Genomic DNA, 133,062 nt, shown 5'->3' with positions numbered 1-133,062 from the left:
ATCTTTAATACTAAATCATTAGAAATAATTAATAGATAAGGGCCTATACAATAATTTAATCTAATATGTGATTTATCTAAATAATTTCGATATCTTACAATGTTGTCTGGAATCGATCTATTTTTATCATTATGTATGGAATCTTCAAATAAAACTTTAAATTGTTTTTGTGTATCGAATGATGTATTCAAATTTCCAATTATCGGTGATCTTTTTTCAACTTGTGCACCTAGAATACATATCAAATAAGTTCTAATAGATTGATTTATTCTTTGTATACCTGATTTTGTAAAACCTTCATTATTTTCTAAAATGAAATAAACCCAACCATTATTGTTTTCTTGTTTTAAATTATCATAAAAAGTCGGTAATTTATTGAAATTTAATGTTTCTAAATCCTTTGTTTCTATTTTACCATAACCTAATTTATTATTATAGTTATTATAAAAAGTATTAGATGGTATGGGAAGTGCACAATATTCTGCAATCTTTCTAGGGCAAGGAAGTGATCTTATTGTTCCAATTTTTGTTCTAAAATCAGAATTTTTTATATCTATATTAAATTCATTACAAATTTTATAAAACTTTGATAAATTAATATTATTATCTAATTCTTTAAAATATCTAGATCCTGGTAAAGCACACTCTAATTCATTTAATATTATTCTGATTTGAAAGTATGTATGAAATCTAAATACACTTTGAATTAATTTATATTTAGAATTATTCAAATGATCATTCCAACTAATTCCACAACCTGTTGTTGCACAATAAACAGCAAAATTTAATTGGTTCTGCCAATACTTCATATTAGATTTTAATAACCATTGTTTTTCATCTTTCAATTTTTTAAAATTAATTAAATATACATGAAATATATTTTCCATCTTTGCATTAAAATTATTAGTTTCAGTAACATAAATTTCTAAATCAATTAATGAATTTAAAACTTCATTTCTATATGTAATATCTTTATTAAAATCTATTGCTGGAATATTATATTTAATTGATTTATTATATTGGAAAGCTTTTGGAAAACTATCTACCATTTATATAATTAAAAAATTAATAATTTATTAATTCTTTTAATAATTTATCTTGTTCTTCAACTGTTATATGACCATTTAAACCTATTTTTAAATCTAGTGTGTTCTTTAATTTATTAATTTCTTTTATATTAGTTTTAATTTTTTCTTTATTACTTTTTATGTTTAATTTTGAACTTATACCAGTTAAAACACTTGAACTTAATCCTCACACACCAATTGATATAGCTAAAGGTGTTAATGGACTGAATATTGCTAGAAATGTTATTACAGAACTAATTGTAACCGAACCACTGATAATAAGATATATAATTTTACTTTATAAATATTTTTTCTTTTTTATCTTTAAGTCACTTTCAAATTCTAATATTTGTTTTTCTAAATATGTTTTTAATTTAGTTTTATTTATATCATGAGGAATAATATCAATATTATCAACTTTATCTTCCATTTATTTAGAAAAAAAATTACTAATTAGTAAACTTATAAGCAACAAATATAACAATAACTGTTCCACCTAAAATCCAAATTATTTCATATTTCTGTTGTTCATTACTTGGGGTATAATAATCTGATAATTTAGGTTTGTATAGATGTAATTTTTCTTTATTGGTTACCGCGTTATATAAACTCATTGCATCATCAACTGATTGAAAATCTCTATGTGAAATCTTCTGATCATATAATTCTTTATTGATGTAATCCATATAGTTTTGTCTCTTTTCTCTATATTCTTCTGCAGCTTTATTGTATTTCTCTGACGCTAAAATATGTCTTCTTTGTTCTCCTAATGAACTATTTTTATCAATATGTTTAAATAAATATCCACCACCAGTAAATGCCAAAGCGTTAACAATTGCCGATCCTATAATAGTTTTAATTGCAGAAGCCATTTATTTAGTAAAATAATTACGCATTTATATGGGAGGAATATATTTTTGTTTTTCTAAATAATCAATAGTTAAATTAGATAAAGTAACTGCTAACGTTAATTTTAAGATATCATTTATATCAAATCTATCAACATTAAAACTTCCCATTTTGAATACTTTTTTTAATACTTTTTATAAATTTTTAAACAGTTCAAACTAATAGTAATGCTCCATTATATAATCCAGTTATTATCCACTTATTATCACTCATTTATTTATCAAAAAAATTACTATCATCAAAATATTTCGTTATCTTATTTATGATTAATTCAACATTTATTTCATTACTACTTTTATGATTATCATATATTTTGGTTAATATGTTTTTAATATCATCTATGATAAAATCTTCATCTAATTCATAAAATCTTAAAGATTCTCTAATTAAATTAGTAATCTTTTCTACATTTAAAGTTTCTTTATCTATTGTTCTTTCATACTCAAATGTTGTTTCATTAGAAAATGCAATATTTTTGATATGTGTAATTACATCATTAATGTTAAATTTCATTTCTTTCTCACGTTTAAAATCAAATCCAAAACATATACTCGGTCCAACAGTTATATTCATTTATATAATGAAAAAATTACTCTTTACATCTTATAACTAATTCATAAATTACAGGAAAGTTATTCAAATCAATTAAATAACCATTATGATGTCTTATTTCTAATTTAAAATTATTGAAATGTGGAATACAAGGTTTGAAATCACATTCAGTTAAATTATAATTTATTTGAGTTCCAAATTGTTTGACATTTTTTAATGGTAAAATATTTAATAAACCAGAATTACAAATTGTATCTTTAGTTGCTTCAAATGTTTTTGTTGGGTCGATCAAATTGCAATAAATATAAAAATGTGTAAAAGGTATTAAGTTTGATCTACCTTCTGCGTATGCTGTAACAATATCTGGGTTAATTCCAAACAGTTTACCTAAAGGTTTTCTTACTGTAAATTTAAATTGTTCGTCATTAGCTAACCTAATCTTTATTTTATTAGAACTATCACTTTTTAAAATTCTAATACTAAATCCGGAATCACTTCCTAATTTAGCTCGAGCTTTTCTATTAATTTCTTGTGCTAATGTATCTAAATTATATAATCCTGGTTTTAAATATAAAAAAACCATTTATTCCTTTTTTTGTAAAAGATTGAAAAATTAAATGTTCTAGACTTTTATCCGATACATTATAAAAAGAATTACATAAAATTATATTTACTAATTTTAAATCTACACAATTTTTATATTCCCTATCTAATTGTACTAGTAAATTATGAGTTTTATAATTTGTAAGTTTTCTAGAATCAACAAATATTCTGTATTCTTTTAATTCTACCATTATTTATAACATAAAAAAATTACCGCTCGTCACTAAAAATTAATTTTAATAAAATTTTTCCTTAATAAATGGATGAGAAGATAGCATGCGAAATTTGTGGTGAACTTCTAAGAAAAAGTAATATGGCTCGACATATGAAAAAACATGATGAAAATTATAAACCCCCTAAACTAAACTGCCCAAAATGTAATAAATTATTCTCAAGAAATTATGTTAAAAAACATTCAGAGAAGTGTAAAATTAATGGCGCAACGGCTAATGTTGATAGTTATGAAAGTAATAGTAATTCTGTTGAAGTTGAACCTGAAGGTATTTGGAAAAGACCTTTCTTATTCTATGATAAGGATAATATAAAAGATCATATCTGTGAGCCTTGTCAAGTAAAATATAGCCCTGAAAATATAGAAGATTGGGAGAATCATCAATTTCGTAACGCACATATAGATAAAATTTCTAATAAATTTGAAACTGAATTCAACGAAAGAAAACATAATTTATTAGAAAAAATAAAATATGAGAAAACGTTACCAGATAACAAAGAAACAGTTGAAAAGTTAGAAAAACAATATAATGAATTAACAAGAAAAACATATTATTGTAAATATTGTAAATTGATTATTACAACAAGTAATTCAAATCTACATAATAGAACAAGAAAACATAAAGAAAACGTAAGAAAATACCAAGAGCTCAATGAAGATCTATTACCAATAAATTATAAATGAAAATGTCCACAATGTAGTTATGCGACCTTAAGACAAGAAGGTACTGTGTTATTTTGTAGTGAATGTGGATGGCAAAAGAATTTATGGAGTGAAGAAAAAACTAGAAATTTTCTCATAGATCCAAAATTAAATTATCTAGATGAAATTTTTAAAATATTTTCTATAGAAGATCATACACCAGAATATATGCAATGGCTTGAAAAAATGAAAATAATAGAAAATAAAAATGGTGAAATAACTAAAAAAGATATTATAAAAACAATTATTCCGTCAACATTTAACACAAAACAAAAGAAAATGTATTTATATTTATTATTTAACGATTATTATGAAAAATCTAAATTAACAGAAGAAGATATGAAAAATATAAAAAAAATATTCAAACAAATATTAATGTATCATTTGGAAAATAGAATAACAGATTCAATAAATTATGAATTCTTTTTAAATAAGATTGTAATTTATAAGATATTATAATTCCATTTGATGAATTAACAAACAAACAGAGCGAGATGAAATGTGGAACAAGATAGAACTTTGTTTTAATAGAAAAATGAAATGGAAGAAGAACCTAAACAATTAAATGAAAATGAAGAAGCCAATAGTGATTTCGAGTATGATGATATTGATTTTATGTTTTAATGACCATAAGGTAATCGTTTTATTCCATCATCTAAAATATGCCTTTTATCATCAAATGGATTTAAACTAGTTTTTCAACTTAATTAATGTACATTAATGTACATCTCGTGATCTTCTGATCTTAAACAATTCATTTTGTGTTTCATTACAATTGATTTATATAAACACTTTATATAATCTTGAAATTCCATATGTTTATCAACCACATGTTTTGTTATTCCTTATAACTTTTTAGCTTCATGATCTTTTGTTCTATAACTATACATTTTACTTCTTATCCCAACAAATTCAATCATTTCATCACCCCCTAATTCATCTTTAAACTTACCAGGAATCTTTTTATTATCATTGCTAAATAGTTCATGATCTTTGGGATAATTGCTAAAATCAAAATGATGTTTTAATGTTTTTAAGTCTTTTGTTATATCATTTGTCTTGATTTTTAGTATGTAGGCGTCAGTATTGACTGCTATTAATGGAAATCCACAGTTAAATGTACCATCTTCAGTTGATAAATCATAAACATAATCTGATGGGTTATATATTTCAAATAAATCCTTAACTTCTTCTGTTAACTCATTTTCTACATGGCTTAAATTAAAGCAATTTGGTTTAGATTTAATCAATCCAATATTCATATTAAAACCTAATGAATTGCATAATATATTCAATCCTGATATAGCAACTTTTCCTTTTTGAGCTAAAGATATTGTTTTGCGGTTTTTGAAACTTTTAGTACCATCTGCTGCGTAGAATCCAATGAAGAACCATTTTCTTAAATTATTTTTTGCATTTAATACATAATCTGGAACTATCTTTTCTTTAGTTGAAGTATTACTTTTCACTATTGCATGAATATAGAATTCGTCATTATATTTTATAGCAAAATCTTTAGGATTATTCACATGTATTCTATAACATTGCGATGATTTCATAACATCTATGATTTTAAATGTTTTATTTGGATAAACTTCTTCACAGAATTTCTTTATTCTTTCTAATAATTTTAAGTCTTGATTGCATAAATACCAGCAATATTGAGTGCGATTAACATAATTATACACACCTGCTGAACCATCTCCCATGAAAAATCCTTTGATAAAATATTCTTTTTCTTCTAATGTTTCGGGTTCTATGTTATAAATATTATCAATTATTTCATCAAATGACATATGATTCATTCTTTGGAAAAATCTTTTATGTAATAATTCATCTCCAATTTTTATATCAGTTGGTTTTATTTCATCGCCATTTCGTGTAATTAAACTATGATCTTCTGTAACATCTACAAACCCTAATTTAGTTCTAACTCTATAGATTTTCTTATTTGTTTTATGCCTAATAATATTCTTTAATATTTTCCATCCATTTCTTGTCCAAACATCCATTAAACCATTTATTTGTATTAATTCTTTTTCACCATATGAAATATAACATTCATTTTGTTTTGGAATTATTTCTGAAATTCTTCTTATCAATATTTTATTATTACATTTTAATAATATTGGGGTGTCAGCTGTTACAGAATCAAAGTATAATATTTCAATATGCTTTTCCCCAAAAAGTGGTTGTAAAACATTATAATAAAAATCATACATTAATAATTTTGATACTTCTAAAACAGTTGAACCAATGAATATAGGTTTATTAAATTTCATTGACGTTCTTTTTAATTTAATAGCTGCTGTTAAATAATCTTCAAATCTTTTATTTCCTAAATGTCTAGGACTTGATTGTAAATGTCTTAATCTTTCAGAATTATTTACTAATTCAATATCATTTCTATTTCTAATATTTTCACATGTTTTACCATAAAAACTATTGTTCATTAATTTGAAGAAATCTTTTTCAAAATCTGTTTTTGATATTGTTCTCTGTTGAGTATTGAAATCTATATATTTTTCTAACCACTTCGATTGATTAAATTCAATATATCTATGTACTTTCTTTAATTTCATTCCTTGTTTTAGATAAAATTTTAACATTCTATAATGAACGATATAATTGTATTTATTATTTTGAGTAAGTATTAATTTTTCTGTAAAAACATGATCTTTCGGTTTTATTTTCTTCTGGTATTCACTTAAATAACTATCATATACAGTTAAATGTTCTGGGCAATAAGGTAAGTTTCTTGTTTTAAACTTTATATTTTCAGGATATTCTAAATCAACTACAAAGAAATAACCAATTGGTGCTTCATCTTTTAAACTCGCAATTGCGCTTTCCCAATCAGTTTTGTTATCATTTTCAACTTCTGTTAATATAAAATTTTTGTATGGTTGGGTTTGTATCATTGCCCAACCATATAAATTATTGGCATCAATATATAATAATTTATATTCATCATTTGCTTTAAAATATCTATCTCCCATAACACCACTAATTCCACCTCTAATTGATTTTTCAAATAATAGAACCATATCTGGTTCTTTTAATAAATCTAATTCTACATTTGTATATTTTAAACCACATTGCCAGGTTAAACCAGGACTAGAGTAGCAATAACAAGGATCAACATTAAAATGATTCAAATTAACTTCTCTAAATTTTTCAAATATGTCAGCTAATATCATAACATCTGATTTTAAATATAAATCAACTAATTCGCCATGATTTTTCATCTTAAAATGGTTCCAAGTATTTAATGTTCTATTAAACACTTCGTCTTTCACATACTCCTCTTTTAATTGATCATAAAATTGATCTTTTAATAATTCTGTTACATTAAAATCATTGTGTGTTTTATAAAATGAATAAGGAATTGCGCCTTTATATCTCAATAATTTAAAATCTTGGTCATTTGGATAATAATATCATATTTTCTTACATTTACACCATTCATAGCATTATATTCTTCTATTTCTTGATTAATTGTACCCAAATTCTTTGATAATTGTTTTATAAATAGATGGGTATCATAGCCTGATAAATTATGAAATAATATTGGTACGAAATTAACTTTCTTAGCTTGTAAATTGCAATCTTCATGAGCAGCTCCACGATATTTTGAATTGAAATGATCATGATCTCTAACTTTTTTATCAAATGAATAAAAACGTTTTTCACAATAACAACAATGAGTTGCATAATTAAAATCAATTTCATCTTCTTTTGTCATAACTATTCTTTTATTTTTGTTTAATAATTTTGCAAAATCACTTTCTAATTCAATCATTTTGTCACAAAAATCATTAACTACATCTTCACCTCTTAAAGAAATATATTGACTTTCATATAATTCGGGATAATTTGATTTTATATAAATTCCATAACCAGCAGCTCTTTGATGAACTTTTTTAATTGTATTTATAATTGGTGGGTCTTGTATTGTGTCTTCATTTAATTCATTTCCTTTATCCATTGATTTTAATAATTGCTTTTTGTTATATATTTCTTTTCTATCTTGATCAGTTAATTCTTTATTCAACGATTCAAAATCCCCATAAATTACAAATGGAACAATATTTTTAAATTTATGATTAGTAAATTTCAATTTATAATCTTTTTCCTGTTGGCATTATTAATTTACAAAAATCTTTATTATCACATAATTCTTTATGTTTTAATAATGTATTCTCAGTCATAAATTTAGATAAAAATTTTCTACATAGATAAATTTTATGATGGTGATCACTTTCTGTTCTAAAGAATAAATCAATTTGTTTTAACCACATATAATGTTCATTTTCATCTTTTTTGTAATATAACAAATCTATAGCATTTTCATCATCATAATATTCTGTTAAATATAAAGCTTCCAATGTATAATCTTTAATATTTTCACCTTTTGTCTTTGGTAATTTCATTAATTCAAATACATTTATTTTTAAATGATTAACTTTTTCTATTTTAGGAATCATTTTTATAGTTACTGGATATTGATCAATTTTACATAATGTTTCGTATTTCCGATAATCTGTTATTCTACAAACATTTTCCTGTATTGGATGTAAACAACTAATAATTGACCATAGAAAACATTTATTATCTTCATTTTGAACATTTATTACTGCTTTTGTTGTAAATGGTAATTTAATATAAGATGATGCTTTAATATCCTTTTCTGTTGTAAAGTTTGAATCATTTTTAAACATTTTATTACTTTTTGATGTTTTATTCCTTTTTGTATTGTAAACATTTAAATCTAAATATATAATTTCATTCAATGTTAAGCTAGAACCCTCAAAATATCTTTCTTCAATATGACGTTTAAATTCATTAAATATTTTTTCTAACTTCTTTTATTTGTGTTTTTGAAATTATTTCTTCAGAGAGTGTTTGAATATTATAATCCATTTTTTCTTCTGACTTTATAAAACTTACTTTCCCAGAGATACTAATTTTTGGATATTCAACATCTGTTATCAAATCTAGTATTTTTTCTATTATTTCATTAAATTTACTATAATCTTCTATTGTTGTACCTTTAAAAAATCTAAATATAATAGCTGCAGGACCAATTTTACTATGTAATGTTTCTAAAATTTCAATTGTATCTTTTATTTCTAGTGAATCAATATAATTTCTAACATTTTCCATGTAAGGTTTATTTGAAATGGATTTAGTTTTTGAAGTTGTTTTTTTTTTACTTTTTGAGGTTTATCATCAAAATAATCTTTTCCTAAAACATTATTACTCAAATTTTGGTGGTGTTTTTGTGATTCGAGATGTCTATTATAATTCCTTTTTGTTATGAATTCATTACAAACTTCACATTTTATTTCATCCACATTCATATTTTCTAATCGTTCTTTTCTTTCATTGGAATTTTCTGAAGTTTCAAAATCTATTACATTTATATGATTTGCAGTTTTTTCATGTCGTGTTTTATGAGATGTATCGACGTATTTTTTACAATATGTGCAATAATATTGATTTTTATTAACATTATTATTTTCTGGCTGTTGTTCATTCTCCCCCATTTATTAGGGAAAAAAATTACTTGTGGTGATGAGTGGTGTCTCGCCCTCTGATCTGAAACCCCACTTTTCCAATTACTTATATACATGATATAATACATAGCTGTTTATACTAGAGCATGATTATATTTGAGCCTATATACATTCCATTTAAAGAGCTATGGAATAAATCTATAAATTCACAGCTGTCACAGTTGTTACTATAACGCTGAGACATATGAGTCATAATACTGAAAACGCGTAGAAAATTCTAGAATTCTGAATAGACGCTGTAACATAACGCTTAGGATATTCTATCTCTCGAAACGAAATTAGGATTTTATAGTTTCAATTCTAAATCTAAATGTGAGTACTGTTTTTTTGTAGTTATTAGGGCTATTAAATATGAAACCTTTATATATATATTTAAGTGTATTTAGTATATCTTTTAGATAGCTAGAGTTGCCGCTAATATCTTTTAGATTAATAAACCGTCACACACATCAAGAAGCGATAGAGAAACTCAAGATACTCTTTCTGACGGAGGAATCAACAGCAATGGATATCGAACCAATAGAAACTGGCGTAGAACCACAAGAATCACAAAAGATCAACGAATAAACTATATAAGAATTTCAAAAACATTAAGACTCCAATGATTAAGTTTAATATTTGTTGATGTCGTTAAATATTTACCAGCAATTGAAAAAATGTTTGTAATTATAGATTTTATATATAGAAATCAAATGATGTATTGGAAGAAACGACTGAACATACTTGTATAATGTATTGTGTAAATCTACTTGGTGAATGTTCTATGTTCAGTCGTTTCAATTATGATAAGCGCATGCGCATTGATCAAAACCGCTCCTATAAGAGCGGTTTTGCCTAATGCGAACAAGTTTTGATATTTTATGTTCAGTCGTTTCAATTATGATTAGCGCATGCGCATTGATCAAAACCGCTCCTATAAGAGCGGTTTTGCCTAATGCGAATACGTTTTGATATTTTATGTTCAGTCGTTTCAATTATGATTAGCGCATGCGCATTGATCAAAACCGCTCCTATAAGAGCGGTTTTGCCTAATGCGAACACGTTTTGATATTTTATGTCGGTCGTTTCTATTTTACAGAATTTACAGAATGAATATATAATTATGATTAGCGCATGCGCATTAAGCAAAAGCGCTGCTATAAGAGCGGTTTTGCCTTGTGGTATGATTTAGATATCAAGGAATCGAAACGACTTATCAAAAGCAACGAGGAATGAAAAAGGATGACGTTGGTCGAAGAAATGGAAGGGGATTCTAAAATATTAACCAATTTAGTAAAAAAATACGTATAATAAATGGAACCAGAACAACCACAAATTATCAATATTACAAATAACACTGGTGTTATAAATATATACTACAAGAAGTGTTCTAAATGTGAATTAGATAAACCATTTACAGAATTTAGTAAGCGTAAGATTAGCAAAGATGGTTTTCAATATTGCTGCAAAACTTGCACTAAACTATATACCAAACAATATCGAGAAGATGATATAGAACATTATAATTATTATATGGCAGAATATATGAGAGAAAGATATCAAACAGATCTTAATTTTAGATTGAAACAATGCTTAAGATCTAGATTAACACAATTATTCAACAAAGAAACACATTCAGAAACATTATCTAATTTGTTGGGTTGTTCAGATGAATTTCTCAAATCATGGATTATATTTCAATTCGACGATAAAATGAACATAGATAATTATGGGGATTATTACCATATTGATCATGTGTTACCAATATCTAAATTTAACATGAATGATGAATACAATAAAAAACTTATTTGGGGTTGGAAAAATTTAAGACCTCTTGAAAAGAAAGAAAATCAAATCAAATCTAATAAACTAGATTTACAGTTATATTTAGAACAGTTAACAAAGGCAAAGAAATTTATTGATCAATGGAACAATAATCCAAATAATGAACAATACGTTGAGTCTTTAATGAGTGGTTAAAGAATAATAGATTTTAAATAAAAAGTATTAAAAATTACATATCTTCAACTAGCTAGTATTAGTTATTGTTTTTTTAATATTTTCTTTTCAAAAAGAATACTTTATATCACAAATAAAAAGTACTAAAAAACAATAACTAATACTAAAATTATTTACCTTTAACTAAGCTAGTATTAATCTAAAGAGATACTGGTATCATTTTATAATACTTATAATATTTTTCTTATTAAATTTCTCTAATATAAATGTCAAAGAAATCGAGTAAGAATAGTATTGATATTGAAAAAACATTAGATGATTTAGGTATTAGTGATAATAAGGATATTCCAATCAAAATTGAAAATAATATTAATTGTAATATTGATTATGAATACTATTTATATTGTAAGCACCATCTAGAATTATTAATTACTAGTGGTAAATGTAATCAGTTTATCGGGAAAATAATAACTTTTCAAGAATTAGATGCTATGAAACCCGATAAAGTAATAAAATATTTTAAGATTTATGAAGAAGCTAGATTAGCTAGAATAAACGACTCTATAAGTGATGGTATTATAAAATGTTACTCTAAGTTATGTAACCAGTTAATACCAATTGATGATGAAAATAAATTATATAGTGATTTGAAAAATGACTACTTAGTTATGACTGAATTAAAAAATGGGTCGGATATGCTTCATTTCAATTAGGATCGGTTATGACATTAATTTCTACTGGCGTCATAACATTTTCGAATATCATACCTATGGAATATAAATCAGGTAAGAACAAAACAGATGACGCTGTACTACAACCAAACGGCGAAACAGAAAATGAATCAGAACAAAAATTAACTAAAATAAATGAGTGATGGCGTTAAGAAAAAGGTTAGATCCGAGAAACAAATTAAATGGGCAAGAGAATTCGGTAAAAGATCTTCAGAATTAAAAAAAGCTAAGAAAAAGAAATTAACTGATATAAATGAATCACAGACTTTATCTGATATTAATTCAAATAATAATCCATCTAATTCTTCTAATAGTGGAAGAAATAATTACTTATATATTACAATTGGGTTAATCACAATTATTGTATTATCCGGCGTAATATATAAATCAAAATTCAAATCTCATGATAAAGATTCCAATGATAATAAACCAATCATACCAGAAAATAAGTCAAATCATAAAGCCATTGAAAGCCATTGAAACAAAATCTAAATTATTATTAATGGATTAAAAGTTGTTTCATTGTTATGCTTATTCATCCAATCAAATTTATCATTATTTTCTACTTTAAGTTTCATAGAATCTTTATTATCAATATCTGTAACTATATTTTCATTATTATCTTTATTAGTGTTTGCTCCTAATATTTTATTAGCATCGGTTAAATCTAATTCATCTCTATTAGGTGTTGCTAATAATAAATCTTCATATAATTCTTTACCATTTACTTTTTTATTTGAAACAAATTTTGTAACATATTTAAATGGGTGTTCTATAAATTCTCTTAAACCAACACGTTCTATTACATTAGTAATATGTGTCTTTGTATTCATATGTTTATTCCAATTTGATGGAACGTTTGAAAATTCACCTTTACAATAATCACAATAATTTCTATTTTCACTAATATTTAATATTATTTCATTATTAGATGTAGAAGGTATTACATTATTAGATGTAGAAGGTATTACATTATTAGATGTAGAAGGTATTACATTATTAGATGTAGAAGGTATTACATTATTAGATGTAGAAGGTATTACATTATTATCAATTACATTACTTAAATTATCAACAACACCACTTTTATTATTATCGATTTCCATTAGTTTATTTTTATAAATTTTGAAAATAGGATCAAATATCAAAGCTATATTACAAGGTATTACATAATATAAACCATCATTATTTTCATGTGTATCGATGTATGGAATATGTTTATATACTTTACCTCCTTCCATTTATCATATAAATTTTTATTAAAGTTAAAATTTTAATACATAACACTATTTAATTGAGAATTTACAATATTTAATTGCGCGTCAGATATAATATAAATGTGCATTTTAAAATTTTCCTCTAAAAAGTCTCCTCTTTCCTTTTTCATGAATAATTGTATTCCATCTTTAGTGTTCTGTAGTTTTTTCCCAGAACCATGTAATGAATTATCCTCTGTTGTTCTAAAATCTAACCATAATGCATATTTATTACCGGTATAATAATCAATTTGATTAATATTACAATTTTCAGATGATTTTACTTTTTCATTCATAAAATGTTTTCTAATTTCTGGCCATTGATCTATCATTCTCATTCCTTGACAAAATATTTTATTTGCTATTCCTTCGATAGTTATTTCTACTTTTGTTATTTCAGGATTATAATAATTATCAACATTTATTGCGCCATTAGTATATGTTGCAATGGTAAAAAATATTAATATACCTTTAATAGATCTTCTTGGGAAGTTAATATTCTCATTAATTATTTCATCATTTGCATTAATAGTTACGGTTTTAAATTTATCAATATAATCATATAATAATGAAAATCCTTGATTGTATTTAGTATCATATTCTAAACATATATTCGATAATTTATATCCCATATCTTTAACAACGCTAGATAATACAATTTCATTAACAGGAGCAAATGTTATTTCGAATATAACATCTTCTTGAATTGCGTATTTATATAAAGGTGCATTATTATTTATCAATTCAAAGTCTAATGGAATTTTATATTTGCTTCCATATATACTTTTTATCAATTTATCTATAGCATTAGTTATTATTGCATTATGTCCTTCAGATCTTAATTTATTTTGGTTTTCTGATTGGATTCCTTGAAGTATCATATTATTTCTATTTTCTTTAGTCATAAATCTTTATAATGCATAAATAAATTATAATCATCTAATGAGAAAACTGTTTCTGGACCGATCTTTATTGTTAATTTTTTAATCAAATATCTTCCAACATTATCAACAACATAATTATTATTATTACCGATTACTTTTATATCGGCTGATAAATAAATACTATTTGGAACATAAAAAGTATTTTTGTGTTAATCGAGGAATACCAACATATAAAGTTTCATCGGGATTAATATTTGAAGGATTATGAGTAATTATATGATGAGATCTTTCTGCTTTAATAGCATTAGATATTCTATGATTCTTATAAGGATTGATATTACTCCCACTCATTTATTTAACAAAAAAATTAATTATCTATTTTTTATCATGTTTACTAACCCAAAAATAATTGCACTTACAACTGTAATTAAAAATAAAATAATATGTTCAGCAGCAAAGTTAATAATGTTTCCTGCAGATTTCAATATAAAACCAACAATTGATGCAATAACTCCTGGCAATGCTGCAGCAGATTTTTTAGATAGTTCCCATAAATATTTTGCTAATTTCTTTAAACCATCTTTAACTTTATCTTGTATAGAATTATCATTCGGGGGTTTATCCGGTTTATTGGGAGTAGGAGTAGATTTCAAAGAATTTGATATAGCTAAACCAATTTTTGTAAATAACATAGTTACAGCTGTTAGAATTGAAAGAATTGTTATTCCTTCTAACTTAAATAATAATTTTATTCTATCTTTCAATGATATTTCAGAATTTGGTTTTATTAGATATCTTTTAAAAACATCTTTTAACCTTTTAAAATTATTACCATATTCTTTTAATAATATATTTCTTTCTTCTCTCTGTAATTCTATATTATATTTTAAATCATCAATTTCTTTTTCTAAATATGCATTTCTTTTTTTAAAATTCAATTTCTTCAATAACTTGATTATCTCAATCTAATTTTAGTTGTTCCGATTCTTTTCTTGATTTAAATAATTTAACTTCTAAAGTTCTAATTTTTAAATCTGTTATACTTTTATCATGCGCGATTTTATCAGATGCAAGTCTTATACTTTTAATTTCTCTAATTGCTTCGACAGAAAATATATTATTCAAATCTTCTAATTCTTGATCTGTTGCATCATTTAATCCATTCGGTAAAAGTTTTTCAGTTTGAACTCCTCTTGAATTAGGTTTACTAGTTTTGGAAGTTATATTCTGTTCAGAAGTTATTTCTGTTTCTGATTTCTTTTTGATTATTTCAAATAATTCATTAATTCTTTGTTTAAATACTCTTCTATTTTTATCAGTTAATTCTTGTTTTGTAACATCAGTTATTACATTACTATTACTTATTCTTTTAATTCTATCTGGTTCTAATTTTCCCAAAGTTTTTTCCGCTAATATTTTGTCTTGATTTTTATAAGAGATATTAATATAATAATCATGTTTCAATTTATAATAATATTCACCATCTAAAAGTTTTAAATTTTCTACTAAACGGCCAGCATCTTTATCATTTATATTATATCCGGATCTTTCAAATACAGGATGGAATTTAAACATAGATTCATGATATTCTAAATTTTTCTTTAATAAACCTGGATTTTCATTTTCAGTATATATTCTCGATTTAGCTCCTCTAATATATTCATCTGTTGATGGGGCTTTAGAACCACTATCTGCTAAATTAGAATTACGCGCTGATGAATTATCATCATCAATATTAGTTTCATTAAGATTAGCACCTGCATCATTATAATCATCATCAATATATCCTTCATTATTATTCCCCATGCCATCCAATGGAATATCTTCTCCACCTTCTGCCATTTACATAATAAAAAATTAAAATTAAAAATATAATATTCCTCCGATTACAATTCCTATACAAGTTATAGCTAATTTAGCATTTTCATGGGATTTATTATCATCATTTAGTTTAATTATTTCATGTTGAATATTATCAGTTTTTATATCTTCTGATGTATTGTAATCTTTTATTTTAGTATCATTATTTAATTTCATATTATTAGTTTTAGTTTCTGTTGATTGAATATGTTTTTTTATTTTTTTCACCTTCCATTAATTTTGGAGCAGTAATAATCTTTTTATTTATATCATTTAATCCAAATGAATTATTTATTGTTGCAGTTTTAATAAGATTATTAAAACCAATTATATTTCCCATCTTTAATACTAAATCATTAGAAATAATTAATAGATTAGGGCCTATACAATAATTTAATCTAATATGTGATTTATCTAAATAATTTCGATATCTAACAATGTTTTCTGGAATCGATCTATTTTTATCATTATGAATGGAATCTTCAAATAATACTTTGAATTGTTTCTGCGCATCAAATGAAGTGGTATCATTTCCAATTATTGGGGATCTTGTTTCAACTTGCGCACCTAGAATACATATCAAATAAGTTCTAATAGATTGATTTATTCTTTGTATTCCAGCTTTAGTAAAACCTTCAGTATTTTCTAAAATGAAATAAACCCAACCATTATTATTATCAACTTTATAATTATGATAAGCTCCAATTCTATGCATATAATCAATTCTTTTTATTTCATACTCTTCACCAACACCTTGCAATTTACCATGCGCTCTAAAATCGGAATTAATGTTTATATTAAATTCATTACATATTGTATAAAACTTAGATAGATTAATATTATTGTCCAATTCTTTAAAATATTTAGACCCGGGTAAAGGACATTCTAATTCATTTAATATTATTCTGATTTGAAAATATGTGTGAAATCTAAATATTGTCTGAATTAATGTGTGAATTGTGTGAATCAGAATACTTCAAATTTTTATCTAAGTTATTTAAATGATCATTCCAACTTATTCCGCAACCAGTTGTTGCACAATAAACAGCAAAATCTAATTGGTTCTGCCAATATTTCATATTAGATTTTACTTTATATATATGATATTCATCTCGAGTAAAAGTAACTTCATATGTATTAAATATATTTTCCATTTTAGAAATAAAAAACTGTGATTCAGTAACATAAATTTCTAAATTAGTTAATGAATTTAAAACTACATTTTTATACGTAATATTTTTTTTAAAATCTATTGCAGGAATATTATATCTCATTGATTTATTATATTGGAAAGCTCTTGGAAACCCCATTTATATAATTAAAAAATTAATAATTAACTAATTCTTTTAATAATTTATCTTGTTCTTCAACTGTTATATGACCATTTAAACTTAGTACATAATCTAGTGTATTCTTTAATTTATTAATTTCTTTTATATTAGTTTTAATTTTTTCTTTATTACTTTTTATATTTAATTTTGAACTTATACCAGTTAAAACACTTGAACTTAATCCTAATACGCCAATTGATATAGCTAAAGGTGTTAATGGGCTGAATATTGCTAGAAATGTTATTACAGAACTAATTGTAACTGAACCACTTATAATCAAATAATATATAATTTAATTTTTTAAATATTTTTTCTTTTTAACTTTTAAGTCACTTTCAAATTCTAATATTTGTTTTTCTAAATATGTTTTTAATTTAGTTTTATTCATATCATGAGGAATAATATCAATATTATCATCAATTACTAATTAGTAAATTTATAAGCAACAAATATAACAATAACTGTTCCGCCTAAAATCCATATTATTTCATATTTCTGTTGTTCTTTACTTGGGGTATAATAATCTGATATTGTAGGTTTATGTAGATGTAATTTTTCGTTATTGGTTACTGCGTTATATAAACTGATTGCGTCATCAACTGATTGAAAATCTCTATGTGAAATCTTCTGATCATATAATTCTTTGTTAATATAATCCATATAGTTTTGTCTCTTTTCTCTATATTCTTCTGCTGATTTATTGTATTTTTCTAATGCTAAGTTATGTCTTTTTTGTTCTGTTAATGATCCATTTTTATCAATATGCTTAAATAAATATCCACCACCAGTAAATGCTAAAGCGTTAACAATTGCCGATCCTATAATAGTTATAATTGCAGAAGCCATTTATTTAGAAAAATAATTACGCATTTATATGGGAGGAATATATGTTTGTTTTTCCATATAATCAATAGTTAAATTAGATAAAGTAACTGCTAATGTTAATTTTAAGATATCATTTATATCAAATCTATCAACATTAACACTTCCCATTTTAAATACTTTTTTCAATACCATTGAATAACCAACAGTTCCAACTGATAGTAATGCTCCATTATATAATCCAGTTAGTATCCACTTATTATCACTCATTTATTTATCAAAAAAATTACTATCTTCAAAATATTTAGTTATCTTATTTATGATTAATTCAACATTTATTTCATTACTAGTTTCATTGGTATATATTTCAATTATCATTTTTTTAATATCATCGATGATAAAATCTTCATCTAATTCATAAAATCTCAAAGATTCTCTAATTAAATTAGTAATCTTTTCTACATTTAAAGTTTCTTTATCTATTGTTGTTTCATACTCAAATGTTGTTTCATTAGAAAATGCAATATTTTTAATATGTGTAATTACATCATTAATGTTAAATTTCATTTCTTTCTCATGTTTAAAATCAAACCCAAAACATATACTCGATCCAACAGTTATATTCATTTATATAATGAAAAAATTACTCTCTACATCTTATAACTAATTCATATATCACAGGAAAGTTATTTAAATCAATTAAGTATCCATTATGATTTCTTACTTCTAACTTAAAATTATTAAATTTAGGAATGCAAGGTTTAAAATCACATTCTGTTAAATTATAATTTATTTGAGTTCCAAATTGTTTAACATTTCACTTTCAAATTCTAATATTTGTTTTTCTAAATATATTTCTAATTTAGTTTTACTGATATCATGAGGAATAATATCAATATTATCAACTTTATCTTCCATTTATTTAGCAAAAAAAATTACTAATTAGTAAATTTATAAGCAACAAATATAACAATAACTGTTCCCCCTAAAATCCAAATTATTTCATATTTCTTCTGTTCATTACTTGGGGTATAATAATCTGATATTGTAGGTTTATGTAGATGTAATTTTTCTTTATTTGTTACCGCGTTATATAAACTCATTGCATCATCAACTGATTGAAAATCTCTGTGTGAAATCTTCTGATCATATAATTCCTTGTTAATATAATCCACATAGTTTTGTCTCTTTTCTCTATATTCTTCTGCTGCTTTATTGTATTTCTCTAATACTAAATTATGTCTTTTTTGTTCTGATAATGAACCATTTTTATCAATATGTTTAAATAAATAGCCGTCCCCAGTAAATGCTAAAGCGTTAACAATTGCCGATCCTATAATAGTTATAACTGCAGAAGCCATTTATTTAGTAAAATAATTAAACATTTATATGGGAGGAATATATTTTTGTTTTTCTAAATAATCAATTGTTAAATTAGATTAGTTACTGCTGTTAATTTTAAAATATCATTGATATCAAATCTATCAACATTAACACTTCCCATTTTAAATACCTTTTTTAATACCATTGAATAACCAACAGTTCCAACTGATAGTAATGCTCCATTATATAATCCAGTTATTATCAACTTATTATCACTCATTTATTTATCAAAAAAATTACTATCTTCAAAATATTTAGTTATCTTAGTGATGATTAATTCAACATTTATTTCATTACTACTTTTCATTACTGATTATCATATATTTTGGTTAATATGTTTTTAATATCATCTATGATAAAATCTTCATCTAATTCATAAAATCCTAAAGATTCTCTTATTAAATTAGTAATCTTTTCTACATTTAAAGTTTCTTTATCTATTGTTGTTTCATACTCAAATGTTGTTTCATTAGAAAATGCAATATTTTTAATATGTATAATTACATCATTAATGTTAAATTTCATTTCTTTCTCATGTTTAAAATCAAACCCAACACATATACTCGGTCCAACAGTTATATTCATTTATATAATGAAAAATTACTCTCTACATCTTACAACTAATTCATATATCACAGGAAAGTTATTCAAATCAATTAAATATCCATTATGATTTCTTATTTCTAATTTAAAATTATTAAATTTAGGAATGCAAGGTTTAAAATCACATTCTGTTAAATTATAATTTATTTGTGTTCCAAATTGTTTAAAATTTTTTAGCGGTAAAATATTTAGTATACTAGAACTACAAATTGTTTCTTTAGTTGCTTCGAAAGTTTTTGAAGGCTCGATTAAATTGCAATAAATATAAAAGTGTGTAAAAGGTATTATATTTGAGCTGCCTTCTCCGTTTCCAGTAACTGTAAGCGCTTTAATTCCTAACATTTTAGCCAGTGGTTTGTTTACCAAAAATTTATGTTGTTCATTAGATATCTTTATTCTAATTTTATTAGTACTATCAATTTTATTTCAAATACAGAAGTGCCCCCGATTTTCAACCGAGCTCTTCTATTAATTTCCTGCGCTAATGATTCTAAATTATATAATCCTGGTTTTAAAAATATATGAAACCATTTATCTTTATTTCTCATATAAATCATAAACCCTCTATGTTCAGAAGTTTTATCCGATATATTATAAAAAGAATTACATAGACTTATGTTAACTAATTTTAAATCAACACAATTCTTGAATTATCTAACTAATTGTACTAGTAAATTATGTGATTTAAAATTTGTAAGTCTTCTAGAATCAACAAATATTCTGTATTCTTTTAATTCTACCATTTATTTTACATATTTTCTTATTCGAAATCTATTTCATGGTGCCCTTTTTCATTCTTACCCTTATATACGAAATAGAAATCACCAGAACATAATTCTTCTAGGTCTTCACTTGATAATCTATGAAATCTATCCGGTAAATATGTTCTGAATTTATATGTATTTCCTTTTAATCCTTCATATTCTAAGTGTGTAACTAATTTATGTCCATATTTGTTAGTAACTGTATCAATATTTGTAATAAGATATTTCTTATGGATTATTAATTCTTTTTACTTCTTAAATTTATAATCTACTGATTTGACAATTGAAGTATCTTTTATTCTATCTAGAAATAATTTGTTGTTCTCACTGTGCGCTTGTTTACTCTCCATTTATAATACATATTTTTATTAAAATTTGATTAACACGTTAGAATTCTTTTCATTATCTCGTTCTCTTTTGTTTCTTCTCTTTTAAATTTTAAGTATTCATCTTAATTACAACCATAAGCAACTGTATGAATTCCATCATCTAAAATATATCTTATATCATCAAATGGGTTTAGACTTATCTTTTCAATTTCTTCAATAAACATTTCATGATCTTCAGATCTTAAACATATCATCTTATGTTTTCTAACTTCTTCATTGAATATACAATTGATGTAATCTTTGAAATGAATATTCTTTTCTACTACACTTTTGGTTATTCCTTTTAACTTTTTAGCTTCATGTTCTTTAGTTTTATATGAATACATTTTAGATCTAATACCAATGAATTCAATCATTTCTTCGCCACCTAATTCATCTTTGAATTTACCAGGAACTTTTTTATTATCATTGCTAAACAATTCATGATTTTTAGGATAATTACTGAAATCAAAATGATGTTTTAATGTTTATAAATCATCTGTTATGTTATTAGTTTTTATCTTTAATATGTAACTGTCAGTAATCAAAATATAAGATTTCTAAATGTTTTTCTCCAAAAAGTGGTTGTAATACATTATAATAGAATTCATACATTAGTAATTTTGATAATTCTAAAACTGAAGCACCAACATAGATTGGTTTATTAAATTTAATTGATGTTCTTCTCATCTTAACTGCAGCTAAATTTTCATCAAATATTCTGTTAACTAAAAACTTAGGATATGATTGTAAATGCCTTATCCTTTTACCATTACTAACTAACTCAATATCATTTCTATTTCTAATATTTTCACAAGTCTTACCATAGAATGCATTGTTCATTAGTTTGAAGAAATCTTTCTCAAAATCAGTTTTAGCTTCAGTTCCCTGTTTGGTGTTAAAATCTATATATTTTTCTAACCACTTAGATTGACTAAATGAAATATAACTATGTACTTTTTTTAGGATCATTCCTTGTTTTAGATAAAACTTTAACATTCTATAATGTACTACATAATTATATTTATCTTCTTGAGTTACCATTAACTTTCCTGTATGAATATGATTTTCGGGTTTAATTCTTTTTTGATAATTTGATAATTCTTCATGAGTTACAGTTTTATGTTCTGGACAGTATGCTAGATTTCTAGATTTGAATTTAATATGTTCAGGATATTCAAAATCTACAATAAAGAAGTAACCAGTACCTGAATCATCTGCGATATCTAGGATTCTTTTCTTCCAATCAAATTTATCATTATTTTCATGTTGTGAAACTTCACTTATTTCAAATACTCCATAAGGTTGTGGTTCCATCATTGCCCAACCATACAAATTATTTGCATCTATATATAATAATTTATATGCAGGGTTATCAATTACATTGAAATATCTATCCCCTAATACACCTGAAACTCCTCCTCTTATAGATTTTTTCAAATAATAATAATTGATCTATATTTGTTAACAAATCCATTTTTATATCTGTAAATTTTAATCCACAATCCCATGTTAAACCTGGACTAGAATAACAATGACAAGGATCAATATTGAAATATTTTAGGTTTACATCTCTAAACCTTTCGAATATATCGGTTAATAATAAAACATCTGATTTTAGATATGAATCTACTAATTGTCCATGATTTTCTATTTTGAAATGATTCCAAATATTCAATGTTCTATTATATACTTCATCCTTAACATATTCATTTTTTAATTCATCATAGAATTGTTCTTTCAATAATTCAGTTATGTTAAAATCATTATGATTTTTATAGAAAGAATATGGAATTGCGCCTTTATATCTCATTAATTGGAAATCATCATTATTTGGGTAGTGTTAGTAATAGGGGTAATGGGCTTTCATACCAAAGGTCGAACGGTCGAGCCCATTAAAAAACAAAACATTAAAAGTAATTAAAAACTATAATATATTTTCATAACCGCGTGCATTTTATATTAAAACTAAATATCTATTCCAAGATATCAATAATTTACAATACACAAATTCATATAATCAAATATATTCAAATAATAATAATTATTCTATTATTCAACTGAAATGCACGCGGTTATGAAAATATATTATAGTTTTTAATTACTTTTAATGTTTTGTTTTTTAATGGGCTCGACCATTCAACCTTTGATATGAAAGCCCATTACCCCTATTACTCTTACAATATTCATATAAATGAATAACATTTAAATCATTGAACTTCTAAAATCAATTTTAATAAAAAATTTAGTATTAAAATGGAAGCAAATAAGTACTACTGTCCAACATGTAATATCAACATAGATAAATCCCAAAAAGCAAGACACAATAAAACTAAAACACATTTAGAGAATAAATTGAAACTAGAATATTTACAGTTATATTCAGAACAGTTAACAAAGGGAAAGAAATTTATTGAATTATGGAATAATGATCCAAATAATGAACAATACGTTGAGGAATTTGATATCAAGGAATCGAAACAACTTATCAAAAGCAGCGAGGAATGAAAAAGGATGACGTTGGTCGAAGAAATGGAAGAGGATTCTAAAATTATTAACCAATTTAGTAAAAAAATAGGTATAATAAATGGAACCAGAACAACCACAAATTATCAATATTACAAATAACACTGGCGTTATAAACATATACTACAAGAAGTGTTCTAAATGTGAATTAGATAAATCATTAACAGAATTTAGTAAGCGTAAGATTAGCAAAGATGGTTTTCAATATTGTTGTAAAACTTGCACTAAACTATATACCAAACAATACCGAGAAGATAATATAGAACATTATAATTATTATATGGCAGAATATATGAGAGAAAGATATCAAACAGATCTTAATTTTAGATTGAAACAGTGTTTAAGATCTAGATTAACACAATTATTCAACAAAGAAACGCATTCAAAAACACTATCTAATTTATTGGGTTGTTCAGATGAATTCTTAAAATCATGGATAATATATCAATTCGACGATAAAATGAATATAGATAATTATGGTGAATACTTTCATATTGATCATGTGTTGCCGATTTCTAAATTTAACATGAATGATGAATACAATAAAAAACTTATTTGGGGTTGGAGAAATTTAAGGCCTCTTGAAAAGAAAGAAAATATAATTAAATCTAATAAACTAGATATACAGTTATATTTAGATCAACTGCATAAAGCAAAGACATTTGTTGAATTATGGAACTCAACACATAATGAAAAATACGTTGAATGTTAAACGCTTAGAAAACCGGTTACTCTCGATCTATGTCAAACCGCCTATATGTAATTGTATTAGGTTGTTTACAAAAACATCTGTGCCGTACTTCATATTCAGTTGAATGGGGCGCACCTCATTTGAATATTGATCGAATGTGCTATTTCAGTTGAAAAGGATTAATCAATTACATCACAAAGGAACATCTGTTACAATCCATGCAAACATGCAGAAGTAATTAGTTTGGTCGAACGTGCGCCACGTCGGCAGTTAGAAATCAACTTTCACATACATAGTACGTATTGGATATTCTCTCTCAAAACACAGTTTACAGTTCTAAATCTAAATGTAAGTACCGTTTTTTGTAGTTATTATGAAGTAGGGAAACCTTTAAACATATTTAAGTACAGTAATTCATTTTCACGATATCTTTTAGATTAAAATGGAACACAAAGATCAACCAATTCTAAGCCAACCAACGGATGAGAACGATTGCTGCTGGATAGTGAAACTCAGGAATCAATAGAAATGGAGGATGAAACTCTCGTAATTGACGAACAAACTTCACAAAAATTACAAGAACATTTGGACTATCATCAAGAAATGGTGAAAATTCTGAGTGATGTAATACATTATAAACAATTACCGCGCGAACTACAATTACCAAAATTACCAGCAACGCGACTCAAATTGCTGTTGGGGCTCAAAGAATCGAAAACTAAGAAAATGAGTGGAGAAGAGTTGAACGAGTTTTTAAAATCTAAATTAATCATTGACACAGAACATTTAAACTTTCCGGAAATACAAAGTGTAGAAGTTATTTCATTTGCTGAAATTACTGATATCTTAAAAAAAAGTTATAACACCATATTAAATAGAAAAGCAAATCACCTATGGGACCACATCATTTTCGGGGGTTATCTAAATATAGGGTTTTCAATGTTTGATAAAGAAACTGAGGGGATTTCTTGGGGGCTGTGGGTTAAAAAGAACATAGATATCAGTGCCGGTTTTGAAAGAAAACTGAGAAGGGTAGTAGATTAATAAAATATGAAAAATTCAAAATATTAGGATTAGCATTTAGTGAAGTAGTCAGATATTTACCAGAAATTGAAGAAATGATTGGAAACAATCCAGTAATTAAAGAATTCTGGACAAAATTATAAATTATAACACTGAAGGTCTTTGTAATATAGATATCAAAAATGTAATCTCGATTGTATATATCTGTTTTAATATTGTATTGTTTACTGTTAACTAAGTATTGCGCAATAACCGGTCCGATTGAACCGCTTTTCTATTGTTCTCCATTGTTCTATTATTGATCGTTGTTAATGGCGGCGGTTGTTCTGTATTGATTGTTTACTGTTAACTGTGTATTGCGCAATAACCGGTCCGATTGAACCGCTTTTCTATTGTTCTCCGTTGTTCTACTATTGATCGTTGTTGACTGAAACAGCTGCTCAATATTGATTGGTTACAGTTCTATGTTTGAATGTTGTAGTTTACAGAATAAAAATATAACTGTGTATTGCGCAATAACTGGTCCGATTGGACCGCATTTCTATTGTTCTCCATTGTTCTATTATCGATCGCTAAAATTTACATAATAAATATATGTGTTTATGAAATAATATTTCCACCAGTCGTTTCTTTGAATTTATTTTCAGTTTTAGGATTTATTATCGAGAATCCGAAATGACTTATCTGGACAGTTATAGTTACTGCTCCTATAGATAAACAATAGTAGTGAGATAATCTAAATCCTAATTTAAATAAAATATAATAAAAAAACAATAACTTCAACTAGCTAGTGAATTCTATTATATTTTTAATATTTTCTTTTGGTAATTCTAATTGACATTAGATTGAATAGATTTTGAATAGAAATTCTTTAACTTTAACTAACCTAGTCAATTTAGTATTAACCTAAAGAGATACTAGTATCATTTGAAGAATACTTATAATATTTTTTTGCTTTTTTTCTCTAATATAAATGTCAAAGAAATCTAATAAGAATAGTATTGATATTGAAAAGACATTAGATGATTTGGGTATAAGTGATAATAAAGATACAGTTGTAACCAATTGTGCTCAAGTTAATTGTAATATAGATTATGAATACTATTTATATTGTAAGCATCATCTAGAACTATTGATTGCCGGTGGAAAAACTAAGGAGTTTTTAAATAGAATCATTACTTTTCAAGAACTAGACTCTATGAAACCAGATAAAGTAATAAAATATTTTAAGATTTATGAAGAAGCTAGATTAGCCCGAATAAATGATTCTATTTCAGATGGTATTGTCAAATGTTACTCTAAGTTATGTAACCAGTTAATACCAATTGATGATGAAAATAAATTATATAGTGATTTAAAAAATGACTACTTAGTTATGACTGAATTAAAAAAATGGGTTGGTTATGCTTCATTTCAATTAGGATCGGTTATGACATTAATTTCTACTGGCGTCATAACATTTTCGAACATCAAGCCTATGGAATATAAATCAGGTAAGAACGAAACAGATGTACTACAACCAAACGTCGAAACAGAAAATGAATCAAGACAAAAATTAAGTAAAATAAATGAGTGATAGCGTTAAGAAAAAGGCTAGATCCGAGAAACAAATTAAATGGGCAAGAGAATTAGGTAAAAGATCCTCAGAATTAAAAAAAGCTAAGAAAAAGAAATTAACCGATATAAATGAATTATCTGATATTGATTCAAATAATAATCCATCTGATTCTTCTAATGCTGGAAGTAATTATAAATTATATATTACAATTGGATTAGTAACAGTTATTATATTATTATAATTATATTATCCGGTGTAATATATAAATATAAGTATAAATCTGATTATAACAATAATGATTCCAATTATAATCGGAAACTTAGTTATCCGGACAGTAAACCTATTATACCAGAATAAGTCAAATCATAAAACCATTGAAACTAATTCTAAATTATTATTAATGGATTAAAAGAAGATGAAAAAAGAACAATATCTTAGAGATTTATATTATAACCCAGAGAGTGAAGTATCATATTCTAACGTTTCAGAATTATGGAATAAAATTAAATCTGATAATAGCAATATAAAATATAGTGAATTAAAATCATGGTTACAAAATCAACCAACATATCAAATCCACAAGAAAATGGATAAAACTTATTTAACAAGAAAAGTTATGGTTTCATATATCGATCAACAATGGCAAGCAGATTTAATTGACATGAAGAACTTAGAAGAATACAACAAAGGATATTTCTGGATACTGAATGTTATAGACATATTCAGTCGATACGCATGGTCAATTCCAATCAAAAATAAAACTGGAATAGAAGTAACAAATGCTTTTAAATCTATATTTAAAGAAGCTATTCCAGATAAGATACAATTTGATGAAGGTAAGGAATTTTATAACAAACATTTCAAAAAACTATTATCTGATAACGATGTAAAATATTTTTCAACACACTCAGATAAAAAAGCATCTATTATAGAAAGATTTAATAAAACATTGAAAACTAGAATGTGGAAATATTTTACTGCTAATGAAACATATAAATATATCGATGTGTTAGATGATTTGGTGAAAGGTTATAATAATTCTAAACATAGTTCTATAAATATGAAACCTATACAAGCTAGAAAAGAAGATAATTCAGAAATAGTTTGGAATAATTTATATGGTGCGTTTGTTACACATGCTTTCGGTGAACCTAGATTAAAAATTGGACAACACGTAAGAATATCTAAATATAGAAAACCCTTTTATAAAGGTTATACCCCAAATTTTACTGAAGAAATATTTAAAATTAAAAAGATAATATTAACTAAACCTTTTGTTTATAAATTAGAAGATCTAAAAGATGAAGAAATATTAGGTTATTTCTATGAACAAGAATTATCACTTGTACCAAACCCAGATGAAATAGAATACAAAATAGAAAAAGTATTGAAAACAAAATCTCTTAAAGGAAAAAAGTATTCTTTGGTTAAATATAAAGGATACGATGATAAATTTAATGAATGGATTTTATCTAGCAAAATTAAAAGAATAAATGAATAAAGATTTATTTATATTTGAACCGCATAATATGTTAGTTACTGGAGTAACCAATTGTGGTAAAACACATTTCATATTAGACTTGTTAGAAACTATTTATAAGAATCATTTTGATAATATAATATTATTTTGTCCTACTTATGAAATGAATAAAACATATAATAGAGATATAGTTAAGATGAAAAAGTTTATTATATTAGATCCTAAAACAGTAAAAGAAAATTTAGATAATTGTATAAAAATAGCAATTGATACTTATAAAGGATCAAATACATTATTCATTGTAGATGATTGCGCAAATTTACATGATTCAAAAGTGAGAGAAAGTGAGTTATGTTATTTAGCTTTCTCTGGGAGACATTTTGGGATAACAACTTGGGTTTTAAATCAAAAATATGATACAATTGTTAAAGACTTTAGAGAAAACATTAGATTTCTAGTTTTATTTTATAACAAATATAAAAAATCTATGCAACAATCATTGGAAGAAAATCAAATTATACCTACTGAATTACATGATGAATAAATGAATAAATTAAAGAATAATAAAGGTTCAAAATTATTACTGAGACTACAATTTCCCTATGAATATAAATTTATAAAATAACTATTTATATGACTATGTATTAGATACCCTAATACCTGATACCCTAATACCTGATACCCTATTAGATACCTTAAATACTTAAAACCCCCTTTTTTATTTACTATTAGTTTATACAATTTTCAACCTTTATTATTATTTGATTGTTAGATAATTAATTTCTGAATCACTTTCATCATCACTCTCCAATTCATTATCAGGCCCTAACAATTTATTCAAATGCTCTACCGTATCTTCATAAATAATTGGTTTATTGATATACTTATTAGGCAGCTCAACTATATCTTTATTTTCTGATTTAAGTTTCATAGAATCTTTATTATCAATGCGCTTTCCTGTATTTTCATTATCATCTTTATTAGTGTTTGCTCCTAATATTTCATTTTCAGTGTTTGATTCTAATATTTCATTAGCATCGGTTAGATCTAATTCATCTTTATTAGGTGTTGCTAATAATAAATCTTTATATAATTCTTTACCATTTACTTTTTGATTTGAAACAAATTTTGTAACATATCTAAATGGGTGTTCTATAAATTCTTTTAAACCAACACGTTCTATAACATTAGTAATATGTACCTTTATATTCATATGTTTATTCCAATTTGATGGAGCGTTTGAAAATTCACCTTTACAATAATCACAATAATTTCTATTTTTACTAACATTTAATATTATTGCATTATTATATGTAGAAGGTATTACATTATTAGATGTAGTAGGTATAACATTATTAGATGTAGTAGGTATTACTGTAAAAGGTATTACATTATTATCAATTACATTACTTAAATTATCAACAACTTCACTTTTATTATTATCGATTTCTGTTAGTTTAGTTTTATAAATTTTGAAAATAGGATCAAATATCAAAGCTATATTACAAGGTATTACATAATATAAACCATCATTATTTTCATGTGTATCGATGTATGGAATATGTTTATATACTTTACCTCCTTCCATTTATTATATATATCTTTATTAAAGTTAAAATTTTAATACATAACACTATCTAATTGTGAATTTACAATATTTAATTGCGCGTCAGATATAATATAAATGTGCATTTTAAAATTTTTGATTCCTTTATTCTTTGTCATGAATAATTGTATTCCATCTTTAGTGTTCTGTAGTTTTTTTCCAGAACCATGTAATGAATTATCCTCTGTTGTTCTAAAATCTAACCATAATGCATATCTATTGCCGGTATAATAATCAATTTGATTAATGTTACAATTTTCAGATGATTTCACTTTTTCATTCATAAAATGTTTTCTAATTTCTGGCCATTGATCAATCATTCTTATTCCTTGACAAAATATTTTATTTGCTATTCCTTCGATAGTTATTTCTACTTTTGTTATTTCAGGATTATAATAATTATCAACATTTATTGCGCCATTAGTATATGTTGCAATGGTAAAAAATATTAATATACCTTTAATAGATCTTCTTGGGAAGTTAATATTCTCATTAATTATTTCATCATTTGCATTAATAGTTACAGTTTTAAATTTATCAATATAATCATATAATAATGAAAATCCTTGATTGTATTTAGTTTGAATTATACTTGAAATATTTTCATCAGTTACTGTGTCATATTCTAAACATATATTCGATAATTTATAACTCATATCTTTATTAACGCTAGATAATACAATTTCATTTACAGGAGCAAATGTTATCTCGAATATAACGTCTTCTTGAATTGCGTATTTATATAAAGGTGCATTATTATTTATCAATTCAAAGTCTAATGGAATTTTATATTTGCTTCCATATATACTTTTTATCAATTTATCTACAGCATTAGTTAATATTGCGCTATTAGCTTCTGATCTTAATTTATTTTGGTTTTCTGATTGGATGCCTTGAAATATCATATTATTTCTATTTTCTTTAGTTAACCATAAATCTTTATAATGCATAAATAAATTATAATCATCTAATGAGAAAACTGTTTCTGGACCAATCTTTATTGTTAACTTTTTAATCAAATATCTTCCAACATTATCAACAACATAATTATTATTGTTACCGATTACTTTTATATCGGCCGATAATTAAATACTATTTGGAACATAAAAAGTATTTTTTGTTAATCGAGGGATTCTAACGTATAAAGTTTCATCGGGATTAATATTTGAAGGGTTATGAGTAATTATACGATGTGATCTTTCTGCTTTAATAGCATTAGATATTCTATGATTCTTCGAAGGAATGATATAACTCCCACTCATTTATTTAACAAAAAAATTAATTATTTATTTTTGATCAGGTTTACTTGATATCTTTTGATATCATGGTTACTTGATATTTTTTGATATTATATTTACTAAACCAAAAATAATTGCACTTACAACTGTAATTAAAAATAAAATAATATGTTCAGCAGCAAAGTTAATAATGTTTCCTGCAGATTTCAATATAAAACCAACAATTGATGCAATAACTCCTGGCAAATGCTGCAGCAGATTTTTTAGATAGTTCCCATAAATATTTTGCTAATTTCTTTAAACCATCCTTAACTTTATCTTGTATAGAATTATTACCTGGAGGTTTATCTGGTTTATTGGGAGTGGGAGTAGGAGTAGATTTTAAAGCATTTGATATAGCTAAACCTATTGTTGTAAATAACATAGTTACAGCTGTTAGAATTGAAAGAATTGTTATTCCTTCTAATTTAAATAATAACTTTATTCTATCTTTTAATGATATTTCAGAATTTGGTTTAATCAACAAATCTTTAAAAATAACTTTTAATCTATTAATATTATAATCATATGATTTTAATGATAATTTAATTTCTTCTTTCTGTACTTCTAAATTATCTTTTAAATTATTAATTTCTTTTTCTAAACGTAATTCTTTTTGCCTATATTCTATTTCATCAATTACTTGATGATCTAAATCAGACTTTATTTGTTCTATTTCTTTATTTGCATTAGTTAATTCTTTTTCCAAATACATAATTTTTTGATCTCTTATACTTTTATTATGTGCAATTTTATCAGCTTCATTTCTTATACTAATAATTTCTCTAATTGCTTCATCAGAAAATATATTTAAATCTTCTAATTGCTGATCTGTTGCATCAAGTAATCCATTCGGTAAAAGTTTTTCAGTTTGAACTTCGTTTGATTTAATTTTACTAGTTTTGGATGTTTTATTGTGTTCAGAAGTTGTTTCTGTTTTTGAATTATTTTTGATTGTTTCAAATAATTCATTAAGTCTTTGTTTAAATACTCTTTCATTTTTAATAATTTCTTCTTGTGTTACATTTTCTATTTCATTACTATTTCTTATTCTTTTAATTCTAGATAGGTCTAACTTAAGCAAAGTTGATTCTTTTAATATTTTGTTTTGTTTTTTTATAAGAGATATCAATATAATAATCACCAGTCAAATGATAATAATATTCATCATCTAAAAATTCTAAATTTTGTGCTAAAATTCTGGCGTCTCTAAAATTTATATTATATTAAGATCTTTCAAATATATGTTGTAATCTACGCGCTTGGTTTATATTTTCTAAATCTTGTCTTATTAAATATGGATTTTCATTTTCAGGATTTATTCTCGATCTAGTTCTTCTATCAAATTCATCTGTTGATGGGACTTTAGAACCACTATCTGCTAAATTAGAATTACATGTTGTATCATTATCATTATCAATATTAGTATCAGCAGTCATATAATCATCATTGTTAGTATTGGCATCATCATTATTTCCCATGTTTTCCATTTCATAATCTTCTCCACCTTCTACATCCATTTACATAACAAAAAAATTAAAATTTAAAATATAATATTCCTCCGATTACAATTCCTATACAAGTTATAGCTAATTTAGCATTTTCATGGGATTTATTATCATCATTTAGTTTAATTATATCATGTTGAATAATATCAGTTCTATTATTTTCTGATGTATTGTAATCTTTTATTTTAGAATCATTATTTAATTTGATATTATTAGTTTTAGTTTCTGTTGATTGAATGTGTTTTTTTTATTTTTTACACCTTCCATTAATTTTGGAGCAGTGATAATCTTTTTATTTATATCATTTAACCCAAATGAATTATTTATTGTTGCAGTTTTAATTAGATTATTATAACCAATTATGTTTCCCATCTTTAATACTAAATCATTAGAAATAATTAATAGATTAGGGCCTATATAATAATTAAGTCTTATATGAGATTTATCTAAATAATTTTGATATCTTATAATGTTTTCTGGAATCGATCTATTTTATCATTATGAATGGAATCTTCAAATAAAACTTTAAATTGTTTCTGTGTATCAAATGATGTATTCAAATTTCCAATTATCGGTGATCTTGTTTCAACTTGTGATCCTAGAATACAAATCAAATAAGTTCTAATAGATTGATTTATTCTTTCTATACCTGATTTAGTAAAACCTTCACTATTTTCTAAAATAAAATAAACCCAACCATTATTGTTTTCTTGTTTTAAATGATCATAACATTTCGGTAATTTATTGAAATTTAATGTTTCTAAATCCTTAGTTTCTATTTTACCATAACCTAATTTATTATTATAGATATTATAAAAGCTATTAGATGGTATGGGAAGTAAAAATATTCTGCAATCTTTTTAGGGCAAGGAAGTGATCTTATTGTTCCAATTTTTGTTCTAAAATCAGAATTATTTATATCTATATTAAATTCATTGCAAATTTTATAAAACTTAGATAAATTATTATTATTATCTAATTCTTTAAAATATCTTGATCCTGGTAAAGCGCACTCTAATTCATTTAATATTATTCTGATTTGAAAGTATGTATGAAATCTAAATAATTTTTGAATTAGTTTATATTTAGAATTATTCAAATGATCATTCCAACTTATTCCACATCCTGTTGTTGAACAATAAACAGCAAAATTTAATTGGTTCTGCCAATACTTCATATTAGATTTTAATAACCATTGTTTTTCATCTTTCAATTTTTTAAAATTAATTAAATATACATGAAATATATTTTCCATCTTTGCATTAAAATTATTAGTTTCAGTAACATAAATTTCTAAATTAGTTAATGAATCTAAAACTTCATTTCTATATGTAATATCTTTATTAAAATCTATTGCTGGAATATTATATTTAATTGATTTATTATATTGGAAAGCTTTTGGAAAACTATCTACCATTTATATAATTAAAAAATTAATAATTTATTAATTCTTTTAATAATTTATCTTGTTCTTCAACTGTTATATGACCATTTAAACTTATGATATAATCTAGTGTGTTCTTTAATTTATTAATTTCTTTTATATTAGTTTTAATTTTTTCTTTATTACTTTTTATATTTAATTTTGAACTTATACCAGTTAAAACACTTGAACTTAATCCTAACACACCAATTGATATAGCTAAAGGTGTTAATGGGCTGAATATTGCTAAAAATGTTATTACAGAACTAATTGTAACCGAACCACTTATAATCAAATAATATATAATTTTACTTTTTAAATATTTTTTCTTTTTAACTTTTAAGTCATTTTCAAATTCTAATATTTGTTTTTCTAAATATGTTTTTAATTTAGTTTTATTTATATCATGAGGAATAATATCAATACTATCAACTTTATCTTCCATTTATTTAGCAAAAAAAATTACTAATTAGTAAATTTATAAGCAACAAATATAACAATAACAGTTCCACCTAAAATCCATATTATTTCATATTTCTGTTGTTCTTTACTTGGGGTATAATAATCTGATAATTTAGGTTTGTATAGATGTAATTTTTCTTTATTGGTTACCGCGTTATATAAACTCATTGCATCATCAACTGATTGAAAATCTCTATGTGAAATCTTCTGATCATATAATTCTTTATTGATGTAATCCATATAGTTTTGTCTCTTTTCTCTATATTCTTCTGCAGCTTTATTATATTTCTCTAACGCTAAGTTATGTCTTCTTTGTTCTCCTAATGAACTATTTTTATCAATATGTTTAAATAAATATCCACCACCAGTAAATGCTAAAGCGTTAACAATTGCCGATCCTATAATAGTTATAATTGCAGAAGCCATTTATTTAGCATAAAAAATTATGCATTTATATGGGAGGAATATATTTTTGTTTTTCCAAATAATCAATAGTTAAATTAGATAAAGTAACTGCTAATGTTAATTTTAAAATATCATTTATATCAAATCTATCAACATTAACACTTCCCATTTTGAATACTTTTTTTAATACCATTGAATAACCAACAGTTCCAACTGATAGTAATGCGCCGTTATATAATCCAGTTATTATCCACTTATTATCACTCATTTATTTATCCAAAAAATTACTATCATCAAAATATTTAGTTATCTTATTTATGATTAATTCAACATTTATTTCATTACTAGTTTCATTTGTATATATTTCAATTATTATTTTTTTTAATATCATCGATGATAAAATCTTCATCTAATTCATAAAATCTTAAAGATTCTCTAATTAAATTAGTAATCTTTTCTACATTTAAAGTTTCTTTATCTATTGTTGTTTCATACTCAAATGTTGTTTCATTAGAAAATGCAATATTTTTGATATGTGTAATTACATCATTAATGTTAAATTTCATTTATTTCTCATGTTTAAAATCAAACCCAAAACATATACTCGGTCCAACAGTTATATTCATTTATATAATGAAAAAATTACTCTCTACATCTTATAATTAATTCATATATCACAGGAAAGTTATTCAAATCAATTAAATATCCATTGTGATTTCTTATTTCTAACTTAAAATTATTAAATTTTGGAATACAAGGTTTGAAATCACATTCTGTTAAATTATAATTTATTTGAGTTCCAAATTGTTTAACATTTTTTAGCGGTAAAATATTTAGTATACTAGAATTACAAATTGTTTCTTTAGTTGCTTCGAAAGTTTTTGTAGGCTCGATTAAATTGCAATAAATATAAAAGTGTGTAAAAGGTATTATATTTGAGCTGCCTTCTGCATTTCCAGTAACTGTAAGCGGTTTAATTCCTAACATTTTAGCCAGTGGTTTGTTTACCATAAATTTATGTTGTTCATTAGATATCTTTATTCTAATTTTATTAGTACTATCAATTTTATTAAATTTAATTTCAAATACAGAAGTGCCCCCGATTTTCAACCGAGCTCTTCTATTAATTTCCAGCGCTAATGATTCTAAATTATATAATCCTGGTTTTAAAAATATATGAAACCATTTATCTTTATTTCTCATATAAATCATAAACCCTCTATGTTCAAAAGTTTTATCCGATACATTGTAAAAAGAATTACATAAACTTATATTAACTAACTTTAAATCAACACAATTCTTAAATTCTAATTGTACTAGTAAATTATGTGATTTATAATTTGTAAGTCTTCTAGAATCAACAAATATTCTGTATTCTTTTAATTCCACCATTTATTTTACATATTTTATTCGAAATCTATTTCATGGTGCCCTTTTTCATTCTTACCTTTGTATACGAAATAGAAATCTCCAGAACATAATTCTTCTAAATCTTCACCTGATAATCTATGAAATCTATCCGGTAAATATGTTCTGAATTTATATGTATTTCCTTTTAATCCTTCATATTCTAAGTGTATAACTAATTTATCTCCATGTTTGTTAGCAACTGTATCAATATTTGTAATTAGATATTTCTTATGGATTGTTAATTCTGTCAACTTTTTGAATTTATGATCTACAGATTTTACATTTGTTATATCTTTAATTCTATCTAGAAATAATTTGTTGTTCTCACTGTGTGCTTGTTTACTCTCCATTTTAATAACATATTTTTATTAAAATTTGATTAACACGTTAGAATTCTTTTCATTATCTCGTTCTCTTTTGTTTCTTCTCTTTTAAATTTTAAGTATTCATCTGAATTGCAACCATAAGCAACTGTATGAATTCCATCATCTAAAATATATCTTTTATCATCAAATGGGTTTAGACTTATCTTTTCTATCTCTTCAATAAACATTTCATGATCTTCAGATCTTAAACATCTCATTTTATGTTTTCTAACTTCTTCATTGAATATACAATTGATGTAATCTTTGAAATGAATATTCTTTTCTACTACACTTTTGGTTATTCCTTTTAACTTTTTAGCTTCATGTTCTTTAGTTTTATATGAATACATTTTAGATCGAATACCTATGAATTCAATCATTTCTTCACCGCCTAAATCATCTTCGAATTTATCGGGAACTTTTTTATTATCATTGCTAAACAATTCATGATCTTTAGGACGGTTACTAAAATCAAAATGATGTTTTAATGTTTTTAAATCATCAGTTATGTTATCAGTTTTTATCTTTAATATGTAACTGTCAGTATCAAAATATAATATTTCTATATGTTTTTCTCCAAAAAGTGGTTGTAATACATTATAATAGAATTCATACATTAGTAATTTTGATAATTCTAAAACTGAAGCGCCAACATAGATTGGTTTATTAAATTTCATTGATGTTCTTCTCATCTTAACTGCGGCTAAATTTTCATCAAATATTCTGTTACCAATGAACTTAGGCTATGTTTGTAAATGTCTAATTCTTTTACCATTACTAACTAACTCAATATCATTTCTATTTCTAATATTTTCACAAGTCTTACCATAGAATGCATTATTCATTAACTTGAAGAAATCTTTTTCGAAATCAGTTCTAGCTTCAGTTCTCTGTTTGGTGTTAAAATCTATATATTTTTCTAACCACTTAGATTGACTAAACGAAATATATCTATGTACTTTTTTTTAGAATCATTCCTTGATTCAAATAAAACTTTAACATTCTATAATGTACTACATAATTATATTTATCTTCTTGAGTTACCATTAACTTTTCTGTATGAATATGATTTTCAGGTTTAATTCTTTTTTGGTAATTTGATAATTCTTCATGAGTTACAGTTTTATGTTCGGGACAGTATGCTAGATTTCTAGATTTAAATTTAATATGTTCAGGATATTCTAAATCTACAACAAAGAAGTAACCAGTATCTGAATCATCTGCAATATCTAGAATTCTTTTCTTCCAATCAAATTTATCATTATTTTCATTCTGTAAAACTTCAGTTAATTCAAATACTCCATAAGGTTGTGGTTCCATCATTGCCCAACCATACAAATTATTTGCATCTATATATAATAACTTATATCCAGGATTATCATTTACATTGAAATATCTATCACCTAATACACCTGAAACTCCTCCTCTTATAGATTTTTCAAATAATAATAATTGATCTATATTTGTTAACAAATCCATTTTTATATCTGTAAATTTTAATCCACAATCCCATGTCAATCCTGGTGATGAATAACAATGACAAGGATCAATATTAAAATATTTTAGGTTTACATCTCTAAACCTTTCGAATATATCGGTTAATAATAATACATCTGATTTTAAATATAAATCTACTAATTGCCCATGATTTTTCATTTTGAAATGATTCCAAATATTCAATGTTCTATTATAGACTTCATCTTTAACATATTCATTTTTTAATTCATCATAGAATTGTTCTTTTAATAATTCAGTTATGTTAAAATCATTATGATTTTTATAGAAAGAATATGGAATTGCTCCTTTATATCTCATTAATTGAAAATCATCATTATTTGGGTAGTGTTGCTTTAATATTTTCAATTCATCATCAACTAATGATTTTGATAAGTTATCTAATGAACTATTTAAAAATCTATATGAATCTATAAATCTTAGGCAACCAAATTGGAATGATATATAATTCTCAGATGTTTAAGCTAACATTCTAAATTTATAAGTTGGTATTTTATCTTTTGATCTATTTGAATTTAATCTTTCTATTTCATTATTGATTTCTTCTATTTTATAGCATAACTGTTTGATGAATAAATGTGCATCATATCCTGATAGATTATGAAATATAACTGGTACAAAGTTAATTTTCTTAGCTTGTAAGTTACAATTCTCATGTGCAGCGCCTCTAAACTTTCCATTCAAATGATCATGGTCTCTTACTTTTTTATCTTTATAATCAAATATCTTTTCACAATAATAACATTTATCTGCAAACGCAAATGCTTCTTTATCTTCTTCTGTCATTATAATTTCTATATTTTTATTTAACTTTTCATTAAATTTTATTTCATATTCAATTAATAAGTCACAAAAATGATTGATAACATTTTCATTTCTATAATTATAATATTCACTTTCAATTAGTTCTGGATAATCAGATTTAATATATAACCCGAAAGCTGCAGCTGATTGATGAATCTTTTTAATAGTATTTGTTTTTGGTGGTTCATCTGAAAAATCATTTTCATTAGAATTTAATTTCTTTCTTTTATAATATATATCTTTTCTATCTTGATCAGTTAATTCTTTATTTAATGATTCAAAATCTCCATATATTACAAATGGTACTTTATTTTTGTAATCATATTTTTTGAATTCTAATATTTTATCTTTTTCATTTGGTAAAACTGATTTACAATAATCATGATTTTCACATAATTGTTTATGATTTAATAACGTTCTTTCATTACTGAATCTATGTAAACATTTTCTACAAAGATATATTTTATGGTGATCATTTTCTGATTTGAAAAATAAATCGATTTGTTTAATCCACATATAATGATTCTCATAATATAGTATATCTATAACATCGTTTGAATCATAATCTTTTGATAGATATAAAGGTTCTAATGTATAATGTTTTATATTGTTACCTTTTGTATTTGGTAATTTGATTAAATCAAATACATTAATCTTTATATTATTATCTCTTTCTATTTTTGGGATGTTTTTAATTCTAACAGGATACTTATCTATCTTATAATTATTTTCAAATGGTTTATAATGAGTTAATCTAAAACTATGTGTAATATCTTCTGTTGGATGTAAACAACTTATTATAGCCCATAGAAAACATTTATCATCAAAATTTTGTACGTTTATAACAGCATTAGTTTTAAATGGTAGTTTGATATAACTCGATGCTTCAATATCTGGTTCTTTATAATATGATACATTATTTTCATCGATTGGTTTTGATTTAGTTAACTTATTATATTTTGTGTTATAAACATGTAAAGTCATAAATATTATTTCGTCAAATATTAAACCAGATCCTTCAAAATATTTCTCTTCTATTTTAGTTTTTACTTCATTATAACATTTATCTAATTTATCATCTACATGTTGTTTTGAAATAATTTGTTGTGAATGAGAATTTATATTATATATTGGTTTATCTTCAGATTTTATAAACTTTACTTTAACTGATATACTTATTTTAGGATATTCAACATCAGTAATTATTTTTATAATATTTTTCATATTTTCTAAATGTTTTTATTTTCTTCTAATGTTTTTCCTTTATGAAATTTAAACTCGATAGCTGCTGGACCAATATCACTTTTAAATGCTTCGGTTATCTCTATATCTTTTTTATTATCTAATGAATTAATATAATTTCTTACATCTTCCATGTATGGTCTTTTATTGTTTAATTTATTTTTTAATTGTCTTATGTTTATTATCTTTATCATTATCAAAATAATCTTCACCTAAAATATCATTATTCATATTTCCAATATGACTTTTAGATTTTAAATGTTCTTTATAATATCTTTTATCACTGAATGATTGATTACATGTATCACATTTGTATGTTTCTTTTGCATTCTTTAATTCATCTAATTTAGTTTCTAATATATCATCTTTATATTCTAGTTTCAATTTATTCTCTAAATGTGTTTTAGTTTTATTGTGTCTTGCTTTTTGGGATTTATCTATGTTGATATTACATGTTGGACAGTAGTACTTATTTGCTTCCATTTTAATAATAAATTTTTTATTAAAATTGATTTTAGAAGTTCAATGATTTAAATGTTATTCATTTATATGAATATTTTAAGAGTAATAGGGGTAATGGGCTTTCATATCAAAGGTTGAATGGTCGAGCTCATTAATAACAAAACATTAAAAGTAATTTAAAACTATAATATATTTTCATAACCGCGTGCATTTCAGTTGAATAATAGAATAATCATTATTATTTGAATATATTTGATTATATGAATTTGTGTATTGTAAATTATTGATATCTTAGAATAAATATTTAGTTTTAATATAAAATGCACGCGGTTATGAAAATATATTATAGTTTTTAATTACTTTTAATGTTTTGTTTTTTAATGGGCTCGACCGTTCGACCTTTGGTATGAAAGCCCATTACCCCTATTACTAGTGTTGCTTTAATATTTTTAATTCATCATCAACTAATGATTTTGATAAGTTATCTAATGAACTATTTAAAAATCTATATGAATCTATAAATCTTAGGCAACCAAATTGGAATGATATATAATTCTCAGATGTTCTAGCTAACATTTTAAATGTATAAGTTGGTATTTTATCTTTTGATCTATTTGAATTTAATCTTTCTATTTCATTATTAATTTCTTCTATTTAATGGCATAACTGTTTGATAAATAAATGAGCATCATATCCTGATAGATTATGAAATATAACTGGTGCAAAGTTAATTGTCTTAGCTTGTAAGTTACAATTCTCGTGTGCAGTGCCTCTAAACTTTCCGTTCAAATGATCATGGTCTCTTACTTTTTTGACGCCTTTTAAAACGTTACCATTATGAAACCTAAACAATGTTAGCCATTCAGCGTCATTTTACAAACGACAACCGTAAATCGATATGCAAAACGTCACAGGTCTATGTGTACACAATTAAGCTACTTGGCAAAATATAATTGACATAGATGTAGAATGGCTTCCTGTGATTATATAATGACCTATATTTGAACGTCGAAATGTTATATTGCATTGAATATCATTAGAAGACGTATTGTAATAGTAATGGATGTATGACTATATCAGAAGCGGCAGGCATAAATAGAAATGATAAGTAAATCAGATTATTCGGTTAAATGGCGGATGTATACACGATGCGGAAGTCTGATTCAAAAGTCAGACCCTGACATGGGGATGCTGGCGGAATGACGAAGCTATCTACGATCTGTGTAGGGCCGGCGTGAATTTCATCGGCGGCTACAAGTGGTCGATATGAAAATGTGTAAACATAAGGAAACATATAATGTTTTAGAAAATATGTTCGATATTAGGGGTATGCAGGTTTCGTGAGATTAGCAATTTATAATAGCATAGCTGTCATATACGGCTCCGCGTCCTCTGATGGCATGTGTATTAGGTGACAATTCAATTCAATTCTTTATTGATCCTTATTCCATTGAAATTCCGGGATAAAATTCCCAAATTCAATAAATATAAATTTTAAAATAAGAAAATACAACATACATGACAAACGGGTAGTTCATACAGAATAACACAAACATATTATTTTATATGACAATGTCTACTTAAACCCAGACTCAAGACTCTAGGATATCGAGTGACAGCCAATACCGTGGCCCGGGCCGGCTGGCTAGGCCACACGATCCAATTATTGAGAATTTTCAATAAAAAAAATTAAACCACTACTAGAGTCGAAGACCTGTATCATCTACCCAATCGCCAAATCTCATAATTTCCCAAATTTCTTAAAACTTCAATTTCAAATTTGCAATTCCACATTAGCTTACCCCAGAAATTCTACATTTTTTCGCAGGCGTCAAATAATTTTAAAAAATTAATTTTCTTGTTTATCTTTATAATTAAATATCTTTTCACAATAATAACATTTACCTGTAAACACAAATGCTTCTTTATCTTCTTCTGTCATTATAATTTCTTTATTTGTATTCAATAATTTACTAAATCTTATTTCATATTCAATTAATAAGTCACAACAATGATTGATAACATTTTCATTTCTATAATGATAATATTCACTTTCAATTAGTTCTGGATAACCAGATTTTATATATAACCCGAAAGCTGCAGCTGATTGATGAATCTTTTTAATTGTATTTGTTTTTGGTGGTTCATCTGAAAAATCATTTTCATTAGAATTTAATTTCTTTCTTTTATAATATATTTCTTTTCTATCTTGATCAGTTAATTCTTTATTTAATGATTCAAAATCTCCATATATGACAAATGGAACTTTATTTTTGTAATCATATTTTTTTAATTCTAATATTTTATCCTTTTCATTTGGTAAAACTAATTTACAATAATCATGATTTTCACATAATTTTTTATGATTTAATAATGCACTCTCAGTTCTGAATTTATGTAAACATTTTCTACATAGATATATTTTATTATCAAAATCATTTTCTGATTTAAAAAATAAATCAATTCTTTTAATCCACATATAATGATTCTCATAATATAGTATAACTATAACATCATTTGAATCATAATCTTTTGATAGGTATAAAGGTTCTAATGTATAATGTTTTATATTGTTACCTTTTGTATTTGGCAATTTGATTAAATCAAATACATTTATTCTTAAATCTCTTTCTATTTTTGGGATATTTTTAATTCTAACAGGATACTTATCTATCTTATAATTATTTTCAAATGGTTTATAATGTGTTAATCTAAAAGTATGTGTAATATCTTCTGTTGGATGTAAGCAACTTATAATTGTCCATAGAAAACATTTATCAACTTCATTTTGTACATTTATTACAGCAATAGTTTTAAATGGTAGTTTAATATAACTCGATGCTTCAATATCTGGTTCTTTATAATATGATACATTATTTTCATCAATTGGTTTTGATTTAGTTAACTTATTATATTTTGTGTTATACACATGTAAAGTCATAAATATTATTTCATCAAATATTAAACCAGATCCTTCAAAATATTTCTCTTCTATTTTAGTTTTTACTTCATTAAAACGATTAGATATAATATGTTGTGAATGAGAATTTATATTATATATTGGTTTATCTTCAGATTTTATGAATTTAACTTTAGAAGATATACTTATTTTAGGGTATTCAACATCTGTAATTATTTTTATAATATTTTTCATATTTTCTAAATGTTTTTTATTTTCTTCTAATGTTTTTCCTTTATGAAATTTAAACTCAATAGCTGCTGGGCCAATATCACTTTTAAATGCTTCGGTTATCTCTATATCTTTTTTATTATCTAATGAATTAATATAATTTCTTACATCTTATTAATTAAAGAATAATAAAGGTTCAAAATTATTACTTAGGTTTCAATTTCCCTATGAATATAAATTTATAAAATAACCATTTATATACCTATGTATTATATACCTATGTATTTGGATTCCTTGAAATATCATATTATTTCTATTTTCATTAGTTAACCATAAATCTTTATAATGCATAAATAAATTATAATCATCTAATGAGAAGACCGTTTCTGGACCAATCTTTATTGTTAATTTTTTAATCAAATATCTTCCAACATTATCAACAACATAATTATTATTATTACCGGTTACTTTTATATCGGCTGATAAATAAATACTATTTGGAACATAAAAAGTATTTTGTGTTAATCGAGGAATTCTAACATATAAAGTTTCATCAGGATTAATATTAGAAGGGTTATGAGTAATTATATGATGCGATCTTTCTGCTTTAATAGCATTAGATATTCTATGATTCTTAGGATTGATATAACTCCCACTCATTTATTTAACAAAAAAATTAATTATTTATGTTTACTTGATATCTTTTGATATCATATTCACTGACCCAAAAATAATTGCACTTACAACTGTAATTAAAAATAAAATAATATGTTCAGCAGCAAAGTTAATAATGTTTCCTGCAGATTTCAATATAAAAGCAACAATTGATGCAATAACTCCTGGCAATGCTGCAGCAGATTTTTTAGGTAGTTCCCATAAATATTTTGCTAATTTCTTTAAACCATCTTTAACTTTATCTTGTATAGAATTATTATCATTCGGGGGTTTATCTGGTTTATTGGGTGTAGGTGTAGATTTAAATGAATTTGATATTGCTAAACCTATTGTTGTGAATAACATAGTTACAGCTGTTAGAATTGAAAGAATTGTTATTCCTTCTAACTTAAATAATAATTTTATTCTATCATTCAATGATATTTCAGAATCTGGTTTTATTATTAACTCTTTAAAAATAACTTTTAATCTATTAATATTATAATCATATGATTTTAATAATAATTTAATTTCTTCTCTTTGTAATTCTATGTTATATTCTAAATCATCTTTTTCTTTTTCTAAACGTAATTCTTTTTGCCTATATTCTATTTCATCAATTACTTGATGATCTAAATCAGACTTTAGTTGTTCTATTTTTTTATTTGCATTAGTTAATTCTTTTTCCAAAGTTCTTATTTTAAAAACTCTTATACTTTTATCATGTGCAATTTTATCAGATGCAAGTCTTATACTAATAATTTCTCTAATTGCTTTATCAGAAAATATATCTAAATCCTCTAATTCTTGATCTGTTGCATCAAGTAATCCATTTGGTAAAAGTTTTTCAATTGGAACTTTATTTGATTTAAGTTTACCAGAAGTTGTTTCTGGTTCTAAATTATTATCGATTGTTTCAAATAATTTATTAATTCTTTGTTTAAATACTCTTTCATTTTTGATAATTTCTTCTTGTGTTACATCTTCTATTTCATTACTATTTCTTATTCTGTTAATTCTAGATAGCTAACTTAAGCAAAGTTGATTCCGCTAATATTTTGTCTTGTTTTTTATAAGATATATCAATATAATAATCATCTTTCAAATTATAATAATATTCACCATCAAAATATTTTAAATCTTGTACTAAAAGTCTGGCGCCTCTATCATTGATATTATATCCAGATTTTTCAAATACATGTTTGAAATTATAAATATATTCATTATATTCTAAATTTTGCTTTAATAAACCTTGATTTTCATTTTCAGGATTTATTCTCGATCTAGTTCTTCTATCAAATTCATCTGTTGATGGGCCTTCAGAACCACTATCTGCTTAATTAGAATTACGCGCTGATGAATTATCATCATCAATATTAGTTTCGGCATCATTATAATCATCATCAATATACCCTTCATTATTATTTCCCATTTCTCCAATTTCATAATCTTCTCCACCTTCTTCCATTTACATAATAAAAAAATTAACATTTAAAATATAATATTCCTCCGATTACAATTCCTATACAAGTAAAAGCTAATTTAGCATTTTCATGGGATTTATTATCATCATTTAGTTTAATTATTTCATGTTGAATATTATCAGTTTTAATATTTTCTGTAGTATTGTAATCTTTTATTTTAGAATCATTATTTAATTTAATATTCTTAGTTTTAGTTTCTGTTGATTGAATATGTTTTTTATTTTTTTCACCTTCCATTAATTTTGGAGCAGTAATAATCTTTTTATCTATATTATTTATTCCAAATGAATTATTTATTGTTGCAGTTTTAATTAGATTATTGTAACCAATTATATTTTCCATTTTTAAAACTAAATCATTAGAAATAATTTATTATGGATTAGGGCCTATACAATAATTTAGTCTTACATGAGATTTATCTAAATAATTTTGATATCTTACAATGTTTTCTGGAATCGATCTATTTTTATCATTATGAATGGAATCTTCAAATAATACTTTAAATTGTTTCTGCTCATCGAATGAAGTGTTATCATTTCCAACTATTGGTGATCTTGTTTCAACTTGTGCACCTAAAATACATATCAAATAAGTTCTAATAGATTGATTTATTCTTTGTATACCTGATTTTGTAAAACCTTCACCATTTTCTAAAATGAAATTAACCCAACCATTATTATTTTGTTGTTGTATAATATTATTATAATATTTTGGTAATTTATTCCAATTTAGTGTTCTTATATCTGAATTTGTCATTATTTTTCCAAATTCTGTAGTATATAATATTCCTAATCCACCCATTGTACCAATTTCTGCTCTAAAATCTTTATTTGAATTAATATTAAATTCATTACATATTTTATAAAACTTAGAAAAATTAACATTATTATTCAATTCTTTAAAATATTTTGAACCTGGTAAAGGACATTCTAATTCATCTAATATTAATTTTATTTGAAAATAAGTATGAAATCTAAAAAGTGATAACATCAATGGTAAACTTGGTTTATTCAAATGATCATTCCAACTAATTCCACATCCTGTTGTTGCGCAATAAACAGCAAAATTTAATTGGTTCTGCCAATACTTCATATTAGATTTTAATAGCCATAGTTTTGCCTCATTTAAATTTTTGAAATTAATTTCATAAACATTGGATATATTTTCCATCTTTACATGAAAATTATTACTTTCAGTAACATAAATATATAAATCAATTTATGAATTTAAAACTTCATTTCTATATGTAATATCTTTATTGAAATCTATTGCAGGAATATTATATTTAATTGATTTATTATATTGGAAAGCTTTTGGAAAACTAACTGCCATTTATACAATTAAAAAATTAATAATTTATTAATTCTTTTAATAATTTATCTTGTTCTTCAACTGTAATATTACCATTTAAACTCATTATATAATCTAGTGTATTCTTTAATTTATTAATTTCTTTTATATTAGTTTTAATTTTTTTCTTTATTACTTTTTATATTTAATTTTGAACTTATTCCGGTAAACACTTGAACTTAATCCTAACACACCAATTGATATAGCTAAAGGTGTTAATGGACTGAATATTGCTAGACGTGTTATTACAGAACTAATTGTAACCGAACCACTAATCATAAAATAATATATAATTTTACTTTTTAAATATTTTTTCTTTTTAACTTTTAAGTCACTTTCAAATTCTAATATTTGTTTTTCTAAATATATTTTTAATTTAGTTTTACTGATATCATGAGGAATAATATCAATATTATCAACTTTATCTTCCATTTATTTAGCAAAAAAAATTACTAATTAGTAAATTTATAAGCAACAAATATAACAATAACTGTTCCCCCTAAAATCCAAATTATTTCATATTTCTTCTGTTCATTACTTGGGGTATAATAATCTGATATTGTAGGTTTATGTAGATGTAATTTTTCTTTATTTGTTACCGCGTTATATAAACTCATTGCATCATCAACTGATTGAAAATCTCTGTGTGAAATCTTCTGATCATATAATTCCTTGTTAATATAATCCACATAGTTTTGTCTCTTTTCTCTATATTCTTCTGCTGCTTTATTGTATTTCTCTAATACTAAGTTATGTCTTTTTTGTTCTGATAATGAACCATTTTTATCAATATGTTTAAATAAATAGCCGTCCCCAGTAAATGCTAAAGCGTTAACAATTGCCGATCCTATAATAGTTATAACTGCAGAAGCCATTTATTTAGTAAAATAATTAAACATTTATATGGGAGGAATATATTTTTGTTTTTCTAAATAATCAATTGTTAAATTAGATTAGTTACTGCTGTTAATTTTAAAATATCATTGATATCAAATCTATCAACATTAACACTTCCCATTTTAAATACCTTTTTTAATACCATTGAATAACCAACAGTTCCAACTGATAGTAATGCTCCATTATATAATCCAGTTATTATCCACTTATTATCACTCATTTATTTATCAAAAAAATTACTATCTTCAAAATATTTAGTTATCTTAGTGATGATTAATTCAACATTTATTTCATTACTACTTTTATGATTATCATATATTTTGGTTAATATGTTTTTAATATCATCTATGATAAAATCTTCATCTAATTCATAAAATCCTAAAGATTCTCTTATTAAATTAGTAATCTTTTCTACATTTAAAGTTTCTTTATCTATTGTTGTTTCATACTCAAATGTTGTTTCATTAGAAAATGCAATATTTTTAATATGTATAATTACATCATTAATGTTAAATTTCATTTTTTTCTCATGTTTAAAATCAAACCCAACACATATACTCGGTCCAACAGTTATATTCATTTATATAATGAAAAAATTACTCTCTACATCTTACAACTAATTCATATATCACAGGAAAGTTATTCAAATCAATTAAATATCCATTATGATTTCTTATTTCTAATTTAAAATTATTAAATTTAGGAATGCAAGGTTTAAAATCACATTCTGTTAAATTATAATTTATTTGTGTTCCAAATTGTTTAAAATTTTTTAGCGGTAAAATATTTAGTATACTAGAACTACAAATTGTTTCTTTAGTTGCTTCGAAAGTTTTTGTAGGATCGATTAAATCGCAATAAATATAAAAGTGTGTAAAAGGTATTATATTTGAGATGCCTTCTGCGTTTCCAGTAACTGTAAGCGGTTTAATTCCTAACATTTTAGCCAGTGGTTCGTTTACCATAAATGTATGTTGTTCATTAGAAATCTTTATTCTTATTTTATTAGTACTATCAATTTTATTGAATTTAATTTCAAATACAGAAGTACCCCCGATTTTCAACCGAGCTCTTCTATTAATTTCCTGCGCTAATGATTCTAAATTATATAATCCTGGTTTTAAAAATATATGAAACCATTTATCTTTATTTCTCATACACGAAGGTACAGAGCCGTAACTCTCAGCGACCTTGACACCAAACACGTGAACTATCTAGGTGCGCGAATGTTGTTATGACGTCATAATACTCTAAATAAACAACACCGCGCGGTCTCGCGATACGCGCGTGGAAGGATCTAAAATCTATTCTGTAGGTAGTGTACTCACTGCTACTTATCTTATTTTTAGGAAACATTTTTGACAGACCACCTATCTACTAGTGTCGAATGATTTTTCCATGGACCCGAAAAGTAGGCCTAGGCCTCTTAGAGTCGTAAGACGGTAGGCTATTCATGTCATTTATTTACATAACTATGAAGTCTTGAAATAAATTTCCACATGCAATTTTTCTATTTCAAAGGCAATGTTTTTTTTTTAGAGAGTTCAGCCTGTTACAGGAACCCGAACAATGCTAATTTAGAGGTCAACTTGTGACTAGATAAGCCAGGTTTACAGGATTGGAGATGATAAAAAGTGAGTAGGCCTCACTGACTGAATGGTAAATACATCATCTGTAGTCATCGCTGCTGTATTGAATCATTTAACTTTCAGCAATCAATTGATTTTTTTGTTTGCTTTTATTCATCTTTAGGTGATGCAGATATCAAGTACAAGGGCATGAAGTTGAATCTTTAAACTGGGGATTGTCAAGATTTTACTTGTTTCCATCTTTTCACTTTGATGTTAGAATAAATCTAAACATATAAAAGAGCTTTTTCTTATGCGTATTCTTGAAGTCGTGAATTCCTATTCATTCCTACTAACAGAAGAAAATAAGAGAAGCTTCGTCTACACTTGCATCTTATACCGAAGTTATGCGTCTACACTAAGCTCGAAACACGGGTTGAATGCAAAAAGCCAGGTTTTTGAAAAAGGAGTTATATAACCTATTGAGAATTGAACCTATGTTCACGAAAAACTCTACAGGGCCCAGTTTCACGAAAAAGTTTAAGCCTAAAACGGTTAAGTTTGAATTGTTGTCCTCATTCAAAACATGAAGTACCCAATAGCAATCACACCAAAAATTTGAGTTTAACTTTTTTGTGAAACTGAGACCAGATGTGGATTCAGTTACTGGAGCTAAATTAAGTGTAGATGCAGCCCTGCAAACGCTGGGTTTATATGAACCCGCATACTTTGAAACCCGGGTTCAACGAGCTGTAGACGTGGTAATATATATCGCAGTCAGAAAAAGAAGCAAATTGAAAGTACATCAATCTTTTATTTCCAACCTAAAACAATGAGACAGAAGGTTTGAATGCAACAAGCCATTTGAGCAATTGCGGTTACTAATTTGTAAAATGTATTGATATGATATGGAAGGCCAACTGCTGAATTCCATGGGTACCATCAGAACCAAATGCACGCTACTTGCCATCTACCTGAAATAAACAAATGTCAATATTATGTTATAAACAAATAAATATGAAAAAAAATGCAAATTTCTGCTTGATACAACTTACATTTGAATGGGAAAAATCGGTTATAAAATATCTGCTATGTCTGACAAATAACTGACGAATCCTATAAAAAAAAAAAAATATTATCTTTAAAATAAAATTAACAATTCAAAGATTTTTGGCAATCTTCCAATACATAGTCCCTAGTAGGTCCCTAGTAGGCCTACGCTAAACACTAACTGAGCCAGACAACCTGATATCCTTTCAAACAAAACTGAATTCGACATTAGATGTGAGATGCGTGAAAATGAACCAAAGGCTGGTTTTCCACCAGAAACAGATCAATCAAATTTATTTCCCTTTAGCCGTTTCCACAACAAGGGTGCGGCACTGTTGGACAGGACAGACACACATTTTCGAGTCTGTATTAATCAATTGTTTACTGTGACAGCGCAGTAATTAGTCAGAATTTTCAGGGAAATCCCCTACAAAAATGGCCCCACCACCCGAAGACCTGCACACAAATTTCTGTGTCAGAGCCAAAATTGAGGTATTGCCTGCGCTTTTAAGCCTTTCTCGTGGAAAATCCTAGTTTAGGCATATTACGCAACGAATTCAATATTTCCTTATGCCAAATGATTATTCTCATAACAGTCCTTCATTTCAGGATTCAATAAGTCTCAGTATGTGTTTTATAGACTGTGGCACTAGTCCAATTACAATAATTTTCGAATTTGGTCCGCAGTTTACGATTAGGCCTAACTTGATGACGCAAATTCTAAGTCAACTCGTAATAGGGAGTACACATTCTATATATCAAAATTGACAGGAGAACAAGATCTAATTACGTATGTTTTCAGATTTCGAATGAACCCAATTATATTCGGGTAAAAGTCATCAAAATTAATAAGGTAAAAACGCTAGCTCATAAAATTAGTTTTGAAGTAGTACGAGAAACTGGGAATATCTCACTTATTTCCAAAGCCATATAGACATATAAGGTATCATTCGATTCGTTTTTAGATGGGTTTTAATACTATTGGGTATTTGGATGACTTAACTGTCTATTCTACCTTAAATTCTTCCAAAACTTTGAGATTTCGGAGGCCCAAAACCAGCAAAATGACAAAATTACTTCCTGGTTTTCAGCGCCGCCCTGGGAAATTAATATGGCGAAAGTTGAGAAAACTGGAACATAGCTAAACGCTAAAACACGTATAATTTCGTTTTAGATATGTTTCGGTTCGAATCCCAGCTATTCGAAGCTATTTTTAGCGCAACAATCAATTTAACCAATAGTGACGCGCTACGTCATAACGTTCGACATGGTCGCATTTGCCTTTACTCGTACCGTCGTGCATATAAATCATAAACCCTCTTTGTTCAAAAGTTTTATCCGATATATTATAAAAAGAATTACATAAACTTATATTAACTGATTTTAAATCAACACAATTCTTGAATTCTCTATCTAATTGTACTAGTAAATTATGAGATTTATAATTTGTAAGTTTTCTAGAATCAACAAATATTCTGTATTCTTTAAATTCTACCATTTATTTTACATATTTTCTTATTCGAAATCTATTTCATGATACCCTTTTTCATTCTTACCTTTGTATACGAAATAGAAATCTCCAGAACATAATTATTCTAGATCTTCACTTGATAATCTATGAAATCTATCTGGTAAATATGTTCTGAATGTATATGTATTTCCTTTTAATCCTTCATATTCTAAGTGTATAACTAATTTATCTCCATATTTGTTGGTAATTGTATCAATATTTGTAATTAGATATTTCTTATGGATTATTAATTCTTTTAACTTCTTAAATTTATAATCTACTGATTTGACATTTGAAGTATTTTTTATTCTATCTAGAAATAATTTGTTGTTCTCACTGTTTGCTTGTTTACTCTCCATTTATAATACATATTTCTATTAAAATTTGATTAACACGTTAGAATTCTTTTCATTATCGCGTTCTCTTTTGTTTCTTCTCTTTTAAATTTTAAGTATTCATCTAAATTGCAACCATAAGCAACTGTATGAATTCCATCATCTAAAATATATCTTTTATCATCAAATGGGTTTAGACTTATCTTCTCTATCTCTTCAATGAACATTTCATGATCTTCAGATCTTAAACATCTCATTTTATGTTTTCTAACTTCTTCATTGAAAATACAATTGATGTAATCTTTGAAATGAATATTCTTTTCTACTATACTTTTGGTTATTCCTTTTAACTTTTTAGCTTCATGTTCTTTAGTTCTATATGAATACATTTTAGATCTAATACCTATGAACTCTATCATTTCTTCACCACCTAATTCATCTTTGAATTTACCAGGAACTTTTTTATTATCATTGCTGAACAATTCATGATTTTTAGGATAATTGCTGAAATCAAAATGATGTTTTAATGTTTTTAAATCATCAGTTATGTTATTAGTTTTTATCTTTAATATGTAACTGTCAGTATCAAAATATAAGATTTCTATATGCTTTTCTCCAAAATGAGGTTGTAATACATTAAAATAGAATTTATACATTAATAGCTTTGCTATTTCTAAAACTGATGCACCAACATAAATTGGTTTATTAAATTTCATTGATGTTCTTCTCATCTTAACTGCAGCTAAATTTTCATCAAATATTCTGTTACCTATAAATTTAGGGTATGTTTGTAAATGCCTTATCCTTTTACCATTACTTACTAACTCAATATCATTTCTATTTCTAATATTTTCACAAGTCTTACCATAGAATGCATTGTTCATTAACTTGAAGAAATCTTTCTCGAAATCAGTTTTAGCTTCAGTTCTCTGTTTGGTGTTAAAATCTATATATTTTTCTAACCATTTAGATTGACTAAATGAAATATATCTATGTACTTTTTTTAGGATCATTCCTTGTTTTAGATAAAACTTTAACATTCTATAATGTACTACATAATTATATTTATCTTCTTGAGTTACCATTAACTTTCCTGTATGATTTTCGGGTTTAATTCTTTTTTGATAATTTGATAATTCTTCATGAGTTACAGTTTTATGTTCGGGACAGTATGCTAGATTTCTAGATTTAAATTTAATATGTTCAGGATATTCTAAATCTACAACAAAGAAGTAACCAGTATCTGAATCATCTGCAATATCTAGGATTCTTTTCTTCCAATCAAATTTGTCATTATTTTATTGTGTAAAACTTCACTTATTTCAAATACTCCATAAGGTTGTGGTTCCATCATTGCCCAACCATACAAATTATTTGCATCTATATATAATAACTTATATCCAGGGTTATCATTTACATTGAAATATCTATCGCCTAATACACCTGAAACTCCTCCTCTTATAGATTTTTCAAATAATAATAATTGATCTATATTTGTTAACAAATCCATTTTTATATCTGTAAATTTTAAACCACAATCCTATGTTAAACCTGGACAAGAATAACAATGACAAGGATCAATGTTAAAATATTTTAGGTTTACATCTCTAAACCTTTCAAATATATCAGTTAATAATAATACATCTGATTTTAAACATAAATCTACTAATTGCCCATGATTTTCTATTTTGAAATGATTCCAAATATTCAATGTTCTATTATATACTTCATCTTTTAATAATTCAGTTATGTTAAAATCATTATGATTTTTATAGAAAGAATATGGAATTGCGCCTTTATATCTCATTAATTGGAAATCATCATTATTTGGATAGTGTTGTTTTAATATTCTTAATTCATCATCAACTAATGATTTTGATAAGTTATCTAATGAACTATTTAAAAATCTATATGAATCTATAAATCTTAAACACCCAAATTGGAATGATATATAATTCTCAGATGTTTTAGCTAACATTTTAAATTTATAAGTTGGTATTTTATCTTTTGATCTATTTGAATTCAATCTTTCTATTTCATTATTGATTTCTTCTATTTTATGGCATAGCTGTTTGATAAATGAATGTGCGTCATATCCTGATAGATTATGAAATATAACTGGTACAAAATTGATTTTCTTGGCTTGTAAGTTACAATTCTCATGTGCAGCGCCTCTAAACTTTCCATTCAAATGATCATGGTCTCTAACTTTTTTATCTTTATAATTAAATATCTTTTCACAATAATAACATTTACCTGCAAACACAAATTCTTCTTTATCTTCTTCTGTCATAATTATTTCTTTATTTGTATTCAATAATTTACTAAATCTTATTTCATATTCAATTAATAAGTCACAAAAATGATTGATAACATTTTCATTTCTATAATCATAATATTCACTTTCAATTAGTTCTGGATAATCAGATTTTATATATAACCCGAAAGCTGCGGCTGATTGATGAATCTTTTTAATTGTATTTGTTTTTTTGGGGGTTCATCTGAAAAATCATTTTCATTAGAATTTAATTTCTTTCTTTTATAATATATTTCTTTTCTATCTCGATCAGTTAGTTCTTTATTTAATGATTAAAAATCTCCATATATAACAAATGGTACTTTATTTTTGTAATCATATTTTTTGAATTCTAATATTTTATCTTTTTCATTTGGTAAAACTAATTTACAATAATCATGATTTTCACATAATTGTTTATGATTTAATAACGTTCTTTCATTACTGAATCTATGTAAACATTTTCTACAAAGATATATTTTATGGTGATCATTTTCTGATTTAAAAAATAAATCGATTTGTTAAATCCACATATAAGGATTTTCATAATATAGTATATCTATAACATCATTTGAATCATAATCTTCTGATAGGTATAAAGGTTCTAATGTATAATGTTTTATATTGTTACCTTTTGTATTTGGTAATTTGAGTAAATCAAACACATTTATCTTTATATTATTATCTCTTTCTATTTTTGGGATGTTTTTAATTCTAACAGGATACTTATCTATCTTATAATTATTTTCAAATGGTTTATAATGAGTTAATCTACAAATATTATCAGTTGCAGGATGTAAGCAACTAATTATAGCCCATAGAAAACATTTATCATCAAAATTTTGTACATTTATTGCAGCATTAGTTTTAAATGGTAGTTTAATATAACTCGATGCTTCAATATCTGGTTCTTTATAATATGATAAATTATTTTCATCAATTGGTTTTGATTTAGTTAACTGATTATATTTTGTGTTATACACATGTAAAGTCATAAATATTATCTCATCAAATATTAAACCAGATCCTTCAAAATATTTCTCTTCTATTTTAGTTTTTACTTCATTATAACATTTATCTTATTTATCATCTATATGTTGTTTAGATATAATATGTTGTGAATGAGAATTTATATTATATATTGGTTTATCTTCAGATTTTATAAACTTTACTTTAGAAGATATACTAATTTTAGGGTATTCAACATCTGTAATTATTTTTATAATATTTTTCATATTTTCTAAATGTTTTTTATTTTCTTCTAATGTTTTTCCTTTATGAAATTTAAACTCGATAGCTGCTGGACCAATATCACTTTTAAATGCTTCGGTTATCTCTATATCTTTTTTATTATCTAATGAATTAATATAATTTCTTTCATCTTCCATGTATGGTCTTTTATTGTTTAATTTATTTCTTATTCTTTTAATTGTCTTATGTTTATTATCTTTATCATTATCAAAATAATCTTCACCTAAAATATCATTATTCATATTTCCAATATGACTTTTAGATTTTAAATGTTCTTTATAATATCTTTTATCACTGAATGATTGATTACATGTATCACATTTGTATGTTTCTTTTTCATTCTTTAATTCTTCTAATTTAGTTTCTAATATATCATCTTTATATTCTAATTTCAATTTATTCTCTAAATGTGTTTTAGTTTTATTGTGTCTTGATTTTTGGGATTTATCTATATTGATATTACATGTTGGACAGTAGTACTTATTCGCTTCCATTTTAATACTAAATTTTTTTTAAAATTGATTTTAGAAGTTCAATGATTTAAATATGAATTATTTCAATCACACTTTACTAACACTTTTAATGTTTAAAAATCTAACTCATACAAATATAAATATTCAAATATGTTTAAAATATATCTATATATCTATTCTATAAGAGCTCGTTAATTACTCGTTACTTTTAGATTGAATAATCTATCAATTTATATGTTATTCATGTAAATTATGTTTATATATGAATATTTTAAGAGTAATAGGGGTAATGGGCTTTCAGGTTAAAGGTTGAGAGGTTGAGAAATTTTCCAAATGTAAAATAATAATAATTTCTACTTGAATTAGGTGTGTACGCGACTAATTCAAGTAGAAATTATTGTTATTTTCACATTTGGAAAATTTCTCGACCGTTCGACCTTTGATCTGAAAGCCCATTACCCCTATTACTAACGCGTAATTTGTGATTTTAACAAGCTTTTTAACCTCATTTCGTTGTTTACATGCTTACTGTTCAGCGTCGGCTAAATCAGCAGGTGCGCTCTGCAACGGCATTACAGGCAGAGCTGAGAAATAGCTTCTATAGAAATGCGTTGAATTTTGAGGAAACTGCGTGTATTTTCTGTTATATCTCAATGCCAGATTGTTTTACAGCTTTGAAACTGGCCAGGGAGGTAAAAGGATCTATTGTCTATTGCATAAACCTATTTCAAAGAATCAATGAGTGATTTGAATCAGCTAAATCGATAAATTGAAGATGCAGATTTCAATCCGCTGAAGCTATTAAAGTACACTATGCTAAGCTCTCAGCACGGTTACTGCTGCTGCATAGTTCACCTATAGTTCAGCACCACAAGCATACTACACATACAGCGTCTTACAAGCGTTCACAGATTTCGATCTCACAAAAGAACAAATAGATTCATATTTTTTACTATTTACTATTTTTCATAGTCATTTAAGACTAAGTAGTTTGAAAACTAACACTTCAAAATTCTACAAAAACTTAAATTTCTACAGATAAATTTCTACAGCCTTTACAACAAATATTCAAAGGAATAATATTTTTCGATTAAAGTTTCACGATGCAGAAGAGTTTCGATAGATTACATCACAAATCTTCACAAACATTATTTCTAAGTTTTAAAATAGGATGGATGAGGAAATATTCTAATTTTGTGACCACAGCCACAACCAATACGAAGTATATTTCAAGAAAACAATTGAATTGTTCTTGCGGCTAATTCTGTCTAAGTTTCATCAGTTCATAAGTCAAAATATTCTTAGATCTAACCATGATCTTACTATCACTAAATGATAATACAAAACGATGATTTAAACATCCGTGTTCCTTGCTGTCTACTAGAAAATGCCATGGATTGCTTTTCAAATCCTATTTTTGCGCTTAGTTTGAACGGATATGGTCCGTTCAACAGCTAATTATAATCATTAATATGTAGACTTTCAAAATCAAGAGGCATTTTTTCTCAATTCGAATGCCAAATAGGTATACAATTAAGTTGAATTGCTCTTGTAGCTTATTTCCTATTCATTTCTATACGAACATCTATACGAACCGTTACTTTCGTGACGTACTTCTATTAACAGACGCAGTACCACGCGTTCAGCAGAAGCAATGTATACACTGTACAGGTGCGCGAACATCAAAATCATCAATTCTGACTAGATTGAAAAGATTTTTCCAATTATGAAATCACCTAGCCTTATTGTATACTATAATATATCGTTTAGTGTAAAAAGTAGAAAATCTTTAAAAAAGAGTCAGTTACCCTTTAAGGGCTGCGAGGTTGGCAAGCCCAGCTGATCAAAATCTGTGTCTATACGGCTCTGTGGCTTAAATGACGCGGTGGGGGTATTATAATAAACCGGCCTAAAACCCAGAATTTTCGGATCCTGGGGCGTGAAAAATCTAAAATCTTTTATGCCCAATTCCAAGGGCGGCCATGTCCAAGCCTCGGAAGCCCAGGCCTCACCCCACACAGCCGGGTCTAATGCTTCCTTCCATTCCGAAGCGTAATCGGGATGTGGAGCGAGAACCACTGCATACGGGTCGTCTGGGGCTTTAAAAATCTTCGCACAGGAGCCCCTATGTTGGGTGACCCGAGGCTTTGGGACGGTTCCCCCATATTTTGAAAGAACGTCCGTAATGAGCTCCTTATAAGGCATGTCACCCGTAATCCTCGCATCGTGCACATCAGATAGTGAAGGCGAGGAGCCCCTAGGCCTACGGCCTGAAAACCGCAGCTGAACCCGACAAAACGGTGCTACGATTAGCCTGATCCTGAAAAGCCCTTCTTTCTCGGAGGGCTCGTTTTCAAAATCGTTGACGTTGCCTATCGACAATCAATCCCCTTGCTCCTCGTCCTCTTCCGAGAGCGATTCGGGGTGGGGCTCAGTCTCCTGGGAGCGAGATTTTCCCTGCTGGATTTTAGCTCTGAGCCAGTTCAACTCCGCCTTGAAAAAATCACAAATCTGCGATAAATCCCTGTCCCCCGATGTTCCAGCAGACAGCGGCGGAGGCAGAGGCTGTGGAGTAGGATCCCTAGGCTGACCTTTATGGCGCACTGGGTCCTAACCGGTGATCGCGATCTAGACCGGGACCTACTACGTCCGTGTGCTCGGGGCCCTTCTTTATAGGGACGATAATCCCTCCAGGTTCTATGAACCTGAGAGCTCGCAGACGTGACCTACGTGATCGCCTACTAGTGCAACATTGTACCTCCCTCTGTACCTGCGGGACCTAAGGCCCTCGGAAGAGGAATCCCCTGACCTCCGTGATGAGGCATTCCCTGACGATGAGACGTCAGAGGAACTCGAACGCGAGCGGGTCCGTCCTCGGGTAGACCTCCGTGACCCCTGAGGGGACCGGGATCTACGCGCAGAACTTGGGGCCGGGCCGGGTTTCGAGCGAACCGGGGTCCGGGATCTCTCGCGAGCCCAATCTTAGGCGGCCTTCTTCATCTGAGACCCATCACCGGCGGGTGGGTCCAGACTAGCCTGTCGGTCCTGGGCACCGGACTGAAGCTGCGCCTGAGCTTCGCTCTGGTCTAAGCTGCGTGGAGGAATATAGCTTGACTTAGACTTATGGGTCTGTGGTTTGTCCAGTCGAGTCCATGATTCCTCCGACCACTCCATGCATTCCCCGCAGGGGGCGGAGTGGTTGCAGCTGGTGCCCCGCTTAGCCTTTCGGCAAGCACGACAGATTTTGTGAGTCCCCTCCCCCCCAAAAAAGGGGCAAGAGCGCACCACACAACGTCCCTGTCCTTGATCGGACATCTGAAATTAATAATCTGCAACTATAAAATCTATTATAATTCAAAATAAAATTGAATACGGTATTACTTACTTGTAATAATAACTCCTCTACCGATACAATAACACCCTTTGCAGTCCCTAGAGTAACTATAATAGGGAATCGGGAGATAATAAATGGCCTACATGACCTGAACAATAAAACGATGAACAGCCACGTGCGTTGAATAAGCCGCTGTCACTTAGAAACGTGAAACCACACCCCTACGCACCGTCGAGGAGGTAAACGAAAAAAGGCCGAATTAACTAAAAATTAAATTTATATAAGTGGGCACGACTACGACCGAAAAAGATTGTAATAAAAAGGGACGATCGATGGATCGCTCTCACCTGTAAAAATGTCGATTTAGCCAGTAAAGTTAGTCGATGACGACCATCTTTCTACGCGCCATAAAACAAAGATGAGTAGGGAAGGTGGCGACAGCTGATGGTTGGCTTACTCTAAAAGTCGTTTATGGCGGGCGCCAGTTGTCTAAAGCAACTTGGCTATTATGTCAGTACAGGGAACGTTTTCTGACGGGAATACTTCCATTTGTTAATTGATTCTAAATTCAATGGAAAAATACCCTTCCAATGCTACTGAGTGAACCAAGAGTCTATTCTCATACACTAAAACAATGATAATACAATTTCAGCTAATTCTTTTTACAAATTTTCTTTTTTCATTCAAAACATTGACTATAACATGATCCTTACATTAGGTAGGGAGCATCTCAAAATTTCGATAGTTACTTCAATTAGAATAACTCGCGGAAGGTGGTGGGGGTTAAGGCCTCCCACGGATTCATCTCGACTGCCAAACTATCGATTTATTTTGGTGCAATAAAGATAGCATATTTAGAGTTTAATTGGTTTTCCACTTGTAATTTTGCTAATTTATTTTTCATTTAAAAGTTGAGATCGAAATACACTTGTGAGAATGTCTTATCTTTGTCTGTGGTCTCTCATTAGAAAATCAATAGTTCCAGTTTTGGCATGTGTCTAAAACCAATTGGACAGTAATTCTAATTGACAGAACTATTGAAATTTTTAGATGCTCCCTTAAGGTAGAATACATCGAATACAGTCTTTTATTATTCCTTTGCTGGTGTTTTCAGAACACGGAATTTGGCATAATCAAGAAATTGGGCTTGATATAGTGTATTTTCTTCATAAACATGCTGCCGCCAGTTGAATACTGGAATGATAACAGACCTTGGTGGAAAAGCACACCCCACACCCTACAGCAGATATTATCTTTTGTCCACAGGTAAACTAATAGGTATAGAGTTGCCACTTCTGCAAATGAAAAGATTTTCTAATTTGATGCCCTATCAGAGCACCTGAGGCTATATAAAATAGCCAACAATCACACTTGAAAACATTTTCTAATTAAAAGCCCTATCAGAGCACCTGAGGCTTTAAAAAATAGCCAACAATCACACTGAAATTAATGAAAAGTCACCATGCTTAATGCTGGCCACTAATAACATATAATATCAATAAACGACATAGTCATACATGTATTACACTTCAGTAGCATGTTAGCAGTGTAAGGAAAACTAGGTTAGTGGCTCAGTAACTAGGATGGTGGTCTACCTTTAGAAGCAAACGAATGATGCACGGGAAGGAATGAATGTGCAAGCAACAAATGAGTGTGTTTATTAATGAGTTTACTTTTATAACAGCGCTGAAAATGAATTTCGTCAATATCTGGAAAATCCGGACTTCTAAATTAGCAATTTAAAAATTGGGAATTCTGGAGAAGTGGCAACTCTGGATAAATGAAGAAATCCCACACTTCGAATTTGAAATTATACTATCAAATTTATTATTACGAAACCACAACGTTTCGGCTGTTGACTAACAGCCATCATCAGGTGGAATGACCAGAAAAACAAGTTACAAAGCATATAAACTCACAGGATCTAAAATAAAAGCAGTGTGTCAAAACTTAAGATAAACAGACCAAGCAATAAAACATCAAGGGTACCGTGGAAACCACAGCAATTCTAAGCAGTTCAGAGTAAAAACAAATTATGTAACTAAGTGAAGTGGACTGAAGAGGGTGGCGATAACAGAGTGACGCATAGTGACATCAACCCAAATCTAATAAAGAGTTGATGTGTCTGGATAATAATTGGTTATGGGGAGAAAAACCAGTATTTAAATTAGTAGATAAATTGGATTTCGAAAGTTTACATATAAGGGCTGATTCCACTATGTGTCTCTCATAAATATCTTTACAAGGATAAATAAGTTTCGAATTCTGAGAGTCAAATTGGTGATTGGTTGTAAAGACATGATTCGCTATTCCACTCTCAGGCTTTTGGTTGCGGATACCTACAGTGAGCTAATTGAGTCTGGGGTCTATAAGATACCATGTAAAGACTGTAATATGATGTACATCGGCGAAACGGGACGTAATCTCAGTCAGCGTATTAAAGAACACAAAATAGATATCCGCAACCAAAAGCCTGAGAGTGGAATAGCGAATCATGTCTTTACAACCAATCACCAATTTGACTTTAAGAATTCGAAACCTATTTATCCTTGTAAAGATATTCATAAGAGACACATAGTGGAATCAGCCCTTATATGTAAACTTTCGAAATCCAATTTATCTACTAATTTAAATACTGGTTTTAATCAATTATTATCCAGACACATCAACTCTTTATTAGATTTGGGTTGATGTCACTATGTGTCACTCTGTTATCGCCACCCTCTTCAGTCCACTTCACTTAGTTACATAATTTGGTTTTACTCTGAACTGTTTAGAATTGCTGTGGTTTCCACGGTACCCCTTGATGTTTTATTGCTTGGTCTGTTTATCTTAAGTTTTGACACACTGCTTTTATTTTAGATCCTGTGAGTTTATATGCTTTGTAACTTGTTTTTCTGGTCATTCCACCTGATGATGGCTGTTAGTCAACAGCCGAAACGTTGTGGTTTCGTAATAATAAATTTGATAGTATAATTTCAAATTCGAAGTGTGGGATTTCTTCATTTATCTACAGTTTACACGGATTATAGTGTTTATTCGACAACTCTGGATGTACATAAAATGTCCAATGATGTCCAATCCAAATTCCATATGAACTGATATAAGTGGGGGTTTACTGCATATAATTCCAGTCTAAAATTATATCATATACTTTTTGATTGATGTAAGGTAACTTTCAAAACGTAAATGTAGCCAATTATCAAATTGAATATTCTAATCAGCTCCGATTGTCCTTCACTGTGTCAGGCAATGATTGTCTGGATTCAAAACCAATCAGCGACGGGTATGTTGACTTATTCTGAAAGAAATTGTAGATACAATGTACTTTTTCAATGTATATTTTTTGCAAACAATGATGATTGCTAAATAGATTAAAGATATATATATATATATATATATATATATATATATATATATATATATATACATATATATACATATGGTCGTCTCTAAACATGAGTCTTTAATAAAGCGATTCTTTATTGATCTGATGATGTTGGCTAGTCTATTATAATAACCGTAGGAATGATCACTATGCGAGCAAAATGCGATATATATAACTTTTTGGACCATTAAATCATAAATCTGGCGATGCTATGTTTTAGGGAGTAATCAAAACATTATGTGGAGTCATTTTGGGCTGTGTCTCAATGTTTAAGGTGAACAGAGTTTTAATTTGAAGTTAGGCCACACCGAAAAAAAATCCTGTCTCTCGGGGAGGGCAATCACCAATATGGGTAGTTGGTTACCTAATCGATGGTGGTAAGCTTTTTATAATCGGATGGGCTTATGCCAACGTTAGGGATGACAAGGGCCAAAACACGGTTGAAAAAAGTAACATTTCAAAAATATACTTTCTATTCACTTCAGTCCACAATTAATGGCTTAATTCACAAACTAACACAGGTACCTTTCGAAATAATCCAATTTTATGTATGTTTCGAGTGATTAATCAACATTATTTTGAGAAATTAATTAATTTCTCCACAAATTTCGCCATTGGCCGCCATTTCTCTGTATTGCACATGTGGCATGATAAGACAAGGGGACCTACAATTTTTATTTTTGATGGTTTTTCAACTTATATTTCAAATCTTCGTGTTTTCCATAATAAATAATGAAATAATAAATTCTGGTAAAAGAAAAATGTGAATAAGTATTGATTTCTTAATTTTTTCAATTTCGTCGTTTCGCTTCGTTAGTTTGTGCTGTTGTCCTGGCCTCAGTTCACAGGTGCCAGCACCCTCCAGTAATTTTCCAAATGGCAGCTGTTGACTCGATGGAAATTTACTCTCACTTTACGGCCGATTTGCACATGGATTAAGATCATCAGGTGAGGTGTTATAGGCATCAGACAAACTACGAATCTGTTGTGCGTTGATTACAACAAAAATTAGACAGATATCTTTAGAGACAATGAAATGCCAGGCAAATAACTCGTCAGTCAAATTGGCTGACGAAGATTGCATACAAAAATGACCTTCCCATTCCTGACTGTGGTTTGTGAAAATATCCGATCGTGAAACTAAACCACAGACAGGTTACTGACTACAATATGGGTAGGTAGGTAGGGAATTTTTTTTCTTTTTCTAGAAAAACAATTTTGGGTATACTTATAAGAATGGGGGTAGGTCGCCGTAAATACTTTTTACAGGACCAAATTTTTAGTGAGGAATATGATTAACAGCTAGTAGACCACAATGATAAAAATCTATAATGAAATTGATGTGTTTGTATACAATTACCTATAAAAAAAAACTATATTTTGAACATATTTCACGGAATTCCTGGAATTTTACAATCCAAGGCTGCCAGCAATGTCCGATGGGCAAAGTTGTCTAAGCATGGCTGCATCATTTCCAGAATCAAATTGTTAAATCCGATGTAATGAAATATTTTTAATGATGTTGATCTCAGTGCCAACATCATGATTTGATTAAAAAGAAAAAAATAAAGGACCAATTGACCAGTGGCTCGCCAAATTGGTGTGAAGTAAAAAATCTGTCACGTAGGCTACCGGTACGCAAAAATTCATTTCATTGAAAATCAAACAAGAGAAAAATATATATAAAAAAGCACTCAATTTTGGTCAGTGCGAACTTCTAATGATAACTGACTTTTATTTAACGAGAATTTAATCTTCGAAAAAGTGATATGGGCCTTTTGTCTGAACAAATGTTCATAATTTAAATACGTCCCTTGAATGATGTAAACCGATAATATACGGTTAAAACTAGGTGAGAGCCTGGGTTTCATCATCATACGGACCAATCAGGACAGAAGCTCCCAAGTTCTTCAATTTTGAGGCCAGTGCCGGTTACTGACGAAACAAAGTTTACCGACTGACACCATTTTTGATAATTTCACGATAGGATTTCTTTACATAGCTTACATCTTCACTCAGACAAATCAGTGTTACGCGCAACCTACATCTTTGTGTGCGTACTCTATATCTGAGAAAAACACGCAGTGAACACGAGAGTATAAGGCGATATTGCCTACGCAACTGTACACGACTGTTTTCAACGCGAACGCTAATCGCTGTGCCGCAGTTAACAAAGTTACATTTCCTTCAAATGACAATCCACTACGATCATCCTATAAAGTTTATTGCCACCATAGGCTACCGCCCCCTGGCTCTTTGAAGAGACGGAACCAGTCAATTCAGAATTTATTTTACTGAAAAGCAGTTCTTAAGTTTTAGATATTTAAACTGAAAAATATAAATATTCATACAGAGATTTTACAAATGGCTGCTAACGCAAGCACCCAATGAAAGTAAAAGAAAATTCAAAGAATTTTTTAAAACGTGAAAGTAAATGTTTTGTGAAATTTTGTGTCAATAAATAATGAATTGAATTATCAGCAGCACTATGCCGCGCATGAATACCAATTTCGAGACTGATCAATGCGCTGCATACCTTGTAAAACAATGAAAACAACAACCGATATAGCCAGTATACGAAAGGAACCTAGATTTTATTACAGCAAGTTATCAATCCATGTGATAGCGATATGGGCTTGCATGCTTGCAAGCCCATGAAAATTCGATGCTATCAGTAAATCAGCCGTGTGGCGACCACGGAAGTAAATTTCCGCATTTTGAAACCACATTTTTGTCAGATATCTTGATGCAACGTTACCTTACGCACGGGATATCAAAACTGGATGAATCATTGAACATATCGCACACAATAAATCATTATATCATACGCCTTGAATATCAGTATTCGCGCTAGCAATGATGAATATCAACCTAATCAATCGTGCCGCCATTTTGTTTGTGAAATAACGCGCACCAGCTGATCCTCCTCATTCAATGTTATGACGTCATTATGGAAGTCAAAACTGGGTCAACACAAATTATACATAACCAAGATTTTGGGGGGTTTTGTCTTTGAAAGCCCATAACTACCGAACAAAGCATCGGATCTTGGCGATATGAAGTTCTTTCGAAACAGATAGCATTGAATTTTCATATGTGTTATTTTGGACAGTTAAAGATTCTGCATAAAAAAACGTGCTCAAATAAATCGAATTTTTGACACTTTTTGGTTAATTTCTCAAAAACTATGAAACCCACAGCTTTCAACTTTGTGCTTCATAAAGAAAAACAAATTACAAAATATATTTTTGCTTAAACCATTCAATTCGCCCATTACAGGGATGAAAACGGCTCATATTGAAAAAGTTGGAAAATGTTTTCAAAAAAAAGAATTTTTTTGGGGAACAAAAATCAGTAACTTTTAGCCAAAAAACTTACTTCCTTTTGGTCAAAATGTTAATAGTTTGGGCCTCAATTAGAGCCGCTTTTTGAATGAGACGCCATATTGGTTTCTCCGACTCCACAGTTGTGCTAACAACTGCCGAAAACCATCTTAAGGAGCACTCCTAACTACGGAGCGCTCTGATGTCTGATGGGACGCCCGCGATTGAGGTGATTAAAGCGATTGAGGTGATTTACACTGTTCTCAGGAATGAAGAAAATGTTAGAAAAGGTCGGAAATCCGTCTATGGTCAGAAGATTTTCATTCCTGCCATTAGTAGTGAAATTACAGGCTACTGAAATTGCGTTTGAGAATGCTAAAATAGCTTTGAGCTTAGTGTTTTAAACATACCAATCGGCCAGACCGTTAACATAGGCTCGCTAACTTGAGCCAAAAATTACGAGAATGGAGAGTTAGGTAGTCGGTCGGCTTTATACATATTTTTTAAAAAGGTTATTCCACCCAGAATTTTGAAAAAGGGCCGGTAGGCAATTATATATTATTCGGAAAATGGTTATTTAAAACGACGAAATATCGGGTTGCTCGGGCCCCGAGAAACAGGGTTTTCTTTTGAGGTGGCCATACTATGAAAATGAGAAGTGTCGGCGCTTTTTTGCCAAAACTTTTGATCCATTTTACTAGCATTGGCATGTTGTCATAGACGTCAACCAATGCTAAAAACATTGTTGTGACGTTGAGCCATGGACTGCGATAAGCACTATAGGACTGCATGATTGATACATGGTACTGATTTCCCAGTGACTCACTCTAGTCCTGTCATCATTAAAACCTTACAATATACCAGCAAAGTTTCATAGAAGTTTTCCAATAACAATTTGGCAAAGGTCTGTATCTGGAAAAGATTGCCTGCTGCAATAGCACTTACATAAAGGGCCAAACCAAACTTTTACAAGATATTGCGCAGAAGCGATGAATGACATAACTAATCAGAAGGATCTAGGAAAACTGGAAGGCTGGGTCCAGAAGAAAAGAAAAGGCGTTTCTCGGTTAAAGCAGCCTTGACTGCCCTTAGCATCAGTCCAAGGGGCTGTATATCGAGTCTGGAGAGTTTCAATTGAAACTATACTATTAACTAGCTACACACACACACCATAGCAAGAAGCCAAGGAGAAATATTATGGGATAGCTAATTATACGACAGCAACGTTATTGCCAGCTAATGACGATGTGAAAGAAAAAACCCCAAACCAAGCAGACTCGTCGTTTAGAGAGCATCTAGCCTCTCTTACCCAAAATCCCAAAGTGATTGGGTGATTATCCAAACACGTTTGTTCCAGTACACCAGACAGAAAAGATGGCAGATATTGCTGGTGGCTAAACTCAACACCGCAATTCCAGGGTATCGTATGAAAAAATCAGTGGTGATGGACCCAAATTCAGAGAATATCGGCAAAAAACAAAGCATAGGGTATACCGTAAAAACCGGCGTATAAGTCGAGGACGATTTTTAGACCTACATTTCATGATTTTAACATATATCCGGCTTATAAGTCGAGTCCCTTCTCTTAGAAGAATAATTACTTGTATCATTATATTGAATAGTTTGTTTTGATAACGATGTGCGCCTTCACGCACGCCGCCGCGCGTCGGCCTGATTCCTGCTGTGTGTTAATCAATAGACTGTTACACTCACACTAAGGTATAATACACTACCATACAGTGATACAGTAGTGCGAGTCACAGGCTATATATAGCCTAATGTATTAAGCGCTGCTATGAGCGCGCATATATGAATACATCGTTTTAAATGAATTGTTTTGTCTGGTAGAATCAATATTTCTTGTGACCTGAAAATACTTAGTAGAAAACGGTACTCAGTCGAGGTCAACAATTTAGTGGTAAAATCAAGGATCAAAAACTCGACTTATACGCTGGTTTTTACGGTATTTCTTGTAGGATATATGGTTGAATATATCGCCAATGTTCAATAAGTTCAATTCAATTGGGTTTTTCTTCATATTGGGGGCTTTTTTCAAGGCAAGATTATGAAGATAATTGATCAAGCGATACATCTAATGTAAATTGAAAAGTTCAATAATAGGCAAAGTTGACGAAATATTTTCCAGAATCTCTATTTCCAATCCATGATCCACAAGGTAGTCCATGGACAAGTTCACTTGATTCATTTTACTGATGGAGCTTAGAAATAGCCTATGTTTTTGCTTTTTAAGATATTCAGAACCTGCGCAGAGTTCAGAAACAATTGCTATCTTTCTATTGGCAAAATCAACCGGGTATTAGAATAGGACTTATCTGCATTTCCCCTCAACCAGATGAGTATGAGATGATCTTTATTTAAGTTAGTTCCATTGCATAACTTACCAATTTAGCCGCTCTTTCAAGTAGAATGTCCCATGTCCACCAATCAACCTAGAAAACGATACAATTTTGGCATTAATAACATGGTATGAAAAACTATCACCGAACACCTGTCAACTATACACCGTACACATAGCCAGCTTTGATGTGATGACACTGGCAGCCATCAGAAATTGACTTAATTCTATCCTGCATAATTCCAATTATTTCTATCTGCGAATTTAATTCCAATCATTTCTATCTGTGAATTGCCAAGACAAATGATAATACAAGAAGCAATCAGTTAAGTCAATTTCTGAGCGGTAAATGGTTTGAAACCCTCCCTGTAGGAGGAAGCCCTAAGATGGTAAAACTCCTAGTAATGATCAAAGGGTAGAAGGTCCACAGAAAAACATGTTAATCAAAAATTCAAACAAAAACAGAGAAATCCTTTTGCCTTTGCTAACGCTGTAGATGCATTGATCTTAATCGAATCCGGATCGGTTTAATGTCGATTCATGTTGCACATACCTAGATGGATGATAACTTTTTTCTGAATTCAATTTGGGTAGAATTAATGTATCCAGATGATTGTCAAAATTTTCATAGCCACCCCGGGGCGCAGAAAACATGATAGTTTTTACTGAAAGGGATGTCTCTAAATTACCACACTCGTTATTTTACGGAATCTGACTTAACTTACCCAGAGCTGTTTCGGAGTTGATAGGCCTTGTATTCGAAACAAACAGCCATAATCTGGGGTGTCTATAGGATTTACCTAATAAAAAAAATTATAATCATTCATAAGATAACCTGAATGAAAGGGGTTTACATGTGAAAGAAAGGGATGCATGACTCATCTGAATTAAGTTACACGTACCCCCCTTCAACGATATGCCTATGTCACAATTAATGAACTTACGCCAACTATGCTATATCTCCCTATTTGAGATGTATTACTAATCATAGGTCCATTACTGATATCTATATGATCTTTCACCCTGTAGAGCGTTACATTATTACCAGTCTCCGATTTAGCAGCGATTGCAGGAATCTGTTGAGATTTATATCTGAAAAATTATAACAAAGATGTTATCTTGATCGACATTCTTGTCAGCTGCCAAATTGTGAATGAGCCTGCTCTACTCAGTAGCAGCTAGGCCTAAAAAAATTGTTTCCTGTTACCTGACAGACCCACGGTAAAAAGTGACCACTTGAAATCTTTAATAAGCGTAGTAAAAAAAATAAGTCCACCGACTGTGATAAAGAATGAATAAATAGCCCATGGGCAAAGTGGTTTACCTTGAAAACTGGAGCTTGTTTGGCAAGGGCATTTATGAACTAGGGGTCCAGGGACACCATGCCCACAAAAACCAATGACCTTGAAACTCACCACAATCATAAAACATTTCAGCAGCTACGATTTTGTAATTGATTGTGATAACAAAATATGCCTCGTTACCAATTTAATATGGAAATACTAAGTTATTCTACTATTCAACGCCCTCTGGTGACCATATTCAAAACCCAATAACCTTGTAACTCACCATAATTGTAGAACATATCATGAACTACAACTTTGCAATTGATCATGGTAACAAAATATGCCTAGGTACCAATATAATAAGGAAATACTAGGTTATTCTACTATTCAACGCCCCCTGGTGACCATATAGAATAACTTATTTCCTTAAAACTCACCACAATCATAGACGATGTCATGAGCTACAACTTTGCAATTGATTGTGGTAACGAAATATGTATTGGTACAAATATAATATAGAAATACTAAGATATTGTATTATTCAATGCCCCCTGGTGGCCAATGAACTTGAAACTCATCACAATCATAGAACACGTTATAAGCTACAACATTCTAATTCATTGTTGTAACAAAATATGCTTAGGTATCAATATAATGTATCAAAAGGTAAGGTATCAAAAAACTTTTTCCCAGCTACGAATGAGTACTAATGACACCAAGATGGCCGCCAATTGCGTCATAATTGGCTGATCAAAAATACCTGTCTCAGGTATAAAACATCCATTTACAAAGAATACCCATCAGCAATTGCAATGAGAAATGGCAAACCAGTAGGAAGCTACAGGACTCAGAATTCGGGCCAAAATTAACATTTTTGGGAACTTAAAAGGTCTTAGGACGACCATCTTGAGTCCGATCAACCCAATTTTTGTTATGCTGATATATACAAATATATACAAAGGATCAAGGTAATTGATCAAGGCTTCTTCAAAATTTCCCTCAAAAAGTTCAAAAACGTGTAATAAGTGCGGATTTTGGCGAACAACAATGGCTGCCAGTCGGCCATCTTGATTCTGACAGGGCCAGTTTTTTCGGGCTGAAGATGTGTCTAGGGTAGATACAAGTATAAACCAAATATCAAGACATTACCTAGAAGCGTCTTCAAAACTTCCCAAAATAACTGGATTCCGTCTACGGACGGGCGGACGACTAAAGTCCCAAGTGGGCTAAAAATCTTTACAATTCTTGAGATCAAAGTTCTATTTCATCTATTTCAATTAATTATTTTGTAGTCAAAAAAGGTTAACAAGAAACACATTTCTTATTATGGACTTTCCTAAACTTACATGAGTCTATGTTTAATCAGCATCAAAATTAAATTGTAACACTATTAAGCAGAACAAATGAAAAAGAGTGAAATGGATTGAATCCAAATGATGGGAGAAAACTGACTTTTTACAGACAATAAGATCGAAAATAAGGACAGAAAATATGAAGAAAAAATCTCTTTTTTCAAATTATGAATGGAAATGAATACCTATATTCAAAGATTTTTTGCAGAATTTCAGAGAATCCGTGCTCCAAGTAATCAAAAAGCCCAAGATGAAAGTCAGTGTTCTCCACGGGCTGTTTTAGCAGGGCGGGTCGCCCTGCTAAAATTTAATGCTACCATGCTAAAATCTCAGCGCCCTGCCTAATGTTTTTTACTGCCCTGCTTAAATTTTTTTCGGTTTCGTTGTGGTATGCGTAATTTACGGGAAGCTAAATCAACAAGATGTGCCTACAAAGTTATGAAATCGGATGCGTGAAATGTTCTAGTAGTTGGAACGTAGCCAACTTCTAAGATAACGGCGGTCTCTAGAATGATTGGCAGCTCAGTGTTCGGAGCCTACTATCAATATCTACGAGAGCGCTCACTGCATATGGCACGTGTCTCTGATCAATAACGTTTGTTTAGCGTCGGAGGATCATCAATAAATGCATGCGCAAATGAAGTTTATATACATTTTTGTTGACTGCATCATTGATATTGTGTCATATAATATCTAGCAGGATTTTTTTTGAGCTGAGTAAAGGTAACACATCAAAAAAATTATATGTAGCAGTGATAGTCAGCCTCAACGTGAGTGTGACATTGTATTCATATCCCTGGCCAAGTGCCAAGTACCTGGTTTCCTGAAAAACTACAACTAAGCCACGTATTGAGGCATGTTCTTCTCACTACACGCCACGCTGCCTCGGCGCTGTTGCTTGTAAAATATCTTATCTAATATGTCCCATTTGATTTCATCGAAATAGACTTTACTCTTCAAAATCGTCTCGCTTTATTTTCTAAAAAAATTGCATGTAAGTTGTTCATGCATTCATTCTCTTCAGTGCGTAGGTCGTCGTCAGTTTCTCTAAAAATAGACAACCATCATAGTAACTGAGCCACTCGCCCAGTTTTAGTTGATAGATTTATTGTGATATTTGGCGTCCAGCATAAAAACCATCTGTGACTTTTCATTATGATAATCATTCTTATTCCGGGATGCAATAAAGATTGTACATAAAAGGTTTAACTGCCTTGTTGTTCCTGATGGATGGAATCCTGCACCGCTGGTGTAAATGCTAGTTCCCAACCAGCCTGCCGATACAACAAACCAGCCGGTTACACACCACAAAGCAGCAAGTATAATGTATCACGCACGTGTGTGAAGCATGAATATATGTAAAAGGGCAGGCCCAGCTAACAAAAAAACGTCCAAAGAACGTTTTCTAAAAGTTTTTCACTAACGTTTTAACGTTAATGTTGAACGTTCGTGCAACGTTTGTAGAACGTTTTTTTGTAAATGTATTTAAGGTTCACAGAACGTTTTTGATAACGTTGACTGAACGTTACTTCACAACCTCTCTGCAACCATTGAGCTTGATAAAAACGTTCTAATAATGTTCATATGACGTTACATTATAACCATGATGTCCTCTTTCATGATCTCGAATAAATCCCTTTCAACTAACTAATATTTGAATTATTTTACCTAACTTTTATTTTGTAACTACGTATATATACATGTATAATATCGAAATTATTCACTCGTAAGTTAGTTCTCCAGTGCACCACTCGTCGTGGTTACAGCGTAGCTGGCAGCCTTTGTGATTCCTAAAATAAAAAGGAAATAATATAGAAACTTTTATTTTCACAGTTGTGTTAAGCCTTGAAGTTCATTTCATCCATACATACAGGGATTGTTATGCTTGTTATTGGAGAACAACAGTTTAGGTCATTTCATTGATATAAAACCCGACGAAAAGGTCTCTAACGTGGGTTTCTACATAAAAGATTGTTTCAAAAACATTCTATTGGTATTTTTCCATATATTGAAAGTATCAAAATTTGTGGATTGAATAACGTACCTTAGTAAATAAATGATTCTTAAATCCCTTAAACACGCCGCTTAAAGCTGATTGCTGAACAATGGCGAACACTTCCTGTTTTGATATGTCACGATATCCATCAGTTTCGAATCCCATATTTTTCTTTACTCCCGAAAGTTTGAATCTTGCTTTCCAATGGTATTAAACCATAGGAATCCACGTCGGGATTTGCTTAAAACGGGCTATATTGATGATATCTGACTTAACTAATAATTTGCTGCAGGCTCTTGGATGACAATGTTTAGAAAATCACACAACTTTCACGAACGTTTCCGAATGTTGTATGAACGTTGTGTGCTAGCTGGGTGTGTTCTTCCGAAACGAAATATAGTTCCAACAACAAATAAGTAACTAAATTAATAAATAAGCAATGGATTCTGATGAAATTCAATAGGGTTAGAGATTTTATTACTGCATTGAATGTTTTGAAAGTTCCAAAGAGAAACTAAGCCTCGTTTGAAAGTTATCTTGTACCAAAGGAAGAAAGTTTCATATGCGATAGCAAAATGGACCAGCCAAAGCGAAAGTCCATAAAAATAGACATTTAAGGTAGGGTACAGGTAGGTGGGGAAACTATTTTATTTTTTGGAAGAATATTTTTCACAATATGAGAAATATTCAGATAACATTCATATATTGCCAATTAGAGGGTGGCTGAATATTGAAAGTCTTGACAAACTCTTCCAATGTAGGGCTGGCTGCAGAAGCTACCCAAATGCAATACACACTGGTAGTGCAAGAGCCTGCGCAGCAAACCAGTTAAAACCAATCCACACTCATCCAGAAACATGATGTGTTTAATCTAATGTGTGTGGGGCTAAAATCTCGAAAGAAATTTAGTTATCTAGATTTTTGTCTAGTTTTCCAACTGCTAACCACAACATCTGGCCGGGAAGTAGAGTAAACCACTAGTCTACTCAAGATACAGGGGCGTTGGAAGCAATTTTTGATTGCCGCGACCAAATGTCGATTTTGGACAGATTCTAAATATTGCGACGGCGAATTTACTTAATTTCTTCAAAAATGTGGTATTCAAAGAAAAAAAAATGTCACTGAGGTACTGGGGTGGAATTTCAAAATATCTCCAGCACTTATGGTTAACATTTGGCAGCATTGAAAAGGATAAACTTATTCAGCCATTCATCAAATCAGTTAAGATTTCTACAGTTATGAGAATAAATTGATGCTAAGCCCTTACATTTTTCAGATGTACTGCGTTATTAATGAGAATAGGATACAGCATAGGAGCAACTTAACTTCATATATGTTTCATTTCATTTCGTTAAATCTTTTAAAAAACATACTACATTGTGGTAAACAGAAGACATTGTAATATCCCAATGAACTTGTTTGTAGATGCTAAATCCCTAACCAGGGTGGGTTCAAGATATAAAGTTTTAAGGCGCTCAAATTGATGAATAAAGGTCCAATGGCCCTGTGGCTCACCATCAAATCATTGAGTGTATATTGTCAAAAATATTATACTAACTATAGATCAATTTGGATTGCAATCGAATGTAGAATAGATCACCGAATTAAGACCATCAACTGACGATATGCTGAACAAACTCTTAAAACAACAATATTTTATTCTAAATCTAATCACTTCATTAATTCTTAGCCCTTTATTACTCGATTAATACATACAAGATATTATTATACTCGCAATTTCCAAACTTTTTCATCCTTGAATTAAATTAAAATACGCGCCCAATGCTCCACTTCTCCCAGTCTCATCTGTGTTTGTGTACATTCTCTATGGATCGCTTTGCACGGATTTTCATAGTACGATAGCGATATATATATATAAGGGTATATGTGTGTAGATTAGCTCCCACCTCTAAATCAGTTGAAAAAGCTGACTGTTGATTCGATGAAAAGCTGAGAGCATTCAACTGCCCGCTATTGTCTACAGACTATTTAGTCCATTATTAATTTATCACCGCTCACAATTCCACCAAAGAACGTACTAAAATTGAATAGAGTAGAGCAGTAACACTGTTCACAAAAAGCCGACGACTGCGGTTAAACCATACAGGTTAGCAGGTCTTTAAGGCATTGACAAGACAAATCTAAGCCAAAACTCCATTGGAATCGCCATACTTGCTAGATTGGATACTGAATTGAATAGCCTACTCGGTTATATTCGTAACACCGAACAAATTATAAGCGAACATACGATACCTAGTCAAATGAAATGCTCGCCATTTTGTTTTGGTTTCCACATTGGGTTTTCCAATGGGTTTCCCAATTACATCAGAAGATCCCGGAATTTCCCATATATCCAACAAACAGCCAATCACGTTCAATGTAGCTCAGGTAACAAGGTCAACTCAGAAAAATAGAAGCGAGAAAGTTTAGGGCGTTTACAAAGTGAGGGCCTGTTGGTCGAATATAAAGTGAGGGCCTGTTGGTCGAAAAGTACATCCAGACTTCCAGGAAGGATTGAACTTTTATATATTTCAATTCCAAGTATGCAAATTCTCATATGTGAAAACATGCCATTACTTAGTGCTAAAACGCAGGGTTTTTACGTGTTTTTCAAGAATAAGTCCCCTAAAAATAACTCGATCATTATGAAATCTTTGTGGGCTCGAGAACTCATTAAGCCAAACCATGGTACCGAAAATCAACACTATTGGTTCAACAGCCTATGTTTGTGCCTTGCTGACACACCGGTACTCTATTCATTTTCAATGAAAACTGCTTCACCAGACGGTTTGCATAGGCAAACCTACGGTTCGCCAAAAACTAAACTGGAAAAATCAAATCTCCACAATGATCAACCTTCTACCCCACAGGTTCACTGATCTTTTTGAGTAAAATGCATCAATTCATAATCAACATACTAGATCTAGGACTAATCTCTGTTTGAGTTATTACTATACTAATGTTTAAAGATTTCCACTGGGAGTAAAGGGTCCCAAACTTTGGAATCAAATAAGTCAGTCAATAAAAACCTTTAAAAGTTTAAAAATTTTTAAAAGTTTGAATATTTTGAATATTTTTATTTATTATTATTATCATTATTATTATTATTATTATTATTATTATTATTATTATCATCATTATTATATTCTTTTTCACACTGGATCTTACTGAAAGGATATAAACAACTGCAACTTACTTTCACTGTCGGTGAAACCATTCTGTATCACAAGTACTACGCTGCATTGACAAATACTGTATATAATATTAATCAGAATTGCACTGTTTACTCACTGTGAGCCTCTAAACAGCGAAATTTAAGCCCGATTCAAACAGTATCCATCTACGTATGTGTATTGCCTACGTGCCATTCCCACAGCGCGTCAGTACGTGTGTTCGTGTCAGTGTCCCTATAAGCAGTGATAGAGCTGTGTACTACATCTGTAGTTTTTTAGTATTTTTCATCTCTGCTACTATATAGGTGGCGCACTGAATGAGGTCAGTCTCGAGTGAATGCAACTACATCTGTAGTTTTTTAGTATTTTTCATCTTTGCTACTATATAGGTGGCGCACTGAATGAGGTCAGTCTCGAGTGAATGCAACTGAGGAATTTTTATAGCCTTGTTTGTGCCGCATACAAGCAATAGCATCCTTGCAGTAACTTCCCTGGATAGAGCTAATGAATGCAGCTATCTATATGTGAGAGCCTGAATGACTATATTCTGCTAGCATTGCAATATTCCTCGACAGATTTACATGAAACTTTCGTGAGATGTACGGAACACAGGTACCTTGAGGTAAGTCGAAATCTTTGATTGGGGACCCTGCTCACCCACCAGGGGGCGTTTTACTTTTGAAAATTCTGACATCGAAAAGTCAGTGTGAGAAAAATTTTTGTCTTTGAGTTTTCTGCTTCGGCCGAGCACGAAAGTTGTTCTTGACAGCCTTGTTTGTGTTTGTGCCGTATACACAAGTTAGAGAGCATCATATATAGCTTTGAATTCGGCAACACAAGTAAGTGAGCATTATATATCATCCTTCCTCTGCAGGGACTCGAACCTGATGGCATCGCTACACTCAGCCACGGCACGAACCCCTGCATCAGTAGACCGGGTGCGCAGGTACATGCGCAGCTTTCCGAAAGAAAACTGGCGGCACCAATCCGATTGCTCGTTGTATAATCGTTGAGGCAAATTTCAAGGAAGAACTATAAATGGGAAAACCCAGGCTTAAATAAAACGGGATTTCTGATTGGCTTAAAATCACATCATCTGAACTGCGCATGTATCTGCGCACACGGTCGATTATGGCAGGGTTTCGTGCCGTGGCAATCTCGATGCCATCAGGTTCGAATCCCTGCCGGGGGAGGATGATTATATATAGGCTTTAATACGAATTTGGCTAGAAACAAGAATATTGCTTGACGGATTTACTTGAAACTTACGTGAGATGTCAGAACACTGGTGCCTTGAGGTAAGTCTAATGGCTCTTTAATTGGGGACCTCGATACCCACCAGGGGTGTGTTTTACTTTTGAAAATTCTGACATCCAAAAAGTGCTGTGTGAGAATGATGTATGGGTTAACTATGTTACTCATATGGTTCTCCAGTAGCGTCAACTATAAGAAGCTGGAAAACGCATTTTCATCTATATCGACTAAGCGAATATTGGGATTTCTATTAAAATTGATACGCATGTACCTGGCTACAAAATACAATGAACCCCTCTCTAAGGGGCGTATATTTTGAAAACTAATTTCAGCAACAATTTTTTGCATGTAATGCGGTCTGTTTTTTTCGAAAATCACAAAACTTGGTATATGTACAAAGACATGTGTGTAATATGCCAACCTGCATGATTAGTTCATACAACTGCCACCAGGGGACAGTGAAAACAACGATTTTTGCTCCTAGGTCCTTAACCGTTGGTGATAGAATCGAGGTTGCAATGTGTGGTTAGTAGCCCTTTACAAGACACTTGTATTGATGTATGGTTTAAGTAGGTAACTCATATGGTGCTTCAGTAGCGCCACCTACAAGTTGTGGGAAATGCATTTTCATTGATATTTACTGGGCAGATGAAGGGATTGCTATGAGAATTGATATACATGTACCTGGATATAAGATAAAACGAACCCCTAACAAAATTAGTTCCTATTCTAACCACTAGGGGCCTAAATGTTGAAAACTCATTGAAGCATCCATTTTGTCGATTGTAATTCAGTAGTATCCTAACCGGCAAAATTAGTTGATACAACTGCCGCTTGGGCATGGTAAAAGTACCGTATCTTCGTTATTCTCGGTGTCATTTCCCCTAACCTTGGTACATAAGAACTTTTCGCGTAGTTGCCCATGTGAATCAACATAACCATGTTATCAGCTGACCCCCTAGGTGGCACACCTTATCCAGCAAGGCAGAAACCCGTAATCGCTGCTTTACAGCTATATTTCTCTTTTGTTCTTTCACTTTTAGCTGCTATATTCATTCAACATACTAGGGTATTTAAATATTTCTGTATTTATGGCAGTTAATTTTGAAAAGTAGTTCTCTATCAGCAAACCACTACATTTTATATATAAAGCATTCCTTTTCAAGGTTTCAATTTTAACAAGCCTTGAATTTTCTGAAACCCCAGTTTTATATAACAACATTATGTTTTATTTCTCACATTGTACACATTGTTACGATTTAATACTGAAATAAATAAATAAACAAATAAATTCATAATGCCATGGCATCTGCGCCCAAAATTTGTTACAACTGTGTTACTGTGTTTTTAACACGGGTCGTATGTAAACAGGTATGAGTATTATACATAAATTTTGGAGCCACCAAATCTAACCACAAATACACCCTTCTCACAAGTTTCAATGGCAATAAAATTTCATCGTGTTTCAAATACGTTGCTAGATTCAAAATTAAAACAATGAAGATCAACAAATTCATACTTTAACATTTTCAAGATACTCACTGGTTATCCTTGAACATGTCGACTGCAAGAGATGCGTCCACGTCTAATCTTTGGAATCTCAGTTCTTCTGCCATTAATCCTGTAGCAATTTGTGTTAAAGCTATCAATTCTCCCTAGAATTATGACAAGAGATCCAAGGAGGATCATATTTAAGCCCAGAATGCTATGTTTGTACCTGGGTTTTGATTATCATCTGATTTATACATCTTTAACCTATAGCCTAAGTACTCAGGAACTACTAGGTACTACGTAGAATTGCTCAGGTTTCTATGGTTCTTCTTGATGTTTTTATTGCTTGGTCTGTTTATCTTTAGTTTTGACACACTGCTTCTATTTTAGATCCTGTGAGTATATATGCTTTGTTACTTGTTTTTCTGGTCATTCCACCTGATGATGGCTGTTAGTCAACAGCCGAAATGTTGTGGTTTCATAATAATAAATTTGATCGCATAATTCTAAATTCAAAGTGTGGGATTTTCTTCATTTATCTCACTACGTAGTGTCTATTACTCCGCAGGAATTTCATGGGAAAATCCAAATTCATAAGGATACAGAATAGCTCATTCTCAGTTTATCTTCATGTATAACAAGTTTGTATTATTTGAAGTAAATAGTCAAGGCTTTTGTCACCCTGATATAAAACGCATATTTTATAATCATATAGATCTACAATGCCATATCGAACAGTTCATAATATTTCATAGCTCTACTACATATTAATAATAATGACAATAATAATAATAATAATATAATGTAATATAACTTATGACTATAGTGTCAATATGTGCTTTATCATTATCAACATGTCAGACTACTCAATATGTATTCACAGTAATTAGCTATAGTCAGTGGTCATCGATTATTAATTAATGTCTCTCAACCATGTCACTAGGTGTTTGTTTGTGAGTCCTGATGTCTACAACTTGTCTGACACCTAGTTCTCACATTATACTCATGATTCTGTATATAAAGACTACGTTAAGTTATGATAACCATTCTCATTCCGGGATGCAATAAAGATTGTACATATAAGGTTTAACTGCCTTGTTGTTCCTGATGGATGGAATCCTGTACCGCTGGCGTAAATGCTAGTTCCCCCGCCAGCCTGCCGATACAACAACCAGCCGGTTACACTTTCATATGATTTAAGATTTGATGAAGTGGGCAAACAAAATCGTGTCCTTTAGCAATTTTCTAAGAGGACGTTGTACCCACATGTGTACATGTCATTAAAAAAATTTGACTTAATTTTTGACACTAAAAACAGTCCCACAATTCAGTTAGTTTCTGGGAAGAAGGTTGCTTTATTCAAGTATGGCATATTTATGACAGGGAGATGGTTGTTTTCCAGTTTTTTTTTCTCGACCAGCAACTATTGGGAACCATTTATCCGTGTCGGATTAACAGTGCTTGGTAGCGTGGCCCCTATAAATGGCCATGCATTCACGGACCAGGCACTCTTGATCGTACCGGACCCGGACCTCAGTTATTCTCAGTTAACCTGGGTAAAGTATAATTTCCAGGACTTTCCTTCAGTAATTTAGGCTAATTTTAGGTATCATATACTATATTATTTTCGGTCTTGTATATATTTATAATTCTTAATACATTTAGTTTATCAAATTCCGTTTTCCTTTATTATTTGGGTTCAAGTCCAGTATAGTGTGGAATAGTTCCCCGCTCAAAGATACATTTTTAGAAAAGAAGTGATTCGGCAGCGTACTTTTCAAGACAAACCAACAAACCGACATACCGACAAACCAACATACTCGTAGTCCCTCGATCCAGCCACGGGTAATCCACGGTGTACATTGATACTGTAATTACGGTCTCTCTGAACCAGCAGATTTTCTAAATGTATTTTCTATCCTATTTGAAACTTAAAATTAGTTATTAGGTTACTGTCAATAAAGAATTGAACCTGAATGCACATGTACCGATAATTCGTCCAAAAGAGGAATGCTCCGAGAATATCAGGTCCGAGTCCAAGACTTCACGAGTCCGGCGTTCGCGAGTCCTACAGGTTTACGAGCATTTGTTTGTTGTTACCTCTTTTATATTGTTGTTTTCTTGTTATAGCAGTTATTCTTTATTTAAGTACATTTCCAATCTGTTCATGTAACCAAAGGCGTCAATAAATAATTTTTGATTTGATCAAATTTGTAAATCAAGGTCGCTGAGTCGCGGGTCTAGAATAAATGTTCGACTACATTCAGACAATTCAGCTTCAGAGAGAAAAGAAACGACAGAAAAGTATCAGGTGATTATCGATAGCCTACCGGAACACACAGTTGACAAAAAGTGTTAGGCCTGTGCCAGTTGGTGCGTACTGGGACAAAAATATACCGGTTAGTCAGTTGGCTCGGTTGTGAAGTGTGGAAACTTAAGTAAGCCTACTGCACCAGTATTTATTCGTCTATCTTGTTGATCTTGATCTTGGGCCTTTTATAGTAGCCAATACCATTTTAAGTACAAAGTTTTTCATTTGGTTTTTGAATACCAATATTGCAAGTCAGAGCGCGCCAACGTACTCACATACAGCTAAAGTGTGGAAATCACGGTACAGTCACGTACAGGTAACTCCAGCGTTTTAAGTATTAAGTGAGTACCATAAGCCTACCATGGCTACATACTACAAACACAACTTTTTCCCTCTCGTCGGCCCTGCACTGATGTTAACATAACTGCGTTTAAATTTTGCTAAGGCCTTGCCTGACCTGCTGACATTTATATTCAAGCCTAGATCCAAAACCTTTGTGTGGTCACGGCTTGTATACCATGGCTTGTATACCGATTTCTATTCCTTGACTGATAAGTGTACGGTACAGCTGTACGCATTATAACAATGGGAATAGCTAGGGCCTATTGATTGGGCTTATTATTTCCTGCTTTAGAATATTGAAATTGAAGCCTTACGTTCATTCAAATATCCAACGTCGGTGAAAGTTTGAAAACTGTATACATGTATTGTTTACAATATAGGTTTTCATGTTCTATGAATATCTTGCAGTTCAAATGGGTTCATGCGGATTCCGATGTCAAACACATGAAATCAAATGGTTAAGGTAGTGAACACCAAGAACTCTCTTCGACCGAGGTTGCATCATATGAGAGAAGATCTGATTCTTTCAACTCAAGCAAAGTGATTCAACACGATCGATATAACACTGGAATAGGTTTGCAGTGACTAACAGTTCATTTCATTTAGTCCTATGTACTTTTTAGCCAATTTGGATTTGATTGTAATTGAAACTCTGGAACTGTTATCGAGAGACAAGTAGGACAAGTGGAAAGAACACAAGTTATGCTTAATCGTCATATTCAAATCTTATTAAAATTCAAATTTATTTTATTACATCATATTTACAAAGCATATCATTGGTTCATACCGTAATTGAAATTAGGACAGAACAAATATTATTGTAGAATTTTCAAAAATGTAATGAATATCTATAATGAAATGAACATTATTTTTCTAATAACTAAGATTGACTGTCCCGTTTATTTGGAAACACACGTTACTAGTCGAATCGATTAGATATTTACTCACATGTTGCAGGCATAAATAGTTTATCAGTATAGAATTTATAATCCATAAAACCCTGAATCAACATAGGCCCGAAACCCAGACCAAATCAAATCATAATTTATTGATTGAATCTACTACAATATATGTATTTATTCAAATATTTCAATAAAAAGAATAACTCCTTAAATCTATTCCAAATCATAATAGGTTCTTACCTGTAAATTTACTCAATCTATAGACTCTGCGGATTCCCAAGATGAGTTCTTTAGAACAGATTCATTTTTAAAGCGTGTTCAGTATCATAAAGTTATAATGCCAAAATGAATGCCTGGTCGAATAAATTCAAATTTGTTGATTGAACGTCCGCGTAAGTTCGGTCTCAAAGCTGAATCACATATGACGTTTTACACAGTGGTTGCATATTAGGTTCGAATCTGTCAATGCATTTTATTCTATGTAACGGTATTTACATTTTCTACAGTTCCCATCACCCTGACTGGCTTTGCAGAAAACCCGTTATTGCTCCTTTGCAGCTATATTCATTATTTCAACCACTTTCCAGCCAAAAAATGTTCACAAAATGTAACTCCTCTCAGATTGGACCACTAACAGCTTATAAACGTAATTTTCTATTCTGACTGAAATATTGATTTCCGTCTCACCATCTTTTACTGGGTCTAAACGGCGACAAGAATGTTGTAATGGCCATTCATTGATAAAAGTACATCCCGAAAAGCCTACAAATTACCGGATGTCCTTGAGCGTCAAACTGAACCGTAAATCGCGGATTCAGACTTACATCAGTCCGGATCCGTCATTTCCCGCGAACTGTTTCATCTATATGCGATTCACAAAAGGCGCCACTTGTATAACTTCTGTTTGGTGGATAAACTAAACATTACCTAAAACACTTCACTGACATGATGCAGTGATGCCGCATCCTGTTCGAATCCCGACAATGCAATAATTTTGTAATCTGTAATTCCCTCATTTGAGACTAGCATGGCAAAGCTGTCTATTGAAGACAATTATCGTTTATTGAGTATACGCAGTTAAGTTCGGTTCCAAAAATGTTGTATTCAAAGTTGCAATGTATCATTGATAAATCAAAACAAAAATGTTAAAAATTGTAGTTGTTTATTTCTGAAGGCAAATTCCTTACTGAACAAATTGATGCCTAATGAAGGTAGTTCAACAGATTGTTATTGAAATTTCGCCATTTTTCGACTAGACTTGGACCAGATAGGCAGAAACCAGTTATCGCTGCTATGCAGCTATATTCTAGTTTTCCTTTGTTTTAGTGGGTTATATACTTCAACAATCCTGTCAACTAAGCGGATATATTTTGCCCTGTTGACACAACTTAGGATCATGTTGCCTAGGAAAATAATGTAGCGGTCCTGACATATTCATGGTAACCTGTTTTTTTCTAGAATTCAATAAATCTGTGGGAATAGAGGTCAAAAATAATCTTAACCTTCACATTTTTGTCGTAGAAAAGAGTAAAATGCTTGGTTTTTTTTATTAAATTACTTACTGAGCTTGGTCGCCATTTATCCAATTTCAGATCTACGTCATAAACAAAACTACCACTTTTAACTGCAAAGCACGAGAAGAAATTCATTAAAAATATGATAAACCATTTACCCTGCGCCACCATGACGATTTTATGAAATGCTTGCCAATCTAAAAAATTCAATATTTAGCATTTGCTGTTGAGCAAATACAAACACTGTTGACACTGATACTAAAGAGTCCCATGGGCCTTGAAGCTTCGGTTATGATGTTATGATATAACCAAGTGACATCGCCATTATCGGGGAAAACTATTTTCGCATTAAGAACCAAAACAGTAATTTTAATCCGTATAAGACCGTGGAGACATTTTAGCTAGACGCACCTGAATTTGACCAGCATGTGTTTTTCTTTCCTTGTAGAAGGGCAAATGCAGTAAGACTCCGACCATGACAGGAAAAAATTAAGTCCCAAAATTTTTTTTCAGGGCTAATAACCCTTTAGAACTTTCTGGCTAACTATTCCTTTAGGTTAACGTTTGATGCTCGATCCGATCATTCCAGTTTCTAATTTCACATCACTGAAAGCTATAAAATATCACAGCAACAGCAAAAACTCCTCGAAGAAGGTAAATAGTTGATTAATTCATTGAAACTTCATTGAAAATTTGAATTATTGAAAGTTCAAATTTTTTTGAATTACTTGATCCGAAGATGATTCCACAATATACACATACAATATACACAAGGAATATAATAAGAAATGTTTATGCTGGTGGAATAATTATTTCAACATAGTTCTGAGGAAACCAGTTTTGCAGTAGTACAGATGAGCGGAAACCTCGTTCAGAGTCTACATATGCATCACTCAAAACATTTCTGACAAACTGAAATTATACACAAGAGATCCACGGATCATAATATCTCGGGTGCAGAATGTTATCTTTGTAATGTATACACGCCATCTGATTGATGCATCTTTAAGGTTTTCCTTGAACACTTCATGGATGTGTAAAATCTGCTGATTTCAGTGAACAACATTATCGAAATCTAATCAGCAATCATCGCGGCAATACACGAGGTTTGGGCCTATTCGATTGTGCGCGCATAATCTTCCGTGAAATAGCGTATCGATTCGGTTATTTGCATAATGAAATAGATATGGGGAGACGGAATCGATACTACGGCTATCAAATTAAAAACTAGGGGTCCAGGGACACCATGCCCACTTGGGAAGTGGTTTCAAATGCTCAACAATCTAACAATTTCAATATTCAACGCCCTCTGGTGACCATATACAAAAACCAATGACCTTGAAACTCAATACAATCATAAAACATGTCAGCAGCTACGATTTTGTAATTGATTGTGATGACAAAAAATGCCTCGTTACCAATTTAATATGGAAATACTAAGTTATTCTACTATTCAACGCCCCCTGGTGACCATATTCAAAACCCAATAACCTTGTAACTCACCATATTCATAGAACATGTCATGAACTACGACTTTGCAATTGATCATGGTAACAAAATATTGCCTAGGTACCAATATAATAAGGAAATACCAGGTTATTCTACTATTCAACGCCCCCTGGTGACCATATTGAATAACTAATTTCCTTAAAACTCACCACAATCATACATGACGTCATGAGCTACAACTTTGCAATTGATTGCGGTAACAAAATATGTATTGGTACAAATGTTATATAGAAATAATTAGATATTGTATAATTCAACGCCCCCTGGTGGCCATATACAAACAACAATGAACTTGAAACTCACCCCAATCATAGAACACGTTATACGCTACAACTTTCTAATTCATTGTTGTAACAAAATATGCTTAGGTATCAATATAATGTCGAAAAACTTTTTCCCATCTACGAATGAGTACTAATGACACCAAGATGGCCGCCAATTGCGTCATAAATGGCGGATCAAAAATACCTGTCTCAGGTATAAAACATCCCTTTACAAAGAATACCCATCACAAATTGCAATGAGAAATGGCAAACCAGTAGGAAGCTACAGGACCTAGAATTCTGGCCAAAATTGACATTTTTGGGCACTAAAAAGGTCATAGGACGGCCATCTTGAGTCAGATGGACCCAATTTTTCTTATGCTGATGGGCCCTTGGTAGATTCAAATATAATCGAAAGATCAAGGTAATTGATCAAAGCGTCTTCAAAATTTCCCTCATAAACTTCGAAAATGTGTAAAAAGTGATGATTTTGGCGAAACACAATGGCTGCCAGTCGGCCATCTTGATTCTGACAGGGCCAGTTTTTGGGCTGAAGATGTGTCTAGGGTAGATACATGTATAAACCAAATATCAAGACGTTACCTTGAAGCGTCTTCAAAACTTCCCAAAATAACTGGATTCCGTGTACGGACGGACGGACGAACGGACGCTACGACGGACGACAGACGAAAAATGAACGCAATAGCCCGCTGGGACTAAAGTCCCAAGTGGGCTAATAAACATATAGGACGCTCCCATGACTGGGAAATGAGAACCTAGAACCGGGCAGATTAATAGACGAGTAGATTAATAGACCGGTTTGTCTGCGTCAATCGAATATGCCCTTACATTGATTGACAGCGGCAGCTCAGCCAATCGCAGGGAGCAGTTATTTTACTTCAATGTAACGTTGTACATCGGCCTAGTAGCCGTTTTATGAAACAAAAATGCTCCTTGAAATTTCTTTAAAAATAGCCACAAATACGTCGATTTCTCTTAAATGAACGCGATATTCAAAATTCCATTTCCAACAGATTTTAACCGCATGATGAAGCTACATTTTGCACATAAACATAGTAGATTGCATGTCTTCGTGTCAAAGTTATAACCTCATTTGTTAGCAAAAATTTGATTTTTGGACCCATTACAACATTAAACATACCAAATAATTTCAGGCATAATTACCGTTAATTTACCGTTAGAGCTTGTCACATCATCGTATTCGACCGTTAAAAAATATTAGAAAAAAATAACAAATTTTCGTGAAGTGAGCGCGAAACCACTAACGGGGAGGGGGGCATTGTCTGGGGCCCTAGCTCTAAACATTTGGTGAATTTGGAGTGCTCTAGACGCATTCTGGGCCTTAGATATACAAAAAATCAATGATAAAATAACTTGAACAGCCATTTTCATTGTCTACCACCGTTTACAGAGCTGCCAGTTGGTTGCCCCATCTATTTTGTAAATTCCAATCAGTTCATTTCTATAGCTGCCGGGTCTGTGATTGTTAGCCTGATCATGATTTAAAATAAAGGACCAATGGTCCAGTGGCTCGGCAAACCGGTGTGGGGGGGAAAACAAGGTGCCCATGGGCACTGTTAGATTCAGCGCAGAAGTTAGTGAATTGAAGAAGTTAATCATATCCACCATACTAGACCATACTTTGGTTTAGTGAGGTGCTCTATCAGCTTATACTTGACATCAAAGGAAATGCATGTTATGAAACTATAAGCTAATTAGATAAAATAATAGATAAAATGACTAACAGTTGTTTATACAAGGTAGAGAATGTAAATACGTAACCAATGTAGGCCTAATAGATTTCAAAATGAAATACGTGTAATCATTATAAATTATACGCCTCCTAATATATCATAAGGTTTCGTTAAATCAAAAGCAACTCAGATGTCATATTCATATTTTTGTTGCTGAAGCTGAAATCAAATCTAGCTGTATCGGGAGATGAGAAAGTATTCTAATTTCCATACAAACTCCGTCCGGATTTTTAGGATTCAAAGCCAAGACCTAAGGCTAAAAAATCAATACCTTGTCTCTCCACTCATTGCTGAGCTAAATAGTTGACACAGCCGGCCACATATCTACCTTGTACATTACTTTTTTTAAACCATGATCAATGATATTTTACCATATCATACGAGACAGTTTAGAAATGAACTGATAAAGTTTATAACATTTTACAACTAAACAGATTCTTTCCGTGTGGTTGGGTTTATCAAGTTCGGCTTTCGAATGAATTGCCAATCTATTTTCAAGCTACAGTGCACCAGCTCGATATGAACAATATTTACGTGTGGGCGGTATCTATTCGCCGGATAGAAGTGACAGTCAACGTTCCCTCGTAGTATCATTCTATCGGCGTGGCAACTTAAACCACGCCATATGAGAGAGGACGTGGATCGCAGCTTCCGTATTATGTAAACTGTCTCATCGTAAACCTTAGCGTCAAGCAGTAGTGCAAAAAAGACGGCAAGGTCAATAAGACGGTTCCCATGCATAGGCAGGATCGCAGCTGACGAAGTGTTCGAATTCAACAATATACTACACAATATTGGTCGACATGTATGGTGTTTTTAATGCGAATTAGAATTGTTTAAAATTCATCTGCATATTGATACAAACATTTTTTTTGTCAAGATAATCCCGAGCGTATGCATAATCTATTTTAATTCAAATGTTTTCTACCAAATTCTTTTTTATTCAGAGAATATCCTTTATAGAACGATAACCACACTCAAACGTGGTGAACGGATAATAAGATAAAATCCCACTATTTACAGATTAAAAGAATTTAACTAGGGGTCCAGGGACACCATGCCCACTTGGGAAGTGGTTCCAAATGCTCAACAATCGAACAATTTCAATATTCAACGCTCCTGGTGGCCATATACGAAAAACCAATGACCTTGAAACTCACCACAATCTTAGAACAAATCAGCAGCTACGATTTTGTAATTGATTGTGATAACAAAATATGCATCGTTACCAATTTAATATGGAAATACTAAGTTATTCTACTATTCAACGCCCCCTGGTGACCATATTCAAAACCCAATGACCTCGAAACTCAGCACAATCATAGAACATGTCATGAACTACAACTTTGCAATTGATCATGGTAACAAAATATGCCTAGGTACCAATATAATAAGGAAATACTAAGTTATTCTACTATTCAACGCCCCCTGGTGACCATATAGAAAAACTAATGTCCTTAAAACTCGCAACAATCATAGATGATGTCATGAGCTACAACTTTCCAATTGATTGTGGTTACAAAATATGCATAGGTACGAATATAATAAAGAAATGCGAAGATATTGAATTATTCAACCCCCCCCTGATGGCCATATACGAAATCCAATTACCTTGAAACTCACCACAATCATAGAACACCTTATGAGCTACAACTTTCTAATTGATTGTGGTAGCAAAATACGCTTAGGTATCAATATAATGTGGAAAAACTTTTTCCCACTTACGAATGAGTACTGGTGACACCAATATGGCCGCCAATTGCGTCATAATTGGCTGATGAAAAATACGTCTCAGGTATAAAACATCCCTTTCCAAAGAATACCCATCACAAATTGCAATGAGAAATGGCAAACCAGTAGGAAGCTACAGAACTCAGGATTCGGGCCAAAATTTACATTTTTGGGCACTAAAAAGGTCATAGGACGGCCATCTTGAGTCTGATCGACCTAATTTTTGTTATGCTGATGGGCCCTGGGGGGATTCACATATATCCGAAAGATCAAGCTAATTGATCAAAGCGTCTTCAAAATTTCCCTCAAAAAGTTCAAAAATGTGTAAAAAGTGCTGATTTTGGCAAACAACAATGGCTGCCAGTCGGCCATCTTGATTCTGACAGGGCCAGTTTTTGGGCTGAAGATGGGTCTAGGGTAGATACATGTGTAACCCAAATATCAAGACGTTACCTTGAAGCGTCTTCAAAACTTCCCAAAATAACTGGATTCCGTCTAGGGACGGACGGACAAACGGACGACGGATGAAAAGTGAACGCAATAGCCCGCTGGGACTAAAGTCCCAAGTGGGCTAAAAACCGGAAATTAATTTATTCAATCTAAAATATATAAAAGACACGACGTTTCGATCTCACCCTAGGGATCATCGTCAGGTGTGAGATATAGACTAAAAACAGGGGTATATATACAGAAGAGGACAGGTTAATTGAGTAAATTGGTGAGTGAGTGAATAATTAGTGTTTGGCAAGGCATGAAGTAATATACTTAGAAAGAAGGGAATTATGCGGAGATAAGCCATTATTTAAATTGGTACTAATATCTGAGTGACGAGTAATTAGGGCAGACTCAACTATGTGGCGTTTAGTGTAATTGCTGGAAGTATAAATAATTTCGACTTTATCAAAATTAAAACGATGACCAGCGTTCCAAATGTGATTGGCTACGCCACTAGCCGGTTTTTGATTTATTATATCCTTTTTGTGTTCCGAAATTCGAGTTTTTAAATCACGACCAGTTTCTCCAAAGTAAATTTTATCACATCCAAAACAAGGAATTTTGTAAACTCTGCAGTCCAAAGGTTTAGATTGATTGTTTTTAACCAAAGTCTTACTAATTTTGTTTTCATACGTGAAAATGATTTGTTTATCCAATAAAGGGAGAGAGTGATGAAACTTTTCCAAAACAGGTACATACGGAACTACAATGAACTCTGAAATGTGTTTTTTATTTTCTGGAGGTTTAGAAATGAAGAAAGTACGTTTAGCCTTAGAAATAGCGATTTTCAACATGTGATCAGGGTAAGCCAATTTCCTAAGAGAGTTGGATATATGGTCAAATTCAGCCGAAAGGAAGGTTTCATCGCAGATCCATAGTGCACGGAGAAAGAGGCCTTGAGCGAGACCAATTTTGATTGATTTGGCAGAAAACGAAAAGAAGTGAAGGTATGCCTCGGCATTGATAGGTTTACGGTAGACTGAGAAAATCAAATGAGAAAATTTATTGTGAATTAGAAGATCTAAAAATGGAATTTGGTCATTTTGTTCCCATTCAAAAGTGAATTTCAAAGATGGATAATGGGAGTTGATGAAGTCGATAAAAGAGGTAAGATCAAAATTATCAGAAACTAAGCACAAAATGTCATCAACATATCTAATCCAAAAGTTAGGTTTAGAGCCAGCGTACTTAGGGAGAATTTCGGATTCAAAATGTTCAAGGAAAAGATTAGCCAAAATGGGGGATAATGGGTTACCCATAGCGAAACCTAAAATTTGTTCATAGAATTTGTCTTGGAATTGGAAATATAGATTGGTAGTACAGAGTTCCAAAAGTTCAAGTAAACATTCTACAGGAATTGGGAGATCAAGATTGGAGTCCGGGAGTTTTCTTCTTAAGAAATTGAGAGTTGGTTCCAATGGTATATTAGTGAACAAGGAAACAGCGTCGAAAGATATAAATTTTTGTCCATTAGGTTTGAGATTTTTGAGTTTGTCTAAAAGATCCATATTGTGTCGAATGTGAGAATCAGAAAAAGTACCCAAAGCCGGGGAGAGTACTTTCGCCAGATATTTGGAGAACCGATATGATGGAGAATTGATATCAGAAATGATCGGTCTTAAAGGTGAATTGGGTTTATGAATTTTGGGAAGACCATAAGCATAAGGAAGATTTGGAAGCCGAGAGTTAAATTTGGAGATGAAGTCCGAATGGTCAGGAAATTTCTTAGAGATGTTTTTTAAACCTAAATTAAAAGCTGATTGCATCTTTTTCAAAGGGTTGTTTTTGATGGATTTGTAGAAATTGGAATCACCGAGAATAGCACACATTTTAGAATTGTAATTGATCAAATCTTGAATAACAATTTTGCCGCCTTTATCAGCCTTGGAAATGCGGATGGTTTTGATGGCTTCTTTCTAAGTATATTACTTCATGCCTTGCCAAACACTAATTATTCACTCACTCACCAATTTACTCAATTAACCTGTCCTCCTCTGTATATATACCCCTGTTTTTAGTCTATATCTCACACCTAACGATGATCCCTATGGTGAGATCGAAACGTCGTGTCTTTTATATATTCTAGATTGAATAAATTAATTTCCTTTTTTTTTAATTCTTTTAATCTGTAAATAGTGGGATTTTATCTTAGAATATCCTCTATCTAAAGATTAACAGCTTCATTGATTTTGGTGAGCTTCACATGAGTCGAGTCCCTTCTTCACCTGTATACATAAGTCATTTTTGAAAACAGTGCTATGGTCATTCTCATAGTAGTTGAGAGTCTTTACCACTGTTTACTATCAATCATTGGGATCTGTTGTTTCTGATAGTAAATTACCGGATTAGTGCTCATTGTTGAATGTATTGTGTATACATTGAATGCTGCGCGCCTGTAGTCTAGTATTAGACTGCTGTGTATTGATTATCTGCACGGCTTATATAAAATGCTGTACAATGATACACGCGCGCGCTTTTCGTTCTCATTTGATTTTTAACATCAGTTAATTTTGAACCATTTCCAAACTATAGAAATTATTTTAACAACACTCTAAATTCTAATTGGTATACGGTTCGAGTGTAGCCTTACATAAATTATATATTCCATATCATCATGGCAACCTTGAAATCTAAAATATCGTCTGTTAACGATATTGATAGTGTATTCGGTGTAAAGTCGACCTACATTTTTTGGACATGATTTTTGGTCTCAAAAACCCGACTTATACACCGGAAGATACGGTAGCTTAAAAGAAACAATTTCATACAGCTACATGTTTTGACAAATCAATGTAGGTCTCTGTTGATACATGTCAGTGGATTATGCTCAGTAAAAAATACAATCTGCTCAGTGGGAAGCATTGTTACTATTGATATACATGAACAGTGAACGCCGTCTATATAAAGCGAGAGTACCCAAGGCAAGTTGATGCGCAACAAAAGTAATATCACTGTGTTGTTAACTAAATACAGTTAGTCAGGCTTCAAACACAATCGCTAAGGGCATAAAAACGAATCAAATTAATGACAATTTACTATCTTCGATTACTTATGAAGAGTTAGAAAATTTTTAGCGTTGCTCAGACTATGACCTACAATCTCCACATGCGGTGTTTCTCACTAACCAGGGAGGCAGGCATATGTTGGCTATATTGACATTATTTCGGTGGTTAAATGAGTGGAGTTCTTTAAACAAAATAAACTTAAATCATTATAATGCTTGTTTGTTTGTTTGTTTTGTGGAAAACTTTTGACTTTGTCATCAATATTTCTTGCGACCATGATAATGTGACCAATGCATATTGAGCATTGCAGAAGCAACCCGCTTCAGCAAGTTAACTAACGAGCAATGTTACATTTTTCATTACCAAATTTCAGCATTAAGTTTACGCAATTGCGCCCATGACTTAGCGGAATAAAATCCTACCATTTGGTGCAGGAAAACTGCAGAGTTCCACGTAGTGTCTACTTTTAAATGCTGTTTCAAGAACATGACCCAAAATAAATGAACAAGACCGCCAATATGCCTGAAAAATAACACAAATGATGAATCATTAAACTTTACAAGCGACTTATTTCAACCTTTCTTTTTGAGAAAACAGGTATACAATGTCCTATCTTACTTTGTTGCATGCAAGTGGATTATCATCTCTGAAATGTAAGAAGTCCAACTGACAATCTTCAACTAACGGGCGGTGCATGTCCCACGGTTTACCATTGACCAGTGCGAGAATAGACTGATCCATGTATATCTCATTATCATCTTAAAATATATAGCAAATAAAATCAATTTCCATATAGCCTATTCATTATGGACAAAATAAAAATCTATACTAACGAGGAAACAAACTGCACATAAAAGTGCAGTTACGGCTGGTGGTTCAAATATCACTTATGTTTGAAGTGAACAGTATTGACAATCTTCCTTTAACGAGATTAATTTAATCTTGTTAAAGGAAGGTTGTCAATAGTGTATGATGGATACAAAATAATGGTATGATAAACTATATGATGGATACAAGATCATCAAACTGTTTTAAGCATGTGAAACCTACCAATATCATTACCCTTTCAATGCTGACTAATCAATGCCCTTAAGTGTTGGATATCAGGGGCGTAGCCACCTAAGATTCAATGGTGCGACAATCCGGAGCACTCATCCAAACGAGCGCCGAAGGTGCGACGTCTAGAAGGGGGGTTTTGGAAAATTTTGAACATTAAAACGTCTGAGATGCGCTCTGATGGCTGAGAGCTCATATTTGAATAATTTTTCTGTAGATAATATAGTGCCTCTAAGGTTACCTTTGGTCTAGGGACGGATCCAGATGTTTCACCATCCCAGCAGATTCTGAGTCCTGCTGAACTGGAAGGGCAACTATATCATAGAACAAAACGGGGGACCTAGGGGCACTCCCCCAGAATATTTTGATTTCTCAAGGCTCTGAGATGCAATCTTTAAGCATATTTGGGGCATAAAGTCTATCCCCCTTGAAGTTAATTATTTTCGTTTAGGTTCATTTAGACCATTTTCTATACTACAGATTCATTTAGACCATTTTCTATACTACTTCCAGAATACTTGCCCGGAAAAAATCATTCATGTTAGTAAAAGAGCCTGTCAAAATCACGAACTAGAAAAATAGAAGGGCAAACCTGAGTACTCCTCGATACAAGTGGTAGGCTGGATCTGCCCTTGACCATTTATTGATGAATAGTAAACTAATGTTAGCTTATTGTACATCAATACCGGTACTCTTTCAATTTCCTCGGTTTCCATGTCTCAGCACTTGAGCAGAATTTTTTGGTCAAATCCCTTATTATGGTCCATTTTTCATGAACAAAAGCACCTACAGAATCAGTGAAATATAACCAGAAGAAAACTGGTTTGAGTCACTCTAAAGAAATATGAAAAAAGTCTTCTGAATTCGGCAACTTTTATACTGTGAGATGAGGTGCATGGTCCAGACCGAAAATCTCAAGAAAATCTCAATGGCACACCGAAAATCTCAAGTGCATTACTAACGCCTCCGTTTTAGCACCACTGACATCTTCAAAAGAACTTGATACCCCCCCCCATGTAAATACAGAATAAAGTTTATTATGACGTTTTAGCATAATTGGTTTTTCAATTATTGGTGTGACATATGTCGCAGTTGTCGCACCAGTGGCTACGCCCCTGGATATGATTTCAAAACTTTTAAAAATTCCATAACTGTATAATAACGGGCATACTGCTATACTGCGTCCACACCGCCATGCAGCTTGTATGTTTCACAGATGCTGCCATCTTTTGATGGGCATAATTAATAACTAATAACAATACAAAATGGTGCAGTGGACTAGCAAACTCCATCGCCGATTTATTCACTGCACTGCAGTGTGAAATGGTAAACTTGAAATAGAAATTATCTCCAAAGATTCCAATGTGGTGATGGTGATGGCATATTATAATCAAAGCATCAAAGCCTACTTGGTCAGGTGCTAAGTGAAGTCACAGTCGGCCATATTCGATAACATCATGACCTAGTTTGGTCATGAGATACGTCATGCAAAAAACATAAGAAAAATGATAGCAATATCTGTGAAAACTTTTTGAGGACAATTATGGTCCATAGTAAACAACGAAATGAGTTCAAATTTCATGTTACAAAATCACAGATTGCGCGTAAACTTAACATTTGAAGATGAGAGTATAGATCAATAGAATACATCATATTTTGAATTTTTTAAAAAGTGTCTGTACCCTTTAAATATTCAAAGCCCCATATTAAAAGAATATGCCTAGGTTTTAATAGAATAAGGAAATACTTAATAATTCCGATATTCAACACCCCTGGTGAACGCATACTGAAACCAGTGACCTTGAAACTCACCACAATCATAGAACATGTCACGAGGTATAATTTTGCAATTGATTGTGGTAACAAAATATGTCTAGGTACCAATATAATATGGAAATCCTAGGTTATTCAGCTATTCAATCCCCCAAATGACTATATACAAAATCCAATGACCTTGAAGCTTACTAGATTATAGAAAATGTCATGAGCTATAATTTTGCAATTCACATAAACACAAAAACCAATGACCTTGAAAGACACCACAATCAAAGACAAGGGCACCATGGGGCACTATGGCCAGCCGGTCAGCTTTTCATAAATGGCAAATGATGCATTCTGTGGGTTCCATTTGACAAAAATACATTCCAGCTCAGAGCTAATACCCATAATTTACACAGTACAATGGTGTTTTCAGAGTAGCGCAGACGGGGAGCTGGCAGGAACAAATACTTCTGGTCAATTTTTACCCTTGGTCTTATTGATTTTTGTTCAATAAAGTAAAAACCAATAGGATTTGATATTTTCTTTACAAAATAAAATTTGATTGAATTTGCAGTTTGAGCACATGGGTTATTAGGTTAGCATATCAAGGACATACATCCAATTTGAAAAAAGCTATTTTTCCCGGAATTTGCAAAATTGTCAATGATATTTTCAGTAGTACAAATAAGAATATTCCTCCAAAGAAATCGATCTTGAAATACACTTTTTTGACGCCTTATAAAACGTTACCATTATGAAACCTAAACAATGCTAACCATTCAGCGTCATTTTACAAACGACAGCCGTAAATCGATGTGTAAAACGTCACAGGTTTATGTGTACACAAACAAGCTATCTGGCAAAATATTATTGACATAGATGTAGAATGGCTTCCTGTGATTATATAATGACCTATATTTGAACGTTGAAATGTTATATTGCATTGAATATCATTAGAAGACGTATTGTAATAGTAAAGGATGTATGATTATATCAGAAGCGGCAGGCATAAATAGAAATGATAAGTAAATCGGATTATTCGGTTAAATGGCGGATGTATACACGATGCGGAAGTCTGATATAAAAGTCAGACCCTGACGTGGGCATGCCGGTGGAATGACGAAGCTATCTACGATGTGTGTAGGGCCGGCGTGAATTTCATCAGCGGCTACAAGCGGTCAATATGAAAATGTGTAAACATATAATTTCAATATTCAATCGTTTGTGAAAATATGTTTGATATTAGGAGTATGCAAGTTTCGTGAGATTAGCAATTTATAATAGCATAGCTGTCATATACGGCTCCGTGTCCTCTGATGGCATGTGTATTAGGTGACAATTCAATTCAATTCTTTATTGATCCTTATTACATTGAAATTCCGGGATAAAATTCCCAAATTCAATAAATGCAAATTTTAAAATAAATTAATACAACATACATGACACACGGGTAATTCATACAGAACAACATAAGCATGTTATTTTAAATGACAATGTCTACTTCAACCCACCCAGACTGAAGACTCTAGGAAATCGAGTGACAGCCAAACGCGTGGCCCGGGCCCGGGGACCGGGCCGGCTGGCTAGGCCGCACGATATGCTCGAAGTCATAATGAAGCAGACATCAGAAGAGCTCTTTCTTCATCCATGGAGGCAATGAAGTTGCAGACCAGCTTAGAGGCATAAGTAAATGAAGTCGGTCGCAAGTTCGCGATCAATTATTGAGCATTTTCAATAAAAAAATTTAAACCACTACTAGAGTCGAAGACCTGTCTCATCTACCCAATCGCCAAATCTCATCATTCCCCAAATTTCTTATAACTTCGATTTCAAATTTGCAATTCCACATTAGCTTAGCCCAGAAATTCTACATTTTTTTCCCAGGCGTCAAATAATTTTCTAAAATTAATTTTCTTGTTATATCTAAAAATGAAACCCGGCAGAGAAACAGTAGATGATACCGCAGGTTCTTGCAAACACCTGTGATGATAAAGTTTTAGTACTCTTCCCTATTCAGTCCAATTCATTGACTGCAAATTCCACGGTCCATACATAGTTCAAAAGCGATTAAATGATGTTGACTATCTTATACAAACTCCTGATCGCCGAAAAGAATTGCAATTGTGTCATATAAATATGCTTAAACCGTATAAAGAGAAAGTGGAATCTTGCATGTCTTTAAACCGACCGTTAGTCTCAGAATCGTATTCTAGTGTTCAAACTGTAAATAGTTTAGTCGAAAATGTTGATGATTGTTATGAATTCGATGACTATTTGGACCGTAGTAGTTTGGGCAGTAACAATGTTGAAAAAACTGTAAAAAATGATAATTTTCTCGAAAAGATTAATTGTCATTCAGAGCGTTTAGAATCTGACAAAAAGGTTCAATTAACTGATTTGCTAATTGAATATAAACATCTATTCACACAAAAACCTGGTTTGACTATCTTTTAAAACATGATGTTTATGTTGGTAATTCTCGCCCTGTTAAACAACATAATTACCGTCTTAATCCTGAAAAGGCAGACATCAGTGATCGAAATGTTGAAATTAGGAGTAGCTGAGCCTAGCGACAGTCAGTGGAGCTCACCATGTATCCATGTGCCTAAACCTGGCGGAAAGAGCGTTTTGTCACCGATTATAGGAAAGCTAATTCACTAACTAAAACTGATTATTAACTGATGCCTAAAATTGACGACCTTATTGATAAAATCGGCAAAGCCAAATTTGTATCAAAGTTTGATCTAAATAATGGGTACTGGCAAGTTCCACTGACTGACCGTGCGAAAGAGATACCTTCTTTCGTAACTCCTGATGGGTTGTCTCAGCATAAGGTCATGCCTTTTGGTATGAAAAACTCAGCCGCTTCTTTCCAAAGATTAATGAACAAAGCAGTGCGGTGTATGAATCAGTGATGGATTTTGCTAGAACACCGCACTGCGGTGTATTGATTTAATTAGTAATTACTAATTATCTCTCTTGAAAGATGGCAGCACCTGTCTAATATAGTGAAATATTAGTAACTAACGATATACCGTGCCAGGGTGTAGAAACACTATAGTGCTATTCCCGTTATTCAACACACTAGGGTGGAATTTTTCAGAATTTTCAAATTATCTTCAGCACTATAGGGTATTAATAAGCCAGCACTGAAAGGGTTAAAGGGTTAGTGTGTGTGATTGTCTATTTGGACGACATCGTTGTCTTTTCTGCTGATTGGAATGAAAATCCTGAACAAGTGCGTGGTTTGATTCAAAATCTGACCACTGCAAATCTCACCATTAATCTATCTAAGAGTGAATTCGGAAAAGCGACTGTTAGATACTTGGGTCACGCAGTTGGTGAAGGACATGTCAAACCAATTTCAGCTAAAATTCAAACTATTATTGATTATCCGGTTCCTGTAGATAAGAAGGGTATCATGAGATTTCTTGGAATGGCTGGATATTACAGAAAGTCTTGCAGAAACTTTTCATCAGTAGCTCAACCATTAACGAATTTACTGAAGAAAGACGTTAAATTGATCTGGTCAAAGGAGTGTCAGATTGCTTTTGAATCTGTGAAGAGTTTGTTAACTTGTAGTCCTGTCTTGTTAGCATCAGATTTCGACAAGCAATTTAAATTGATTGTTGATGCTTCCGACATTGGCACGGGTGCGGTATTAGTTCAAACTGATGAAAATGATATCGACCATCCGGTATGTTATTATTCTAAGAAGTTTGCTGGTGCACAATTGAATTACTCAACAATCGAGAAAGATATTTGTCACTTGTACTCGCTTTTGAACATTTTAATGGGTATACATCAATGAGAATGTTTCCACTACTCGTGTTTACGGACCACATACCGTTAACATTTCTGAAATCAATGTGTAACCGTAATAAAGATTAATGAAATGGAGTCTTATGTTACAAGAATATAATCCTGAGATTCATCATATTCGTGGCAAGAATAATGTGATAACCGACACTCTTTCCAGAATCTAATTGCATTTAGGCCTATTACTGTGAAGATGGAATTTTGAAGAAGAAATTCTGAACATTTTTTAGTTCATTCTGTAGTTTGTGCTGTAATAAATTTGACTGACCCTCTTAAGGGGGAGGGGAGGGGGGCGTGTGTTATGTCTATGTATGTGAAATGTATATAATCTCCATGGTATTCTATCTTGCATATTCATATTTCTGTGTTAAACTGTCTGCATAACTTCTATATATATATTGTGAGCTAAGAATCACTGGGACTGTACTGCGTGTTCACAGTCTTCAAATAAATATCTGGATTTGTGAACATGCAGGCAGTTTGAGAGTTACGGCAACACCGGTATTACATAGAATAAATTGCTGTTACATGAAATGTGGAAGTCGTTCTTCTATTATGCTTGACTTCAAGGAATTTGCAAGAGGATTCTCAATTGGTCGTAACACGAGGCAATTTTTCCAAATTCAGCTCCCTTGGATTTGGAGATTGGGTAATACTTTATTCAATGAATGATTTGTATGAATATATGCTCAGTTACACAAAGGGCCATTCCTCTGGAAACCATGTCATTTACATTTGCTCCATTTGTATAGTAATCGGCTCAGCCTATGGCTGGCGTAAAAATTATTACACTTTAAGTGATATTTTCCTCAAGATCAACCCAATTTTTCGCATGCTGATTGGCCCTTGGGAGATAAAAAATATATCTGAAAGATTAAGATAATTGATGGAAGTATCTTTAAAATTTCCCTTGAAAACTTCATAAGTGTGTGAAAAGTGCTGATTGCAGTGAACAACAATGGCTGCCAGTGGGCCATCTTGATTCTGATCGGGTCAGTTTTTGGGCAAAGATGTATCTAGGGTAGATACATATATAACCAAATATCAAGACAATCTATAGAAGCATCTACAAAACTTCCCAAAATAATTGGATTCTATTTACAGAGAGACGAAAAGTGAAGTTCACTGAAGGCAATAGCCCGCTGAGACTTAAGTCCCAAATGGGCTAAAAATTAATGTGCTTATGATAATGATTTATACATCAGTTATGACAATGAACCAACCTAAGAACATAAGGTGATATATCTAAAAAATCAGTCTTGAAATTTCGACTGAAGTCTGAAGTGAGACTGCACAACCCGCCCAAGCTTAAATTTACTTACGCATGGCGCAATTATAAGGGGTTGACAAATTTTTATTCATGATGAGGGTTAAATCTTCAGTAGGTCCTTTACGAATTACTTGTATTTTCTCTATTCTTCGAATCAATGATTCTTGACGCAACTTTTCCTGGTCATATATCAAGCAGCGTTTGTTGCGAACCTCCTGATTGGTCAATGTTCGTACTGGTTGCCATCCCTGAAGTACTGGAAATGAAGTTAAACTTTTCAGTTTTCCACAATTAAATCGAATGAGCCAGTTTTCTACTAGCAGTTCAGGCACACCACGCCCACTAGAGAAGTGGTTTGAAAAGGTCAACAATCTGATTTCAACATTCAATGCCAGTGCTGTATGAGAAAGCGGTTATGGCGCAGCCTGTCTCTTAAATAATTAGCACTCGCGTATGCGTGGAATTTCCCATGAATATTTTAGTAGCACGGGAATTCCAAAAACAGCCAATCACATTCACCTACAGTGACGAAGCACAAAGGTAGACCAAAAAAGTAGCACATCCATAGACTTACGATGAAATATCAAATGAAACATTGGATTTACCCATCAAACATCATTCATATAATTTTATTCGTCACACTTTCATTTCTTACCTGTCAAAAATAAACATCGAATTTTCTCGTCAAATCAACATAAACTAGAAAGAATCTTTCTATGTGGTCCAGAGATGAGAACGCCGACCTATAAAATCTGCAGTTTTTTTTTTGTCGAGTTGCACACGCGAACCAGCTGATGGCATAGCCGTCAGCATTCGCGAGCACCGAAAGCGCGAAGCGATTTCGGGGGGTTTGGGGGTCCTTCCCCAAGAAAATTTTAGAAATTAAAAGCGTTTTCCGAGCACTTAGAGCGATCTTGAACCCCTGAACGATTATTATATTTTGGAAGGTAATGGCTAGTTCCAATGTGGTACATCGTCATTCGATGACATTCAGCATCTCATGCATTACGGGTCGAGCCCTGAATTATTGCAGTTAAAATGCGCTGATGAATGCTCACTAAACATCATCACCCAGTAGTGTATAAAATCTGAAGGCGTTCGCCACACATGTGCGGCAACAGTAGGTAGGCCTATGTGCATTACTACTGTTGCTGCGCACGCGTGCCTGCAACCGATCGATAAAATACATACACACTCATCGTAGTACAAATGTAGATACAAAATCAGTGTTGCAATGAATCAGGGATGAGAACGCCGACCTGTAAAATCCGCGGGTTATTTTTCTTGAGTGACATACGCGAACCAGCTGACGGCATAGCCGTCAGCACTAGCGAGCGCCGAAGGCGCGAAGCTATTTCGGGGGGGTTTGTGGGCCCTCCCCCAAGAAAATTTTAGAAATTAAATACGTTTTCCGAGCACTTAGAGCACTTTCCGAGCACTTCCGAGCGATCTTGAACCCATGAACGACTATTATATTTTGGAAGGTAATGGCTAGTTCCAATGTGGTACATCCTCATTCGATGACATTCAGCATCTCATGCATTACGGGTCGAGCCCTGAATTATTGCAGTAAAAATGCGCCGATGAATGCTCACTAAAAATCATCACCAAGTAGTGTATAATATCCGAAAGCGTTCGCCACAATCACGCAGCAACAGTAAGTAGACCTATATACGTTACTACTGTTGCTGTGCGTGCGTGTCTGAAACCGATCGATAAAATACATACACACTCATCGTAGTACAAATGTACAAACAAAATCACTGTGTTGCAATGAATATGCATTGAAATGCGATACTTTTACGTGACGATAAGTAAAACAGGCACTGAACGCTTTTACGGTTCACCTGATTACCGATCGCGCCGGACCAATTGAGTGAGATCATCACCCCCCCCATACTTTTACATCATTTTTGGACTATTTGGAAAATTGATATTTTTCAATACTGAAATCCGCGGGAAACCGCGGATCCGCGGGGAATTCTCATCCCTGAATGAATATGCATTGAAATGCGATACTTTTACGCGACAATAAGTAAAACAGGCACTGAACGATTTTACGGTTCACCTGATTACCGATCACGACAGACCAATTGAATGAGATCATCATCCCCCCCATACTTTTACATCTTTTTTGGACTGTGGAAAATCGATATTTTTCAAATCCGAAATCCGCAGGAAACCGTGGATCCGTGGGGAATTCTCATCCCTGTGGTCGGGAAAACATCAAAATCACACTTGAATTACAAGTGTTGACTAATGAGAAACGATCGAAATCTAGCAATTTGATTGGGAAAATAGCAGGACTATAGTTGAAAAAAGTTGATAAACCACCTCGGACTGTCCTATCATTTAAAAGCTTTGCCTTCACATGGAACTATTTCCGCCTTATAACAGGTTGACTCTGCCACCGTCATTCGCCCATTCACAATAAAAACTTTCCTATGTCTTACTATCGGCATTTTCTAATAATTTAAGGAAATATTTTTAAAAAGCGAAATTTCACACTCGGCATAAATAAGATTAAAGTATTGAATCGTTTGACAAATCTTCCTCTGAACTCCCACCAACAAGTTATAAGTGGCGACACGAAAATGACATCATCGACTCACTACCTGCTTATAATCTTCATGACTACGTCATGAAGGTAAAAAATGGTTGGGAGGCGCTTTCAAAAATTGTAGGTCGACAGGCGGTCGTTGGACTGATATTGTAGCTGAGGCTCATATTAACTATCTTGAACTAATGGCAGCCTTTTTGACTCTTAAATGATTTTGCTCCAAATTATCTTTCGTTCATATCCGTATTCAAAAGGATAACACTACAGCAGTGGCTGAATTTATTTTAGAAGACAATTTAATATGATGTACATCGGCGAAACGGGGCGTAATCTTAGTCAGCGTATTAAAGAACACAAAATAGATATGCGCAACCAAAAGCCTGAGAGTGGAATAGCAAATCATGTCTTTACAACCAATCACCAATTTGACTTTCAGAATTCGAAACCTATTTATCCTTGTAAAGATATTCATAAGAGACACATAGTGGAATCAGCCCTAATATGTAAACTTTCGAAATCCAATTTATCTACTAATTTAAATACTGGTTTTAATCAATTATTATCCAGACACATCAACTCTTTATAAGATTTGGGTTAATGTCACTATGTGTCACTCTGTTATCGCCCAAATCTTCAGTCCACTTCACTTAGTTACATAATTTGTTTTTACTCTGAACTGTTTTGAATTGCTGTGGTTTCTACGGTAACCCTTGATGTTTTATTGCTTGGTCTGTTTATCTTTAGTTTTGACACACTGCTTCTATTTTAGATCCTGTGAGTTTATATGCTTTGTTACTTGTTTTTCTGGTCATTCCACCTGATGATGGCTGTTAGTCAACAGCCGAAACGTTGTGGTTTCATTATAATAAATTTGATCGTTTAATTTTAAAATTTGAAGTGTGGGATTTCCTCATTTATTGATTTTAGGACTACAAACCGGTAAATAATCATGATACCAGATACCATTTCTTCAGAATCTTCAGTTCACGGCAATGTAACCTTTCTATTTTTCAGGTATGATTGTTTAACTGTTGAGAAAGCAAAGAAGGATATTTGGATTGGTGAGCAGTCTTCAACATATTCAGCTGTTTGTCAACCTGCTAAGAGACTGGAGTGTTGGTGCCTCAAATTTCATTATGAAAATGACATGGAATTGTTAGATCATGTGATAGATCACCATGTATCAAGGTAAAAACATTGTAAAGCAATGCTGAAATTATTTCTAAAACTTATTACTGTATTTTCAATGAACATGAGTATCTTACTTATATTCATTGCCTTACTAAGGCAGAATACGCAACAGCTGCACTGATGAATTACGGAATAAGAAGTTTTTAGGCTCTTAATAATCTTTTTTGGTAATTTTACTGTTTTTTATGATGTTCTTTGACTCGCTACTTATGAAGTTGTGAATATAATTAATGCAAGATTTTAAATTTCCTTTCAGAGAAAAATTGCTGATAGGAAATATAGAACAGAATTGTAGGAGCAAGAAAGCTAAATCAAGGTAAATATCAATTTGAGTGGTCATGAAAAAATAACATTTCCCTAATTTATTATTGATACTGATGGAAATCATTTCAAGGTCAAGGGGTGATGGATATGAAGAGGAAGTCATATTGATCAGCGATGATGAAACCAGCGATGTGAATGCAGAGACAACACCTAATGAGATAACAGCACTCAGCGATGGACTTGAGCATTTTTCAACATTCAATATTCCAGAAACCAGATCATCAACTAGTGTCGATTTTGTTATTTGTTATGAAGAGTGCGAGAAAGCAGATCAGTCAAGATACACACCACCTTTAAACCAGCTAAAACCACATAAAAACTCAACTTCAAGATAGACTGACAAGTGGAACAGGGCACGCACATGTAAAACTTGATTATGGATGCTTTAGTTTGGGTGAGATAAACAGGTTTATTTATCTTTTAACTACTGTCAAAGCAAAGAAAAATGAATTTAAGAAAGTATGTGACTGGTTTAATTTTGAGCCCTCCAACCACCCTCTTACAGAAACAGTCACCAGTGCTAATAATTTAAGATATTTCTTTGAGTGTGTAACTAAAATGGCCGATGAAAGATTCATTCAACTTATGAATTACAGTGCTCAAGTTGATGAATTGCAAACTATGTATTTAGATAAATGGTACGAAGGTTCGATTATACACGCCTTTGCCAGTTTGATTAATCATACCTCTCCTCGTGTGTTTGCTGATGTTATTAATCAGACATTTTCCCTGTTAATTTCTTTAGTCTTTTAAAAAGGTTTGGAACTATTGAACAATGTGATAGAATGATCCTTTTCCTTCATGTTGGTTGCATTAATAATGTTTCTGTTTTAAATGCCTACAATACTAATCATTGGGCCCTTGCGGTTTATGATAAGGTAAACAACAAGCTTTTTTATTTGGACACATTGGAATGGTCTTGTCCAATAGCATAAGTGGCTAATATCAATGAATTATGTTCAAATTTAAAACTACCATTGCCCACTCTAATTTGTTGCCATGATGCTGAACATCATAATACAAGCCGCCCAACTGTCAATTGTGGTAGGTCATGTGCACCTCTTTATCCGATTCGAACATGTGGTTCTGTCTGCGGTCCATCTGCTGTTCTTATAGGATGTCTTGCTGCCCAGGATATTGAGGAATTTTCAAACCTAACTAGTTTCAGTCCTGTATCTTTAAAACTTGTGTATATACGTGATATAAGCAAACATTCACATTTTATACGCAAAGTTCTTATTGACTGGATAATTGGACAATCAATTCAGTTGAGTCATATTTTTTCGACTGAATCTCCAGTGATTCGAACAGAGAATTGTTTAGCATCTAAACTGAAGCGGAAATGTACAAAAATAATTTCAATTCCTGATGATGATGATGATTTTGAAATACCGGAATCAAAGGTGAGAAAAACGTCATTCAAAGATGATGATAGAATTACTCCGTAGTAGATGGAAAATGTTTTAACAAGGTAAGTAACTTGATAAGAGGGAAACCAATGATTCATCATCGATACAGGTACAATAAAAATACATTGAAATTGAAAGTCACTTTGAAAACTGGAAAGCGGTTGCATAAGACATTCCCATTTACAGAAGCTGGTAATGATGATAAAATATCATTGGATAAAATGAAAGAGTTTTTGAACAATGAGGAGGCTTGTAATTGGATTCAAGAATCAAATAAAATTCAGTGGTTAGAAGATGGTGTATTAGAAACTGGTGTAGAAACCAAAAATCATTTCAGTAAATTTACATTTGATATCACCTAAAAAGTCAAAATGTTTGACAATAAAAATGTGTGTGCTGTTTATCCAGGGAATCAAACAGCTATGAAAGTATCGGTAACAGAAAAGGCTGGGTGGGGGAAAACTCATAGATTTGATGAAAAATCATATCAGGAATCAATGAAAAACCTGATGGAAAAATTGTTGAATTGATCATAAAATGTTCATCGAAGTCAAATGATTGTCGCTCCGCATGTGGCAAATTACTTAGTAGTTTAGACAGATCAACAACAGCTATGAACTATACTGCATGTGGTCTAAACTTAGAATTTGCCTAATAATATTTGTGAACACTGTGCATCTATGACCAGTCAGAAATGGGTTTTAGATGTTAATGGTAGAAAACTTTGTAGTACTTGCTACAATTATAAATTGAGAACAAAGAGGGATCGGCCTGCCCAGGTAAGATTAAATGATCAATCAAAACGCTTCCATCACCCTCATCTAGTTTGCGATTGGAAATTAAAGCTTGTCTTATACGGTGATAACCTTTCAATGTGGAAGGTATATAAACATTGCGATAATGATAAATATCATAAGAATGTCCATGTACAATTAAATAAGCGTCCATCCCTGACAACCAGAGATAAATGGGATCAACAACGAATTGTACATAAAGCTACTCCAAAACAAGTTCTTTCCGCTACAAACAATCAACAGAAAGTCCATTTGTCAAATGAAAATGAGGAAAGCTCCTCAGTAAATCATACAATAAAGCAAGTAAGTGACCGATTGCGTTATATCGATAGGGAGGCTGTTAAAAAAAGTATGGGAAGCCAAGATGATATCCCTTTGATTGGCTCAGATTGGCGCAATACTGAAAAACTATTAGAGACTGAAGTGGAATCGGTGATTTTATTTGAAAGAGGAGATCGCAGTTTTAAAAGAAATTATCATTTTGTATTAGCTCCTGAAAAAAATCTTTCATACTTATCAAAGTTTGGGCGTTCGGTTATAGGAATGGATGTTAAACATGATTTCAATGCAGTTAGATTCAATACAAGCTTTATTACATTTACTGATAGTTTAAACGAAGGTCGTATAGCAGCAGCTTCAGTGAGCAATTCTGATGATGCAGATTCCCATGTTCTGTTGCTTCGGATTTTATGTGCTAATAATACACCTTGTCAAAGAAAAGAATGTCAACATCCTAGAGAGTTCTATATATATACAATGATGGCTGTGGTTTTTTCCTCTGGTTCAACATGACAAAGATACTGCCCTTAAAAGGGGAGCATCATTAAATGGTTTGCTGTCTGTACTGTGTAATTTTCATGCTTTAAAATGCATTCGACGTACTTTGAATGACAATTCACAATTGAAATTGCTTATGAGGCCATTAGAGACAGGATTTAAATGTGTTATGTGCTCATGGAATGAACCTTCTCGCAATTTCCTTGCTGAAGAATTTCTTAATTTCATAAAGAATAATATCCTTCAAATTTACTAAGTAATGACTCAAAAAAAAAATTTGATAAATTATCTTGAGACAAATTGGTCATGGTCAGACATATTTAAGGCTGAGCCAATAGGCCTATATTGTAACATAGCTACTGAACGTCACAATCCCCTTCTTATGACAGACAATGTTACTGAACGAAAAGATATATATTCAACATATTTCAGCAATCATCTCAACCGTTTGATATCAGTTTTTGTAGTAAAAATGCTCCATTATGCATTTGATGATGATTTAAAAGCAGCCAATTTTAATTACCAAAAATCTTCGGAGAAGATTCGAACTATACGAAAGAAGACATTAGTGCGAGAAACCTGTGATAGAGCACTTGAATTGTTAAAGGGTGGATTTTTGGTTGCGTGTGATGGAGATGGTTGGGGTGTTTATAAAAGTCCTCGTAGAAAGTCGAATAGAAAAAAATGCTTTCAGATGAGCCGCTGCCTGATCAATTTTTTGAAAGTGACACTTATGATAATGACCTTCAAATGTTAGAAGATAGATTACCATCAAGTACACCTATAAGTAGTCAGTTTCTCTCCTCCTGTGATTTTAATCAGATCTCTAATGAACACAGTAATGATATAATCAGTAAATGTTGCAGTTATGTTGGAGACTTGCTACGAATCTTTATTTTAAGTATTTATTCACCTTGGTTCCGGATGCAATACAAGAGAAAATAGGCGATAATTCTCATATACCGGTAGTTAATCTTCAACTTGGTATTTGTAGCTGTGAAGCATTTATTATGAAGGGGTAACCTTACTTCTGCAAACATCTATTTGCCCTAATGGCTCACATCAAGAAACTAAACAGTGTTGATGAACTGATGTCATCTTACTTGTCGCATAAAATTGAAAGTGGAGTCAACAATTATCCATCTCGGCAGTCCCTTTCTAGTTATTTTATTGATGAATAGAAAAATATTTCACATTCAGCAACAAGCGCTTGAATTTATAAAAGAAGGCAAGATATTGAAAATCATGCATGATGAAAGTCATTTAGGGGTTCGACTTTTTTAAGGTAAACTGGCAAAACGGCAGCCTCACAATCTTGGCCCGCGACACCTCAGTGGAACTGTTAAAGACAGCAAATATGATTTGGTGTCTTCCGATGAGTCAGTTGTTTATGATCCCTATCGCCCAAATGTTCCATTTCCCCAGGCTTCTTGGAGTGACCAACATGGTGGTAGAAAAAGAACAAGATTATCAAAAAGAAGTGTTTCATTTAATAAAACTGTCACGGATGCATTGTATAAATTAGGAAAAACTCGATGAAAAGATTGACTTGTCACAAAATGTAATTAGTGAACCAATACCGAATAAACCAACTGAAAGTAAATTGCAAGTGAATCATAATAAAGAAAACCCCGACTTAGGTATTGATAATAAAGATGATATCGGTAATGAAGACTCGACTGTAGATAAAAAAACACGTGAGGTTACTTCAGACCTGGAAGAAACAAAAATGTTCCTGTCGACACAAATAAGACAGTTCTATGTTCGTTATGCATAAAAAATAATTCTGAATCTCCTTATATTTGTTCAAGTCGTCTGGAGCTTAATAAACATATATCTATTGTCCATGACTTAAAACTTATTATGTGCTCAATATGTTGGGCATCAGGTGTAAATTTATCTTTTTCTAGTATACCTCATTTAGAAAAACATGTTAAACTTGTACATAATAATTCAATAGAGTTAAAAGAGTAAAATACAAGACTAGAAATAAGAATGTCACAGAAAAAATATCAGAGGTAAATAGATGTAACAATGAAGTCGATTTGGAGAAATAAGAAAACAATATTGGTTCCCCTGGTATTCAAAATATTGCGAAGTTAAAACTAAAAGATATCTGTAAAGATTAGAAAGAGAAAAGTCCATCTGAGATTATGGCAGGAACAAAAATACAAAGACAATGGAGGTGTCCTGTATGCAAACAGAATTGTAGCTCTAACCCAAGTAAACATCAATCAATTGGGTGCTATACATGTGACCAATGGTTTCACTGGAAATGTGTTGGTTTGACTGATGAACCATTGACTGAGATATGCTTTTGTCTTTCCTGTGGCCCGAACATGTAAATTCCTTAGATTTTGCTTTGAGAAAGTTGCGGAGTGAGTACCTGGGAATAAAAATGTGGGAAGGGTGATTTCTCTGTGACTTTTTTGAAGTGTAGCAATTCTCTTAGGCCTACCAGAAAAACAAGAAATCAAAGTCGGTCACTCCAGGGCTGACATCCCTGTTCACTCTAAGTCTTTTCCTTTTTTACCGTATTATGTGATAGTAGATTTCAGTGAGTGAATGTTGTTATGTGATAGTAGATTTCATTGAGTGAAAGTTGTTATGTGATACAGTCAAATCCGCTTAATCCGGAGCCGATTTATCCGTATTCTTAGATATTCCGTATATTTTACTCAGTCCCGTTTATTTACTGTTAAAACCCTTAATAAAATTTTTAATTAATCCGTTCAAAATAATCCGTATTTTCACTTAATCCGTAGTATATATGTGGTCCAATTGTGCAAACCATGTACATTAACGGTCGGATAATCCGTATCGTAAAAAACATTTTATTATTAATTACAAATCACCGTTAAAACATAGCGTGCCGCCGTAGTTAGAACGATAACTCAAAATCCCAGACACTGTGTATTGATTAAAATGCCAGGCCAACACTGTCGCTATTTATATGAGTCTACTGTTGCTTCAAAGAGTCGCTATATAGGCTATACTACTGCACTCGGCTACTGTATATTCGTTCATTCATTTGTTCACGATGGAAAAAAGAAAACGTACGGACCGTATTTATCAGGAAAAATACGAGATTATGAAATTTTACGAAAACCATCAAAACTGGAAGAAGAAGGACATTGGTCTGAAATTCGATTTAAAACCACAAACACTGAACGATTATATCAAAAATAATGAAAAAATAAAGAGTCTAGTTGAAAAACCGCAGGATGCAAGGAAAGGTTCAATCAAGAGAGCACGCACCCTTGACTTATCAGATGTTGACGCGGCATTGATCATCTGGTTCTGCCAATTAAGCCAGAAACCCGATCTCAGGATTGATGGCGGTATGTTGCTGACCAAGGCAAATTATTTTAGCCGTGAAAATGGACATGAATCCAACATATCTGCTAGCTGGATCAGTCGATTTAGACACAGATATGGAATCGTGAAAATTCTAAAAGCTGGAGAAGCAGGAGGTGTTGACCAGGTTATAGTTAATGAATGGAAAGATGGGCGATTGAAAGAAATTCTTGAACAATACAGGCCCAGTGATATCTATAATGCCGATGAGACCGGCTTGTTCTGGCAGTTACTGCCAGAGAAGTCGCTTGGCTTCAAGGGTTCTAAAGATCATGGGTCTAAACAGGCAAAAACCCGCATCACGGTTTTAGTTGCTGCAAACATGAATGGTGACGATAAACTGCCGCTGCTGGCCATTGGTAAGAGTAAGAGACCAAGGGCGTTCAAAAATGTTGTAAGAATTCCAGTTGAGTACCTGTCCAACAAGAAAGCGTGGATGACGGGAATTATTTTTATCGAATGGTTACAGAAATTGGATCGTAAAATGTTACTTCAGCGACGAAAAATATGCATGATAGTAGACAATTGTACCGCTCACCCGAACATTGAACTAAAGAACATAGAACTTGTGTTTTTACCACCTAATACTACCTCGATTACGCAACCTATGGATGGCGGCGTCATTAAAAACTTAAAGTTTTACTACAGGAAAATATTAGCTACTCGTCGTCTTACGGCTGCTGAGGCAAATCAAGACTTAAAGTGGAACATTTTAGATGCGATTGTTGCGATAAAATCAGCCTGGATGAAAGTTTCTAAAAAAGCTATAGAAAATTGTTTTAGATCAACTGGGTTTGTTGCACCAGGTATTGATCTTGATACAGACGACATCGTCGAAGTCGTTTCCACAAGCTCACAAGAGCCTACTGAGCAGCGTGAATTCCGTAACATCTGGGATCGTCTTGGTACGATTTATGGTAATGATTTACCACCGGTTGATGACAATTTGGAAGTTTCAGACAACATGGAAATGAGCGATTCGGACATTGTGACTCATGTTCAACGAAACCGACGTCAATATGGATTACCATGAAAATTCCGACACTGAGGAGGAAGAAGAAGAATTTAATCCTACCCCTCCATCAGCTGCTGCCATTCGTCAATCTCTCGCAACACTTAGTAGTTACGCGTTAACGCAGAGTTCACAGGAGTTTACTGACGATGTTCTCGCATTCACTGAGCGGGTCCATCAATACCTGGCAAAGCTTCCGAAAAAGCAAATGGAAATAACCGATTTCTTTGGGGAAAAAAACTGAACTGAAGACATTTAAATTTTGACAAGATACTAGTGTTTTATGTTTAATAAATTTGTTTCATTAGTTGCAAGTAAAATCTCCTCATTTTCCTGTTATCTTGACAGATGTCCCACTTTCAAACTTCGTCGATAATGTTACATGTTTACTTTTCAATAGAAATTCATCTATACCTTAAAAACTGGCGTATAAGTCGAGTTTTTAACCCTTGATTTTACCACTAAATTATTGACATCGACTTATACTCCGAGTACAGTTTTCTACAAAGTATTTTCAGGTCACAAGAAATATTGATTCTACCAGACAAAAAAGACAGTGTTCATCTTCTCACTGCTATAACAGTTTCAATAATTATTCATGATAAATAAAGCTATTTAATGAAAAAAACTTCTTTCATTTTGACACAGCTTCATTTGAAACGATGTATTCATATATGCGCGCTCATAGCAGCGCTTAATACATTAGGCTATATATAGCGTGTGACTCACACTACTGTATCACTGTATGGTAGTGTATTATACCTGAGTGTGTGTAACAGTCTATTGATTAACACACAGCAGCAATCAGGCTGACGCATGGCAGTGTGCATGAAGGCACACATCGTTATCAAAACAAACTATTCAATACAATGATACTAGTAATTATTCTTCTAAAAGAAGGGACTCGACTTATAAGCCAGATATATGTTAAAATCATGAAATGTAGGTCTAAAAATCGACCTCGACTTATACGCCGCGTAGACTTATACGCCGGTTTTTACGGTAATTCCCTAAGTAAAGCAGGAATGAATTAGGAATACAGTGTCTTGGATGAATAAAGAATTATTTCAACATATACTAGGTTGGTCACATATCTGAGGCTTTTTCGATTTATCCGTACTTTCAGTTAATCCGTAGAAAAATCGGCAGTCCCACTGATACGGATTAAGCGGATTTGACTGTAGTAGATTTCATTGAGATCTAATGTTTAATACAAACTTGTGGATTCATCAACATCTTTCTTTTTTCAAGTGGATTTATCTACATTCGTTGTGGGTCTATTCCTTTTCTCATTCTGCCCATGCCTCTCAACATGCATCCTCATGTATTTACATTCCATCACATTGTGTTGCGTAATAGTTATTGAAATAAATAGGCCTATACAGCTGTGCAATTTAAACTTTCATCTCTTTTAGCCTTATATGGTATTGTATATTGTATAACAATTATCAAAATTAATATTCAATTTAAACTTTTATCTTTTAGCTTAATATGAAAAGGTAATGAAATTCATGTTTTAACTATATACATGTACTACACATTCACTTGTGAACATTCTTGCACGAATACAATATTCTTTGTGCTGGTTTCTTATTGGTGCTTTTGTTGTTTAGGTTTAATATCTCACATCTCTATGTACAGTCGACCCCCCCTCCTCGATATACTGCACCCACATCGGTGCAGAGCAATTTTGGCGGTAAAAAGAGTATGGCGGTATATCGGGTATGTTTTACTATATATTTGTGTAGAGTAATGTATAGAGCAAACCTGGTGGTAGGCATGTGTGGCAGTATATGGGAGGGCGGGGCGGTATATCGGGGTAGACTGTACTTCTTTCACTTTAATTATATTATTTATATGATTTATTCCAGTGGTATTGTTTTCACTTCACATCTTTGTTGTACTTGTTTTACTTTGATTATAGACGTATTGTTTTTCTATACATCTGCGTTGTACTTTTTTTACTCTGATATATTATTTATTATAGATGTGTTGTTTTTCCCTACAATTTTGTTGTACTTGTTTAACTTAGGCCTATGTATTGTTTTTATAAATCTTCGGTAGAGAGATAAAACGTGGGAAGGGTACTTTCTTCATGACTTCCTAGAGGCAGTGGTTTAATTTTTACCACTAGAAACTTGTTTGATAAAAACATTCTGTCAACTATTTGATGTCTAGATAATCTTATCTTATGTTTATAAAATAAGTGAATTATTAAAATAAATTGATTCCATTCATATCATATATTTCTCTTGTTATTCAATCAATCAGGAGCCTAGTTCCATAGATGTGAGTTATGATTCGACTAATTTTAACCCACAACCGTGCAACAGGATCACAGCATTCTACGATTTTGCAAATAATTGCTTAAGAGGATCATTTGTATTTTTGAGGATGACAGGTGTTCAAGTGGGCTTGCTGTAAGCTGAATATATATACCGGTACATTGAAAAAAATGATGTATTTTTCTGTTACTCATTCGGGATTCGAACCTTGCACATACATACACCCTGGGGTTATCAAAGTTTATTATTTCATATTCGGGATGCTATAAGATCAATATTTTACGGGATTCGAACCAAATAGAACCTGCGTAGAAACTACAGCGACTTATAGTCATTAAAGTTCACATGCTGTTCACATGTAGTGACACATGCGCACTCTGCCGATTTCTCGACTTAGCGCAATAGGGGATATCGACAAATTCAAGTTCTTGAATTACTCGCGTGATGGCACTAGTCAGAACCGGAAATTGGAACCTAAATCCGCCATGTTCTTGTTCATTTGCAATGAAAATCTCTCGCTTCAAGTTTTCAATGAGCGTTATTTTACTTACTATATATCGTCACGCATAATCCTTTAAATATTACATCCTACCGCTGCGTTGGATATGATAAAACCTCACTGCAAAGGCTAGAAATCAATATAAATGTCCTAAAATTATCAAAAAACATTTTGCAACTGCTGACGATGCAAAGACTGGTTGCCAGGTGTTACATGGTGGCAGCACCTGACGGCCCAATTTTGATTGTTGGTTCGAGTCCTGGTACTTTTCATATTTTTATTATGAATCTACGAGTTTAGTCCTTCAAAAATCAATCTTATTTCATGATATTATCTCATATTTATCAGTGTAGCCTGCAATAAATTTACCTTAAGAGTCTTGAACTCAACAACAAAGTGATGACACCCGGCACCAGTCATTACTTCCGTTAGCTGCTTCGCGCGTCATCGCTAAATTTGTTATTTTTGGTAGTTTTTTTACATCTCTAGTAATCTTTAGTCTGAATACCAGTCGTTGTTACGGTTCCCTACAACGTCTGACGCTAAAGTATCATATAGACGTTAACTCCTGTTAGTTGCAATGCAACAACTGATTTTAGTGTCAAATCAAACCTTTGTACTAAAATAAATAAATTAGTACCTTGTTGACTTTGAAAATGTGTTTTACAATAAAATATTTGATGATTTAAATCGCGAACCGGAGAATTTATTGATTTGATTTGAATTGAATTGATTGCCACTATCGGGATTTCTAATACGGACTAAATTAATAAAATGTGAAAATTCAATATGTCTCTCTAAAATAACTCTAAATGTTACTTTTTGTTGATAAAACGCAAAGATTTTAGTCAATTTTAACGTTAAGAATTTGAAACAAGAATAATATCTGCATTGGCATCAATGTCAATCCAAGTCTAATTTCGAATCGGTAATTTACACTCCCATCATGCACCACTAAAAGCCGCCATATTTGTTATGTTGCTTCACTTCAACTATTTTTTGAAGCGACTAGTCAAAAGTTTTGAGCTACTACGATCGTCAAAAGCTACTAAGGATTACAAATTTATGCACAAACAATAGTTTACTTCCATCTGATTACAGAACAGTCAGGTCAGTTGATGGTGTTTTAAGGGCTGAAATAGACGCTCAAAGCCTCGTCCCTCAAAATGAGGGACGAAAATTAACCTTATATGAGCACTTTCGCCCTAGACATTGTTTGAGGAACAACGGCTAGGTACTAGACTAAGTAATCTTTAGCGTTCGAAGTGGGGTTTTATCGAATTCAACACATTGTCAGGATATCATGCTCATAGGATTATGCGTGCCGTTGTATAGTTAGTAAAATATCGCTAACTAAAAACTTGAAGCGAGAGATTTTTATTGCAAATGACCTAGAACATGGCGTATTTAGGTTCCAATTTCGGGTTCTGACTAGCACCATCAAACGAGTAATTCAAGTGAATTTGTCGATATCCAGTATTCCCAGCACTGACTGATGCGCAGGCGTGAGCTAGAAACACAGGGGCTTGTAAACTGGCTTGGATTTTACTTCCGGGTTGTTGATAATCTCGCGAGAATGGCGCTAAATTTAAACTGCAAATAAATTCAAAATATCACAGAAATACCCTGTGTTGATGTTGTTTATTTATCCACTATAGAGTTCCGATAAACAATTGGCTGTTAAGGATCAGTATCAGCGGGCGCGACGCCTTACTATATTAAAATAACAAGGGATGAAACGGCTTAGCTTTTGCCTGTGACCGTATTGATGCGACGGAAACCACTGCGCATGCGCATGGTGCTCGGAAAGTTGCCGCGCATGCGCAGTGGTCTCCGGCGCATCAATACGGTCACAGGCAAAAGCGTTTTAAGTTATTTAATGTATTATACATATCTAACTATTTAACCCCTGACAATAAACATAATCCAAATGTTGGATAAAACTTGATAGATTTAATTTCAAAAGGGTTGCTATGACAACAGTGTCAAAAATTGAGATTTTGATGAAATTTGTGTTTAACATAGGTTTCTTGGGTGAAATCAAGGATACAATATGATCATTAGCCCCCTCTGAACACCATGGAAGGTCTTTATGCTGATGAAATAATATTTTTAATAGGAATTATGACTTTTGGACTCAATTAAACAAGAAAGGTACGGAACAAATTTTTTGCTGATAAATCTAGAGCTGTAATATTCTAGAATATTATTCTACATTAGGTTATAGTGCCAATCTATGAAAATAATGGCTGTAATCAAAGGTTTATTCTCTAAAATTATCCTGGATTGAATCAAATAGATAGCCAGACCAAATATCTAAAAATAACCTGGCTGGCAGGGTGCCTCGGCTGTTGCTAGGCGACCAAAAAACTTTAACAAAATGTATACATTTTTTGTGCGCTCCTATGCGCGTGTACATATAGATTCATATAGATGCTTTAAAATGAATTCGCAGGCAGTTTTCATGTTCTGAAGGTTTTTAAACCATTAAGCACTACTGGTTTAATCCAGAACTCATTTCTTGGTAGAATTGTGATCTAAGGGTTGCATAATCTATGACTACTACTATTTAGTAAAACCAGAGTGAAAATACGGTTGAACAGTATGTGAGACTGAATCTGGTGGTTTCGTATGGGCTTTTAGGGATAGAATAATGAAAATCCTTCTGCCGCCGGTACCCCAGCTACTCTTCTCGATTACACAGTAAGGGATCTTTTACATGCACAAAAGTATGTACATGCCCGGCCTTTGATAAACCAGTTGGGAGCACTGGTATATTCTGACCTAATAACTTGGCTTCACTGGTGCTAAACACACCAGGCACTCTATCCAGCCATCAGGACATCAAAAAAAAAAGAATTTGAATGAATCAAATAAATAAAGAAAAATACAACTAAAGATTAATAAAAATGAAACTTAACGAAATATACTGGAATGCAACACAAACATAGGTTAAAGATAAGAATATAAGAAAGAGTATATGTAATAAAAGAAAAGACATAACTAAAGATTAAAACAGAATAAATATAACAAAAAATATAAATAATTAAGAATAGACACAACTGAAAATTTGAAAAGAATTAATATAACAAAAATATAAAATATAGCTGCAAAGCAGCAATAACGGGTTTTCTGGATGCATGTGATCGAAAGGAAAAATTAATTACCGGGTATTCGATGGAAAAAATTAAATGAGATGATTTGGATATTATCGGAGCAATCCTCTTTTTGGTTGAATGGTCTAACCCCAGTATAGTCCCCCGTGATTTGGAAATTCTCGGAGCCCTCCTTTATTTACTTACTAAATGACGTCACAAACTGTTATTTCGCCGGTGCTTGTTGTCTAACAATTCAATTCAATTCTTTATTTACAGTAACCTAATAAGTAATTTTAAGTTTCAAATAGGATGGAAAGTACATTCAGACAATCTGTTGGTTCAGAGAGACCGTTATTACAGTATCAATTTATACATTTCGTTTCGAAGCTGTCAGTTGCCGAATCTGAATGAAGATGAATCTTATTTGACGAAATCGGCGGAAAATATATAATAATAATAATCAACAGAATTTCAAGAGGGTTTTCGACGAAAGTCAGAAAACCCTAAAAATTGAAAAACAAATATATATATATATATATATTTGAATATGAATATTATTTATTCTTGTTGAGTTTCATTGTTATATTTATCTTAAAAAAATCCAAAAAAAAATTCAATACTCATTGTATTTATTGTTGTTGAATAACTTATTATTTAGGTTAATAATGGTCATTAGCAAGTTTGATTTTCAAGGGAATAGCTCAACGTCATTACGCGTAATATCAACAATAATTTCATCAGCCGACATATAACAAAATTCACCATTATCAAATACAACTTTAAAATCTAGAATTCTGCGCTTAGTTACTTCTACTGACTCAAAATATCCATGATACCATTTGGTTGTCCCTTCATCTAGCCATCTCTGCGAAAAATTACTACTAACTAAACTATGCGGTGTAATTATCAGTTCAAATAAGTCTATCATTTCTAATGGAATGGCAATTTCAAACAGCTCATTCATGATCGATTCCAAATCTTCTAAAGTGGACTTGCTAAATGTTATCTTCGACTCAGGCTGACATTGAAAGATTCTAGTTCGAATATTAATCGGAGATTTAATTACTTCTAAGGATTTTGTTTTAGAATGTCCAGCCAGATAACTTTCCATCATATCGGGTCCAGTCCAGAGACCCCCAGATTGAAACATACATTCGAGCCATTGTTCAAATTTAGCTCTGTCGCGATCTTCCTTTTCTAATTTCTTTTTTCGCGCCTCAAGTAGTTTATTTTGAATTTTCTCGGAATGTTCCTCTTCATCTAATCGATCAAGCTCGTTTATATTCTTAACTGATCTTCTAGCTAGACTAATTACACTTTCTTTATCAACATCTGACTTCGATCGTAACCATTCGCCTGTTTTATTCTTTCGAAACATAACCGTAGCTTCTATATAGCCATTCTTCTATTTTCGCATTTCTGGCACGCGCAATTTCCTGATCTGCTGACGCAAAATTTCGTTCTCCGCTTATGTTTGTATTTGAGCAGGATGCGGCTTCTTCTAATAGCTGAGCAGATGGATTGTCAAAAATTCCACCAGGAAGTTGAGATTTCAATTGCCTGTCCATCACATTCAAACATGCTTGGCACAGGTCTTTCAATAAACTTAAAGTGGTTCCATCTGAATGACTTGGTGCGGTTAAACTTCGAAATACAGCATCTCTCTGGATATCAACAAGATCAAAAGCACAAGGAGCATCAGGTGTCAAAAGACTACTAGCATCCTTTGCCCAAGCACCAAGTCTTGAATGAGCTATTTCAAAGTGCTCATTCATTTCAAGAATATTCCGCGTTTGGCCTAAGAGTCGCATCCAAGGTCCGGTTAAAACTTTGCCTATGATTCCCTGACTACGTAAACACGGATCCACTTCAACTGTAATGCGTTCAGTACACTTGTTTGAACAACATTTCGAGGACTGAAAGTGTCATTGAAAAATTCGATAATTCCTGATTTATAATGGTATAATGAACCGCATGAGAGGAAAACTACATGAAACCTATTGCAGACAAAACGATTATTAAGTACTGATTTTCTTCTTTTTGTTTCAGGTACGATTCCTTTAGAATGAAGAAAACTGCTCAATTCAGTGCTACAGTTGTACTTTGTGTCATGAAATAATTTACTGGTTGTTCTGACTGTAGCTACTGTGTTGCTCTCACCGCGATGTAGAAAGGGATAATTGACGCCAATCTTTTTGCTGGCTATGTCAACTGATGCCTCATATATCTTGATCACTTTCTCACAGTCGCCTGCCATTGCCTCTAGTGGGTGCATGGCACATTTAAAGTTATTCAAGTTATGGCCTATCAAGTTTTCTAATTGTTTTTCAATCATTGTATTCGTAGTGACACGATCAGACATGGTGTTTTTGATCTTATTCAAAGTAGAGTTGGAATCTACTGAATTCTGAGAATTCGAAGAATCGATTCTATTGCATGCTTTAATGATGGTTTTAGTATATTCATCAGCAGTTCCACCGGCTTGAATGGTTAGTCCCATTAGTAAGTCGCCTTGTTTGGTGGCTACCTCAACTTCTACAAGATGTCCTAGTTTTTTTGTAGTTCCATCGTATTTGACTGTGAGATTATCTTATTTCTCAATGGTTTCTTGAACCCAAGACCTAGAGGCAGCTTTCATTTCTTTAGTGAATCGATTCTGGGTTGTATACGAAGGGATATTTCCAGATAGTTCAGTGTCGGTGAGAGCAGAATTTACTAATTTAATGGCAGTTGAAACATTTTTTTGAGAAATTCCTAAGTTCTGCAGATGATAGCTAGCTTCACGAATTTTATGCGAATACGTTCTTCCGTCCATTTTAGCGCCTAATACCTGATTCTCCCTATTTTCTAGAGTCAAACATTTATCCTGTAGATGACTAACTTCTGAATTAAGAGATGAAATCCTTTTTACCTTTCCACAGAGATTTTCTTGATGTTCCAAAAGAGATACATTTAAATTCTGGGAATGTTTTTCTTTCAAGCTAGATCTGGATAATAGTGAACGGGATTTTGTTTTTGATTTATTCTTCTGAAGTTGCCTGATAGTTTGTTTGGCTTTCTGCAGTTTGGACTGAAGCCTGGCAACATTCTGAGCCTCACTTGTTGATTTTAAATCCAAATATCTTGATTTCCACAATTTTGCTGAAGCTTCTTTCCTTTTCATGAGGAAATTAGTGCGGCTCGTATTGCAATTTTTTCAGCTTTTGCTTCAATTGCAAATTCTCCATTTCAAGTGAATCATTTCTACTTTTTAGATTGCTATTCTGTTCTTCTAAGGATCTTAATCTATCTTTAGCTTCAGCTATTTCACGAGCCATAGTTATGGAGACTTCGTTCACTATATCTTGTTCAAATGAAACCCTTTGTCGCTTTGTAGCCAAAGGGTTGGATTCTGAAGATTGTTCTGGTGTAGTAATTGGATCGACATTAGGCATGATGTAAGTTTGATTCAGGTATTCTGAAGACTTGCTTTTGGATATAGCCCTCCTTTTGCAATGAACTTGACTGAATGAAGATCTTATTATTCTACCTGAATGTATACCGGATATGTGTGGGTATACATAGCCTAATGTCTTAGCTATTTCAATCCATGAGATTGTGGCTTTTGTAGCGTAATTGAAAATCTCATATACATTCCCATTCTTTGTCAGCAGGATTCAAACATTTTAGATTATCAAGAAGGTTTTCGCTATCGATTCCTAAAGAATCACAGAAAGGACCAAGTGAGGTAGCCATGATTGAACTATGGAACTGCAGTAAATCTCTGTTTTATAATCCTTATTGAATAAACCCTTTTAAAATGATAGAACACTATATAATCATATAATCCGCCATAACGCGAGTGGCAAATATGTACCCTAATTGCTATTGATTCTAACCCTGAAAAATGATCCAAACTTGAAAAAGTTTGAATAAATCCGAACTTGAAATGGTTTGAATTAAAACAAAAGTAATTTAAACTTTGAGAATGATCCTAACTTGAAATTGAAACAAGCCGAAATGATAAGTCAAGAATCAAAGTTTGACTTAAAATACACTGTAGTCTGAACAAATCCTGACTTTGGAGTTTGAATTTAAACAAAATTAATTCAAACTTTGAAAATAAATCCTAATTTGAAATAGTCTGAATAAAACTTGATATAGTTTGAATCAAAACTAAATTAATTCAAATTTGAGAATAAATCCAAACTTGAAATAGTGAGCGAATATAGATCCTAACTTGAAATAGTCCGAATTAAAGCAAAATTAATTCAAACTTTGATAATGATCCTAACTTGAAATTGAAACAAGAGCCCCAAGGGGCACAATGGCCAGCCTGTCAGATTTGCTCTTTATAAATGATGTAATCTGTGGGTTATATTTATCAATATACACTCCCTGCTCAACATCATTTACATAGTAAAATCGTGTGTTAACACAGACAGCAGGAACGAATGTAATACAGCAATACTAAGTTATTGTATTGTTCAACGCCCCTGGTGGCCATATACAAAAACCAATGAGCTTGAAACTCACCAAGATCATAGACCATGTCATGAGCTACAACTTTCCAATTGATTGTGGTAGCAAAATATGCATAGGTACGAATGTAATATAGAAATACTAAGTTATTGTATTGTTCAACGCCCCCTGGTGGCCATAAACAAAAACCAATGAGCTTGAAACTCACCTCGATCATAGAACATGGAATGAGCTACAACTTTCCAATTGATTATAGTAGCAAAATATGCTTAAGTATCAATTATGATGTGGAAAAACTTTTTTTCCACCTACGAATGAGTACTGATGACCCCAAGATGGCCGTCAAGTGCGTCATAATTGCCTGGTCAAAAATACCCTCTCGGATATAAAAGATCCCTTTCCAAAGAATACCCATTACAAATTGCAATGAAACATGGCACACCATTAGAAAGCTACAGTACTCAGAATTCAGGCCAAAATTGACATTTTTGGGAACAAAAAAGGTTACAGTACGGCCATCTTGAGTCCGATCGACCCAATTTTTCTCATGCCCATGGGCCCTCGGGGGATACAAATATATACGAATGATCAAGGTAATTGATAAAAGTGTCTTCAAGATTTCCCTCGAAAACTTCAAAAATGTGTAAAAAGTGCTGATTTTGGCGAACAACAATGGCTGCCAGTCGGCCATCTTGAATCTGACAGGGCCAGTTTTTGGCCTGAAGATGTGTCTAGGGTAGATACACGTATAAACCAAATATCAAGACATTACCTTGAAGCGTCTTCAAAACTTTGGAACTCTCACGAACTATCTAGATGGTTATCTCTCGACCTCAATAGCTTCAAGACCCATCTCAAAACAACTTTGTTCCATGCAGCATACCATTAATTCTCGGAAAGCGAATTGTATTTAACATTTTTTTGGCAGAATAAAATTTGATTGAATTTGCAATTCGGGCACATGGCTAATTAGCATATCAAGGTCATACACCCGATTTGGTAAAACCTTTTTTTTCGCGAACCTTGCGCAATTGTCAAGGATGAATTTTCCGTAGAGCAAATAAAAATTCCTCCCAAACACCAAATCAACTAAAGATTTCATAGAAATCGATCTTGAAATACAATTTTGAATCTTAAAATAAAACCAGGAAGTAAAACAGTAGACGATACCGCGGGTTCACGTGAACACCTGATTTCTGTAAACGAAATGTTGGTTGTGACAAAATTGTTCAGACGGTTTTAGGTGGTAATAAGTATGGAAACGTAACGACCATGGTCGACTTATTCGATGAAATCAGGCCTATGTGATATCCAAATTTTGACTTTTTTATTCTCCAGACCTCCCTGATATAGAAATAAAAAATTTTAGTGGTACGAAAGTGCAATCACAGCGCCGACGGGGACAGAGCCGTGTCAGAGATCGGCGGAGTGAAAATTGAGGTGGACGAACACGAAGAAGTAGGCTATTGCGCTACTTGAATCACGAAAACTCCTGGCGCGGCCCCGACGCTTTTTGTTGATTAAGTAATACAAATATCATGCAATGGGTTTTCACAATCTACCGCTGGTATTTACCGGATTTCAATATCACTCCAAAATTCAAAGAAACCTCGAAATATCGAACCGGAACACTTCCGGTAGATATCCGCGGCTGCCCAACCGGGAAACTTATTAGTTTCAATAGATATTGATAGGATCCATCATCTTCACCCGTCAAGGGATTCGAACCCACTAAGCTAAAGCCATGCCAGAATCGGGTCGGGCCAATCACAGCGCTTGTAACAAACCTCATTAGGCTTCTGTGGAATTTCCCAGTAAATGGGCCAATCAGCGAACACGTAGCGAACGCGGAAGTATTGTCGCGTGTTGATACATGAAGTCATGCGCAAAAGCGCCAGTAATGAAATCGCGATAATTCACGTGAACAGCTGCTGATATTTTCAGATAAACCAATCACAGGGAAGACAAAACTTCCTGATTGGCTGATAAAAATTGAAATTTTCCCGATTTAACTTTCGTGAAAAATGCAGAAAACATTTTTATGAGACCCTATTTCAAAATTCTGCTCGCTACGATTCCGAGAATGGATTACGCTTAAATACGTGATTTGTTCGAATATGCCCTCACTTGGCAAGCCTTTTGTGTGGAAACCATGTCATTTAAATTCGCTCCATTTGTCAGGGATGAGAACGCCGACCTGTAAAATCCGCAGGTTTTTTTTCTTGAGTTACACGCGCGAACAAGTTGACGGCATAGCCGTCAGCACTAGCGAGCGCCGTAGGCGCGAAGCTATTTCGGGAGGTTTGGCGGCCCTCCCCCAAGAAAATTTTAGAAATTAAATGCGTTTTCCGAGCACTTAGAGCGATCTTGAACCCATGAACGACTATTATATTTTGGAAGGTAATGGCTTGTTCCAATGTGGTACATCCTCATTCGATGACATTCAACATCTCATGCAATATGGGTCGAGCCCTGAATTATTGCAGTAAATATGCGCCGATGAATGCTCACTAAAAATCATCACCCAGTAGTGTATAATATCCGAAGACATTCGCCACACACGCGCGGCAACAGTAAGTAGGCCTATATACATTACTACTGTTGCCGCACGCGCGGTTCGGCAACCGATCGATAAAATACATACACACTCATCAAGATCGTAGTACAAATGTAGATACAAAATCACCGTGTTGCAATGAATATGCATTGAAATACGATACTTTTACGTGACGATGAGTAAAACAGGCACTGAACGCTTTTACGGTTCACCTGATTACCGATCACGCCGGACCAATTGAGTGAGATCATCCCCCCCATACTTTTACATCATTTTTGGACTATTTGGAAAATTGATATTTTTCAATACCGAAATCCGCGGGAAACCGCGGATCCGCGGGGAATTCTCATCCCTGATTTGTATAGTAATAGGCTCAGCCTACGGCTGGCCTAAAAAACCGAAATGATAAGTCAAAAATCAAACTTTGACTTTAAATAAGATGAAAGTGTCTAAAAAGTAACTAATAAGACCTAACTCTGAGCGCTATATCTTAAAGAAGTGAAAACCTAACCGATAAGCGTTGAATTGTATCTGTAAGAACGCTGAGCAAAATATTTCAAATCAGTTGACTATAGTTATTGAGCGCTCAGAGATAACTTTTGCTGATGATATCGGATATACGTCTGAAAATACGTACTAATATTTAGAATAGTGGCACAGAGACAAGGCGGATACTCCCGTATCTATGCTACTGGAAATTGCTCCGATATCGTCAGAAAAAGTATTAAATATTGAATGGTTTACGCGACCCTAACCTAACCTAAATTTACAGCAGCAGGATCGGTGGATACTCCTCACCAAACTGCCCTAAGGCACCCTCCTAAATGTACTAATTGAGGGGTACCGAGCGAAGTGCAATGCCCGTGCCTTAGAAACCTAAACTAGTGTTTTTTAATGCATTGTTTGTGTAAGTGTACGCATTTAAAAGTTTGGATACCAAAACACCCAAACGAAGTAGAAAAATGTGTTTTTGTCGCAAGTTCTGAATCAAAAGAATGAATGACAGGTTAAGGCAAAACGATCCCCGTACGTCTTCTAATCTCAAAATCCAGAAGAAAATCTGTTATTTTAATATATGCCGTACTGATAAGTACCACACTATTAAAACAATTACCTAGAGCTAAAACCCTACGCGAATATCACGATAAAACGACTGAAAAGAGGTCAAGTTATCTCTAAATCAATCGCGATTGACCGTAGCTTTGCCAACTCAGTCAACCTCCAGCGCGCTAATGAGGATTCCTGGAAAATTACCCGACCTATATTGTCTTAAAAGTTCACCCAGGGTGAATTAGTAGTTTCTATCTAAAACTTCTCATGACCGCTTTTTGGATGAAATTAGCATCAAAACATTCCTATGATCGACTTGAACCACTATGTGCCTCCCATCAATAGTTTAACTCGATAAATATAATGCATAAGTCGGTCAAAATAAAAAGTTTGAAAAAAAACAAGCCTGCCTCCCCTCCCTTAAAAAATGCGCTTTTTTTAACCCAACCGGTTCACAGAATATGCCAAGTCAAATGTCACTCCGCATTAAGAATTAATGCGGAAAAAACGACCTTATTTCCAGTTAAATAAATTCAGCAATCGTATTATATTTCCACCTCAGATGCATTATGAATTAGTATTGTAGACCCAGAAACCGTTAAAAGTTGCTGCACTGCGTATTTGAATGACTCATCGATTTTCTCTGCATCGCGTGATCATTCATTGCGCGAGAAGCCGCCATGATGAATGCGCGTTTCAATCGTCGGCTAGGACAATTTTCCGGCAGCTCTCACTCAGCCCCGACACAATATAAATTCAAGCGGTTTTCGCGATTCAAAACTTAAGAACTTAAAGGATATGATTCCTGGTGAGAGATCGCTTATTCCGGATGAAAAAGTATATAATTTTGCATGCAAACATGAGGTAAATTTTCAAATTGAATTTTCATCTACTATTGGCAAATTTATACAGTGAAAAACCCCACCAGGTCATGAAGAAGGTTCTGATTGGCTAATCTATAGAGGTAATTAAGTGTTCACATGATTCTAGTGGTTTTATGAATGAATTTACTACGAGTCCGCTCACGCATCACATTTTTCTTAGTCAATAATGGTCGTCACAATCGATAGTGGCGCCCCGCGCGGATATGAACATACCTACACATGTAAACAAACGCTACTCGAACCCGAAAGTGAATGAAAATGCCCGGATGTAGCAATTTTTTCGATACTTTCCAACTTTACGGCATTTTCCGGGGAAGACGGCTTAACGAATCAAACTAAAACCTTTTGCTATAGGCCTACTTAAACTACTATATTTTTCCACCTGGGGGAGAACTTATTTCTAAATTTCATAATTTGATGAAATATATTGCGTTTAAAACTTTGTAGTGTCGCAAAATTGGGCAAATTGCCGATTCAAACAAGTACGGCATACCTGGATGTCAATCAAGAACTTTTGAAAACACCTGTGAAGGTTTCGTGATCCCCAGTCCCACCCCTTTTTTGCGAGATCGCCTAGAAGATGGGCATCTCAAAACTGCATTTTTCGAAATCCGCGGTGAAGAGTACACGCGCACCTGTCAATCAACAATCTAAAGTTGGCTGGAGTCCAACAGCTTGTATCTCGCGAACTACGCCGCGCATCAACATGGAATTTTCAACACAGTACAAGATCCTTAGTATCTTTCCTCAAAAATTTAGTCCAAGTAAATCGGATGACAATGATTAAATTCATCAAGTTCATAACTTTTGAAGTGGGAAAAAACGGCACTATGGCCGGTTTTGATCACGTGATCTGAAAACCCTACTATAGTGGATAAATAAACAACATCAAACAAGGTATTTCTGTGATATTTTGGAATTTATTTGCAGTTTAAATTTAGCGCCATTCTCGCGAGATTATCAACAACCCGGAAGTAAAATCCAAGCCAGTTTACAAGCCCCTGTGCTAGAAGGCATCAGACCACAATTAGGTTAGTAGCTCGAAGATGCGTAGGGCCGGACCCCAAAAATAGTACCTAGAGTGAAGAAGAGGTCCCCCATAAATGTTGCCATAATTTCTGCAAATGGGATAGGTAGGCCTAACGAATTTCGGTTATATGTATGAAATCCATTGATCCTGAGAGACAGATTGATGATGGAATAAGGTATTCCCTGGACTTTTTTTGCTTGGAATAAGGGTACCAAACACAATGGGGGATTCCCTTAGATATTTGGCTCGGATGTACTGGCATACCTGTACTGGGATACCCCTCCTTTCTAAAGGTTTGATTATTTCAAAAGTTAGGTTGGGTATGTGGGGCGAAAACCACTTCAATGCGTAGCTAAGATGCTGGCCTATGAGCCATAAGCAGGATTTCCCCTGAATTTATGCGCTTATATATGAACTAAACTCTTGAATTTCTATTTTTTACTATAGGATATAGAAGATTTTGGAATAGTGGTCTGAGCTCTGACAGCCAATACAGCCAAAATAGGCTAACAAATTTTGAAGTTTTGATGAAATTTCACAAATAATTTTTATCTCATACATCTTTTGCACATATAAGTCGTCTTGAGGCATTCATTGAGACCTAATTTGCTGATTTTAATCAGTTTCATGTTAGGATTTGGTAATATTTTTGCTTGTAGAAGGCTAGAATCGCAGATTTCGGTCAATTTTTAGACATGAACCGTAAGATATTTTCTCGTAGGAGGCTCGGTCTAGGCTCATAAATTTATTTCATAAAGGCCATCCTTGCCCATGCAGAATAATCACATTAATTCAGCTTTCTTTGATTAAGTTATCTAGTCTGGCTGACTTTTTGGTGCCAGATACTGTCAGGAATTTAGGGGTAGGGGAAATGCATATTTTCGTTGAAACCATGGCAACCGAAAGGACATTGTCAAAGGCCAGTTGTGATATTTTTCCTAACTAGTACTGGTGACAACTACGCTTGGAATATATAAAATTCGTCCCGGCCGAAGGCCTGTGGACGCAGTAGGGTGCATTCGAATTAGGCCTTCAGCGCAAGAAAACGCCATATCTAAAGGTTTCAGCCAATTCGATGATGAAATTGGCATTTTTTTCAAAAAATGCTTAAAGATTGTGTTTCTGATTTTTATCCATAGCCATATAGGCCTATTTATATCCATCAGTGAAAAAAATCTATCAAGTATTCAGAAAGTGTTGTATAATTGTTTTATTCATATTTTGAAATGAATGTTTGACTTAGATGATATTGATAGAAAACTTTGATTTTGTCGCATACGCGCGATTTGTGCATTAGCATGAATTTCCATGTGTAATTGGCCGAGAGCTATTGTATTGCGTTGTATAACTAGGGTGTCTCCACTCTTTCTAAAACTGTACAAAAACTAATGCTATTCTTAAGTTTGGGTACTAGTCAGGCATCAGACCACAATTAGGTTAGTAGCTCGAAGATGCGTAGGGCCGGACCCCAAAAATAGTACCTAGAGTGAAGAAGAGGTCCCCCACATGTTGCCATAATTTCTGCAAATGGGATAGGTAACGAATTTCGGTTATATGGTATGAAATCAATTGATCCTGAGAGACAGATTGATGATGGAATAAGGGATTCCCTGGACTTTTTTTGCTTGGAGTAAGGGTACCAAACACTGTGGGGAATTCCCTTAGATATTTGGCTCGGATGTACTGGCATACCTGTACTGGGATACCCCTCCTTTCTAAAGGTTTGATTATTTCAAAAGTTAGGTTGGGTATGTGGGGCGAAAACACAGGGGCTTGTAAACTGGCTTGTAAAATTCAAAATATCACAGAAATACCTCTTGTTGATGGTGTTTATTTATCTACTATAGAGTTTCGATAAACAATTGGCTGTTAAGGATCAGTATCAGCGGGCTCTACAACTTACTATATAAAAATAACAAGGGATGAAACGGCTTCGCTTTTGCCTGTGACCGTATTGATGCGGCGGAAACCACTGCGCATGCGCGGCAACTTTCCGAAAGGTTAAGATCAGTTCAAGTTCAATTGATTCTTCTCAAAAACCTATGTCAAGCCAAGGCAATCACACTTCTAAGGAAATTATCAATTTTTGAATTGATGAAGAAAAACTATAATGTGTAGTTTGATTGACAGCTCACTAGCGCTCGGAAGTTGCCGCGCATGCGCAGTGGTTTCCGCCGCATCAATACGGTCACAGGCAAAAGCGAAGCCGTTTCATCTCTTGTTATTTTAATATAGTAAGGCGTCGCGCCCGCTGATACTGATCCTTAACAGCGAATTGTTTATCGAAACTCTATAGTGGATAAATAAACACCATCAACAAGAGGTATTTCTGTGATATTTTGAATTTATTTGCAGTTTAAATATAGCGCCATTCTCGCGAGGTTATCAACAGCCCGGAAGTAAAATCCAAGCCAGTTTACAAGCCCCTGTGGCGAAAACCACTTCAATGCGTAGCTAAGATGCTGGCCTATGAGCCATAAGCAGGATTTCCCCTGAATTTACGCGCTTATATATGACTCTCGAATTTCTGGTTTTTACTATAGGATATAGAAGATTTTGGAATAGTGGTCTGAGCTCAGAAACGGAGAGTTCGGAAACTTTACGGTTTCTGCGGGATTCCCGACGACCTTGAAATTGAATTGAATTTATTCACTTAAAATCAAGACTAGTGAAAAAAGCGAAAAGATGAACAAAGGATGACAGGAAGAAGGGTGAAATAAAAGTAATCTAGACTTACCCCATGATTTAGTAGAGTTATGATGCGATTCAATAAATTTTTGTCGAGAAAAACGTGCAAAAGTACGCGATAAATGCGGCATCGCGATGGCCGTCTGAAGAGTTTGCAGAATGTCATGTCAAGTCTCCCGATCTAACATGACAGGTCCGATCTGTCACATCAGGCTCCGAGAAAACCCAAACTCACGACTATATTTGACGAAACAGTAAAATGGTAAGGCGTACGCGCTGAACGGAGCAAAGGCAAGTTTGGATGAATATTCTAATCCGTATTAAATGATGAAAACATATTTCAAAAATTTTACACTATTTATCTATTTGAAACGTTAAATTATAAGAAGAAAAATATATTATGAATTCTTACAACAGTGTAGCGGCACGGGGTCGACAGTATATACGGCATTAAATCTTGGTAGCGAGAGCAGGTAAGTCCAGAATAGGTCCGCTACAGGTGGGTACGCCTAGGTCGATTCTGCCCCTGGAGAGGACAGAAAAAGGGGTCAATGACCGCCCTAGGACAATCGTCGAAAAATACTATGCGATTTGCTAACTCGTGAGATTCGATTCGGTTTCCCCGCCTAAACATAACTCTGACCAGTACAGTCGGTCGAATTTCTCAAGAACCACAGCCGGAAGTCACCACTTTCGTTACGTCGGCCATTCGTAATCGAATCGACTCCGACCGTAAATTCGAGAGAAACTAAAAATAAGCGATCGGTTTCTTCGACTATAAAATTCAAGTGCAGTCTGAATTTTATTCCGGTTTCCATAAGCTCTACCGAATCCCACTGAATCTCGCGACAGTCATAGGCAAATAAGGCAATCGCATTACTAGAATATCATGCTCGAATATATATACTCCGAAAAATCGAACGCATAATCAAAAGAAGTAACAATTCATAGTTAAAAATGACATGTATGAATATTTATTGATTTATTCAGGTCGAGAATCGTGGCGAAATGAACAGGCTATTAGGATTTGACTAATGTCTA

General features: G+C 31.8%; 1 protein-coding gene and 2 long non-coding RNA genes across 3 annotated transcripts; 1 reads left to right on the top strand and 2 right to left on the bottom strand.

Moving 5' to 3' along the window:
* The first annotated feature begins 50,224 nt into the window (after positions 1-50,224).
* LOC141907681 (uncharacterized) lies at positions 50,225-50,698 on the top strand. Its single transcript, XR_012619534.1, has 3 exons — positions 50,225-50,298; positions 50,396-50,515; positions 50,609-50,698. It is a non-coding gene; the product is annotated as an uncharacterized LOC141907681 (long non-coding RNA).
* Positions 50,699-51,234: 536 nt separating this feature from the next.
* Positions 51,235-52,719, bottom strand: LOC141907601 (uncharacterized). Its single transcript, XR_012619520.1, has 3 exons — positions 52,490-52,719; positions 51,480-51,540; positions 51,235-51,398 (listed from the first exon to the last, which is right to left on the bottom strand). It is a non-coding gene; the product is annotated as an uncharacterized LOC141907601 (long non-coding RNA).
* Positions 52,720-63,642: 10,923 nt separating this feature from the next.
* Positions 63,643-132,181, bottom strand: LOC141907113 (large ribosomal subunit protein mL39-like). The gene is made up of 10 exons (XM_074796685.1): positions 132,071-132,181; positions 102,098-102,301; positions 94,758-94,897; positions 94,562-94,661; positions 85,410-85,471; positions 80,344-80,456; positions 70,685-70,832; positions 70,466-70,540; positions 69,787-69,834; positions 63,643-63,974 (listed from the first exon to the last, which is right to left on the bottom strand). Exons 1-10 carry the CDS (start codon positions 132,150-132,152, stop codon positions 63,894-63,896), a joined length of 1,053 nt encoding a protein of 350 aa, XP_074652786.1. The 5' UTR covers positions 132,153-132,181; the 3' UTR covers positions 63,643-63,893.
* Positions 132,182-133,062: the final 881 nt, after the last annotated feature.

This window comes from Tubulanus polymorphus, chromosome 6 (genome assembly GCF_964204645.1).
Source record: "Tubulanus polymorphus chromosome 6, tnTubPoly1.2, whole genome shotgun sequence".
Taxonomy (NCBI): Eukaryota; Metazoa; Nemertea; class Palaeonemertea; order Tubulaniformes; family Tubulanidae; genus Tubulanus; species Tubulanus polymorphus.
Note: the sequence above shows the minus strand (reverse complement) of the source record. Positions and strands in the feature narration are given on the sequence as shown.

Excerpts from the sequence above, each read along its gene's own strand:
- LOC141907113 (XM_074796685.1), bottom strand. The coding sequence starts at position 132,152 with ATGCCGCATTTATCGCGTACTTTTGCACGTTTTTCTCGACAAAAATTT. Across the intron at positions 102,302-132,070 it reads TAACTCTACTAAATCATGGG|TACTTCAGGGATGGCAACCA; the intron begins GTAAGTCTAGAT and ends CTTCATTTCCAG. Across the intron at positions 70,833-80,343 it reads GACATGTTCAAGGATAACCA|ATATAAATCTCAACAGATTC; the intron begins GTGAGTATCTTG and ends ATAATTTTTCAG.